The 144,179-nt window shown below is 37.6% G+C and overlaps 8 protein-coding genes across 8 annotated transcripts; 4 read left to right on the forward strand and 4 right to left on the reverse strand.

Moving 5' to 3' along the window:
- Positions 1–23,715: 23,715 nt before the first annotated feature.
- tnfaip3 (tumor necrosis factor, alpha-induced protein 3) lies at positions 23,716–33,121 on the forward strand. Its single transcript, XM_053502170.1, has 9 exons — positions 23,716–24,035; positions 24,863–25,199; positions 28,444–28,634; positions 28,922–29,063; positions 29,162–29,332; positions 29,422–29,602; positions 29,842–30,692; positions 30,902–31,095; positions 31,198–33,121. The coding sequence occupies exons 2-9, from the start codon at positions 24,893–24,895 to the stop codon at positions 31,459–31,461; spliced, it is 2,301 nt and encodes a 766-aa protein (XP_053358145.1). The 5' UTR covers positions 23,716–24,035; positions 24,863–24,892; the 3' UTR covers positions 31,462–33,121.
- A 10,842-nt stretch (positions 33,122–43,963) lies between these two features.
- Positions 43,964–47,752, reverse strand: perp (p53 apoptosis effector related to pmp22). Its single transcript, XM_053502145.1, has 3 exons — positions 47,443–47,752; positions 45,901–46,041; positions 43,964–45,099 (listed from the first exon to the last, which is right to left on the reverse strand). The coding sequence occupies exons 1-3, from the start codon at positions 47,645–47,647 to the stop codon at positions 44,885–44,887; spliced, it is 561 nt and encodes a 186-aa protein (XP_053358120.1). The 5' UTR covers positions 47,648–47,752; the 3' UTR covers positions 43,964–44,884.
- Positions 47,753–52,878: 5,126 nt separating this feature from the next.
- Positions 52,879–57,942, forward strand: psmb1 (proteasome 20S subunit beta 1). The gene is made up of 6 exons (XM_053502144.1): positions 52,879–53,054; positions 55,196–55,303; positions 55,408–55,489; positions 55,853–55,982; positions 56,085–56,191; positions 57,652–57,942. Exons 1-6 carry the CDS (start codon positions 52,954–52,956, stop codon positions 57,835–57,837), a joined length of 714 nt encoding a protein of 237 aa, XP_053358119.1. The 5' UTR covers positions 52,879–52,953; the 3' UTR covers positions 57,838–57,942.
- Positions 57,943–65,813: 7,871 nt separating this feature from the next.
- Positions 65,814–71,106, reverse strand: dnaaf10 (dynein axonemal assembly factor 10). Its single transcript, XM_053502932.1, has 9 exons — positions 71,091–71,106; positions 70,813–71,009; positions 69,656–69,756; positions 69,445–69,575; positions 69,101–69,202; positions 67,643–67,758; positions 66,884–67,018; positions 66,682–66,779; positions 65,814–66,195 (listed from the first exon to the last, which is right to left on the reverse strand). The coding sequence occupies exons 2-9, from the start codon at positions 70,996–70,998 to the stop codon at positions 65,988–65,990; spliced, it is 1,077 nt and encodes a 358-aa protein (XP_053358907.1). The 5' UTR covers positions 70,999–71,009; positions 71,091–71,106; the 3' UTR covers positions 65,814–65,987.
- Positions 71,107–71,461: 355 nt separating this feature from the next.
- pno1 (partner of NOB1 homolog) lies at positions 71,462–76,068 on the forward strand. Its single transcript, XM_053502933.1, has 7 exons — positions 71,462–71,776; positions 73,542–73,691; positions 73,787–73,870; positions 73,967–74,027; positions 75,448–75,565; positions 75,646–75,716; positions 75,803–76,068. Exons 1-7 carry the CDS (start codon positions 71,573–71,575, stop codon positions 75,868–75,870), a joined length of 756 nt encoding a protein of 251 aa, XP_053358908.1. The 5' UTR covers positions 71,462–71,572; the 3' UTR covers positions 75,871–76,068.
- A 913-nt stretch (positions 76,069–76,981) lies between these two features.
- On the reverse strand, positions 76,982–101,417 carry ppp3r1a (protein phosphatase 3, regulatory subunit B, alpha a). The gene is made up of 6 exons (XM_053502552.1): positions 101,235–101,417; positions 84,309–84,348; positions 80,496–80,672; positions 80,048–80,107; positions 79,778–79,962; positions 76,982–77,789 (listed from the first exon to the last, which is right to left on the reverse strand). Exons 1-6 carry the CDS (start codon positions 101,235–101,237, stop codon positions 77,742–77,744), a joined length of 513 nt encoding a protein of 170 aa, XP_053358527.1. The 5' UTR covers positions 101,238–101,417; the 3' UTR covers positions 76,982–77,741.
- A 997-nt stretch (positions 101,418–102,414) lies between these two features.
- cnrip1b (cannabinoid receptor interacting protein 1b) lies at positions 102,415–105,661 on the reverse strand. Its single transcript, XM_053502418.1, has 3 exons — positions 105,223–105,661; positions 103,983–104,127; positions 102,415–103,438 (listed from the first exon to the last, which is right to left on the reverse strand). The coding sequence occupies exons 1-3, from the start codon at positions 105,399–105,401 to the stop codon at positions 103,274–103,276; spliced, it is 489 nt and encodes a 162-aa protein (XP_053358393.1). The 5' UTR covers positions 105,402–105,661; the 3' UTR covers positions 102,415–103,273.
- A 5,714-nt stretch (positions 105,662–111,375) lies between these two features.
- Positions 111,376–120,858, forward strand: plek (pleckstrin). Its single transcript, XM_053502482.1, has 9 exons — positions 111,376–111,533; positions 112,349–112,504; positions 112,595–112,776; positions 117,132–117,223; positions 117,526–117,710; positions 118,882–118,986; positions 119,207–119,290; positions 119,405–119,477; positions 119,645–120,858. The coding sequence occupies exons 1-9, from the start codon at positions 111,492–111,494 to the stop codon at positions 119,782–119,784; spliced, it is 1,059 nt and encodes a 352-aa protein (XP_053358457.1). The 5' UTR covers positions 111,376–111,491; the 3' UTR covers positions 119,785–120,858.
- Positions 120,859–144,179: the final 23,321 nt, after the last annotated feature.

The following is a 144,179-nucleotide window of genomic DNA, read 5'->3' on the forward strand; positions in this document are numbered from 1 at the left end:
CTGTTTTTCAGTGTGCCGACAGAATGAGCACAGATGCCAGGCTAGGCTAGACAGTGGCAGGTGATCTAGCAGTGGAAGCTGCCTCTCTGAGGCCACTTAACATGGCGAGATTGCCCGAGGCAAAGGGAAGCTGCCAGTCAAGAGTGGCCACCTGCGGGCACCCCTATTCCACCTGACATCGCTCTGCAGATGGGGCAGTCCCCCAGGTAGAGGCAGCCCAACATTCGCCATTAATCATTGCATAAACCTCACCAGAGGGAGGACCTGCAGGTTAGCCGTCATTTGGCGCTAAATTGAGTGAAAAATAGATCTGGCAATGGGACGCCGCTGCGCATAGGTCCCTAGAGGAGCTCCGGGTGGGTGCGAACACGGCACTGCCCAAGCAGCTAAGTAATCTGTCAGTTAGTTAAAGACATCATAATTCATTTGGCTTAATAAACTCACTGCCTTCATCTGTTTGCTTTCTGCTTTTGTCCCATTTATCTTTATTTGCCTGCATGCCGCAAGTCAAAACGTTTACAGATTAATAATCCTGTATGAAATATGGGGCTCTCTCCATGAGCCCTTGGTTAGCAGAACTGAAAGCTACATACAAAACTGTATGTGGATCAGTTAGTAATCTATTCATTTGGCAAATTCTATAAACTGCAGTCAAAGAAATGCATTCAATCTTATGAAGGATTTTATGAAAGCCAAGAACATACCTTATTATATGTTTGAGTGAAGTGTGTGACATGAATTTTGGATGAGTAGAATTTGCAGTCTTTTAGGAACTGCAGAATAAGTAGCATGAAAAAAAACTCAAAACTATATTATTCTTGCTGCTTTATAGACAAGTGTAAAGATCAGATATTTGGATCATAATTTGGACTTGACTCGTTGGCAGTATAATTTATTTAAGACTAATTGTATATCTATTATAAATTAAAAAAATGATGTATACTTTTTAAAAAAGTTTCAATTGATGTGTATATACTGTAGGCTAGAAAAGGTTAGTGCCTCTGATGTTTAAATAATCGGTCTCTACATCATCATTCACAAATTAACCTTAGTCCCGAGGCCCGGGGTTCTACAAAAAGAAAGCTTGTGACATAACAACTGAAGGCTACTTCATCACATAAATCATAGAATAATTGAATGCTGAATTGTTGGGTTAACAATCAAAGACAATCACATAGCACAGTAGAAAACTGACTTGAATGAGCTAAAAAAAAAGCAGTTAATCTTAAACACTGCATAAATCTAAATCAGCATTCCTCTTAATTCAACAATGTTATTTTGAACGTACAGGACTGTACTACTGCCACTTCCAGGAAAATGAATCCAGAGTGGATTAAAGGAGCCGGGAACAAAGCTGTCTAAAAATATGATTTATGACTATGGGGACTAAACACCTCTGTGTCAGACCCTGCCATACTGACACTTTAGTTATTGTCAGCCATGACAACTCTGGAGGCTATGGGGCAATCCTGTAAAGTGTTCAGCTTCAGTATGACTGAATGTGAATCCTGGATTGACTACTGTACATACACACACACACAAAAAAAAAAACAAAAACAGAGCAGTACTTTTCATGCATTGAATGTTATTTACATACTGTTTAATTACTACTACAACTACTAATGATAATAACAACTACAACTACAATCATCTTATTATTATTATTATTATTATTATTATTATTATTATTATTATTATTAATAATAATAATAATAATAATAATAATAATAATAGCCAGAATGGCACAGGAGCTTGGAGCTGGCATGTTTTTCCTGGGCTAAAAGTTCATTAAACCACACTAGCTTCCTAACACGCTTGATGTTAGTTTAGTTTATCAACACCTGGCTTCATGCTGTAAATTTTGGTTTCTTGCACAATAGTGCATTCGAAATGTAAAAAAAAAAAATTGGTAGTTATTTAAAAAAATATTTTAAATAATTTTGTCATTAATATTATGAAAAAATTGGTGTGTTGGAACAAGCTAAAAAAGTTGTTTTTTAGACAAAAGCCGCAACAGTAAGACTCAAAGTCTTAAAGATTTTGAGCAAATTAGACTATCTCATTCTGATTTCCTAGGCAATCATGATCAAGTGTCGCTGTTAAAATGACTACTAGCATTCGAATAACTTTGATTATTTTACAGTACTTACTTATCAAAAGAAAATGACAAAAATATAAACATAAAAAAGTCAGCATTATTATTTTCATCGTACAATGTAACTTAATACATACATGAACATATGTACAGTAAATGTCTAAAATCTTTATAATTACAGTAGGCTTTCAACAGTGTTTTCTCTCTCTCGCTCTCTCTCTCTCGCTCTCTTTCTTTCTATTGTTACTTCTGCTTTAATTAATAGGTTGTGAAAAGCCAGAGCTCCTTGTGTTTTGTTTTCTTATGTATTTGTTCTTATTCTCCAATAGTCAACAGCACACCATGGGGCGCCTCTCTCTCTCTAAAGGGTGAAGAGGAAAAGTTTTACCTGGCCACCTTTTGACAGGAACCTAAAGGAGTATCTTATGACCCAATCTATTAGCCGTGACATCATCTTGCCATGTTACACTGGACTTACAACCCAGCAGCAATAATGATTAATATAAAACCTTTATCTTTACACCTACTAGAGGTCACCGAGCTGAGGTCATCTAAAGGGGAGCACAATGAGAAGGGGTTATGCCCCCTCCACTGGGAAAAAGAATGGAAATAAATAGCTATGACAGCCATTATCATTTGGCATTGAGAAAATTAAAGGTCACGTTTTCTGATTTACAGTCAACCGATGTAACACTGCCTCAGTTTGAGGGAAGTGTACACACTCTCAGAAATGCACAAGACTGAGGTCCCCTTGAGCGACATAACCTGAGAACCAGTGGATGTTTTATGCACACCGCCCATATAAAAGTTCTATTGCTTAAAAACAAGACAGTTTATGTTGCGGCCTCGTTGTGCTTTTAGAGACCTTTGTCTGGAGCTACAAGACATATTCTAAAAACGTTCAGGTTTAAAATGCATAAATCAGCATCTTGGCTTTGTGATCACAGTCGTAACTTGCACTATTTCATATTTGAAGATGGCTGAGTGCCATTCATGACTAGCCAGGCAATGACATGGACACTAGCAGGTGGTCTGGCACATAAGACTTAAATATGGTTCAGTCTGCAGCACTCTGAAGCCCAGCATTTGTTTAAAAAAAAACTTATGTTAGCTATTTGCCTTTTCATGTCGAGAAGAAATGGCAAGTAGTTTAAGAGAACACATTGATGTTCTGAGCTTGAACTTCATGCATGAGATTTAAGGCCTTTTTTGTCCAAAATAAGTGACAAAAAACATGAAATATGCATTCGTAAGTAAATTATTGTTAATGCAATCCTTTTAATATTAACACAAACAGAGTTTGTACCAATTGTTTATAATAGTAATAAAGCTGAAATTAACCAACCAATATTTTTATATATATAAACCAAATTAATGCTTCATTAGATAATATGAAACAATATGAAATAAGAAAATCTAAATTATAATGCATTGTATGTATTTATATGCATTATAATGATGGACATGTCACAAAACAGCTTTATAATAATAAAAATCCAATAAAAAAAAATAAAAGTATAGATTTATAAATATATAGATTTATCATTGTGTCCCTATAGATTTTGTAATCAGCATAATAGAATGTAAAGGAATGCAATACATGGCATAATACATCTAATTAATTGTGGTAATTACAGGGAACATGTAGATGATGGATTACAAGGAACATGTTTTATCATATTTAGATGAATAATATCCCATACAAGAGGGATTTGACCAATACAATTATTATCTGGAGCCTATAGCCACCATGTTGACTTCAGCCCAGTGGCTGATGGGAAGAGTTTTTCCCTCCTCTGCTTTTGCCTCCATTGTTAAGGCACAAAAAAGGGCAGCATCCCCATTGATCACCCTGACAAAGTGCCTAATGGCCATTCCCACACAGACAAGATAGACATCATCCAGGTACACAGCCATGGCAACCGAGGAGCGCTTGAGAACAGGAGCGAGTGGGAGGGGGCAGCAGTCCCATAGAGTGGCGCTACAGGCCGCCACTCACCTTTGACATGGCCCTGTGAATGGGAGTTTGTTTTCTGATTGCTACGGTCCATCCTCACGCGGCGGCTCACAAACAGGCAGTAAACAGGCAGCCAGTAGTTCAAAGCGGGCGCAGAAAACTGGGGTCCCACTTTGGCTATGTTCACATGAGAATCAATCTGTTTTGAGTCTTTGAAGTAGGAGCAGGATAAAGGAATAACGGGGGCCTGCTCTGAAAGGGAAACAAGAAACGAGGCTGAAAGAAACAGCAGTTCTCTACACCATCCCTCATGCATCATACAAACAGCAGAGTAAATTTTTTTTTCTTTTTTTTTTTAGAATCTGCTTTCAAGAAGGTGTTTCAATATCTGCCTGTCTTAGTCTCGGATTCCTGATTAATAATTAATGAGGCTGGACATATTAACAGAGTATGTTTAAGTTGAAAACAATTTTTCATTACACATATGTGTGGACTGGTTAAAAATATAATCCCCTGCATAAAGAATTACAACTAATTATCTTTCGATCCCTTCACAAAGAAAGCTCAGATAGCTTCTTCAACAATTAACCTGGGATCATGGTGTAAAAACTCAAATGAATGCACTGTTGTTTTATTCACGTTAGCAAGTAAAAAAACCAGGACGTCTGTCAGGAGCGAGCATACAGACAATGAGAGGAGGACAGGGATGCTTTTCCGCTTTTTCTGCCTTTTTTTTATTTTAACACAAACAAGCTCGGACAAGCGTTCGGCTTTTCAGCTAATTAAGCCGTTTTCAGAAGAACTGGTCGAACAGTGACATCTTGGCGGGGAAGCAGCGAGTCAATGGATTGATACAGAAGAGACGACATTTATGGGGCGGCTAAGGCCATTGTCTCCAGCCTCGCAGGATCTTTTCTAGTTGGCCGCCTCTGCCTGAGTGACCTATACAATGAGAAGAATGCAAAAGGCTAAACCTCTATGCCAACCACAAAAAAACGGTCCGTCACAGAATAAAAAAAATTTCATGCTGCTGGGCGGCAACCCTCTTTTGCCAAGATTCCACAGATACTTTGCCCTTTTTTGTACTGTAAGTTAATTTTAAAGCAATGCCGAACTCTATGTAACACACATGAAAAAATGCTTAGTGTAAATATAAATTAAATATTACGTCAAATAAGCAAGCAAAAGTAAATACGCTAAAGTCACTATGTCACTTTTAATTATTATTATTATTATTATTACGCAGTTATAAAAAAAATTTGGTGAGCTTAGAGTTAATAAATCCAATATTATAATGTAACATAAAACATGACAAAAATAAGAAATTATTTCATTTTATTCCATGACGCTTGTTATTTTTTCTATTATTTTTACAATATAATTTATATAATTATTACTTAAAATTATTAAATATATAGGCAATATAATGTAATATAAGAAATTAAATGAATACTACTTAAATAAAGCAAGCATTGTTCTTGCAATGCTGCTGTAATCTTTAAATCCAAGCTAAAAACAAATTAAGTCCAAATATAGATTATGTTATGACAACTTATGCGTTGGTTAATTCATTTTCATACAAGATCTTCCTCCGTACACACTCTGCACCTTGCTCTAAGCCCCACTGCCATGCTGATGGTGAGCTCGTAACTTCGGCGCAACTTTTTCAGCAAAACTGTCAACACCACCTGCTACTTCTTCAAGGCCTTGCCAGCACCGGCCTCTTTCGGTGTGAGCCATGTGTTGTCATAATGTAAAGCCATTACAGAGAGTGTTTAGCACAGTTTTGGAGAGAGCCAAAACACGAACAACAAAGTGTGCCAATTATAGAGTCATTTGAGTGTTTGTTGAGCCTGCAAATAGGCCCAGCTTTGTCTGGCTGACCATATTGAAAGGGTCAAACAGAACATCTGAGTCTCTGTTTTACTGCGCATCCTGTAATCCTTCTCACATTTTGATGCCCAAGATGAAAAGAGAGAGAAAGGGAGCGATAGAGTGAAGAAGAAAAAAAAAGAAAAAACTTTGTTCCTTGTAACAATTTGGCTCAGAATGTCTGTGCACATTGCACTTGCGTCTGTAGCAGCATGTGTTTCTGGGATTGTTCTGGAAAGGAAAATGCCGAAACAGCAGGGAGCAGGAGATAAACAGGCAATTCGTGACTCATTAAAAAAGGCGATGGTGGCCAACATTGTAGAGGGTGTAAGGACCCTCGTTCCAACTGGGCTATAAACTTTTTCGGCACCAGCTGGACCCGGCATCTGTTAGCTTGTGCACGGAGAGATAATCCGGTGCAAACGACACGGGAGCTCGGCATTTAAAAAGCCCTGACATCTTACATAACCGCACTGATTAGGAACTTGGGGAACCGGCAGCCGAATGTCCAGGCGCTTTAGGCCATTGGTGAGACGTTGCAGGATGCTGCATAGTATGGCATGACAGACCTTAAGTCATGTTGAAAAATCTGCCTGCCTGAAACCTAACCATTTGGAGCTGCTTTTGGAAAAAAAAGAAAAGGTTAAAGGACAAGGAGCAGACAAGAGTGCAAAACTTTATGCAGTGGAGTTTTTATAAAGTCAAAAAATTCATTTTTCTGACAATAAAAAGAAGACATTATAGTACAGCAGCTTACTTTTATGGTCAGTTTTGATAACTTAAGCCTGCATGTTGTCAAAATGTCTGTTGTCAATGCTGACTTGTATTGACAGCAACTAATAAAAAGTCACTTTTTATCATTGAAAGATATTTTTCTTAAATCAAAAAAGGCTAATAAAAGATTTCTTCAACTTCAAAGCTATGATAAATTTTAAAGCCCATGTTTTAAACCCCATATTCCCTTCTTCAAAGTGTGTAAGGATGTTTACGGCCTCATTAGTATCGGCGTGTGCTTCAGCATATGAAAAATAGATAAGCTGAGCCAGTGTCCCCTCCAGCTTGCTGCCAGAGGAGTACTGAGCTACTCTTAAGTCTTTGCAGTGTGACAGAAGGCTGGCCCTTTCATGCCGCAGCACCAGGGTATAATTTGGCCTTTAAGAAACTTTATGAGTCCCCGAACTGATTTTCTGGAATATGAAAACATCAGCATATGGCCGAAGACGGCACTGGGCTAAGAAGTCAATTTCCCTCATGGAACATACCATGTGGGGTGACATTCATATTAGCATGGCGCCTTTGGCTCAGCTCAGCGCTATCGCTTGGGGCAGGAGAGCAATGCTTTTTTGTTGCCAGAAAAGCAGAGGTAAGTGTCACACAAATGCTAACAGACTGACTGAAGCTGCTCCAAAGCTGCCAAACTTTGAGCTATGCTCTGTTCTCGAGGCTGTGCTAAAAACCTGCTGTTGCCTGCCGACAAAAAAAAAATAAAATACTTATGGCAATGTTTGAAATTGCATATTTTTGGTAGAGATAAACCCGGTTCAAGGCCACCAGGCAGATGGAGCCCAATATGCCAGGTTTCTGTGTGGCCAGATGCAGTGCAGAGGGAGTCCGTACCATATATAACATCTGGAGTGGTGGCATTTTCATCCACATGTGTACCTTAACCTTGCTAGACAGAATATCCTGTGTGACATGGGTATTGTACCATCTAAGAGTCATGTTTTCCTATTTAATAAAACTTTTAATTATATTTTGTTGAAACAAATGGCAAAACCATTGTATTTTATCTGTTGGATTTTGACTATCTACATGCACTCTTATTATAGTACCTAAATGCACTGTTTACTGTAATGGTATAATAAAGTAAGCAGAATTATAAGTAATAACATATTTACTTAATCACCTTTACTATGTTGTATGCTAGGATGTTTAAAATTGGAAGAATTTAATTTCGAGATCCAATATAGAGTAAATAAAACACTTTGCTGTCTAACCTTCTCTAAACTGCAGGCACAAAGTTCTTAGTAGTAACGACACATGAGAATTCCTGACCCAATTTATGACCTTATTTTTTAAAGTGCTTCAAGAAAAAGAAATTGATTTGGTTATGATCTGCAAATGAAATGAGCAAAAATGTGGCATTTTACAGCTCACCATCTGACTTGGTAAAACATGTACAGGTAAGTCATTAACCAACTAGAGAGTGAGCTAGCTAGTTCCTCTCATGTTAAAGAGTATAAAAGCTCTGTATGAAACTTAAGATGTCACTTTGATGTTCGCTAAACATATATTTTTGCTAAATAAGTGATGCTACAGCATTTAGGTATAGCTTAGGATTATTTTTTCTAGTGGCTAATTATGTACCTAGAAACATGTATGAATTAGCATGAGCTAGCATGCTAACTAACAGACCTAGCAAGTTACTGGCTGAGTTAGCAAGTTACCAGCTAACATTACCTGTATATACTGTTAATAATGGAGGTGGTGTTTACCAGACATTTTATTTTATTAAACAATTGTATAAATTATGTTTCATTTTTTTTCCCCACAGATGAAAATATTACTACATGAGCAGTGCTCCTACGTGAGTCATTATGTTTTGTACTCTTTCCATTGTTGTGTTTTGGTGATGTTAACACTATTTGCGATTTATGTTTAGGCATCGATATATTGATGTTTATTAAGCTACACTTACAGCTGAGTGCAAAAGTTTACATCCCCATCTTGGTATTTTGGATTAGCAAAAAAGAAACATTACTTAACAGTTTCTATTTGAAGTAGAATTCGAACTTAATGTGCATTTTAGCCATGGTTTGTTTTACTGTTTTATGTTTTTTAATAAACATATATAGGGGCTCAGGCTAGTGCAGTATAGAGTCACTTATTCTTTTTATTTTTTTAGCACAACATAAGCAAAATAATGAAGTGAATTTTAGTTAATTGAAATTTGTTAATTTAAATAAAAAACATGACTGAACAAAAAAAATGTAAAAATGAGTCACATAGGCAAAGAAATAGCACAGATATACTTGATCATGTATTTTATTTAATCATGTTGATTTTGGTTGTTTCTATGACCAAATAAATAATAATAATAATAATAATAATAATATGCTCATTTTAAGAGTTCCACATTCTTGCGATGTCATTACCCATAGTTGTAAATTTGCCCTTTATAAAAGTAATTATAACTTTTGTTTTGCCTGACAAATCGAATACCCAAATGCACAGTTTAATATCTGAAGCCTCTCCAATTGCTTCTTTCCTCTCCATGAGAAAAGCAATAACAGACATATGTGGACATGAAATCCTATACAAAATAAAAGTCACGATTCATCTACATTTAGAAATATAATTTTGTTTCACTACTAAAATGCTCTTTGAGGATATTAGGACTGTCTGTAAAACTGTAATTTAATGTAAGGATTATTTATTTGTCTGTGGAAATTGACATTTTTTATATAGCAGGTTTACTGAAATCTGGATCCCAATAAAGAAGGTTGGAGAAATCTTAACAGGAACCAGGAATCAAATGATAAACCTAAGCTCTTGGTGAAGTTACAGAAAAACCAGCATTTTTATAAGATTCAAATCATCTATACGGAAAACAATGAGAATAAAATGCTTAAGCCAGAATGTAAAGAAAACTCAAGCTCCTGTCTTTATTTTAACACACACACACACACACACACACACACACACACACACACACACACCATCAATAGTGAAAGGCAGGAAGCTCCGCCCCACCTTCAGTCAGGCAAGACAGGAGGGCCTGTCAATCATTTGGGCAGTAGAGCAGTTTGATGCAGTCTGGCCCTACATGGGCTTGTCACGGGCTGATGGACATGTGCACTTTCCCACCTTGTAGGGGGTCACACAGTGGCCGAGAGAGCAGCTAACACACACACACATACACACACACACACACACACACATACACACACATGCACACAAATTTCTTACTTCAGATTTATACATAAATATAAGTGATTTTTGTCCACAGGATTGTCTAAAAATTATGGAGCTTCCTGGCTAACTTCCTCCTTCTGAGCACCATCCTGCTGTCGTGTTTAGAAATCTTTCATTTTACCTCAAATCTTGTATTTCTGTCCTAAACAACCATAATAATATACAAGATTTTTAAGGCCAATTAAAAACTAATGTGACAATTTCACAGTACAACAGGCAATTGGAAATTATTATGCTTACTGAAGCAATCTAATGTCTCTAAATTAGCTAGACAGTTCTGCAGATTGCCTCATAGTTTGTAAACAGGTATCAGGAAAAAAATACACTCCCTGCCATCTTAATTATGCATTCATCAGATCAGTTGAATAGGCTATGGTAATTTGTGATTTAGCCGGGAAAAAGTAGAACAGGCTGTTTTACATGTTGCATCGTCCTTGAACGATAGATTTGACCATATTGAAATTCTGGCCAGAATTACAAATACCTTGAAATTAAATAAATATCATAAAGTAAAGACCTTTCTCTGTGTCTCACCTTCGAATATCCTGGCATTGAACATTTACAACAGAGTTTGTCTCGTCTCACCTCCTCCATGTCCGGCATTTTTTTTTTTTTTTTTTTATGTATAATTAGTGATGTGTGTCAATATTGTGCCCCATAGTAACCATATGGTTAGCCCGGGCAGACAGGCAATTGTTTGATGCTGTGAAATATTGTGTAACCCTGTGAGTTGTGGAGCCAGTGGAAACAGGAACTGTTGCTCAGACTGACAGTTACATTGTCTGCATGAATGGGGGAAACTTCTGAGGAAAAGACACAAGTGGACCCAGACAGAATGTCCTGACCCTGGAGAGAAAGGCCAATTTGACATGGTATAGGGTCGTCCGTTTCTTCCCACCTCTTAGCATTAACCATTAGACCTAGGACATAGGAAGAAGCACACTGGACCCAGAGAGGTTTTTCAACCCAGGAAGAAAAGAGGTTCTTTATTCCCTATTGTTTCCTCTGCATTATTCAGCCTTAATGAATCATTAAGCTACTATTGAACACCCTATCGTTTAGCACATTTAGTAAAAAAAAAAGAAAAGAAAAAAAATGAGAGCGGATCAGAGAGAGGAGTCTAATAAACAAACGTTGGAAGTGGAGTCAACAAAAAAAGTAAAGGAGCTTCAAATTTCCTTAAAAATACTACATTTTTCAGTGGCTCACATGTTAACGATGGCACGCATGCTAGTTATTTGCATGTCGTATCACTGTTGAATAAAGTGTTATATCCGTCTCTCAGTCGAGACGCATCCTTCAGAGTATTGTCTGATCGCTGTTTTCTTTTTAAAACCAGAGCTTGTGTGTGTTTTCTGATTATCAGTCAGTTCTTTCCCTATTGCTGTTACCTTTAATCATCCTTTAACCAGCAATGAGTATTCTCTTAGCAATAATCTGCTTTGTTCCCAAAGAAAGAGGAACTAAAATGATGCCCAGCCTGCCTTTATCTTAAAAATAAAGCAGAACAATTAAAGCCCATGTCCCTTTGCACAGCGTTTGATCTCACACAAAGCTTATTCTCCCTCCCTGTTTTTTTTTCCTTTCGGGGAGGAGAATGTAACATGAAGGATAGTGATGGACCTCAAGCCAGGCAGTAACAGGCATGAGGCGGCTCTTGTTTTTGCTCAATCGGAGGCATTCTGCGTCACTGTTTGGACTGTGGACATGATTTATTTGTCTACACTGACCCGCGTCTCCTGCTTAATTACCCTGGGACAATCTCAGACAGAGCCTCTTGACACTGGCAGAAAGCCCAGCCACTTTGGCTCTTGGGACCAACTGTTGACCTGATGGCCAGGGAGGGGGTGATGGGTAAGGAGGGGACAGCGGGTCACTGATATGCCCAGCTTTCTAAAACCTAGCTCTCTGCAGTGTCCGGAGCCCACGGCCTCCCATTGCCCTAATGAGGCATTAAAATGCAGAGCTCTCAAGACACCTTAGATCATTGTAAATGATTGACTGAGAACAGCCAGGGTATGCCGTTACCTCAGCGACGCTCTGCATCAGCCGCCCGCTACCGCCACCGTCCACATTAATCCATAACGATGACCAGCGAGAAGCTTTGAACTCTCTGAGAATGCTCAGAGAGTTTGTAAAAAAAAATCGATTGAGTTCCATCCAAAGAAAGTAAGTGGAAATTCATTTCACATGTGAACATGGGAGAGATCATTAAGATGTCTCATTTGCAGCGGATGTCGTACAACTGCACAATGTGAGGTAAAGCAAACTAATTACCCGGGAAAGTTGTAACTGGAAAGTAAAGTAAACATTTAAAAACACAGCATGAGACTCCTGACTACATTTAAGGTGTTTTTTCTTCTCTCATCTAGCTGTATTTTTTTTTTTTCCTTTGGCAATTGTGAGAAATAATTTCTATATAAATATGCATAGAAAGTGAACTCAAAACAGGAGGTTGGACTGAGAGAAAAACCTACAGTACGAGATCATCATTATGGATGTAGGCAGACAATATGTTATGAACTAACCCTAGTTTCCCAGCATCATATTCTCTGTTCTGTCTTCAAGCTACTCCTTTATAAAACGTGTAACACTTTTCAGACCTACACTTAAAACATATGTCATTTCCTAATACAGTACATATTCCTGTGGGAATTAAAACCCAAGTTTCATAGGCTCCATGAAGTGGTCAAGGACTATTGTGTGACACTCTGATTCTGTTCTGATCTGAACAAAGCCCAGAGCTCAGTCGGGACTGAGGCCCCTTTGGCACACCACACCCCCATCCACACACCGGCCCCTCCCCGTTAACTTAGTTACCTAGGAACCTGCGCCTGTGGGACTGAGTAATGCTCCTGTACAAAGCAAGTGACAGCAGAAGTGTGGAGAGAGTGATGGGATGTCCCACTGCCTGCGCTTCTGCCCTCCACTTTCAAACACGCCCCCTTCTTTTCTCCTCTGCTCACTAGCGCCTGCAAAAGGAAGTGCTTAATACTGCATTCAATACAGTCTCTTGTTTTTAGGGACTAGATCAGTGGGTGTGCAAAACTACACAAATTCATAATAACAAAGCAAAATCAAGTCCTTACTTCACTCTACAATCCTATTTTAAACACCACACTAACATACAGCATATTCCATATCCTCGAAACATTTACCCACACACACGCACACTGAACGCCCCCTCCTCCAAACCAAGCATAAGAAGCGCCACTCTCTCTCCAGGGGAAGACAGCCCTCTGCACGGGGGCCTCTTTGTCATGCGGCCCCTGGCCCCTGGCCTTGAAATGTGGCTTGCTTCACTCCATGACTGCACTTCCCTTTGTCTCCACTGAAAGCAGGAAGGCTTGCTGAAAAATATGAGAACATGTTGCTTCAGGGTTACCGAGGCACCATGTGATTTAAGTGCAAGTTCATCAGGGGACAACTGCTGAGGTCTGAAACTCCTGAGTTTGCAGAACTGTGAGTGAATGCACTTTTCTAAGAGGACAGAGAACAAAAAGTTCTTAACAACTATTAAAGACATGCATCCGATAGTAGATAAAGCCAAATGTATCAAAACACATCAAAACACTTACTGATTAACATGATGTTTTTATTCAAAAGCATGGCACATGACATGGTTTGTTTTTAAAAGGGGAAGTATTCTTTTAATCAAGTTAATGTATAGTAAATGGAATGAAGGACATACATTTAGAATATCATAGATGTGTAAGACTAAGTTACTCAGAGTGACTATTGCATGACTCAGAGTAACTTACAGTTACTCTGAGTCATGCACAGAAACAATCACCTTCTTATTAACTTGACTAATTGCTATGAGTTAGAACAGGTTTAACCCAAAACCACAAGCTGTCCTTATTTCACGTGCTGTAGTTTGTGCAATTTTTATGAGCCAGAGACCAAACAATTTAAAGGCAAAAATGGCAGCATTAAACAAACATAAATCAAGCTCTAAAACTTTAAAAGACACATTTTTATGCAAACTAAAAATATTTTACAGCAAATATTACAAACTTATGTATACCTAAATAAATAAAATCAATCTGTGAACTTTGTAGCTTTTGTGTGATGTGTGAACACAAAAGAAGCTACAAATCACAGACGTTTTTACCAAGAAATTATCGAGCAATAGATGGATGTTGCATGTTCTCCCCGTGCTTGGTGGGTTTCCTCTGAGTACTCCGGTTTCCTCCCACATCCCAAAGACATGTAGGTTAGGTTAATTGATGTTCCCAAATTCCCCGTAGTGTGAGTGAGCGATGAGTAGATGGATGTTGGGAATCAACCTGGAAAAAAAAAAAAAAGAATTAAGTAAGAGACAAAAACAAAGCTTTTAGATTAACGAAGCCAATTTTCTTATAAAGCTTTATTTATTAACTAATTTAACAATATTGACTAATTAATAATGAAAATTCACAGAATATAGAAAAACAATGGTCAAAACCATGTATTACTCCATGAGGATCCAATACCACAACTAGAGATTTTAACTCACGTTCCTACTCCAGATTTCTGATCTCATTTATTACTTTATTACTAAAAAAGAATTGTTGTTTGTTTGTATAATTTTTGTATACACCGTTTAGCCATAACATTGACGGATGACTTAAAAAGACACTGGTCACCAACTATATACCAACTACTATATTGGATTGTGGGCACCCAAGGCTCACTCATGGCCACAGGGACCAAAAGCCAGCCTGTCTTGCAATACCAGCCATGACAGAATGGCACAAGAACAACCAGTGCACCACAGTCCGTAATGCACGGCAGGCAAAGAGTCCAAGGCTGCTGTACTGGCCTCCAAACTACCTAGAACGCAGTCTGATAGAGCATCGGACAAGCAAGTCCCATCCAAGGAGGCCCATCCCAAAACCCACACAGCACCCAAAGTATTCACTGACGAGTATATGTTTGTACTCTACCTTTGTACTTTCTACAATAACAAAACTATTAGCATTTATATTATACTATAAAATAATTAGAAACCAATGTTTGCTAAAACTACAAACTGAGTCAGAAATATTAAATGTGATAAGAGGGAGAATAATTAACATTTAATTTCTGCATTAATTACAATTACCATTAATTAGGAAAAAAAAATATATTATTATCTCAGTTTTTGCACTCACAGGACTGCGCCTGGGTTGTCTGATTCAAGTAATTAAATTATTTGACGCAAATTGTTTTATTCTGAACATGAAAATATATCCTGTCAAGGCATGTACATTATGATTTTTTCAATCATCTTCAATAACTTTACCCTCATACCTAATCCATGCCTAATTTTTAAGCCAAAATCTATACTGCATGGTACGCCCCCTCCCCTTTTTTTTTAATAAGGCTGGATGTTGGGTTGAAGGAATAATTCACATAGCTTATTTAAGTCATTCTCAGTATTTTTCTGCATATGGCCTCAATCACCTAAATAATTGTATTCATTTAACTTTAGGACGTTTTCATTCAGGGGTGATCCTTTTACTCTACAATGATGATCATGGATTATTTACAGTACATATTACTATAAACTCCATGCTGCTGAAAAACCTTATGTCTGTAAATGTTTTTCCCTCTACTAAATTTAATATAAACTTTCCATTTATCTATTTCGGTTTTGTTGAATATTCATATTTAATTTAAGTCCAAATTCTGCTCTTAATCTAAATTCATCTATCTATAATTTGATTATTTTTACTGGAAATATATTACTTAAACTATTCATTAAAACATGCTGAACATCAAAATTTCAATTAAAGTAAAATTTTAATTGAACACATTTGACAAAGTGTATATTTTACTGTTATATATTGATTAATAATTCTATCCAGTATTATACACTTTATACAATAACCCATTTACATATGATACGTTTATAAGTTTTCCTGATTTCAGTTTACAGATCGGCCATAGCATTAAAACCACTTGCCTAATATTGTGTAGGTATTTCTTGTGCCACAAAAGCACCTTTGACCCACTAAGGCAAGGACTCCACAAAGCCTCTGAAGGTGTGCTGTGGTATGCGGTATCAGGATGTTAGCAGCACATTATTTACGTCCTAAGTTACGAGGTGGGCCTCTATGCATCAGATTTGTTTGTCCAGCACATATCACAGATACTTGATCAGGTTGAGAACTGGAGAATTTGGAGGTTACTTCTTTTCATGTTCAGGTGCCATCAGGAAATACTGTTTCTATGAAGAGGTGTACTTGGTCAGCAACGATGTTTAGGTAGTTGGTAAGTGTCAATAGTAACATCTGCATGAATGCCGGGACGCAAGCTTTCCTATTAAGACATTACCTAATGCATCAAATGGCCTCCACTGGCTTGCCTTCTTTCCATAGTGCTAATTTTCCTCGGGTAAATGACAGGCACACACCCAGAGGTCAATATGATATAAAAGAAAACTTAATTCATCAAGCTATTTATTTTGCCATTTTCCCCCACAGGATTGTATCCAAATGGAATATGTTTAAAACTCTATATATACAGATAATGTCATGGAAAGTCTAGGAAACATATTTACTATAGAATTTAGTGATCTTCTTAAAAGAAAGTGTTAAGTCTTTGCTGCCACCTAGTGTCACATAAACCCTTTTTTGCTTTCACAGCCAGTCAATATTAAAAAAACAAACAAAAAAAAAACTTTATAGTACATATAGTACTAGAAAATGGTGTGTACATGGTGGACATTGCCCCTTGTGTTCAGTGATCCTGGCATGGGCCCCTAAATCCTCAGTAACCCTGACCAGAATAAGGCTCACTCACTCACTCATCATCTATACCGCTTATCCTCTATACAGGATCGGAGGGGGCTTGGAGCCTATCCTGAGAGATTTAGGGCACGAGACGGGGTACACCCTGGACGATGTGCCGATCTATTGCAATTCACACATACACACACTCATTCACACACAATGGCAATTTGGAAACGTCAAATAGCCTAATCTGCATGTCATGGGACTGTGGGAGGAAACTGGAGTACCCAGAGAAAACTTTATTTGTCTCAAATACATTATAGCACAGCAAAAAATAAATAAAAATAAAAAATAAAATCAAATGTCTAAGATTGTTAGGAAGCTAATGTAAGGGCACAGGGGCAACAATAGTACTGTGCCTCTGGGCAGATGGGGTTAAGTGCCTTGGTCACTCCTTGGTCCTTTTTTTTATATGACGTTTTTAAAAATGGCAACACCAGTAACATAAATTCCTAAGTGTTATAAATTGAGTATATTTGCAAAAAATTTTAGTCATCATTTATTAGACCCTTCATGCTGAATGGTGATTTGAATGATAATATATAGTTTTTAAAAACATGTTGTGGAAGTGAAAATGTTTTCAGGACAGAACAGTACACAATAGAATTTAAGTATAACACTCAGGCCTAAGAAGAAGGGCGAGGCTCCATTTATGGAGATCTATTACAACAAAGTCAACACTTCAAAACATACAATCCAACAATCCAGGCCAAAGGAGTCAGTAAAAATAACATGTAATTCAAAGGGCCAATCCTAACAACAAATGGTAATGCAGGGCTTAGAAAGGTTTAGACTTAGGCTAAAAACTGTGGCACATGAAAAGAGTCAAGACTTTGCAATATACAGTACAGCTTTCCCTGAGAATAGGAAGTCTTAGAATTAAGCCAAGGGAGACCCCTGCTGGCAAGAATGAGTCATGACCTGAAATTATCTTAAACAGCAAGAAGATATGCACAGCCAGATGAAAGTTTTACTCCATGAGACCATGAAAGCCAAAATGTGAAAGGGAAAGTGGATGTGTTTTGGATGGCCTGCTTTTTGTTGTGACACAAAACACATAGTTTAAATATGTTAGTATCTAAATGTCAGTCACCATCAGAAGAGAGAATGCCACCTGTTTGCATATTCAAAGGACCTGTGGTGTCACAGAAAGGCCTATAGGCAGACAGATCACAAAAATCATCTGTGTTATTGGGCAATGGGAACATGAAAATAATTATTGTGCAGGTTGTTGAATGATCACAGCTCTAAAGTACCATCCTTGTTTGAGCAAGAAAATAAGTTTGAGTCTGTCGGGTCTGATATTTGGCTTTGTATGAACTTTTCTAAAATGTTTGTAATGAGATGGTAGTGAAAATTTTCAATGTAAATCTTAGGATATTTAAATATATTTAAAATGCTGTTCTCGAAAATTAGGTTAAAAAATTCAGGTGAAAGAAACTTAAGGTTGAAAAAATTCAGGTTGTGAACTTCTGGGAATGGGATACTCAGAAAGAGCAAAAAGCTGTGATCTAAACAAACTTAACCCAGGACACTATTAACACCTAAGAACTGGATTTCCACTGATTTTTTAAATGTTATCTTTTTTATCAGCCAAAAAAAAAAGTTTTACCTGTGAAGTTTTACCCTTTTTTTTTTTTTTTTTACAAAACAGGTTCATGCTGTAAAGAATATGCATATGTAAAATATACCATCTGCACTTAAATAAATCAAAAAGTTATTTTAAAGAACTGAATTCTTGCTTGTAAACCTACAGTATTCCATTTTTGTGTGTTGTTTTTCTACACAGATGGTAGTTCAGCGAGTTCCCAGGTTTAAAGGCCCATGTGCTGACACAGCATAAAGGACACCCAATCAGTTTTTAAGTTCTGAAGCTACATTAGGTTGATGCCAGAAAAACCTTACTACTGTAATACATATGAACTCTTTTGGTATATTGCATCTTTTCTGACTTAGTGGCTACTTTTTCATATGAATGTATCTGTAATATACATTAAGTTCAAAAGGCACATGTAGCCAGAATAGGCATATTTAACAACTCATACTTATGTTTATTAATGATAGTATGACAAACAAAATGACTTAATTACAGGTGCCAGTCATTTTTTTTTTTTATTAATTTGGTGTAACTTATCCTTACATTTTTGGCAATTCTATTTGGACTTCAGCCTTGGGCATTGGTTTCACTAAGTACAGCTTAGAGTTGGTAAAAATAATGCTTTTTTTCTGTTTGTGTGTGTGTGTGGGGGGGGGGGGGTTGCAATATCTAATAATAGGTGACTGCATTTTCTAGGAAACATAGACTAATCAATGAGAGAATGCACGACTGAACCCAAAAGCTCGGCCTCAAAAAGGATTTGATGGTTTTCAGTCTTGATCATGATTCACTCTGGCTTTCATATGCACTCAGTCCTGCTTTGACCTCAATTTGCTGAACACATGTTCATGATTCTATTTTGGCAATTGTCCCATTCTTGTACTTGCTTTGGACTTGTCTTGAACTTGATTATGTTGGTCATATCCAGAGCTCTAGTAGTGTTTTTCTACAATTTGGTTTCAATACAACAATGTCCACAATAATAAAGGCTATTAAAACAATATAATAGGGCTCTAGATAAGACAAATATAATCAGGTCCAAAGCAAGCCCAAGAATAGGACAATTGCCCAAATAGAGTCAAGGCCTGTGATAGACTGGCATCCCAACCTGGCATTCCCACGTGACTCCCAGTGTTCCCAGAACTGGCTCCAGATTCAACAGTCCTTTTAAAAAGAGCCTGGCTATCCAGTGCACACACTGTGTTAGATGAACTAGTTTCGTTTTGATTCAGTCACCCTTGAAAGGAAAAGCAAAAAGTACCTGTAGATTTAAGACCCCCAGGGATTGCCCTGGAGCAAAACAACTCTGTTGAGGACCCTGCTGGTATATTTTCCAGAACAGAAAGGTGTTACTTAAACCCACAACTCAAAATGTGCTAGACCACTATGGTCTAACCACTATGCTACTGTATTTCCAGTTATAGCAATAATGCAATATAGCATTAAATTGGTTGCAAAAATTGTGACATTTGCAAATCTTTCTTTTTGCCTATTTTCCATAATATCTATGATATAACATATAAGGAAAATTCCTCTCAATGGGAAGTACAATTCAACGATGTGTACTTAAAACTACTGTGATTATTTGCTTCACCCATACACTCCTTCTCGTCCTCTCCGTTCCTCTTCTTCTGGTCTTTTGTCTATTCCTTCAGTTAAAATGGTTAAAATGGGAGCCAGGGCCTTTAGTTACACTGCCCCTAAACTCTGGAACGCACTACCCATTCATATTCGTCAGTTGGATTCTATTAACATTTTTAAATCACAACTTAAAACTTACCTCTTCAAATCTGCTTATTCATTGTAATTTTATTTATTATTATTATTTTTATTATTATTATTATTTTATTTAGTTTTTTCTCCCTAATTTTTATGTATTGGTGTTTTATTGCATGTGTTTCTGCTGTAAGGTGTCCTTGGGTGTCTTGAAAGGCGCCATCAAATAAAATGTATTATTATTATTATTATTATTATTATTATTATTATTATTATTAGGGATGTGTACTTAAAACTACTTAGATTGGGGAATCCATCAGAAATTCCAACATCTCTAAGCATCCTCCAAATTCTATTTGATATTAGATTAAAGAAATGCAATAGAATTCTATACAAACACCACCGTTTTTTAAGCTGTGTAAGGAAAAGCGGATTTACATAATGGCATTCCACATTGTGTTTTATTCCCTATTAAACACTATTTTAGTAACTTTCTATATGTTGGCTGTTGCCACTGTTTCCTGTATTTTGTTTTCCAGTTCTTTGTTTCAAACCACACCAGGTTATATTTCCTAGTAGTAGTTCTTGTTTGTCCCCTCTGTGAATTTTGACAGTAATCACTGGAAATTCCTGAATTAAAAATATAAAGAGAATGTGAAATTACTCTTTAAGTCCTTGGATGGGTTTCCTGCTGTTTGCCCATACATTTTATTCCATACATTACAGGAATTAGTTAATTGTAATAGACACTAAATAGGTTAAGTATAAAATGGCTTGTAGATGCCTTGTAACAAAATAAATATAATCCCATTTCGGCCTAAAAACAAAAATTGCAGATTTCCAGAATGACATCACATGTACAGCTGACAAATTCATTTGGTATTCATATTACCTTTTGACAGAAATACTTTTCTGAAATACAAAAAGTACCTAGATTTACACAACCCATATTATTCAGGAGTAAAATATATATCATAAAAACATAATCTAAAGACATAATGATCTCAAGGCTAGCTTATTTTATCAGTAAAAAAAAAACTGATAAAATAAGATAAAATATAATAAACTGGCCTTGAGATCATTATGTCAAGCTCTGTTTTACTAGCAAGTTGGCCAAACTCTTAGCCATGAAGAATATTCTTTTAACTTAAACAAACCTAAAATGTGGCTTGCTGGTTAGGTAACATTAATGTTTTAATACTCATATGGAATAAATGATAAGGTACACTAAACAAAAAAAAAAAAAAAAAGCTGTAGCTATCTATTTCAACCTAATTTTCAAGCTAATTAAAAAAACATAACTTGCTAACTTACTTATCCAGCTATTTTAGAAACCTGAACCAGATAGCTAGCTACTAGCTAAATTAAACAAACTAAATAACTGGCTTTAATTAATCAAACTTTAGGTTGATTCAACCCTCTTCTTTAGATTAGATGGTAAAATTAAATGTATGTTTTGAAAAAACACTATCTTTTTAAGGACAATAAAATTATAAATATTTGAAAGTTTACTTTAGTAAAAGAAAGAGCATTTAAGAACATTAATCCCTTTTAATGAGGAGCAATAATAAGGAGTAATAAGGCAGTTTTTCTAGTAACCACTAGATGGTGCATAGGTTCTTTTTTGATTGCCAGGACAGAAGTAAATGGTTTAAATTTCTTGAATCAAATTTGTAAACCACTGTTTCCAAACTCCTGAATATCCCATGTCTCTGAACAACCTTGTGTAACATCTCTTTGTCACACCTTGGCTAACAATGTAGTCTTATATGATCTTAATTTCCTGTTACACCTAATAAAATACACCAAATACAAACACTATTTTAGCCACTACATTATTTATTATAAATGGATCCCTTTATCATTTCAGTCTAATCATAGGGAGAAAATAATAGAAAAGGCTAAGCTATGGAAAAAAAAGAAAAAAAAAACTTTTTCTACTGCACCTCATAATGTTTTCTTTTCATGTCTGTCTGAGAATAACTCCGGGGAAGTTCCCCTTGACTAAAGTAAATGAAAAAAAACTTTTAGGTGATTAATGTGAATCATAGGTAGGTTTATATCCCTTATGAGTGGTCTCTGTGTGCGGTATATTACAGGAGGCTTTATAGCACATGAGAATATGAGATATGTCTACGATGACCCTTATTAAAAAGGATTTTGGCAAATGGTACAGGACAGTGACTCCCTCATAGATGCCTGTGTACTGTGGGTTTGAAGACTGAAACTAAATGGTATGTACATGTATATTTCCACACACTCACAGCAGTAAAGTACACATAAAGAAGCAGAAAGGAGGATTGTGCTATTATTTGTTTTATTACAATTAAACATGGTGAAAAGACATGGTTTATATTGAAAGTCTAGTCTAACACAAATGTTGGGACACATGTGATATTCTTATTGAATTTGCAAACATTTAGGTTGCAATTTTACGTTTTAATGACAATCATACAAACAACTGTAGGTGTAAATGGTAAAAACTGTCATTTACTTTAGAAAATGAAATGTTTTTATCCGGAGAAGTGTAACAAGCTGGACTTTTTTAAAAGCTTCTGATTTACACAACTGGTCAACTCATTATAGCACCTTCACTACAATCAATCAATATGTCCGTATATTATGTGTATTGTGTGTGTAAAAAGTTGTGTAAATCACTATCTGATATTACTGACTTATTTTACTTGTTCTTTAAACTGCTGCCCTATAATAAACGCAGTTTAATCCAAACTTAATGAACAAGTAGGCTGGTGTGGATCTGCAAAGTGTTCTGTAAGTGGAAATTTTGAGGAATAGAAAGCTCTATGTGTTAATGAACATATTTGTAAATGTTCATGAAACCTGTAGTTAGGGGGTTTTGGAATTTAGTTCACAGTTTAAATGGTCCTTAAACCAAACTAAAACCCCTGGTTTATATCTCAAACGTATCGCTATGAACTTGAATGCAAAAATACAATAGGGTCATCAATTAATATTATTTTTGCCAGTTACTGAAGAATCTTTGATCTTTCATAAAATCGGAAAGCCTTGGTGACTAACAGCTGGTTGGTTAATATTTCAGAACAACAAGCTACCATACAAGATGCTTCAAACTTTAGGCTAAACTTCTTTTTTTTTTTTTATTGTGTAAATCACAATCTGATAGGTATTTCAAGCTTGTTATTAAAACTGCTCCTTTACACTGAATGTGGTTTAATTCATACTTCATGAACAAGTAGGCTGGTGTGGATCTGTAAAGTGTTCTGTAGGTGGAAATTTGGGGGGAAAGAAAGCTGTATGTGTTAATGAACTCATTTATAAAATATTCATGAAACCTGTAGTGAGGAGCTTTTGGAATTTAGTCTAAAAGGGACGCGAAAAGGATTGTTTATGTCTATAAGTTATTATATAAGTTATAAAATTTACATTTAAATTAAAGTAATGCAAAAGTATAATAGAGTCAGTCAATGAAGACTATCCTTGTCTAGTCACTGGAGAATCTTTGATTCATGATAAAATTGTATGGTTGGGCAACACTTCAGAACAACAAGATGATTCAATCCTTATGCAACTGGGTGTACGTGTTCAATATCATTTGATTTTGCTTTCCTTAGGACAAGTCGTACTCGTATCGTAGATGCTTTGAACATTACGTTCGAAAAGCGAAACCAGGATAACAATAGTAATAGGACACGCCCACAGACGGCGACAGGTGGGGCGTGGCTAAGACAGGGGCGTCACCGCGTCAGCCGAACGTCATCACGCTAGAAATGAACGCTGTACAGGCTGAAGCTGAAGTAATTCGTTTTATGATAGGTTGTGAAAGTGGAAAGTACCTCCTCGGAAATCCCCTTTGGCATTTCCTTATTGACATCAATTGGGCGCCGTTGTCGGATAGAATAAGTCCTACGCTGTGTTTTTGAACGCCTAGAATGTGCGCTTGGTGAAAAGAGAGGCTGCTGCGTTGGCTCTGAAGGCGCCATGGACTACTGAAGCGACTCGGGGATCCAGTGGATCGAGCAGCAGGCGGCGGGGGACCGGAGCATCTTATGGGCTTTGTTGGCGGATAACCGACATATTGAACAGGTAACAACAGTTGTGCGCTTTCCGTCGTCGTCGCGCTCTTGTCTGCGTGTCGCACTGTGTGCTGAATGACACACACCGGGACACAATGAGTCGCGGATTCGGTAGAAAAACGACAGATCGGTTTGGAAGGCTTGTTGGATGTCTGAATGAAACGCCACGGCTTGACAGCCATTGTTTGCCAAAATGTCCCTTTAATCCGAATCAGTCTAACTAGAAGCATCAGTGAAGAGCAACAAAAAAAGGCCTCGGTTTTATTTCGGCTCTGGTGCTCTCATTTTTGTTGGGTGACAGCGTTGCATTGTCTCTGACGGCTTTATCGGAGGAATTACGTAATTGGAGCGTCAGGCGGCTCAGAGTGGCGAAAAGCCGCATCGGCCCCTCGCGCGCGCTCGCTCTCTCTCTCTCTCTCTCTCTCTCTATTGTGCCTCTGACAGACAACACTCCCCCGCGTGCGTGTGTGGTTTTTATTGTCTCTTTAAATGCATCCTGGTGGTGAATTTGTTTCCTCTGTTCTCGACATGCACGCTGTTCTGTAGAAGAACAAGCCAAGTTGTCCTCAGACAAGTCGGGCCTAAACGCTGCGTCTGGAAGTTAGTCGCATTTCCCAGTTCCAGTCTGGTCTCACGACTTGTTCCCTCATACCTGATGAGTCCAGACTCAAGTAACTAAACCATCTCATTCACATGCTAGAGTAATGATGTAAGCTATTCCGAGTACAAGTCTGTCTGTACCTTCTCCACACTTCAAGTTCACCGGTTACCCAAAGTAAAGATTGGTCAAGATGCCCATATTGAAACAAAACATTTCTTTTGTCTTTTCTTCCACAGAGCTAAACTGGTTTCCCACAAGAGAACACAATGTCACAAGGCCAAAACTTCCTGCCCAAGTTCCTGTTTGTGAGTAACCTCCTGAAGGCCATGAAGATCCGGGAGCGTGTGCCCCATGACGTGGTTAAGCCGGCGGCCAGCAGCGGTCTCCTTCACCATCTTCGTGGCATGCACCGCTACACGCTGGAAATGATCAGGATGAGCCAGTTCCCGCAGGCCTTTCGTGAGATCATCCAGTCTGCCATCTTGGACCGGGCGATGCAGACATCCCTGGAGCAGGAGAAGAGGCTCAACTGGTGCCGTGAGGTCAAGAAGCTGGTGCCACTCCGGACAAATGGTAACGGCTTTAGTTTAGTTCAGCTCAAAGCTTGGGTTGGCTTTAATTAGTTTGGTCTAATGGAAGGCTTGTTGAGGATAGAGTCTTAAATAAAGATAGATTTCTTTACAATTACAGTTGACCCAGAAATGTGAAATGACCATTTTAATGATCTTCTTCTAAACAAATAGCAAAATTAGTCTTTTATTTTTTGTTTCTATTTTGCTAGGCAGATGAACCCTAACTGTTGACCATTACATTTTATGTTTATTTTTTTTAATTATTACATTTTTATATGACATAAATGACAAAAAGGCTGTTCAGTTCAGAACTGCCTTGTTGAAGCTCTTAATGGAAACACACTAATCCTCTGGTAAGAACTGGGACCAGACCAAAGAGTTAATAGTCATGGAAAACTGCTGTTCTGCTGCTGCATGAGTATATCAGAAGTGACGGGAAAATCCTAAACAGTCCCAGTGACGTCCCCCTACCATCCCTTTTCATTCTTTCATGAGATTTGATCTAGGGGTCTTTCCTGATTCATCATTCACAGTGAGTTGTTTTATGAGCTGAACACGTCCGCTGTTAACCCAAGGTCACGCTACATGACTGGCTCTGGATAAGTAATGCTTCAACCCCAGTCTTTTAGAGTTCTTACACTTTTCCTCCTGTGTGCTATACTGTAATTGAATAGTAACACCACCTGAACAAAATGTGTCAAAAAAACGTGTGTGATGATAAATGTGGCAAGTCTGTTCTCGCCAGTTTTCCCCCCTCAGAATCGTATATAAACATTGCATTGTTGGCTTTTAATTGGTTGAAGATGGAAAGCTAATAATAATATGTATGATCATTTCAAAAATTTCTGAGCTTCCTTCATAGTGGTTTAGTTTTAGTTGACGTTTATGGTTGTTGTAGTTTATCCTTTACTCTGTATATGTATAAAGTTCCTATCAGAAAGATTTAAGCTCAACACAGCCTTCACTTTAATTAACCCACGTCACAAATACGGAAGATCTGAAGATCCTTCGTTTCAACCGGCTGCTTATTAGTAGAATTTAATCCGATCAGGTGACACCAGGACAAGGGCAAGGATGGCAGGACAGTCCATGCCAGTGGTCGCAAAGCTGACTCATTTTATTTTATGTCCATGTTTGGAAGCTGAGGCTGAAATAGAGACTGAGCTGATAAGGATGTGGTCTGGGTATTTCCAAAATGTCCACTATATGTCTTTCATATCAGTTTTCCTTCTCATTAGGCAGTGTTCATTGATTTAGATGGGGCGTAATCATTTCGTTTTTGGGGCGGACCGGATGTATTGTGACAGTTCTGGCAATGTGACTACTAAAATAAAGATGTGATTATTTTCACGATTGTAACTGGTAAGTGTCGTTGGTAAGGTAAAATCATTGTAGATTTACTTTTGAACTGAGAGGAAAGTTTTCGCCCTTGAACTAGAGAAATTCTTTTCTAAAATTAAAAAGAAGAAGCAGTTTCTCAACATGCCTCATGTAGGTGGACCAGCTCGTTACATTGTAATTTATAACAAACATCTAAATACTTAACAACTTAAAACCTAAATGGTAAGAAACCAGGTTGCCTGGGGCAATACTTTGTCCAGACGACCATCAATTTTGCTCCTTGCTTGACTTGGGACTCCATCCGGAATTTTAAAAGAAACGAAGGAGGCCCCCTACTGTGATATTGAAAGTTTAGCGAGCAAAAAGAGACATTCCTGTTGAATGAGGTCCCTCCCCTTTGGAAAGTCCAGCCACTCTGCTGTCTCAAGAGCTGAGCAGCGAACGAAAAAGCTGCCATGTCAGGCTCGCGACACTTAATCAGAGCAAATCGCTTATGGGGGAATTTCCTCGCTGTTGTGTTATAGCCTTGTTTTAGAATAGTGTGTTACCAGGACTCGCACCAGTTGCACAACCTCGAAAAAACCCAGAAGTTTTCAATGGAATCTAGTTTAGATTATCTAATTATAAATAATCTGCTTATAGCAGCATAACCTAATGCATCTTTGTAATTGTTAATAATGAAGTCCGGCTTTATTTATATATATATATTTTTTTATTTTTGGCTCAAATTTAAATGCACTGCTTTGGTTAGTTCTTCAACAAAAGGTCTTTTTCTCCACGTTAAGTGGACATCATCAAATGGCAAGACATTTCATAAATTTGTAATTTCCTTTTATATCATTGTAGTGCTTAAAATATTTTTAAATGATTTATGTATGTTTTTTGTATGTACGTTCTTATTACGTGACTTAGTGTTTTAGCCGAATGAAATGTAAAAGTTTAGCTGTTTAAAAAAGTTGTAAGTTATCCTCAGGAATGTAATTCTTTTTACTTTATAATGTATCGCTATTTTATTTAGGACAGAACACTTTAAAAGTCGCATGTTTAAGCAAAGCCAGTGCTATCTATCTACCTATCTATATATCCGTTTATCTACCTATCTATCTGTCTATTTATATATATATTCACACACACACTCATATACATACAGTATAGATATATACACTCACGCACACACCCTTTCTGCTATAGGCGGCTACTTTTTAACACGTCTGTAAGGCTTATTTCCTCTTTTAAAAGATATATAGCCATCTGTAATAGATACCTTTTAACTGCTCCAGCAGCATGCTGGAAATTCCCCAGTTCTTTTTTTTTTTTTTTTTTGTCACATCACCTGACTAAACACCTAACCATAGCTCCTATAGCACCAAAATAATTTTTTCGCCCACAAAGTCCAGAGATATTTGCTATACTCCATGTAAGTAAATCTCTGGTGCTTTTTTTTTAACGTCAAGTCGCAGAACACATTTGCTTCTTTCTTTTCTTTTAGCGTCTTTTAGGGGATTTTTTTTCTTCTTCTTTTTTTTTGTTAAAGGAAAAAAATACCCTTTTGAGCTTGTGGAGGCGGCTTAGAACAGAGAGCATTCAAACCGGAACTGCAAGTCAGTCTGCAGCACACACACTCAACTCTGCCCTTTTTGCTCCCTTTGATTCTTGTCAGATCAAACTTGAAGAGTTTATTGTGTTTTGTGCTATTCTGACCGATGGGTGTGAGAATTCCGAAATGTGCAATTATTTATTTATTTTTATTTTAGGTTTATAACAGCGAAGGCACCAGTCTTAATAGTCTCTAAAAAAAAATTCGTCATTGCATGGGTGAAGTTTAATGTTCATGTTTAAAAGTTTTCCCATGCTTGTACATCAGGCAAATCATTCAAGTCATGCTTTTTATTTGTTTGGTCTAGGTGATGGGAATTGCCTGCTCCATGCAGCTTCACAGTACATGCTGGGTGTCCAGGACACAGACCTGGTCCTGCGCAAGGCCCTTTACGCCGTGCTCAAAGAGACGGACACAAGTCATTTCAGGGCACGCTTTCAGACGGAGCTGCTACACTCCCAGGAGTTCACCCAGACCGGCCTGCGCTACAGCACCACGGTGACTACCTACATACAGTACACACTTTTACAAAATGCCAAGCCACCGAGATGTAACAGCGGCTAGAATGGTTTGTCCTGGAGCTCTGGTGATGCTGTATTAAATATGTGTGTCTGCATGCTATTAAAATGTTACGTAGTTAAATATATCGTAACCTGTTATTGAGAGCAGTGTAATTTTTGTGTGGTAAATATTCAGACAGAGAGTGCCCGTGGCTTCAGTTTCCTACAGAATTGTGGGTCATGAGACATTCATATTAATAAATTTTAAATATGTATATTTTTCAGAACTGGGAAGACGAATGGGCGAAGATAGTTGATATGGCGTCTCCTGTGACCAGCAGCAACGGTCTACAGTTTGACTCCTTGGAAGACATCCATATCTTTGTGCTGTCAAATATCCTGCGCCGGCCAATTATCGTAATCGCAGGTGTGAGAACTAATCGATGCTTACATATCCATTGGTTACTTTGAAACCTGTCCGAGCTCAGCTTATTCACGTACTTTTATACTTTTCTGTATCTGCAGATCAAGTGCTGAGGAGTATGAAGTCTGGCTCCTCTTTTTCACCCCTCAATGTAGGAGGCATTTACCTGCCTCTTCACTGGCCTCCAGGAGAGTGCTACAAGTATCCCATAGTGCTCGGCTATGACTCGCAACACTTTGCACCTCTAATCACAATCAAAGACAGTGGTCCAGGTACAACCCAGAACTCTATTAACCTCTTCTTATTACTGTTTAAAGGTTTTTTTTGTTTTGTTTTTAAATGATGTCCTGCTTTCTTTTAGAGTTTCGAGCCCTACCATTGATCAATCCAGGAAGGGGAGGGTTCGAGGAGCTGCGCATCCACTTTTTGACGGAGAAAGAGCAGCAACAGAAGGAGCGACTGCTAAATGAGTATCTGATGCTCATGGAGATCCCTGTAATTGGCCTGGGTTATGACCCCACGCAGATTATCAGGGCAGCACGGTACGAACCACATATGAGCACCACTAGTGATTCCATCAGTCTTGTAGATTTTGAGATGTAACAGTGGAGATCTGTCAAAATCCTTTTGCTGAAATGTATTGCAGGACCATTTAGGGAAAAGTTTATCATTTGTAATTACAATCAATTTCGTTTATTTTGTTTGGCACCTGCATATAATGTTCATCACATCCTGCTGCCGATTTAAAGGTCTAATAAGGTTTTACATCATTTTCCATCAGCCTCGATGAGGGTAATCTGCCTGAGGACATGAACCTAATGGAAGACTACCTGCAGCTGGTGAATCATGAGTACAAGCGGTGGCAGGAGGACAAGGATGCACTGTGGCCACCCACGTCACAGCAGGCACCACCGCCCTTCTCTGTCTCACAGTTGTCGCTGATAGAGATCCGCTGTGCTACGCCGCGCTGCACCTTCTATGTCTCGGTGGACACACAGCCGCACTGCCACCAGTGCTTCGAGAAGCGGCGCGCCAGCGGTAAGCACGAGGCTGTTACCAGTCGCCCCAACCGAACCAATCATGCCAACGCGCCGTCCGAGCCGACAGTCCCGAGCCCGCGCTCGGCGCCACCGACGGCACCCAGTCTGAGCCTGTACAGTGAGACGCACGCCATGAAGTGCAAGACGCCCGGCTGTCTCTTCACGCTCAGTGTAGAGCACGACGGCTTGTGCGAACGCTGCTTCAATACCCGTCAGGCAGGGAACGGGCAACCCCAGGGCCCTGCCCATGGCTGGGGACATGCTCAGTGGGGCCCCAGCACCCGAGATCGAGACAAAGATCGAGAAAGGGACACAGAGCACTGCACCGCATGTAGGCAAGAGGCCTTTCGGACATTCAACGGCCTTTGTCCGCCGTGCATGCAAGGGAGTGCTGTTGCCCAGCAGCAGGAGCCCAGAATGGACATGCCAGGGTGGGCGCCATCCAGGGAGCCGGAGCGCCCTGGTACCACTGGGCATACGTGGAACCCACAGACTGCACGCCAGTGCAAACGCTCGGGCTGCCAGTTCTTCGGCACACCCGAGAAATTAGGATTCTGTACCATTTGTTATGTGGACTATCAGACCAATCACCGTAAGTAAACAACCAAATGTGCATAATAATAGATGAAAGTTATTCGAGTTATGGTAGTTCCTTAAAAGTAGCTTCAAAATGAAATGTGATTTTTGAAAAGATGTGCATCATTGTGATCTTTCTTCGTCTAGCTAACAAAGAGAGCATATTTGTAGCAAACACACAGTAGCACGAGAGTAACATATGTCCTGGTGGTGTTCTTGATGCAGAGGCAGCTCCAGCAGTGGTGCAGCCCAGACATACATCGGAGGCAGGTTTTCAAAACGTGCGGTGTCGTGGGCAAGGCTGCGGTGCCATGGGCAAAGCCATGCTCGAGGGCTACTGCAACAAGTGCTACGTGAAGGAGCAGAGCGCCAGACTGAATGAAGCCGCTAGCAGAGGCTCCACTTCTCCTCCAGTCTTGGTGAGTCCTTTAAAGACGTCCGCTATTTGTCTGCGTCCAAATGATGATAAATCTCCCTATTTATTCATTTGCATACTTATTTATTCATCCTTCGTTTTTCAGCGAGCGCCCAAAACGCGTCCGACAGCGACACTCAGCCAGGTCCAGTGCCGCCGCAGCGGATGTAAGAACGTGTCACCCGGCTGCACGGACTTGTGCCCGGACTGCCTGAATCGCGGCGGGCAGCGCGAGGGCCGTCGTGCCCACGCGCCAAAAGAGAAGAGCAAGCAGCGTTGCAGGACACAAGGCTGCGATCATTATGCCAACCAGGAAAAACAAGGCTACTGCAACGAGTGTGACCACTTTAAGCAGATTTACCGGGGCTGATGCTACCGGTTTCCTTTTCCGAAGAAGGGACTGGAACGGTTGCACGCCGGTGCGTGTGAATCATCTCCTACATGGAATTCCACAGCTAACTGAGCCACCTGTTTTCCGGGTGCCAGCAGTGGTGTAAACACTGGCAATTTACCTCTTGAGCAAAGTTTTGATCATTTTTCTATGTGAATAAGACAGACGGGGCTGTTGATATAAAGAAACTGATGATACACTGGCATCCAGTTGCATACATCTGTGCTATCTGTGATTTATATCAAACAGGGTAATAAGATTGTAAACAGTTTGTACATTGCTGAGGAAATTTGTGTGTCTGGGTGGGGGGACCTTCAAAAGATCGATTTTTCAATTGTGAGCTGAAAATGGTGAAATTTGACCAAAGTAACTTCCAGAATAATCGCGACCAAGTTGATGTACGTTGCTGCTGCAGATCGCAGTAATCCAGCGGGGCCTGTAGAAAATACACAGGAGACACAGCTACAGGGTTACAGAGGCCTCAGAAAACCAGTTGATTTCTTACAAATGTAGGTTAAGTGCCAATGAGTGTTCGCAAAGCAGAGCTCCAGTTTTCTTTTCTGCTGCACCATTTGATGTCTGCTGCCAAATCGGACCTGTTGCCTTTGAGATTTTTTTTTTGTTTGTTTAAAAAAAAACAAAAAAAAAAAACCTATTTATTTATTATTGCTCACTTTTTGTGGCCTGATTTCGCCTTGCTGGACGTCGTTTGGTTTGTTTACGTTTACTTGCTACGGTGCTAGCTGATGTTGGAGATATTCTAACATTTTCCCCGTAGCTAAAAGAAAAGAGAAGAATAAATTCCGAAGTGCAATAAAAACAGGTTCTCCATCACACCTTAACAAATAACACATAAACACCTGCTTGAAGAGAATCACCACATCAAAGAAACAGCAACGCGAAAGAATCGTGCATGCAAGACAGGATAGATTCCTTTATTAAGAAAAACAAAACAAAACAGCCAAACCAGACAAATCAGAAAGTAAACACGCCAGTGTGTTGTGTACATTCTTTTTTCGTGAGCACCCAGTTTAATCTGCTTTAAAAAAAAAAATGTACAAGGGAGTTTCCTTCCCTATATTTTACTTCTGCTATGTTCACATGATGCCTCTATTGCATACATTTGGTATGCGAAAACACGTCCATTGAACATGACCACTGCTCCCAACGCTTGCATAGAGATGCACGTAGAAAACGTTGCTATTTTGGCAACCGAGAATCAAGCACGTGCATTAGATGTTTCATTTCTGCCAGCTACGATAGAGGAGAAACTAGAGATGCGCAGGCCCCGTGTGCAGACGTGCTTTATACAAAAGATGCGTTCAAGAACAATTCCCAGTCCCACTGTTAGGAGTGTTGGCTCTTCAACTACTGAGTCTGAATTCAGTTCAGATCACCAATTTGCACAGAACGTAATAAGCTGCTCTGGAATTAGTTGAGGTATTTCTGACTTACTTCTGACATATTTACATTCCAACTGTAGACCTAGTTTAAAAAAAATACCACTTTTTTTTTTTTTTCTTTGTGGGTAGGGGGGGTGTGTTTGGTATTTATTCACAATAAACATTATCTGTATTGTGTTACAATAATTATTTATATGTTGTTCTGGAATAAATTATTTTTAATAGGAAAAGTTGAATCGACTTGGTGTTTGTGTTTTTTTATTTAAATTCGTTTCAATATGTGCACTAAATGTGATTATGTCGCCAAGAAACTGTAGTGTGCTACATATTAGGTACGGGAATCACCAGGGACCACCCGATAGGGAGTCATCGCGACACCTAGGTGCCAATTCATTTCTATTGCTATTCTATAGTATCACGATTTTATACATATCCTGATTTGACATAAAAATATTTCCAGATTTTGTTAGAATTCTGAACAAATTTTACGATTAATTTCAAATCTACCACACAGGATTCTGTGACATTCTTTAGCTTGCTCCACCTGTAGGATTATAGAGGAACTGCAATTGTACTCAAACGTAAACATACAAATTAAAAAAATTATCATTTAAAAAAAAAAATACTTTTTTTTTGTCACCTATTGCGATACGTAATTGAATCAATTCTTTTTTTTTTGTGCAGGGGGGGGGCATTTGCATTGAACAGCTGAGTCTATTAAAGATCTGAGAAAAATCATCAGTCGCTAAGAAGTCCATACAGAAGTGATACTTATGAATAAGTTTCACTATTAAGTTTACAGTAAAGTGCAGAAAAATGTCATGCGTACTGCCGGTAATTTTCTGTAATGTTTTAGATATTGTGTAAAACACCGGTACAAAAAGGCAGAGGAAGTCGACACATAGTTAAAGTTGAAACACAGGAACTATTGCCATTTGTCTCAGGAAGTTTTGTGACCACGAATTACCACACGTCATTCGTGAGTTGTTTCTTTTTTCTCTCTCTTTCTGTCGCTGGCATTTTTGTCGGTAATTTTTTTTTTGTCACTCTTTCGAATAATTCACTTGTGAAAGTCAGCCCACACAAGCTTGTGAGTGATGCGTAGGAAGAGTAGCAGCGGCCCCCTAGCCGCTTACTCACTGCTGGATGGAAAGCAGCTCAGAGGGAGGGGACATTCAGAGGAGGTGGGGGGAAAGAACCGCCACGCATGTGGGTGCCACGCCTTCCACATACCTACCACCTGCCTTGCGATCATTGGGAATGTCTGAAAAAAGTACAGCCACACAATCTACTGTAAATGAACATCATGGCTGTGGTCAGAAGATTACATATACTCAACACATGAACATGGCAGTCTTGGGACACCAATGATTTATTTGAAATGGTCTGGTGCAGAATGATTGTTCTCTTCTCATCATCTAGTCTTCGGTCTTAACATACACCATACAACATACAGTACGCCGATCCGCCACAACGCTAATACCTCTGTCAAGTAAACTGAATAACATTTTTTATCAATTCATTGGCACCCAAGGTTCATCGATTCCTCTGGGGAGCAAGGACCAGCCAGTCAGAAGAGCCAATGTACGGAAATGTAAAAAAAAGGTTAAGTTGTCTATGATAGAAAGGTATCAGAACGCCCAGTGCGTCACAACTTGCTGTGTATGAGGCTCAAGTTCAAGTTCGTTGATGTGGCCTCCAATTTCCCCAGATCTCAATCCGAGTGAGCATCCATGGGATGTGCTGGACAAACAAGTCTTATCCATGGAGATCACACTCTGTAAACCACAGCGCTCTGCCACTAATGTCCCGGTGCCAGACACCACAGTGCTCCTTGGGAGGTCTTATGGAGTTGTGCCTTCAGGGCTCAGAGCTGTTTTGGTGGCAGAAGTAGAACCTAAACCTAATATGGTTTTAATGTTAACAGTTTTAATCTTATGGCTGATTGGTGGAGCCATGCATGGTGCAGCACAAGGTTTAATTTATTTGGGGGTTTCTGAAATCATCACAGGATCAAAATTATACATACAAGGCCAAAAATATACATACACCCACATACTGTAGATTATTGGATCAGTTATGCTGAAAGTCCCAAAACAGCCTTCTCAACTTTCTGTTACTGATCATGATCGACGACTACAGCTGGTAGCTGCTTTGTGCCAACATAAAAGGGAGTGTTTACCCTTTTATCCATACGTCTTAGTTATGTTGTCATAGTTATTCCTGCCGGAGTCCCTGCTTGCTCTCTTGCACAATATACAGCATACATTGACCTCTATCTCACTCTGGCTATATACGCATAGCCCTTCTGAGATACCAGTGATCCTGACCCAATGCATGGATGCCTCTGGCTGCTGTTGATGATACACGATGGCCATGGAGATGGCATTAATGTTGTATTGAACTTTTAGCCTTTAAGTACATGGATATGCCAGTCATATTATATATTATATTTAAACTCAGGGAGTTTTTCCTTGCCACTGTCGCCCTCGGCTTGCTCACCAGGGACTATCTGACATTTTGATTTATCCACATTCAAATTCCATACAAACTTAAATAATTCTTTTGATTGTGTAAAGCTGCTTTGGGACAATGCCAATTGTTAAAAACGCTATACAAATAAAATTAAATGGAATTTAATTTAATTATCTGATATCACCCAAATAGGCATGGGTTCCCTATTGAGTCTTTTGAGTTTCCCCTCAAGGTTTGTTCCTTTTGTTATCTCTGGGAGATTTTCTGTGCCAACGTCACCCCTGGTCTGCTCATCAGGGATGGTTAGGATAGTTATAATTTATCGTTTCAGTCTAATTTATATGCATATTTTTATATGCATATGTATATGCATATAAGTCCTGAAACCAAAAATCACGTTCCCAATCAAATCCGTTGATACGTTGACCCAGTGACCTGGTGTCATCTGTGTATGGTGTCATCTGGTGTGCATGGTGTCATGTGATGGACTGCATCACCAGACGTAGACAAATATTCGCAAACTTGTTCATTCCCATTTACTGCTCCTTGTTTTGTTTTTTGAAGGAAGGAGGTTACTGGGGAGGAAACGAAAAACTACACACTTTCACAATAACCCGATCTCCAGGCCCTGGCACTCTGTGGGAGCACTGCTCCTGGCAGCACCACTGTGTCTTGCTGACTAAAGTTTTATTGATGTAAAATAAATAGAAAAATGCTGTCTTACAAAACTACAAAGATTAAAATGTATATAAAATATGTCAAATTTGAAATATGAGGCAGTTTATTTGTTATGTTTCCGGACGAGTCACTAGAAATGTAAGCTCAAACTCCAGAATGTCAGAAAGACACTTAAGCAGGATACAGACCTGCCGAAGTCCCTGCTTGCTCTCTGCACAATATACCATTGCATCCAAACACGGTAGTTATTCATTTTTTTAAAACATGTTGTACTTGCTAATTATTTTAAATTACCTAAATATTTTAAGAGTTTCTTTAACAGAGTGGTGCTCTTATGAGCAAGTACATAGTGAACATTTCTCATCAAGGCATTTAACTCAAAACACAACTGATACTGATGCAATATATTTTCTTTTTATTCCAAACCAAATATGGCTTCGAAACTAACAATAGAAAATTAAATAGAACTCATACTCATGTATGAGATACATCTTTACATAGAGATTTTTTTTTTACAGCATTTGCTTATTTGCCTATGGATCACAGGGAAGTCAGGGTACAAGGTGGGGGGCACCCCATTAGAGGCAGGAAGTACACACACACACACACACACACACACACAATATACTTTATTTGAAAATGAATGCCAGTCAGCCTAAAACACATGTCTTTGGACTGTGGGATGAAGCAGAATACCTTAAGAAAACCCACAAAACACAAGGAGAACACTCAAACTCTGAGAGTTGAGCCTCTAACCCTGGAGGTGCGATGCGACCTCAAAAACTGCCAAGTCACTATGCCACCTACTGCTTGGTTTTAAACTTTAGATAAAAAAAACAACAACTATATTACGAATTCCTCATAGACCTTGTACTTGTAGGCCATTCCCAGTTTACAACCAGATTAGACCCAATGACAATACAAACAAAAAAAAAATTCCAAGGAGGGAATACAAAATGTATGACTGGGGTTTTCGACACACCTAAAGACACAGTTTGATCTATGGAATGGAAAGGGAATTCCATGTATGTTACTATCTGGCTCTGTGAGTCAATGAGTCACACATGACATCAGGAAAAGTTCCAGCATTGATCTGATCAGTCAAGGTGCATTCCAGGAAGGTTTCATGAACAAACTCAGCCAGAACCTCCCAAACAGCGGCCAACTCATTAGATCTGACGTCTTAGAATATAATGATTATTTTTTTATTTATATAAGCATTTCCTAATCTGAGTAAATATAGACAAGAAATGACATGATTTTTTTTTGTTTAAACAAGGGGTATACAGTTATCTCTTGTCTTTGACTTTTTCTTTACAATATATAGATTTAATCCAATATATATATATATATATATATATATATATATATATATATATATATACTTTTTGTAAGTCTGTATCTTAGATATCTTAGTAGTTCATGGAAATTACCTCAGGTACTAAGTTCATGTTGCTCTTTTCAATAAGAAAGTGAAAGAAAAAAGACACTGTTCATACATGCTTACTCTAAGTTACAGTAAATTTTCTATATGGATCCTCAGGAAATTGGTTTTTGGTTTCTCTGTTTGTGACCTTGTTCTAGGCACGGCAGTCGTTGGTGTAGTTTATATCCTACACGTATAGTACTACATCTGTCAATCTATCTATATAAACTCCTGAAAAAACCTCTAGTCCCCAGAGAAATGTTACGATCAGAGACCAAAACTACAAAATTTCAAGCTGCCCTGAGAGCTCTAACGGGAATAGGAACAGCTTACACACTGCTATCTGATGCAGGGCCCTTTCTAGTAGTCTTAGGGTCCATGTTGACTCATCCTCTCTTGCGCAACCAGATCCCGTAAATTTGACCAGCATTTCACTCTGATTCAAAAAAAAACTTGTAAGTTTGGAGTTCAGGGGGTTGTCCCCGGCGAATAACAGCACTTTTGAGTGAGCTCGAGTCAAATGAACCAGGCCTGAGAAGCCACAGCGCCAGTGAACTCCAGTTCAGCGAGAGTGGGGGTGTGCACATGGGGAACATTTAAGACTAGAAGGGGAATCACTTCGTCAGGTGCTTTCTTTTTGGGTAACTTTTCAGTAAGTGACAATTTGACTCACGACCTGAGCAAGCACTCACTAAAATCCATTCAAATGAATAGTAAAGTTTGACTTTGATTTTAGGGCTTTTATGCCACTGAAGGTTTCACACATACTGTAGCTCTCGATATCTCTAAAAGCAGCTTCACTACTGAAAGACAGGATGTGTGAGGCCTAAAAGTATTTCTTCTGCAGTGTAAAGAACACATGAGACAAAGGCGTCTATGAAATAAGACAGCACACATTTGCCTATTACAGAAACATCCCCTGTACATTCTTGACCTCGTGACCTCATTGATTTTCACATGCTTTGCCCAGAGTTTAGGAAATTAAGCAAGGAGTCCAACTGCGTTCTCTGGTGTAATGAGAAAACATTCAACCTAAATGGTATCCAAGCACTAGTGAAGCACTGGGATAAGTGCATCATTGTAGCAGGAGATTATATTAAAAAAATAAAGATAGTTTATAACAGTGTTGATATTCTGCACAATCAAAAGTCCCAGTTTGACGTGAACAGGCCTTGTGTATGTGTCTATATATTCACTTCACAGTTGTTTTAATGTTATGGCTGACCAGTATACACTGATCAGCCATAAGATTAAATCCGCCCACCTAATATTATGTAGGCCCCACTTGTGCTGTCAAAATACAGTAGCTCTGACCCACTGAGGCACAAGACCTCTGAAGGTGTGCTGTGATATTTGCCACCCAGGCATCAGCTCCTTTCAGATCCTTTCCATGGGGCCTCACACTTGTTTGTTTAACACATCCCACAGATGCTCGATCAGATTGAGACCTGGGGGATTCGGATGCGAAGACAACACATTGAACTCAATGTCAGTTTCTTAAAATATTTACAGTGTAGGACTTTTATCCTGCTAAAACATGCCAGTGATATTAGGAGATACCACTACCACAAAGGTGTGAAAGTATAAAAGTAACACCCACATGAACCCAATGATTTCCAGAACATTGCTCATAGCATCACCCTGCCTCGAATGGATTGCCTTCCTCCAATATTGCGTCCTGATGCCATCTCTTCCCCAGAATAGTCATGCATACATACTGTATCCAGCTTTCCGAACAATGTTAAAGAAATTGTGGTTTATTAGACTATGCCACCTTCTTTCGTTAATCCATGGTTTAATTCAATGGCAATTGTGGGCACAGTGGACAGCACACCACTGTGTTATTAATGATGTCATGTAGGGAAAATGTGAAAAAAATATGTGTGTGTGTATGTGTATGCATGTATATATTCATTCATTTATGTATTTTTTTTACTTGTAAAAAGAAATTTATATAAAGAGGCTTGATCCCATAATGTAACTTAATCCGAAAATGTCAGTTCCATGGTCCTCAATATGTAGAAATTCTGTCAGTAGCGAGATTTGTAGCTCCACACCATACTTTCAGTGACATCATGGCTAGACAACTGTAATGACATCATTGAAAATATGTTTAAAGAGAGGACGTGCTGCCATCTAGTGGCAAAATTATTTATTGTCACCATTGTAGCTGAGTCCATTCTTTACAAGCTCTATAATTTATAATAATTTATAATTTTATAAACAAATACAAAAATGATAGACATAAATTATATATATAGATGCCCATTGTATCTCTTTGTATCTGTTTTGCCCATCTGTTTGCTTTTGGTTTTCATGAGTGTTAGTTGTAGCTCATCTTCCTGTATATAATAAAATTTTCCTGCTTGCAGTGGTTGCATAAAATCGAGTTACTGTTGCCTTCTGTCAGTTTAACTAAAACCCTAACTGAGACTATTTCATTGCTCTTGATTCTTGTCTGTGACTGTTTGGCATATCCTTCTTCAACAATGGCAGCTTTGTCCAAACAGTTTTAGAAACTGCCCCCTAGGCCACTGCTACATATTCCAGATCAGTTGGAAAACCTAATATACTGAGCCCCAAACCTTGTAGAAATCAACCCTTTTTAATTGTCCAAGCATTTCTTAGCAACCACCCACCTTCAATGTGTAATGAACTGTATATGGTTGAAATGACAATAAAGGCCTAAGGAAATTACAATAGCAGCAGTAACGCAATAAATTAATTTCATTTATATGAGATGATATTTGCAAATGTTCTTATATGTATGAAGAATCAAAACGTAAAACTCCTTACTTAGACACTTGGTGCCATACTCATGTAAATGTCTTAAATTATGTCACACAAGGATGCCGTTGTGATGAATATCAGCACAGCTGTGACATAGGCATGATGGGACAGACATTAATTTTCAACAGATTGTGATTTGTTTGTTTATTTAGTTAGTTATTTTGCTCTACCAACACATATCCTTCTGTGCCTGGCTGAACTGTGACTGGCGGAGTGGGCGACCGTCAGTTAGTGATCGAGCGGTGAGGAGAATAAACCACATAGGTGGTGGGCTGTCCTGTAAATCCTGTACATTTCTCTTTATATTTCCTCTTACTCCACCTTAGAGTATCAGCTGTTAACTTCTGAGTACTAGGATGAAATAAAAAAGTAGTGCAGTACAATTAGTAGTACAATTACTACAAGTAGTGCCCTTGATTAAGAGTTACAGAGGGATTTGGAATTCAGCCTTGTGTTAGAAGCTAATTAGCTTGCTAGATCGTCTTAGATTTTTATTCTGAATATGAACAGTCAAAATACACAATCATACAGGGGGGCCATATACATATTGCATATACCGTATATCACAGGAGTCCTGTTGATCTTTAATAATTATATATGACATATACAGTTATGGTAATAAATCTGGGTGACATGCACTTACACATTTAGTTGTTTTTTATAGATAGGTAGTTATGATCTCTTTAACATAATTAAAAATAATAAGAAAATAATAAGATTTAGTTCCTACTGACAAGCACTTACAGTGCATTTTGTGTATAGTGGGTGTGTCAGTTTTGGTTTTGCTTCTAACAACATTTTAAGCCTACACTAGAAACCTGGCACTTACCATTACTTGCAGTTTTAATTCTGTGTACTTAGGACAAGTCGATCATTCTTTCTACCACAGCACACCCTAAAGTACTTATCTATCGTTGAATGAAACATTGTGATTTTAAATGTTTAATGTTGTAGAGGTATTCAAGTCAAACTGGAACTTTTGATTGTGCAGAATAACTGAACAAAGAATAAAAACCACCTTTATTTCTCTGAATAATCCCCTTGGATACCACCAAGGAGCCGTGACCTCCTGAGGAACGCTAGCCCCCCAGAAACTTTATGTGGAAATGGCTTGTAGTGAGATCAGGACTGTACAGGGAATGTAGCAATAACTCTAACCCGAGTTCCAGTAACGTGATTGGTTGCTGGAACTCGGGTTAGAGCAAGTGATATTGGGGAATGATTGTGTGTACACTTCCCACAGATAGATATGTCTCTTCCATAGGTGTATGACAAGTTATCCATCACATTTTAATGATTAGGTGTTCCACTCGCTGAATGTTAACAAGAAGGACTGCAGTGGGTTCTGAGCCATTTCGGAAGGGTCCATCCAGATGTTTTACTGCAGCTAAACATCTGAATGGACCCCTCCAAATTAAGGAGGGGTCCAGTGCTTGACTCACTCACTCATCTTCTATACCGCTTTTTCCTGTATTCAGGGTCGCGGGAACCTGGAGCCTATCCCAGGAGGCTTAGGGCACGAGGCGGGGTACATCACAGGGGACACACATATACACACTCTCACAACCATTCACACACTACGGGCAATTTGGGAAAGGCAATTAGCCTAACCTGCATATCTTTGGACTGTGAGAGAAAACTGGAGTAACAACTCAACAAGCACGGGGAGAACATGCAAACTCCATGCACACAGACGGGAATCAAGTCTGGCCGGGAATCGAACACGAACCCGGAGGTGCAAGGCGATAGTGCTAACCACTCGTGCCCCCACTGTGCTTGACCTCTTCTGTAAATTCAGAAATTTTATCACAAGTCTTGTTTTGACTTATAGAGTATTACTGTAGAATCATCAATTTATGTCTGATGCAATCATTTACCGTCAGAAGTTACTTCATTACTTTAACAAACAGAGATCAAGGATTTCGTTCTAAAAACCCTTTGAACCATTAGAAGTCCATGCATCCATTATCTATACCATTTAGGGTTGTAAAGAGGCCTACATCAAGGAAATTTACACAGGATATATTCTGGATCATTAGTAACACCCACACAACTACACACACACACACACTTTTTAATAAGTTTCCTCCAGTAACAACCTCCACAAGAAGATTATGATAAGTCAGCTAACTACATGCTAAAACAAATAAACAAAAAATATTTGTGATAGTATGGATGAAAGAAATATTTTTAACGCCATAGAGACTCCTACTGTATGTTAAAGTGGAAAAATAAAAAATAGCTTGTGCTTTGTGTTGTGCTGTAGATTTAGACTACAGTCTCAGTTTTCATTTAAATTACAACAAACAAAAAAGATCCTAAAAAAAAGAGGGATTTACTGAGTTTACACTCTGCACTAATATACATTTACCTTATACATTATGACTGTGATCATACCTAACTGTTATCTCTCTGTCTCTTCTGCTCTCCCTCTCCTGGAATATCCTATTTTCTACCTGGGCCTCCAGTAATGAACTGGACTTCATATTAACCTAAACACATCATCTCTTATACTGTAGTTCTGTTGAACTTCCAAAACTTTGTTATACATGTTTATTACTTTCTTATTAAGTCAGTGCAAGATTTTTCTACAAATTATTTCAGCAACAACAACGAAAAAAACTCTTACAGGAAAAAATTTGAAGGCCAGAAAAGAAAGCAGCATAATATATAAATCACAACAAAAAAAAAAAGTTGTTGGGTTTTGCTGTATGAAATAAGCAGCAGGTCTGAGTCCTCAGAAGGACTGTGACTGATTCTGCAGGATGTTCAGTAAAACTAAGCAGCTAATGTTCTTATTAAATTGCACAAATTGTAGCAGAGTATATTTTAAACAAAGTGTCATCACACCACATCACATTGACACGAGATCTTTATGGTCACGTTTGGCTTTCATATTTGTCCAAAAAATGCCACCAGTGCTTTTGCTTTTTTTCAACCTTGTTTCCGAACTCCACAGTTTAAATCACAATCATGGTAGCCTTGAATAGAACTTTAGTGTGTGCGTATGTAATAAAGACAGAATGAACTTTTATTTTGCATGCATTAGTTTACAGAGTTTAAGTGCTTTAAAGTTTCATGGAAAAAATCATATGTAAATAAGCACATCTACTACTAAAAGTGATTAAAATACAATTCAAGTTATTATATCTATATAACTTAATTACAATTCATTGCCATGTACTGTTAATTTAAATACACACCTACTACACTATACTATGGGTGACTGAAGTGTGTACACTTACGATATATAAGATAATATTTATTTAACTCTTATAAGGAAATCTCCCAACAACATATGGAATTATCATCTCACTCATTTAATTTATTCTGGTCAGGGCCATAGCAGATCCAAAACCCAGCCTTAATTAATATGATTCTAGTTTGTCCGTGGACACGTGCTCATTCACATTGACAAAAATGTTGCAAAGCCAGTCCTTCTACTGGTGGGTTTTTGGGAGGTGAGGAAACCTGAGAACCCTATAGATATCCACACAGACACAGGGGAAAATACCAAACTCCGCAGATGAGTAACCTAAGGTCAGAATGGAACTAGAAACCGTGTAGCTGCAAGACAGCAATGTTCACCGCGTGCTGCTACTTAAAATGTTCATGTTTAGGTTAATAGTGAAATCCTCCCAGCTGAAAAATGTAAAATTAATATTTGAATCACCGTAACTTTTTAAAGAAATGACACCAATACCAACACTTTGTATTTAAACATTTTGGTCTCCCTTTATTTTGCATTCGCTTGCAATGAAAACTAGAAAAAATTAAGTCAAACATTTCAAACTAATGTGAAAATCAGCACTATTAGTGTGAAAACCCTATTGAAAAACTAAAAACCCTAATGAACATTTGCAGTGTCGGACTATACAAGACTTTTTCCCAACATCCATGTATAGAATGCATATTTCTCTCAAAAAAAAAACAAACAAAAAAACACACTTTGCTTGAGCAACAGAAACATTCGTCAGTCCTTTCACACCAAACACACACAACCTATACAGCATCTGAGGACAGTATTATAGTGTACAGTAGTATATAAAGAAAGAATTCTCTAAATGGTCAGTATGAGTAATGCTTCAAAAACACACTTGAATTTTGAATACTTTCAATACAAATTTTACAAATTCTAGCTACTAAAAATTCTGTGCAAGTCTACAAGAGTTAGTATTCAATTATAAGAAATGGCCCTCTGAAAATATACTTATTCCAAAGACAAGATAATGGTAATTATCTGTACCATTATCTTGGTACAGTGTTAATTAAGTGGTCTTTATCCAATGCTCGGCTGAGTACTTAAATTTTTCTCCCCAAGTGCTTTAATCAAGACCCCCTGGTTTGTATGTGCATAGAAGAGAAAAATAAATTGTTAGATGATGATCTGTTAAAAACCTGAAATGTCGCCTCAAAAGACATTAAAATAGCTATGGCCAGGATTACCGAAGAATGCACGGTGGAGTATAAATAATCCTTGTTAAGGCAAAAATACTGTTTATGTTTCCCATAATTCTCTTTAAGTAAACTTGGATCTTATCTTGAGATTGAGAGAGGTCCTGTTTTTGAAGCTTTAAAAATATTAAGTCAAAGCAATGGAGCGTGGTATGTAGGAAGATGGAGAAGGCTTTTAAGAAGAAGACTCGTAGATGTATTTGGGCTTCGCTAGGCCGCTGAGCTCATCTTCATATTTAGGAAGGCAGCAGAACATGATTGAGCAACCAATCATAATGATGGTGGCTCCCCAGCCAAAACCATACGCCCAAGTGTAGTCGTAGTTACCTTCGAATATTAGTTCGTTGAATTTTACTGGGTAAATGATCAGAGCGATGATGTGGATTACCGCTGAAAAGACACAAGTCACATATTTAAGTGATCAAATACAAAAAAAATAAAATTATGCTGTAATCAGATCCGATGGCCTAATATGAGCAGAATAATAAAAATAAAAAAAAAACCAAAACACTACTTCTAGTAGTTCTTTATTTATTTTTACTTTATCACTCCTAAATTTCTTTTTAAAAAAACAGTCCCAGGAATGATTCCACCACCGCAGGGAAGGGTTGAGACGAGACTGAAAATCTTGCACATCAGTGCAACTGCCTCGCCCTTTAGGGTGTGTAACTGTAATTCTTTCACACAGGAGTGTGAGAGATAAGATTACTCCACCCCTGATTATTACTCATTGAGGACAGGCTCTTCCTGCTCTACCACCTAGGTTAATGCTGTACAAGGCAGTGTGGACTGTGTGACAGCAAAAGGGGCTGACTGTACAAAAAGTCACAACAGGTTTTGGTGTGTGTTTGTGTTTGGGGACACTAAGTAACTTAGTAACCACTCCCAGCCCCACAGCGAACAAGCATAACAAAACTGAGGGTGGTGGCCAGAGGTGCGCAACTTCCACAAATAACTTGGAAAGAGCCCAAGGCTTGCCGTTGTTCGGGCATGTGCTGTCTGACTGACGCTATCGTTTTTCCTTTGTACAACGTACTTCCATTTCAACTGGAACAAAAATAAGCGGTTTGGCTACTATTCACAAATTAGCTCCCTCAGCAAACTGTTAAACAGTACTAAAATTTGTACATTCTAAAAACACATTAAATCAAAGACATTTGATCATTTCTGATAATTTAAAGCTATTCTTACCAGCAACAAATAGGATACCTCCAATGGCTGGCAAGATCGGAATATTAAGAGAACAGCAGAGTGCAGCACAGGAGATGATGAAGGCTATGATGAGGATGATGAGGCCAATGATCATCAGCGCAGCGACAGCCTGAGCCCATGCTGAGAAAGGCAAAATATGGTGTTTTCTGTTAGCACATTATTCACTAAACGCACACAAACACATTCTTTATTAAAAGACTACTATAAACTACCTATATGAGTGACTATATTATTATAATTTGATTAGAATTAAAACGAGACCAATGTGACTTTTACAATGTTAGCAGTTAACAGCTTTGGGAGACATTAATTTATCGTGGGAATAAACAGTAAGTGTACATATTGTTTTTGGCGTTCTCGTTCACTGGTGTGTGATTGATTCATATGTCCACACCCAGGCAGAAACTAAGCGTAAACAGACTGCAAAAAATGCAGTGACTCATAATACTTTTATTAAACTTCAAAACAATGTGTGATTCAGAGTACGACTGGGAACTATCTGATCCAAAGTACTTAAACGTGTTTACTTATGTCTAGTTTTTGTACACAACTAGCTCTGTTCTTTTCACAACTAGGCAATTATTTTTCGGTCATACATTTACAAAAAAAAAAAAAAAAAAAAGAGAGAGAGAGAAAAATTAATGTCTGGACTGAATTTGTTTCAGGTGTAAGTTGTTTGGGATACAATGGCGCCTTATATAAACAATTAAATTACATTTGAATTTAAACATATCTCTGAAATTGTTTATTGTACAGGAACAGAAACAGGAATTGTAAAATTATATATATATATATATATATATATATATAAAAGCCTTTAAAAAAGTTTAACTTTAAAAACGAGAACCATACAAGAGCACAGTGCATCAACCCACTCAAAAAAAATAAAAATTACAGACAGGCTGACTACAAGGCAGATAAACAAAATGGCGTCTGGCACCTGAGGGCAAACAGACATACACACACACACCTGTTTAAGTAAAACACACGTCTGGCTACCGGCTAAACGAGCCATATTCTTCACACATTTTCTCGATTTAAATAATTTACATTTTCCAACAACCAAATTATCCCTATATAGTTAGTAAACTTTCTAAAAAAGTAACTTTCTTTTTGCTTAAATTAAACGTTACAAAACGACAACAAAATGTAAAAAAAAACTCATTTCGAAAGTGCGCATGTGCGTCATGAAGGAGGCTACTTCCTTAGGGAGGGAGAACGGGAAAGTCAGCGAGGCTATGGTCGCGTCTCAAACCGCGTACTTCTGTACTAAAAAGTGTTAAAGAACATACTTAACTATAAAGTAACGATAAACAATTTTACATTTACGTACAGTGCACGTTTTAGGACAAAAGCCACAGCGCGCACACCTGCGTGGTTGTGTAGCGGTGTATTTTATACTTCGGGCGAGTTGGTCTAAAGTCGTTAAAGGCCGTGTTCCAAATATCCACATAAAAATTTAGGCAACATTTGAAGAAAAAAAAAAAGACAAAGATAATTATAACTTTTGATCAAACTTACGGAACTCCATGAGAGATTTGCACCTCCAGTTGTTGTTGCGGCCTTGGCATTGCTCCCACATACTCGCATAGTGCGACTTGGCGTTTTCGTCCTCCACCCATCCGGACTGAGCCGCGATGGCGATTATATCAAAAATAATGGCGAACAACAGCAGGAGAGGCAGAATCCACCTGCACCGGGGATACGCGATGCCACAACGAAACATGTCTGAAAGCGGCGAGTGCGAACTGCTCGGAGGATAAAGCCGACTTGTTTGCTCCCCTGTTGTGTCTCTCAGTTTAACTATAAACGTCCCCACCCAGTGTAACCTGAAAGGCAAATCTACACACGCTCCAGAGCAGGAGGAGCCTCACACAGACACACACTTTTACTTTCTGCTAGTACACACAGCGGTCAGTATACTACTTAAAGTTTTAATAAAAGCATTTTCTACCTGGTGTGACTACACAGACATGCAACAAGTAAATAGACCCCCACAGTCTACAAAGCACAATGTATTAACCAAAATCCAACAGACTGGATTGTTGAGGTTGGACTTTCGCAGAGACAACTAACCAGGAATTCTTTAATCGCAATGTGACAAACTGCTGGAAAGCATGCCAGAACTCATGGAAGCTGTAATTGCAAATCAGGGTTATTACACCAAAAACTGATTTCTTAATGTTATTCAGCCAAAGCATTAAGACAATTTGTTTACAAATTATTTGCATTTAGTTTAATTTGAGTTATTAAAGCTAAAAATACTGCATGATCTTCAGTTATTTTGATGTGTTGTGATGTTGTCATTTATTTTAATATACAGTCTAGAGATAACTAACCAGGATTTTTTGAATCCTCTTTTCTCGGTTTTACAGGATTATAGTCAAATTTAAGAAAAAGGGGTAAAATATCAACAAAGTCGTGACCTGGTCGAACTGGCTTTTCTGAAAGAAGCCTTTGTTTGAGATTTTGTTGAGAACAACCCTGTCATTAACCTCAATTCTATGCATAGGTCAGTTGTTGTTTGAAATGAAAGGTATCAAAGTATTAATAACCAAATTATCCCTTTAAATAATGTATTGATAACTAAACCTAACCTAACCTCTGGGTACTCAGGTTTCCACCCACAGGACAAGACGAGGATAAGGTTTATTCACTCACTCACTAACTCATCATCCGTATCAGGTACAAGGCACAAGGAAAGGTACACCTTGGACAGGGTGCCAATCCATCACAGGGCACACACGCTCATTCACACAATTACAGTGGGTTAATTGACTATCCCAAATTGCTTGTAGTGTGTGTGCCCTGTGATGGATTGGCACCCAAAGTGTCCTGGGATAGGCTCCAGGCCCCCTGTGACCCTTTAAGGCATAAGTGGTAAAGAAGATGATTGATCTAATGACTGAATGAATGAATATATACAGCTTTGGAAAAAAATAAGAGACTACTGCAATTTACTCCCCAAAACATCTGGAATGTTATCAAGTGGAAGATGGATGGTCACAAACCATCAAGCAAAGCTGAGCTGTTTGCTTTTTTGCAAAAAAGAGTGGTATGAAGTTACCCTCTAGATTAGAGTTACACTCTTAATCACAATAGTTTTGAATTTAGGAGAAATCTTGTCAGTAGTTAACTAAAAATAAATGTAAACAAAATTGTCAATCTCACCAATACATGCACATGTTAAAAAAAAAAACATACAAAACTAATTACTAATTGCTGCAGTGGTTTCCAATTTCCAGGTATATATATTAGTTAACTTGAAGTAAAACAGTTATCTCTTATACACTGTCTTATCAGTCAAACATAGAACCTGAAAGGTTTTTGTACCCTTGGATATTATGGATATAGATATAGATTTAAGTTAAAAAATTTAAATAAAAAACTTTTACACAATAACTATGTACATTTTTAAATATTATTCAGCTACATCTCTGGCTTTATTTATTAATGAACTTTCCACAAGATTTGGCATTATTTCCAGACCTAATTATTTTGTAAACCTTTGGCTTAAAATACATACACTTTTAAATTTTACACTTGCTCGTATAGTCATCTTCAGTAATTATTTTATCCAGGTTAGAAAGACATAGGTTGATACGAGTTAAAGACAATGCACTGTAAGTAAAAAACAAATCAATACTATTTAACAGTTAAAATACCAATAGTTCACTAAATTTATTGCATCTTGAAAACCAAGACAGTGCTGTCAGTGATAACCACAAGGTGTCTTGTCACCTTGTAAGACAATTTATTGTTCATACGTCTGACTAAATGCAGAAAGAAGCTTCCACAGTGTGGTGGTTGTGACGCACCTTGATGTGAAACACCTGTTAGAACGAGTTCCAGCATGTCCTGGCCTGGAGGTGACTAAAGACACAGACTGTTAATAAATTTCATTTGTCAGATTGCTTTAATCTGATCTGTTTGTTTGTGAAAATTATAACAAGGAGCTGATCATTGGGAAACATCAGCGTGATGACATCGATGATGATGACTATTGAATCATTCAAGTATATTGAATGATTCAATAGTATGGTGAATCATGCAACAATTATAATATTTATGTAAATTGAAAAATAATAACCTTGGTGAAAGTTCATCCCTCATTAATGAGTAAAATCATAATTACTCACATACACCCAAAAGAAAGACATTAAAAACACTTATCTAAACCTTTCATATGATTTTTATACTGTATATTCTTAAAAATAAGTCAGAAGTTTTAATACACCAATATATATGGAAGAATGGCTTAAGAACAATAATGTTAAGGCACTGGACTAGCCCTGCCCTTAATTTAATAGAAAATTAGTAAAGAATTGATATATATATATATATATATATATATATATATATATATATATATATATATAGCATTGACTTTAAATTGTTTAACTTTAAAAATTTTCAGGTAGCTTCATATAATAGGTTACTTGAATTTTAACTAAATACTCCTTCTGATAGTCCTGGTATCTGATTCAGGTTTGTAGGTCTCCTTGCTCATAAAAGCTTCATCAATTCTTTACTAATTTTCTATTAAATTAAGGGCAGGGCCAGTCCAGTGCCTTAACATTATTGTTCTTAAGCCATTCTTTCACAGCTTTGGAAGTATGCTTTAGGTCATTGTCCATCATTTTCTTACAAATTTTGATAATTTTCTTTTAATTGTGTAAAGCTGCTTTGCGACAATCACAATTGCTAAAAGGACTATACAAATAAAATTAAACTGAATTGAATTTCTGACCAAGCTTTACCTTCCTGGCTGATGTGTTGAGATGTTGCTTCAATTTATCGACATAATCTTTCTTCCTCATGATGCTATAGTATCTATTTTGTGAAGTCCACCAGTACCTCCTGGAGCAAAGCACCCACACAACATTACACTGCCACCCCAATGGTTCACAATTGGGATGGTGTTTTTCAGCTTGCAAGCCTCCACATTTTTCCTCCAGACATAATGATAGTTAGTCATAGAGGCTAAACAGTTCAACTGTTGTTTCATTAGATCAAATGACATTTCTTTTAAAAGGGAGATCTTTGGCAATATGTGCAGCAGCAAATCGTAGTCTGGCATTTGTATGATGGTTTTAGAGCAACAGCTTCTTCTTTGCTAAGCAGGCTATACAGTTATATTGATATCTGTCTCATTTTACGGTGGATATTTTTGTACCTGTTTCCTCTAGTGTCTTCACAAGGTCATTTGCTTTTGCCCTGTGATTGATTTTTACCTTTTGTACCAAAGTATATGATTTCTTTCTGAGCAGTATGATGGCTTTGTGGTCCCATGGTGTTTATTCTTGCCTAGTATTAGTTGTACAGATGAACATGGTACCTTCATGAATTTGGAAATTGCTCCCAAGAATGAACCAGACTCATGGAGATTTTTCTGAGGATTTGGCTAATTTCTTTTGATTTTCCTGAAGAGAAACGAAGAGACACTGAGTTTAAAGGTAGTTCTTCAAATACCTGCACAAGTGCACCTCTACTTGACTGAAAAGGTGTCATTCAGCCTACCAAAAGTCTGTGATTTAGGATTATGTCAAAAGTCATGACATAATTTTATGAATTTTTCCCAAGCTTTTTAAAGGCACAGTCAGCTGAGAATATTCTACAAAATGGTATAAAATTCTGTCACCTAGTTTTGCTGATGCCAAAATCATTTAAATTAACATAAAATACACATTACTAGTATATGTTAAAAAAATATAGTATGTAGTTTCAATCATGAAATACATTTTCTTATTTTAATACTAAGTATTTAATTGTAGCATTATTTAAAGGCCAAGATCATACATGGAAGTGGGAATATATACTTTTCATCTAAAGATATGCTTTGTTCATGAAATAAATCTGATTCACAACAACATTAACATCATATAAAATAAGTTAAACACCAAAATCATGGAACACCAGTTGATTATAATAAATAATATTAAATTAATATCAGTTACCCCAAACTATGTCATTGGTGTTACTGTTACACAAAAATAGTTACATTTTAAAATACATTTGACAATATGAAATGGTTCCTGCGTCAGACGTCGCTAGATGAAGAGCAGTAGACAAATGCAAAAGGTACGTCAGATGGCTTTCTAATTTTTTTTTTATTTTTTTTTTAGAAATTCCATAATTTATTTAGCAATTTTAAACAAAGCTTTTAAGTCTGTCATTGGTGTTACTCATTTTATATTTATAACTGTCACAAATTTTACATAAAAATTATTATATCTAATAATTGATTGATTTTTACATAATTTAAAACCATGTGTAACTATATTATAAATAGTTATGATTTTTCTCTTAATTGGTGTCATTTGTGTTACCATCATTGGTGTTACCAGGAAGAGGAGTAACACCAGTTATTAAATGTACATATAAAAAATGCTTTAAGATCTACTTTTTATGGATTCATAAAGTTTAAAGGCCTTGGTGTAAAAGAAGAAATACATTTCTACATATTCGTCTATATCTCCCGTTGCTTGGTGGGTTTCCTCCAGGCACTCCGGTTTCCTCCCACAGATATGCAGGCTAGGCTAATTGGCGTTCCCAAACTGCCCATAGTGAGTGTCTAAATGGGTAGATGTGGGGGTGACCTGCAATGGATTGGCACCCTGGCCAGGGTGTACCCTCTACCCTGCAAAAAATCTGTAAACAACTGTTGAAAAAAAAAAATACGTGTGTAATGCATATGCTATATGTCCTAACCTAGATGCCCTAGTTTGGGAAGATTTGCCAAAACTATAGTTTGTTAAGATAAAATAAAAAAACTGGTCAAAAAACTGAATGACTTTATCCTAAGAAAAGGGAAATGCTTAGTTAAGTCTTTCTATAATAATAATAATAATAAAGTAAATAGCTTCCCTAATTTGTATTTACACTAGAAATGAAATTACTTAAATGTGTTACTTATTCCGTTCCAGTGACGCTACAGACCGGAAGGAGCTAACAAGTCAACTTCCGTCCGCCATGTTGCAGTGAGACAGCGAGATTTGTGAGGAAAAGTTGCGCTTTCAGTTCAGGTGCATCATGCTGTCCACACAGGCTTTTGGAGAAAACGGAAAGATGAAGGAGTATCACTACACCGGGCCTGTAGAGCACAAATTCTCTCCTTACGCCTTTAATGGAGGGTAAGAAATGAACAATAAATGCTAATAAATGCTAAAACGCCCCGAGCCGGCTTTGTCATCTTCTTTGACAAGGTGTCGCTAAGCAGGCATCAGCCTCAGTCCATGGTTTAAAATATCGAGGTTTTATAACAGGTCTGAGAAATAAATCTCTCAAATTATATCTTGAATACGAAATGATGAGTTTTCCGGGTATAGAAGTCATGTAAACGAGGCGAAGTCATCGTTGTGATAATCTTATTAAGCGGTAGCTAGCTAGCTGTTGTGAGTGCTAAATCTGTAATTTCTAATTTTGAGGTTTAATTTATATTAAGCCTAATTAAATTAGTGATTATTCGTTTATATGCACAGTAATAATTTCTTCACTGCGTTCAATGGTGTGTTTTAGCTTTGTTAGCTACTTTAGCTGCACAATCATCATTCAGTTTCGCTTTAACATTGAGCTAGTTTGTGTTTGATTGACATGACCTTACTTATCTCAAATTGGTTTATTACTGAATATAGATTTTTGCTCTTGTTCTTTTCCTTCCTTGACACACACTATGTGGACAAATGTATTTGGCCAAACCTTAAGGTGTTTTAGTCCACAATGAAGGGCAATCTTAATGCTTCAGTGTTATACCAAGACATCTTGGACAATGCTATGCTTCCAACTTCATGGCAACAGTTCGGGAAAGACCCTTTCCTATTCCAATATGACCGTGCCTCAGTGCACAAAGCAATGACTATAACGACATGGTTTGATGAATTTGGTGTAGAAGAACTTGACAGGCGCACACAGAGCTCTGACTTCAACCCTATCGAGCACCTTTGAGATGAATTGGAACAGGTCATGAGATGGGTCTTCTCATCCAACATCAGTGCCTGACCTAATAGATATTCTACAAAATGGATTTGCACAGATTCCCACAGAAACACTCCACAATCTTGTGGACAACTTTCCAAGAAGAGTGGAAGCCGTTATCGCTGCAAAGGGGGACCAAGGGGCACAGGGCATGGTGTCCAATGACGCGCGCACACAGACACAATGAGCAGGCTGATACAAAGAGAGAGAATGGTGGATCTTTAACCTCTCTAATGAGACTTGCTTTTGCTTTATACTTGCGCTGTACACACACACACACGCACACAAAATAAAATGTGTTTTAGGCACACACACATGATCAGTGTTATGGTAAACAGTACACACGTGCACGGATGTTGATTATACCACTAAGAGACATGCACTAAGCAGGGGAGACGATTACCCACAATTCCGCAGCACACGAGAGAGAAAAACCGTAGGCTCAGTTGTGAACACGTGACGCTCGGGATCAAAACAAGAAGCACATGCGTGATACATGATACTCGGTACCCGTAAACCAAGACTTGTTCGTTTTCTAAGTCAAAATTTATTAAAAATCTTTGCTCGTTTTGCGGAACACTCGCAAACCGCCTTACTCTCAATCTGAGGTTTCACTATACTTTTATCTAGCATATCTAGTAATAATTTATATAAATAGTTTTGGAGATCATCTTGTGTCAACTTTATAGTTTGTTTAGATATAATGTATACATTAAATAAATGGCTCATTCTGTACAAGTCTTGCATGCATCCAATTAAACGCTTTTTTTAAATAGGGTCTTGGGGATTATGCCACGCTGCTTAGTCTCTTTGCCACTGTCGTTCTTTTTCCTTTTTTTTGGTGTATTACAAACAACGTTGAATAAAACTAAGCGGATCTTGCAGAAGTTGGATAGATGTTAAACAACAGTTACTGAAATTACGAAAATGGAAATACAAGAGATGTCTGAGGAGATGTTCAGTTAAATGTTGAACTCTGTTTATAAATGGAAACATTTAATAATAAGAAGCAACCAAAAAAGACATGCTACCGTGTGGACCGATCACACTGCATGTGACGTGTATTCGGGGAGGTGCACGGCAGACTGTGCTTGTGGGTAACGCTGTAGGGTACGTGAGACCTAGGGCATAGACTTGTCAGAGAAGCCTTAATCAGCCAGGCACCCCAAAGCACTATCACTCTGATGTTCTGTTTCAACATTTAATTTCTTTTTAATTACAGAATCAAGCCATTTAATAAGGAGTTTTAAGAATTTGTCTTAACAGTAACATGGTCTGTCTTATGTGTTTTGTTCTCAAGGACTGTGCTGGCGGTGGCTGGAGAAGATTTTGCTTTAGTGGCGTCCGATACACGTCTAAGCGAGGGCTACTCGATCCATAGCCGAGACTCTCCGAAGTGCTATAAACTGTAAGCTTTACAGTTGGTTTTAATATAAATGTAAAGAAACTACATTGTACTTGGGCTACACAGAGCTATTTGATTGCTGATTCTGAGCTCTTCCACACACACAGGACAGACCAGACAGTGATCGGCTGCAGCGGATTCCACGGGGACTGTTTGACGTTGACCAAAATCATCGATGCAAGGCTCAAGGTAGGAGTGACTTGTTACTTATCTGATAGCTGGTGAGTTAAAGACGGTCTGTCCACTGCCTGTTAACATGTCTACCTGTTTAGTCATACTTTAAGAGAGAATAATTGGGCTGTTGTAAGGTCAAGTGTATAAGCCAGTTTTGTCAGGTTTAGTTAATACTTGACTGTGTAATTGAATTGATATTTTTGGTGTTGAACTGCAAGCAAGTCTTTACTTGTTTTATATAGAAGAAAAAAAATTCCTGAGATTCTTTATATGTTTAGAAAAAGTACATGCTCATTAATATAAAAAAATTTACAGTTTATTAAACATTTATATTTTCATGCTTTTTTTTCCCTGATGCAAGTTGTTTCTTTCTGACAGATGTACAAGCACGCGAATAACAAGACCATGACAAGTGGAGCGATTGCAGCAATGCTCTCGACCATTCTGTACGGCAGGCGTTTTTTCCCATACTACGTTTATAACATAATCGGTGGACTTGATGAAGAAGGTATTGCCTATTGGGAAAAGAGCAGAGAAGACTGAGCCATCCTCTTATTATTTGTGCAGCAGCTCATGCATTTTTATTTATTTTTTGGTCTCTCACTTTAAGGTCGTGGTGCTGTGTACAGTTTTGATCCAGTCGGATCCTACCAGAGGGACGCGTACAAAGCCGGTGGCTCAGCAAGTGCGATGCTGCAGCCCCTGCTTGACAATCAGGTAGGATTACATTACTATATGAGAGCTAGGCAGTTGGCTATTCAGACATGCTTGTGTGAGGCATTAGGCTAATCAGCGTGCACACGTGTGAATGCAAGACGTGCATAATATCTGATGAAAAATGTAGCAAAGTCGTTTCATATTGTACCAGGGCTGGGCGATATGGCTGAAAACTATCACGATATCAGTGTTTCATATCGGTCAATATCGATAATTATTAATATTTACATGACCCATTTAAAATAAGGACCAGGGGAAAAATATATTGCATTTAAACTTTTATTTTAAAACTTAACCTTCCTCTGATAATAGTCCCCTCAGTTATTAAGACTGAAATGTCAATAACCATGGAAAACTCAAATAATTAAAATGTAAACAAGTCTAAAGTCACAAAATAAAGCGGAGAAGCTAACACCGCGTTCTAGCAAAACACACTCAATCAGGAATTGGACACAAAATCACATAAGATCCGGCAAAGCGCCGAAAACAGCATGGGCAGACTCAATGACTGAGCGATGTGAAGCGCCATCTTGTTTCCTTTAATACTTCCTGAATCGGAGCGAGTGCGCATGACAGCAACCAAACTAGCTTCGCGACCTGTTTTCTTCCGACAAAGAATAAAAATGATCGAACGTTTTATCGAACACATTTTTTATTGATATCGATCACGTGTCTATCGCGATACATATCGTTATCGTTTTATCGCCCAGCCCTATATTGTACCAATTTAATCAGGTAATCCTAAAGACAATTATTTGGTCATTTTGCACTTAAACATAAATAATTGTCTTTCACATCAGTACATGTGGATTAACGTAATATCCAATTCCTTCATTGAAGTTTAATGCATTAAACTGTTTGGTTTTGATTTGGAATAGTATAGACCAGTGTGGCTGTATTATCATTTATGTTATTTTTAGATTAAATCTTACCCTTTGAAAACAACAGAGTTTTGGTAAAAAAAAATGCGCACACAAATGTTTTGCATACTTTCATACTTATAAATACTTTACAGGCACCTGGAGGAAGATAAGGACTAAAGACAAAAAAAATTGTTTGATATGCCAAGCAATGAGGCTGTTTTTGCTTGTTAAAACTTATTCCTCTACACCAGTAGTTTTTAACCCTGAGTCTGAAGGATCGTCTGTCCCGTTTTAGTATTTTTTCAGCTACCAGCACTCCTGTTTTAACTAATCAAATCATTAACAGTCCTTTTCTGACAGCAAGTCTTTCAGTGTTGAGAAGCATTGCTTCACAGTGTAATCCAATAAAATAGAGTACAGGAAAATTTATCATATGTTGCTTCAATATATAATGATCAACAAGTCAGCATTATAATCTAAGTATACTTTTATGAGTTTAATGTTATTGGTTATCATGCTCTTTAGTCAATGCAGAAGCTAGAATAATCACTAGTGTGATAAAATTAGCTTTGATATCTATCTCCTGGTTTTACACAGATCGGATACAAGAACATGGAAAATGTAGAGCAGCTGCCATTGACACTGGATAAAGCTGTGCAACTGGTTAAAGACGTGTTTATATCAGCTGCGGAGAGAGACGTCTACACTGGAGATGCACTCAAGATCTGCATCATTACCAAGGAAGGCATCCGGGAGGAGAATCTGCCGCTCAGGAGAGATTAAAGGGCATATATGACTGTGCCTTGGAATTAATATGTTCACTCAGAATAGTGGTTTGTCCTTTTTGTATACTTGTTCAAGAATAAAAATACATAAAATATGGAAAAATAGTCTCAATGTCTTCTATATTTCGTGTTTGTAAATTGTTAGAGTTGTAAACAATACACTAATAATGTAGGTGCTTTAGAAACGCCAACTTTCCCATCAATTATATACATTGTCTCTGACATGTATCTTGACAAGTCCATTATCTCTTTCAGATTAAAAAACAAAAAGAATAGAGAATAGCAGTGGAGGAAACTGAGTGAGGGTTTAGAATAAAGTTAATTAAGTAGAACTATTTAAAAAAAAATATATATATATATATATCTTTTTTTTATTTTATTTTTTTTCTATGTAAGGCTTAAACAATGACTGAGTGAATGAATGACAATCACTGAGTGTGATGGTGGCAGGAAAAAACTGCTTGAGATGGCAATAAGGAGAAACTTGCAGAGGAACCAGTCAACACATCTGAACTATGAAAAAAAACATGAATTAAGATCACTTAAACACTGGAAGTTGCATATAAAAAAAAATTGTCACAAAACCATAGCTATGTTTATTAGTGAACTAAGGATTGTGAATAAACAGCTGTGTGGCCATAAGAAAACCACTTGTTAGTGAGGCTAAGCAGGCAAAAGCTTCAGTTTGCCACTGAGCAGAATGATGGACGTTAAAGCAATAAAAAAAGGTCATGTGGTCAAATGAATTCCAGAGTGATGGTTGCATCAAGGTGAGAAATAGAGCACATAAAGTGATACACCCATCATTAATAGTGGTCACTGTACAAGCCTATGGAGGCAGTGTTATGATCTGGAGTTCGGTGGAATCAGTGGAATTTTTCTTCCCTGATGTCAGAGGCAATTTCCAGGATTCAGATTGTGAAAAAGTGGTTCTGGGAACATGAGAAATAATTATCACTCAAACTTTGAAAGCACATTGTGTACTTTAATCAAAGATGATGGAATACAATGTTTCAGTGTGATTTTTTTTGGCCAGGCAGCGCAGATCAGTTCATGAATGCACTTTCAGGCACCTTGAATCAAGGTCTGCTTGCTGCGACACGTGGAAAAGAAAACATTAAGAGCACAATTATCCATACCCAAGGAGGTGGATGCGAGTTTCTAGGAGAAACTGACCACATACAGTATGCCAGAATAATAAGTAGAATGGTGTGTAGACAACTATCTGGTCCTGAACACCAATAAATAAAAAAAAGAAATCATCTTGGAGTTCAGAAAGTTCAGAAAGACCACAAAACCTTACTTTAGATTAACTTGAGGGAGGTTTTCATTGTTGTTATCATGAAATTTTTGGGAATCCACATCACCCATGATCTCACATGGTCTACTGACACCTCCTACCTGCTGAAGAAATCAGAGCAGAGACTTTACTTCCTGAGAAAACTAAAACAAGCCAGGCACGCCCGCCCAACTGCTGGAAGCACCATTGGGAGTAGCCCAGATGATTGTGGGAGTTGTGCTCCCAGACTTTGACACTGTGTATGGCATACACATGATCAGCAAAGACTCAAATTACCCAAAAACAGTAAAATCAGTTTTGTCACTGACATCAGAACCCAGACAGTGCCTTCTTTGCCAGAGCTGTAGCCTCTGATATGCTCTCCTCCCCCTAAACCACATACACACACAATTAGCTGCTGAGAACTAAATGACGCAATAGGGGCAGTTTCTCTTATACACCCTAAGACAAAAATCCACCAAGCATGGGGGAACATGCAAACTCCCTGCACACAGAGCGGGAATCAAACGTGGTCGGAAATCGAACCCGGACCACGAAGGTGCAAGGCGACAGTGCTAACCACTAAGCCACTGTGTTCCTTTTGTTGCTCCTGTACAGGATCGCAGGAAGCCTGGTGCCTTTGGGCATGAAGTGGGGTACACCCTGGGCAGAGTGTCAATCATGGAGCACACATGCGAGCACATACACTCTCACACACTACAGTAATTTGGGAAGACCATTTAGCTAAAAAAAAAAAGGTTTAAATTAAAAAATTATACTTTAGCACAACACTGTTATATATAACACAGTTACATTAACTTTACAGTAACTTTTTTTGCCCATTTGGTCTACTTGGTAGTCAATTTTAACCAAGTGACAGACTTAACAAAAGAAGTTTAAAATAAAATGAATGATTCATGACGAGTTCACCAGCTTTTGAGTTTGTTGTCACTGTCCACCTGTTTCCCATAACAATGCTGTTGCCCGTTCCCATGGTTACAGTAATGAAGTTAGCACTTTCTTTTGAATAAACAGGCAGGTAACACAACCGAAGTTGATCTGTCACGAAGTGTCCTCGTCTAACAGGGATAATTGTGATTTAGAAAAGCTGTCCTTGAGCGGTCGAGATCGGTGTCCTTGGATCAAGCCAAACGTGACCCTGTACATAGCCACAGTGCCGAGTCACATTTGTAAATTAACACTCGATGTCCTAACAAGCGACTCTGGAGCCTCGTATATACAGTAATTGTAAGTATGAAAACCTGAGTTGAGTGTAACGCTTTCACTGTATAGATCAAACTTAGGAGTGTTCTTGTTGCGTTTTCAAGTTATTCCGCAATGGGTCCAAGTGTTTAAAACTGGACGAAGGATTAAATCCAATAGACATCGAAGTAACAACTGAGGATGGCACAGAGAAGTAATACCACATCGACGTAACCAAGCTGAGCTAAATATAGATTCCTGCCACCAGCTCCATCCAAACCTTTCTTCTTCTTTTTAGAAATACTCATGTAAGTCATTTTTTGATTAAGGGGAATTTTAAGGCCCGCATATTTTATATTTTTGGCATTTCCCCTGCTCTGACACACCTGTCTTCCTGAGATGCTGTTGGCACGTTATAGCACTTAAAACATTAAAATGCACAAAAAGGAATATTCCATTACTATGGTTCAGAACCAATACTGAATCCTGTTAAAGGAAGCACCGTATGAACACTGTTTACCAGATATTCTTTACTTATCTCACTGTTGTGCTCACTACATCTCACTACAGTGTAGAAACACAACACAAACGAACACATGAGAATAGTCCACCACCCAAACCATATTTGGTTGGTAGGGATCCGAGGTAGAGCACTTAATATGACAGATGGCTCATATCAAGTGGTGGGTAACAACCAGAAGGCTCTTTACCTACAGAGAGACCTACAGTATACAGTATGGTAGGTAGATACAACTGCTAAAGTGGGAATGTACATGGTTAAAGTAGACTGAGTGTCCAATATCTGGGTTCTTCATACAGACCTGCATAAAGGTTCAAATAGTGCAAGAAGTACTGTAAGTGTTTAAAGTTTACTTTAATGACTTGAAAGTGACTCAGTAAAGCAGTCCGTACAAATCAAAAGTAATTGTAAATTACCATAAATTCAACGCTTGGCCAAATATAAAGAAGTTTTCAGTATTTCAGAAGGTGGCATTAAGCAAGAAAGCAAAAATGATTAGAATTGGTTTGACAACCATCAAACACATTATTAAAACCTGGAAATATAATGGTGAACACGATGTGAGATCGCTTTAATAGACTAATCTGACAAAAGGCTTTAATTTGCCAAGGAGGAAAAAGATGCGACTTTAAAGCAATTATTTACATTTAGGCATTTGGCAGACGCTCTTATCCAGAGCGACTTACAAAAATTATAAAAGGTCATGTGGTCTGGTGAGTTCAGATTAAGCCTATTCCAGATTGAAGGGTGAAGGGTGCATAAAGCGATGTATCATGCATTGTGCCAACAGTACAAGGCAGTGTTATGATCTGCGGTTGCTTCAGGTGGTCAGGTCTAGACTCAGTAATGTTATGAGGCAATACAATAAAGTCAGCTGATGACCTGCATGTACTGAATGACCAGAGTATCACACTTATGCATTTTTTAGTTTAGTTTTCTGAGATTTGTGACTGTAATATAAATCGTTATTACGTATCAGCCCTCAAACATATTCTTCCATCATAATTACCTGTAGTGAGTGTCCAGGGTTCAGGGTATACCATGCCTTATACCTCAAGTCCCCAAAAAGAAAAATTACATAGTGTTATTTTTTAGTGTTGTTATTTGTGTCCCCTTATCTCTTTAAGGTTCAAACATGGGATAAAAGACTACAGACTGCAATAGATAAGGACAACATAGATGATTTAATAAATCTATACAAATAAATGAGACAAATAAATCTTACGAAAGAAAAACTTACGGAGCCAGGTATATTTAACCAGTATAGGTTAAAACCTGAAAAGCTTTCTTATTCATCGAGATTTGCATTTTTTAGGATGGTGGAAATGTCTTGCCTCTACACATAATAGTAATTTCGTACTGACTATCCTAAATATTGGATTTTTTAAATAAAACACTGCTTATATATTTCTTTTATATTTCTTTATTTATGGATTTTCCACATTTTTAAATATATTTATTTCTGCATTTCCAATCACGGTTTCGACTTAGGCTGGGACCGCCTACCTTATCAGCATATAGCGACAAATAAATAAATGTAGAAATGCAGAAATAAATAAATGTAAAAATGTGGAAAATCGAAAATAGATAAATAAAGAAATGTGACGCAAAAATAAATAAATGAAGAAATGTGGAAATTCAGAAATAAATAAATCTTGAAATATGTTAATAAACAAAAGTAGGAATATATTTAGCAATTTTCCAGGGCTTATTGTATTTATTTACTTCTATATTTACTTATTTATTCACACATTTATTTATTTATGTATTTATTTATTTTAATATTTACACATTTATTTATTTATGTCATGTTTAGTCCTCCATAGTCTCAGGCTGGGAGCTTTGCTGTCCAAACACACAACCTTGCCTCAAATGATGAGCCCAATGCTAGTTTATCAGACAAGTAACAACAATATAACACTTTTATTTGAGGAGCTCTTTCATTCTCTTAACTGTGTATGTTTGACGTTTCTCCTGTACAGTGTTGCTGTGATGGCTGCGTGAGCTCTGAGAGTGTGTATTGATCATGGCTAAGTGACTCAGCAGTTCCAGAGGGTGCTGCTAGATGCCCACTTTGCTTCACTTCAAATTCTCATTGAGCATGAGAACTTAATTGAGCAATCCTGGATGAATAAGAGGTGCCAAGCTCTGTCTTCTCTCATATGACTTTCGTGCAGCGCCACCTGCAGAGAACTTCTAGACCAGCAGTTAAAAGTGAGTGACCTGTTCACATGCACTCATTAGAATTTTATTCATATAGTACAGACCTAAGGTGGCACAGTGGCTTAGTGGTTAGCACTGTTGCCTTGCACCTCCAGGATCCGGGTTTGATTCCTGGCCATGCTTAATTCGCGTCTCTGTGCGCATGTGACGTTTCCTCTGGTTTCCTCCCAGAGTCCAAAGACCTGCAGATTATACTAGTTGGTGTCCCTTATTTTTCATAGTGTGTGAATGAGTGTGTGCCCTGTAATGGATTGGCACCCTGTCTAGACTGCCTTGTGCTTTAAGTCTCCTGGAATGGGCTACAGGCACCCCACGACCCTAAGTACAAGTGGTATAGACGATAAGCGAGCGAGTGAGTACAGACCTAATACTAGGTTAATACGGCCTAAATTGTTAACAAGATCTCTTTTCATATTTTCTCAATGTATTTGAGTACCAGACCAAGACCATTATTGAAATTTAACTGGAGGTCATTTTTTCTGGTCTGTGCAGGTGTGTGAGCTAGGAGTCATGAACAGATCCTGCAGCAGCACAACACTATGCCTGCTGGGTCAGGCTCAACTAGCCCGGTGTGAAAGTGACCCTGGCTCAGGAATGGCTCAAGCGTCCTTGGCTGACACCTGCCTCATTTTCCAGGCTAGCATCATGCTGAAGGGATTGCCACTGACTAGTGATCCTCCTGAACACCTAATCAGTGGGCAAGCCTTTGGGGATTATCAGTGTAACTCTTGACTTGGATATACTGTACAGTAGTATCCTGTATGATTGAAATTTCAGAACATAAATGGTGGCAGGAGCGCTCGGCTAAAGAGAAGGAGAAAACGGAAAAGCAAGTCTGCATTAAGGAGGCGAAAAGGTCATTTGAGCACACTGGGGCTGGAAAGGGGATTGAAAAAATAGCTGCAGCCCAAGGTGGAAATTCAGCCACTGCTAAAACATCTGCTCCAACTCGAGGGGTCAAAGCAATTCCAAGAGGAGCAAGGTTACTATCTGAGACACAGACACACATCTGATACGTTTAGGCACAGCATATGTTTCAAGGACAGTAATTAACCTTATACTGCATTTAATAGCTTTAACCCTATTAGTCATTTCATAGTGTGAGTCATTTTTAAAAAATGTGTTGATCTTTTACTTTCCAAAAAATTGATGAGTAACATGAGTCCCTTTTTCTGTTTTATACCAGAGGAGTGGCTGTGGTTAAGAAGAATGGAAAGAGCAGAGACAGGCCAAGCACCAAACCCCAGATTTCTCCCAACAAGTCCAAACAGGAGTGCAGCACCCAAAGCACTAACCCAGCAGGTTTGTCCACACCTCAGTGTTCATCTTAAATTTGCTGTAATTGATTCTGAAAGTCTGCTGTTTAAAATCACTGCATGTTTTTTCTTTAATATACCAGGTTCTATGGTTTCATCACAAAGAGACAATCCGTTTAATTGGCTACTTTAAATTGTCCCTAAGAGTAATCATGTGATAAACAAGTGGATGGACTGCCAACCAATCCAATGTCTATTACTTGTTAGTAGTAACATGAACAAGAAACTGCTGAGACACTCTGAAACATACTGAGACCATGACCAGCAGAGATAAGAGGGAAGTGGGAATTTACTGAATCCAAAATAGATTTTTTAAAAATATTTGTTTGTATTTGAGTTTGTAAAATGTTGCAGTTCTTCTATAATCATACACTCATCACAAGCAACCTGTGTGTTATTTACAAATTATTGCTAAGTTTGTTTAGGAGTGTAACAAAAATCTTTATAAAGTCTGATATTGAATCAGGGGGTCTTTAAAATCTTGACGCTTACAGAATCAAAATACAAATCGGCACCTAAATATCATCATAATATCATATCAGATGGTCTCCGGTGATCCCTAATGACCAGTAAAAAATAAAATAAAAAAGATTTTAATCCTTCTCATAGCACCTTTGGAGAAGGAGAATGAGACCAGTGGTGCCTCCACTCCAGCAGCGCTGAACCTAAAGTCCCATGTTCCTCAGCCAGGATTAGCCAGAGCCTTGGCACATTCTCTAATCTCACACTAGCAGGCCTGCACTCTCTACCAAGAGGTTATCTTCATGTCTCCACAGGTTAGATTCTTATTTTCATCACTTCATCCGACATTCATTTTGTACAGTTGGTGCTCACTGTGGGTAGTATGGATGCATTTTAGATTCATGATGCATCCATCAGGCTGGCAAACCTACTGGTGGAAAGTGATCCACAGGCTGCAGTAGATGTTTACAACAGGTTTCCTATAAAGCCTGTGACCGAGATGATGCGTGATCTCACAGGAGATGCGTGATCTCACAGGAGAGATTGTTCACATCCTCATGAAGCAAAATCTGTATGAGCATCCACAGCTGCCTCCCAATCTGGGAAAGTCATAGAACTTTCTTTTTGCTTTATTTTGCCCAGCTTAATAAACCTGATTTTAACTGCAAATGCTTATTTTTCCCCCTCTTCTTAAAAGGTTGCATCGAAAAGTATATTGACATACTGGATGGGAAATTTATGACCAAGGTAAAAACAGTTTATGCAGGAATTCAAACAAATCAGTGCAGGATGAAGACCTTCAAGAGTTTTTTTTAATTTAAATGCTGGATATGAACAGATTCAGATTTCTTTCTTTCCACAAGTTTCATTTTCCTTTCTGTTATTGCGGATGTCAGAAGTTAACATCGTTAATCAAAGAACTTGCAAAATGAAAAGAAATTCAAAATGACAAGTCTGGGACTGCAAAATGGTTTAGTTTGTAAAACATTTCATATTTAAAGGCAAATGTCATTCAGGAGAAGATTTAAAGTTAAGACTTTATGCATATAACCAGGTTCACATTTGGTTTTGTAAAGAAAACACTGTTGCTTTTTTTTTTTTTTTTTCACTGTTGCTATAACGGCCCGGCGTCATGTGACGTGAACTCATACTCTGTTCAACTTGGTGACGATTAGGACTCGCACAGACTGGTCAAAGGAAGCGCACACACACAGGCCCTGTTTGTCAGGACTCCAGTCCAGGCTGGCGATGGGTTGTGTGGACAGAGTGACGTTCTGCAAGAGATTGAGTGTCCCAGCCACTCCTCTGGCCACTCCTTCTCCATCCTTCTCACTCCTCTTCTCTGGATACTCACTGCAACAAGACAGAGTCATCAATTCTTTTCAAAATCATCAATTTTTAAAAATCAAAATTAATCTAAAAATTAATCTAAGTTCTCATGTTCCTTGCTGTAAAGAGACTATATTAAACTTCAAATGTCATTTGTCATGTTTAAGCAAACAATGAATAAAGGGTAAATACAAGCAATAAAATGCTTAAAACTGTATTTGCGGAGTTCAAATAAAATTTTCTGTAGCAACTTTAATTTAAAAGCTAGTTAGCAAGCTAAATAACTAGCCAAGCAGGATAACTGTCTGGAAGGTTGGCATAAAAAGACTTTACACAGCTATATTTTGTGTCCTGCTTAACAAATATGTCTTCTAGTTTAAAAAAAAAAAAAAAAAAGCATTTCACAGCACACTTTACTCTCGTACTTACTAGTGTGATATTAATGATGTGTGCGAGAGAGAAACATTTTCCTTTACAGTATGACTACATTTAATTTTTTTTTTGACTTACTATTTCCATAAGTGCAGGTTCCCGGCTCCACCTGTTGTCATGAAGACATCTCGGTTCTGGGGTAAATGCCTAACTTGCCATATTGTAGATTTGTGGGCCTTAAATACAGACAGTAGCAATACCATACTGTAAATAAATTGAACAGCTATGAATATAAATACTTCGGTGATAATATCATGTAAGCGACTGCTCGCAGTCTCACCTTTTCACAAACAGATGCAAAGCCTTTGGTCGGATGCTGCGTCCTCATGTCAAAGACGTGAAATTTGCCCTCTAAAGATGTAGCCACTAGTTTATTCATGTTAATATCTTTTCTGTCAAATTCAACACTGCATACCTATACAACATGGAAAGGTTTAAAATGTTTACTATTGATGGGTATTATTTCTCATCAACATAAAGAAAGATTACACAGTACTAGAATACTTTTTATGAAACTTCTAGAACATTATGATGTTCTAATTAAGCAGTGAATTTAGAAACTGTGTTTTAGATTAAATTTAACCTGTTGACTAAAACTAAACCAAAAAGTTTAGAAAAAAAAGGATCAAGTTTCTGTTATTCCACTTGGGCCAAAATAGAGAAAGTTAAACCTAAGTTAGTTCCATACTATAATGCATTACCGCCACCTTCTGGTCTTGATCTCCCTCATCTTGCTTTCAGTTTAAATTCTCTTTTTTTTACACCCTTCGCCCTTAAATAACCCATCGAATACTTCCTTCCTTGTCCTCTTTCTCCATTTTCTAAAATTCTTTTCCCACTGTTTTTTTTTCTTTTTTGTTCGTGTGATCAACGTATTGTGTTAAATCCGATTGTCTTTTTGTTCCGATTTACCTGGCAGCCTAATTAACGTAATGTAACCCCTTCACATAAAATAAGTCAGACTACCTTACTCTTCAACGCATATCTAACATATCCCATATATGCTTTATGAAAATCTTTGTCTGATTTGGAAACTTACGCCATTTTTAATATTCGTCTCCCATCGCAGAGACATGTTTCGAAGATCGAACAGCTTAATATCCCCATTGTCATACCCAGCGCATACACAGCGGTCCTGATCGTTAAAGGCATGACCTGTAAAGGAAAAGAAGAAAAACACATCAGACACATCATGCTGTGAAAAAAAACAGCTAAAAACAAAACAAAACTGAAAATAAACCAAAAACTGTGATAACATCTGATAACAGGAATTGTCTCTTCGACATGCTATAACATTTAATATAAGGCAAATTTGTAATTATTGGCATATTGTTGCTGTATGAGAAGAATAACATACTTTTGCACATGCTGTAATATGAAAATAACACTAATATAAGTTAAGCAATGCATTTCACACAATTTCACTAGCATGGATTATTTTCCCAGAGAAGTGCAGCCTTTAATTGTGCAGCCCGAAATTCATCCCTTAATTACAAGGGGTGTTTAAGTCAAACCAAGACTTTTGATTACCCAGAATAACAGAACACAATTATGAGAGTAAAAACTACCTTTATTTCTCAATAGTCCCCTGCTACAATAATGTACTTATCCCAGTGTTTGGGTAGGACATTTTCTCTGTACACCAGAACTATGATTGATCGTCTAAAACGCTGGCCTCCCAGGAACTCCATTAATGGCCCAAACATGTGGAAATGGCTTGGATAAAGTCAGGACTGTACTCCCATCCGAGTTCTTATAATGTGCATAGTCTGTACCAATAGTCCACAGTATAAGGTCATGCATTGTCCTGCAAAATCAAAATGCCTTTGCCTTTTCAAACCAGGCTGTTTCTTTCCATTAAAGAAATTATCAGGAGGCCAGTGTTTTAGCAGTGACGATGACATGAAACAGGTAGCCTGAACATGAAACCAGTGTACTGAGAAAACTTTCTACCTTGATGGTATCAAAACAATAGTAACATGCTGGGATAAGTACATTAGTGTAACATGGATTTATACAGTAGTTTAACTCTTAAAACTGTTATTCTGCACAATCAAAAATCCCATTAAGTCCTGGATTGACCTGAGATGTAGAAGGAATATACAGTATGTACAATAACCATACAGCACAATGTTAAGAGTTTTTAATATCACACTACAAGCTATAAATCTAAAAATATGATTCCTGCGGATAATTAATAACTTCAATGAGTTTGTTACGTTCTGTTCTTAACAGTTTTACATATATTTTAAGTGAATAAGGGTGTTTAGCATTATTCACTTAAATAACAGGATGAAGACACCCTGAAGACAATCCCATTAGGGGTTTTTCAAATTTAAATGCTGGATATGAACAGATTCAGCCTTTCTCTCCACAAGTTTCATTTTCCTTTCTGTTATTGCGAATGTAAAACACAATACTACAAAGTATGTCCATTTCCTTATTATGAATTATTATCATGATTTATTGAGATTCCTTTAGTGCTATAAATACACACCAAATGCAACGGTCCAACAATCTCTCTTGGTCTCTCCTTCCGTCGGCTCCATGTTTGCCACAGATGTGTCTTTTTGCCTTGGATCCCACACTTTAACTGTACCTACGGAAGTGAGATTATGTAGATCAAATAATATCAATAATAATAATTATAATAATAATAATAATAATAATAACAACAACAACAACAATAATAATCAGGTAAAAAAGCTAAATAAATATATGCGTTTATCTTCATTGCAATTTCACATTGCACTGCAAGCAGTTAAATGTATCAGATAATGTTGTGATCCAGGATAGCATTATGATACACAACATCAGGATTCGTAACCACGGCAAACTAACCATCTCGGCTTCCTGTAACGATTTCTGGTGCGCCGTCTCCGATGCCTAACCCACCGACTCCGTCTATGCAGTTTATTATTTCCTTGTGGCCTTTCACAGAGTACACTGGAACCTCTGATGCTTCAAGATTCCTAATGAATAAATTTCACAGTCCAGCTCAGCCCACACATGTAAGGAATTAAGAGATAGACAGTAAAAATGTCACTCTTACCACACGTGAAGGTTGCCGTCAAAATCACCAGTGGCCAGATGCCTCTGCTGGAGAGATGTTGCTCCGAATGTTCCACATTTGATTGGCTTGGGCTTTTCGATCTTAAGTATGCAAACAAATATATAAGAAAATATGCAGATTTTAGTCTGGGTCACACCTGAAGTTGTACCAGGACACATATTTGTTTGTCGTATACAACTGTTGTTTTTTTTCTTTTCTTTTGCCTATGTGTACGTGTTCATATTTCACCTCTTTTGCTGTAGCCAACTCTTCAGATGAAATAATTTTACAAGATTTTCATTTACAAAATTTTGATCTACCTGAAGACCTGATATTGATGCATAGACTTACATTATGAATTAGACACACAGGCACCAGTGTTTCCGTTCTACACCACATCAAACTCATAAAACCATGTTTTTATAGTCCTTGCCTTGTGCACTGTGGCACAGCGATGTTGAAATTGAAAAGGGCCTTCCCCAAACTGTTGTCATGAAGTTGGAAACACAGCATTGTCCAAGATGTTCTGGTATTTTAAAGCTGCCCTTTACTGGGAATAAAGAAGCCTGATTGAAACACCTGAACGCAGTAATTAACATGTTTGGCCAGATACTTTTGTCCATATGGTGTATTCCCAGACTGCTTTATTTTGCACAACAATACACTTGAGAAAGTGACCACAGCACTCCTGTTTTTTGTGCTGGCGGACAATTCTGACCCTGTGAGGACACACTGATGTTATGTTAGTCATGCTGCAGGGTTTTGTAAACTTATAGCAGCAAAACATACACTATAGTGTGTGTGTGTCAGTGGTGTGATAGGATTGGGGCAGCACCACAGCATCACCCAGAAGTGTGCAGGGAGCTTTAAGGGCAACACAGGGGCTTCAGTACTTAGTGATCAAGTGATGCTTCATTATTTTACCTCATTTATTTCTTAACCATATGCGCGGATTGCAGTGTAGCAGAATTTAAAAATCTCGCGCCATCAATCCTGGGGTCAGCGGTGCTTGTGGTTGCTATGACAACGAGGTGTTGAGATTGTTCTAGAACGCCAGCTAGCTGCTTAGCCTTTCAGCTAGGGAGTGTTTAAGCTCTACTTTGTTAAAATTATTAAGACAATTTTTGGTAAAAACTGCACAAGAAGAAACTTGACACCTCTTTGACGAGCTGCACGTCTCCACGCTGAACCTCGTACACCTGCAGCACTCCGGTTCCTCTGGCGAAGTTTCCCATGCAAACAAATTTGGCGCTGCAGGGGATCCACTTACAGTCGAACACTGTGTAGTTCAGGCTCTTCTGAATGTGCGCGATGATCTGCGGCTTTTCCAAAGGCGTTGACATCTTGGCTAAAACTAAGAGCAAATCAAACAGTGAGAGAACCGTGAGGTTTCTGAGAACTTCGAAGGACTGATTAAGCTACTGGTTTCCCCCACCTGTTTTACGGAAACTCCGACTTCATAGACTCTGACTGGCTACAGATTCCAAGTTCACCTAAAATTAGCCAATCGAACAAGAAAATAGAGAAGCGTTGGCCAATCAGAATTGGGAGGCGGGGTTAGCCTGAATACAGTTGGGGAAAAGTGACAAGTAGACATGGTTGCGTGTACAGCTGTTCGTATCGTCGCCTATTCGTATATCCTCTCATAATTTGCGCTATTATAAATAACAAATTAGTTTGACATTTTTATTAGTTTTAATATTTTTAAAGAAATTAACTGTAAGACATACAAATGTCGTACTATATGTAAAAATTTATATTAATTGATGTGGAAATTGTACACATGCATACAGGCAGTGCTCGGGCGACCCCAGGGTCCTTTCTGTAGAATGGAGGATACCGCGTGCTCAGGATAAACAGCTCCTCTGAATAATACCACACTTTATTAAACTATTGAGGTACAAACACTTAGTCACAATGGAGGAAACGGTCAGTAACGCGGTATCTGAGGAGACTATTGCTGTGAATAATGGAGACAGCACGGACACTTTCCAAAAGGTAAAGTCGAAAAAAACTTCAAAACGTAAGCGTGACCAGGGAGGAGAAGTGCAAATGGAGTCTGAAGACGCAGTGGCACCGAAGAGACCGCAGTTTCCTCCGATATCCGGGGACAGACTGAAGGTAACTAACGAGTCAAGTAAAAAAAAAAAAATATATATATATATCGATTTGTGCGTGGTGTGATCTTAGCAATACCTTGCTGGATAAATATCGTCAAAGCTCCGTGTCTTACTGCGCATGCGCGACTTCCAGCTGATCGAACAGTTGAGGCGGACTTTATTATTACACTAGCGTTGTCGCTACAACAGTGACTGTCGCTGACGGGAGAAGAGATTGTAGAAACAGTTACAAGGTTAAAGCTAAAAAATAGTATTATTTTGGTAGAAATAGTATTACAGTGGTATTATTTTAGGTTAGGAAATTATACAAAATGTACCTAGATCACGGCAAGATTTTGAATCTGCCATTTCATTTAATTATAATCAATGGGGGAAGAGAGGATGGAGAAAAGTTCACCTGTGTATGTTGAGTTGTACTTTTTTCGTTGTTGGTCCAATAAACTCCCTGTTCGGTAATCGGAGAGTGAAGTACAGATGGGAAACAGAAAAACAAGTAGATCAGATGAAGTTTAAAGTTTTGTCCTAAAACGACTCCAGCGCGTTAAAATTCACTTACACCACTTCAACTGTTATATTAGCGGTGAAAATATGAACTAATCCCGATAAAAACATCCAGATTAGATTTTGTATATAATATCTATTGGTGCAGGTGTTTGGTTATATTGAGCAAGTAGCTTATTTTAAAGTAAATTATTAAATCTGGCACTGGAAAAAGTTAAATAAAATTTTGGTCCAGCCAGTTGTGTGATGCTGTGACGTAATCTGTCTGGACGGATGTCATTGTATGAAACGTAAAATCTTTAAAGGAGTTCTGACTAATGACTGAATATGACTTATATATTATATATTATATAATATATCATTATGTAGAATACATCACTAAAATCCACAGTGTTTATGAAAAGATTAATCTGGAGATTATTTTGATTTCATATAAAGATAGATTAGATTTCATATTTTGGAGACATCAACAGCTGTTCATTAGATTTTCTATGCTATTATTATAGTTAGTTGCAGTGGTGTCACAAGCAAAGATTATTACTACTGAGTTATTACTGTTTTCAGGCTATTCGACTGGTCATTTGAATTAAATGCATTAATAAACTTTTAAAAATCATGTTTTTCTGGACAAAGCAACATTTCACACAGTGCTTTTAATCAACCCTGGAACATAAACCACCAGGAGCCATAAGTTGTGATTTCAAAGTGATCAAGCTCTGATCTAAAATGCATGGAGTTGCCTACACATGGTAAAATGCACATAGATCACTACAGTTTATCCAAATACCATTACAGCGTTGTGTATTTATTTATTAAGACACTGACATTATTTTACCGCCACGTCCCAGTCATTCCTAGTGGACAGTAGTAAAGTAACTGCCATACAGAATGTTGGATTGATCTCTAAATAGATCAGTACAAAATGAATATATATCCAATCTCATTTAATTCATATACACCTTATACACATGTTCAATACTGTGTTTCTGACTCACTGCATGTAAGGGTTTACAATTAAATAGACTAGTGAGGGAGAGCTTCTCAAAGTCAGAAGGCTGAAACCCTGAACCTCTGCTCCTTTAGTACCTCTATAACCTAGACAGCACATAAGGATTCCAAACCCTGCTACCTAACTACTCAATAAAGTGCATTTACAGCATTTGGGAGATGCCCTTATCCAGAATGACTTGCATTTATCTCAAAATACATCTGAGCAGATAAGGGGTTAACCGCGTCACATCGTTCTTTTGTTTTTGTTTTTTCAGGGCGGTGCTGACGAAATGAGGAAAATCCCTGTGCCGGCTCACCGATATACACCTCTGAAAGAAAACTGGCTCAAAATCTTCACCCCTATCGTCGAAAACCTGCAACTTCAAGTCCGATTTAATCTCAAGACGAGGAACGTTGAGATTAAGGTAAGAGCTAAAGTGTTACAGTGTATGCATACATGTAACTTGTACATGCAGTATACAAGTTATGCAGTTTTTCCTTATCTTTCCTTTCTTGACAGACGTGTAAAGAAACGCAGGATATTGGCGCCCTTACGAAAGCAGCAGATTTTGTCAAGGCATTTATTTTAGGATTTCAGGTTGAGGTGGGTTTTTCTTAAATAAAAGCAGGTGTGTATTTTAATTGGACATTTAATGTGTAGTGTTTAACAGTTCATAAAAGTTTCTCAACTAATCCGCAGGACGCACTTGCACTTGTCAGACTGGATGAACTGTTTCTGGAAACCTTTGATGTCACAGACGGTAAGTTTACGTTTTACATTTACATTACATTTAGGCATTTGTGCCATAAATGTATGGTTTATGTCGATGTTGAAAAATTATATATTTGATTTATTTTTTACAACTATTTTATTTATATTTTTATATATATATATATACACACACACACACACAACATTTGCACTTTTAGTCCAAATAAGCAGTTGCTGTTTGGTTATGCTGTTTTGCTTAAATTAAAAAAAAAAAAATCCTATACCCTCTAGTATTTTATTAACTTTATTCATTTGAAGAAAAATAATTGTTTTACAATCGAATTTTGTCTAGAAAAATCAGAGATTTAATTTATAGGGCATATCGCCCAGCTCTACTGTACATCTGACATCTTGAAGTTTATTTCACCACCTACAGTAGGTGCCAGAATAAAAAAAAGAGTCTGGATGAATGTCTTCCTTGATCCCTGAGAGATGGTGGGACGAGCCGAGCAGTTTCATTCATTTGCCTTAAAGCTAAAGTTGTCTGAACACTTGAAATAAATGTAATTTAGACATTAATATATTATGAGCAATATAAAAAATAAATGTGTGGTGATTTCAGTTATTACACACTTTAACAAACTCTTCCATCCATCTTGATTAATATTATATACTGTATTTAAAATAAAATAAAAAATTTGGTTTGGGGCAAGACAGTGCACAAGTTTAATTTCTAAATACTTTTCCTCATTTCCCTATAAATACTCTGTCTGGCCAAAAAGAAGCCACACACTCACGATCAGTTCGTGTGGGAAAATTAATCCTCATGCTTCCAGAAACAGTCCCAATCATTTATATTTTTACATTGTGTGTGGGTGTATGAAAATGGTCTTTCTAATCTTTTTTTTTTTTTTTTTTTTACCAAGTGTGATCTCTCTGCATTATTATTATATTTTTTCCAGACCACATTTCTTCCACAAAGTTGGTGGTTCCGCACTATCCTTCCAGATTTTAATAGGGGTTCTTAACCTAGTTCCATTTCAAGTCTTAGTTGTTTTCTTTTCTTTTGCCTTTTTTTGTACACATTTGTGTACATGCATCCTAAAATTTCTTTAAAATAATGTTAAACATGGCCAAAAACCCCAAAACAATCCACTAAGTGAAAGGTATGTTGAGAAAATGCTCATTGCATACACTGACGATATGCTCATAATACTTAGCAGTGTTTCTGTTGTGTCTTTTGGCATAAGCTGACCTGGTACCACAGATCTCCTAGAGGGCATTGTACGTCACCTAGTGGCGCAGTGTCTTAGAAAGATATTCTCGTTCTCTTTGAGGTGTTTTCATTCGTTGTCTTTTCTCTTTTGACTACTTGTACAAGTGCTGTACCTGGAAATGTGTATGTTTTTTTTTTTTCTCTTTATTGACCCTTATTGTGGTTGTCGCTTTGTTTTTGTTCTGGGTAACAGTAAAACCGCTGAAAGGAGATCACTTGTCCAGAGCTGTAGGGAGAATAGCAGGGAAAGGTGGAAAAACAAAATTCACCATTGAAAACGTCACAAAGACAAGAATCGTCCTCGCAGACACGTGAGTCCAAAGAAACTTCAGGGAGGTTTTTTTTTTTTGGTTTGCAAGTAATTTAATCCAAATTAAATGTTGTCTTGCAGGAAGGTTCACATTTTGGGGTCCTTTCAGAATATAAAGATGGCACGGACAGCTATATGCAACCTTATCTTAGGTAACAAAGAGTGCCCTCATGGCTGTATGTGTTTCGTGAATAAATGAAGCGCATGAACTGAATGCTGTTTACTTTCACCTCCGCAGGGAGCCCGCCATCAAAGGTGTACGGGAACATTCGGGCAGTCGCCAGTCGCGCAGCTGAGAGATTCTAACCTCGGGCATGACTCTTTGATCCTCCCCTTGCAGTGCAGCTCATGGACTGAAGCAGATTGTGATGTGAAATGTCCAGCAGATTTATTTTTTGCTGCTGACTTGAATCGTTTACTCATCAGAGGACTTTTTTCACTGACTGATACTGTATCACATCACTGAAACACTCAAATAAAACCGCATACCATAAGGAAATGAAACAGGCTGTGGATTCAGTAAAAAATGCTTAATGCATATGTGTTTTAAATATTTATTTATTGTTATACAGTACCAAGTCCAAGGAATCCCACAGTAGGCAACATGATGCAGCATGCAGAGTAGACATCCCCAACTGGAAATATGATGATTCTTGATGTCGACTCGGAAATGAAACCCTCATTCTCCCATTTTATCAACATAAACGTGGAGTAAAATTAGTTTTAACGTCATTAAAAATACATTTTATAAGGTATCCTTTAGAGTATATTTATATATATATATATATATATGTATATATATATATAAATAAAATGTGTGTGTGTGTGTATATATATATATATATATACACACACACACACACACCATTTCACTGCAACTTAATATTTAGGAAGAAAAAGTAGTACATATGTATATTAACTTTGCAAGAACACAGATTGTGCTGAGGCTTTTCTAAAACTTTGGCGACATCCATAATTACTAGATAGTTAACATTTCATATCACAAGTGTAAACAGTAGACGTGCCATAAATTGGAAACCATGCAGAAGGGAACATGGGAACCATGCAGACACTGGAGGAGCACCAGGTGGCGCTGTGACACGCTTAGTGCTGCAGTTTAAAGAAGCTGGTGAAGATGCATAGAAGATGTAAAGAGCAAATAATTTCCAGCCATACTCTTTACTCTTGCCATGCTAAAGTCCTAAACGTCTTGCTGGGTCGTCCGATTTAAAGTACAGTACTTTGTTTATCCAGATTGGGGGGCATATAGTAGTCACAAATAGCATACTGATAATGACCAAGTCATTTAATGGCATACTGCTGTTCGAAATGTGTTCCAGCTTCTGGTACATATGGATCTAGATTTATTATAATTTTTTATCTATATTGATCTAGAATCTGAGCACTGAAACACTAATAGTTTATCATCAAATCTTTAACGGAAACCTAACGGGAAGAATCCGTTGATATTCAATATTTCGGTAAACCGCAAATACAGTTGATTTTTCAGGCATCTATTTCTAGTGGACTGCCACTGAGTTAAACACGGAATAACGTTACACTTCTGTAATATGAACGTTCATAAATAAACAAGTTATCACAATACAAAAAGTACTGATTATCATGATTAAATGTAAGAACAATAGAAACATTGCAAAATGGAAAAAAGTATTCACTTAAAAAAAGAAAAGAAAACACATTATTTTTATTTATAAAGATTTCTGTCTGATTTGCGAATTCTGTGTTCTGCTTGGCACATCATACCCCTAAATTACTCCTGCACTGAAAAGTTGTCATTACTTTTAACATAGTTTCATCCTTTTCAGGAAGCGTAATAAACACTTGCTTAAAAAAGTGACACAAAATAAATACAACAAAAAATACAAAAGTAAAGAAAAGGGAAACGAATAATAAACCAGTCAACCCGTCTTCCCTTGTCCAGACAGAGATGCTCTTAGCTGATCTTCAGTCAGTAAAGTGCTACACCGGATTATTGTGAGGATCGGAGTTTAAAAACACTTACGCGTTGGCTTCACCAGGCTTGTGGTAGCAATAAGGTAGCTTCACAGAGTAAATACTTCCGCTGAAAGAGAGCATTTGCTAGATGTCTTGAGCAGATCATCACAGATGGAAAAGGAAAGCGCGTGTTGGTGGTGGCAGGGAGGACGCTCAAAGACTCACACATCCACTACCATCTTTTTGTGAATGTCGAGACCACCAACGACCTGAAAAGCATTTAAGAAAAGTGAGTCAGGGTGTTTTAACTAGGATTACGAAACTTACAGGCTGGACCTCATCAGGTTCAGTTTAGAACAAACTGTATAAAAAGAATTGGACAGACCCTCCATGATGTCATCCACAGGTTTTCTGAAGAATGGTTTGGAAGTTCAAATATGGGAGACCTTGTTTGTCGCCATTTTGGAGCTTTTTAGGAGCCGAACCCCAGTTAATCCATAAATGGGGAAATGGGCTAAAAGAAGGGAGTCTGGCTGTTGGGACTCACCTATCGAACTCCGTTACCACCCACAAACTAGCGAGTTTAGCTAAAATGTGATGGTGGCTATAGTTGATTTATACACTTACGTTACAGTTGAAAAAAGTTAAAATTACAACAATTCCAGTTAGCTGGTTTTTTATATATATATATATATATATATATATATATATATATATTTTTTTTTTTTTGTACCAGGCTGCAAACATTTTCTGTTGTAAGGTTTGACATTTTAAAATGGGACTCTATGGGGATTGACTCGCTTTTGTAGCCTGCGTAGTGGTCATTCGATGTACTGCACAGTTTGGGAGTTGTTGGCTTAATTTTTTTTAGAATGGGAGGTTGCTCCTTGGTTTTAAACAATATGGAAGAATTTCTAAAGTTGTCCATAATATACTTTTATATCAATCAAATACAAACTAAAAGAAACATATGCTACAACACATCAGATTCCATCCAACTTGAAACCAAAGGCCAAAAAAAAAAAAAAAAATATATATATATATATATATATATATATATATATATACACACACACATACATACATACATACATACAAACACAATTACAAACAACTATAAAAATACATAAAGTGGTCGCACAAAACAGGAGGTCCAGCAGCTAGATCCAGCAGTTTGCTGTATATTTGTATAATGAAGAATGTCATTAAAACATTGAATACTACAATATATTGTTTAGAAAAACATTTTAGCAAGGGACAGACTGACACACAAAACTCACAACCAAAGGTTTTATTTTAAACACTAGTTATGACAAATAATGTTTCATTAATCCAAGTGGAGGAAAACTGACTTGCAACAGTCAAATATACAACACAACCAACACAAGTCATGAAAAGAGCAACAGGGACAGATGAATACACCAGACTCTAGGGGAGATTGATGAAGATGATTCAGTCCTGACATTCAAGTCTTTATGCTTTTCTTCATCTAAGTTTAATACTGTAATTTATTTGAGCAAAAATGCATATGTTGTTCAGTGTTGTGGAAAAATATGTCATTTCCCACAATAGTCTAGATCGGCAGGCCAGGTTTGTTATTAGCTCTATCAACTTTTGAAAAGGATAGTGATTTTATTGTGACACAAAAAGAGCACAAATTTCTGAGCATATGTAGTGAGTGCCCTGCACTCAATCCTGCTCTCGATTTTATGGGAAGGTTCATTTGAGTTGCTTGTTTGAATGAAATGATGTTCCTGATGCTTGCTAACTCACTCATCACTATTGTTTCCCAAGACTGACTACTGTTCCCTGTGGCTTCCACAATCAATCACTGATCCCAACTTTTCCCAGCAATGATCACTATAATCACCACTGTTCCTAGACACCCAATCACTGATCAACTTTGTTCCACCTGTGCACTTTTTCTTGGCAACTTTAAAGTCTTGTACCAAGTCTGAGTATCCAGCTCCATGTGCAAACTGTTCCACCATTAGAAATGGACCCGGGCACCATGCCCACTATTCACACTTGTTGACCAACCTGGAGAAGCCATTTCCTATTCATTATATATTACTCTCTGTTTTTTTTTTATTCTATACTTAGTCTCATCCGATAATATCATGACTTCATGTATCATTTCGATATGATCACAATATTTAAATGAATATACAAATTAATCTGTGATTTCGCTCACTGAGCATGACCTAGCAACTTTCCCCTGAGGTAAGTGTTGGTGAGCTTGGCATTGAATACTTACAGCACAGAACTCTTCAAAAGATATTCTCCCGTCGCCATCCTTGTCTGCATTGATGATGGTCTTGTCTACAATCTGCTGCAGTTGTGTGTCCTTCAAGTTGTTTCCCACCATCATCTTCAACACTTGGAACAGTTCACCGTTGGAAATGTAGCCGTCCTTGTCCATGTCGTAGATCCTGAAAGCGACTGGAGATGTTCGGAAAGGTGCTTATTATAGGCAGAGCTTTCACGTTCATGTACTTTCAAAACGAGTCACTAGAAATGGACTTACATCTGAGTTTCTGTTCCTTGTCTCCCTTAACACTGAACTGTGAGACGCCCTCAATAAACTCTAAAGAAAACAGAGTGTTAAAGACAAGTGTTTGTTTGCAAAGACTTTAGCTTTGCCTCACATTAAATTATACATATAAAAGTCAGAAATGTGCTAGAAAAGGTGCAGCGAAATGTATTTTTCTTCCTCAATATTTTTAAATCTATCTATGAAAAAAAAAACATTAATGATTTTAAGCTTAAATATCATACACCGCTGTAAACAAGTTTGCATATGTCCTCGAGCTCTCCAAAACAAATCTGGTAATTTTTCAGCTAAAACCCAACTTAGAACTTGATCAGCGAATTTCTGAAATCATCAGGATGCTAACCGTACACATTAAAACATTGTCTAATGTGCATAAAGACTTGTATGTGGTGATGCAGATGAAGTGTACGCTTCGCCTTACCTTTAAAGTCCACTTCCCCGTTGCCATCTGTGTCAAATATATCGATAACCCTCTGCACCAGTGGATTCTGCTGCAGTTCAGGAAGGGACATGAACTCTTCTACGCTCAGGGATCCAGAGTTATCTAGGTCAAGTTTCTTAAATCTCTTTCCTAGCCTCTTAATCTCATCTGCATCGACTGGAGGAATGAAAAATTAAGTAAGAAAGAAATTAGCAACAAAAATAAACTCATCAAAACTCTTCCTCCTTGTACACTTAAACGTCTATAGGAGTGACTCCAATTAAGCCGTCTTATGTAACCTGTACAAACATATCTAATCAAAGGTCTAAAAAGTTAAAAATAAACACATTTAAGCAGCACATAATGCTTAATCAAACATAGCAACTTACAGGTTACACTCTTCTCCTTTCCCTGAAAATGCATATTCCTGTCTGCTTGCTTACAGTACAAGCTTTGTTGTTAACTCCAGGCTTATTCACACTGTCCTGTAATCCTTTACTCAGTCTAAGCCATAAGCTTTAACCAGTTCTACAATAGATCTGAATTTGTAGGAGAGTCTGGATAGAAAAAGATAACTAGCTTCTAACACAATGCTGAATTCCAAATTGCTCTTAAACACCTGATCAAGGGCACTACTTGGTGTGCAACAACAGATAGTAGACCCTAGCTTTCCATTTAACTTTATTTGGAATTTAAATCCAAATATTCTAAAGTGGAGAAATTGGAATTATAAAGAGAAATTTAGAAGATTTACATAACTGACAACTGCACCACCTCCATGTTTTATTCCCCTCATCTTTTGGCTACATAGTTTTGTTGGTGGAGCAAAATGGATTTTTAAATAAAGGAGCAAGTAATAATAAATTCTGTTTGTGGAACTGTTGCGTAAAAGGAATATACAACTTGCAATATTGCTTGATATAGCACGCCACAGCCCTTGTGCCTGCGATCGCATCACAGCTGTGCTATATTCAGCAGTACAGCACTTGGTCTTCGGTGACATTGCTTAATTAAATGCTTTTCTGTTTACCATGTTGTAAAGAGTGATGATCTGATATGAAAAGTTACTGCATCCATCCTGTCAGTACCAGTGTGATGATTGCTCAACCTCCTCTGACCTGTTGTCAAGGCCTAGGTTTTTATTTTTTATTTTTACTCCATTCTGTCTAAACTCTAAAAATCCCATGAAGGTCAAAAGTTAATAAAAGACTTAAACTGTCTGGCACACAATCTACTTGTCATAGTCAACGCTACTCTTTACAATTTCCTCGTCATGATGTTTGGTGAATGTGATGTGAATATTAACTGAAGTTCTTGATTTGTACCTTTATGTTGTCAAGCACTGCACTGCTGCCACATGATTGGCTAATTGGATAATTACATAAATGACCGGGGGTACAGGTGCTCTCGTGAGCCCAGTATTCCAGCAGAATGACATGGATACACAAATATTTTCTACCTCTGACGACAAAATACAATTACGTAGTTTGATCAATTGATATTCTAGTCCATCAGATGGAGAACGAATGGCCAATTTCATCTTCCCTTAGTGTTAATAAATTATGCATTCATTTAGCTTGTACTCCTGGTGGAAACACAGGAAGAGTGCAGCTCTTGGATAATTAGAGTGTGACTAGGTGGGTCAGTAATTGCATATGGCCATCACCTCAGTTCCATTAGTCTAAACCTAAAAATATCACAGCACATCAAGCCTACATGCGCTTTCGAAACTTAAGTGGGAGGAAAACTGGTTCGTTTTTAATAGCTAGGATGAATGCAGACAGCATTTTTCACAGTTGGCCACCATGCAGCAATGTAGCATGGACAGATTTGGCCTCCTTCGCCAACAGCTATTCGACATTGTTAAATGATCTGAATTCCGACACCATGATGTTAACGAGTTTTGTTTTGAGTCAGCTGCTTAGATTGGCTGTATTTTTATCCATGTGGTCATGAGAAAAGCTCCTCTGGTTGTCCTGACACTTGCATTTGGGGAAACCCTAAGCAACAAGGAACCCCAGCATGCAGGTTTATTTTGAGCTGCCACGTACAGCTTTGGGTGCTTGTAGATGCTGCTGTGCACCTGTCATAGCCATATGGTGTGGAATACGGCTTTGGCAGAGAAGTGCAAAAGCATCATTATTTACACAGAAGGGCTTTTTCTCTTTCATTTGTGATGTGCATGACGCACATAACAAATAAACCTATTATAAGAAGGGAAAGAGTAAAACCGCCACAAAATTTTCAAAAACGGGATAAATGCAGGGCAAGGATGTAAGTCTTAGATGCATGCAAATAAATGCTGTAGAGAAAGAATGCCTTTAAAAACAAACAAACAAACAAACAAACAAACAAAAAAAGCCCAGTAAACATTAAATAATGAAATTAAGTCAATATTTGGCATGACAATGCTTTGATGATCCTTTAGTACAATTTGTGCAGTTTTAAAAGGAGATTAGCTACGAAGTTTTTTGGAAAACCCTGCAGAACCATCCACAAGTCTTTTGAGGACTTTAACTTTTGTACCTGCTTCTTCTTTGCATTCAAAATCCTACTGCTTCCATTTTGTCTTCTGTCTAAAAATTGGTCGCTTTTATAATATGCTGCTATCTTTTCTGGCTTAGAAAAATTTTTCTGTAACTTTTAATTTTGTGGTCAAACACTGCTGTTTGAAAATGTTTTTGTAGTGACACAATGGTAAAGTCATAAAAAAAAATCTATAATAAAATTTGCACCAAAACTGAGGGTGCCTAAGACTTTCGCACAGTATTGTACTTTAATACAAGTATAGATGAATACTAAAAAAAAACATTTATGTAGTGAATTCTGGGTCAATATAGAAACAAATGAGTCAACAGAGATTAACTCGGTTATACAGACAGAGCCGTGTGTGTGTGTGTGCGTGTGCGTGTGTGTATCTTTGGAACTGAAAATATCTTGACACACAAGGCCTGCTGTGGTTCAGGGTTTCACACCTGTTTATCTCCTGTTCTTTTCAGGGTCATAAACAAACTGGAAGAAAAGAAAAAACCCACATGCTCTCACAGCTACAACTTTAAAATTTGGTTTACCTCTTGACTGTCTTTTTCTTGCTTATTATCTTGTCGAGAATAAGCAAGAAAAAAAATACATACTGTATTTCCCTTTTCTTATTTTAATTACGTGGCAATGGTTGACTAAACATAATAACACAGGCAGAAGTTTTCCAATGCACTCTCTTTTGTTAAGTTTGAGTTCTTAAATAAACTGTCTCATTTCAAGTAAGATGACAACGCAGTGTATAAAATGTGTTGAAACAGGTATACCATTTTTTAATCGTCTTGCTCAGGTCTATAAGGTCCAGGAGACCAAGGGGCACAAAATAATATGCTGTTTTAAAAACAATTAAAACAGCATATACGTGGCCACAAATAATCCAGACTCTTTCTGCAGCCATTTTTTTGACAGCCTGGTTGCCCTTGTTTTTAAAAATATTTTTTTTTTAACCATTTTATCTCTGAACGTGTTTAAATTCTAATTTAAAATCATATCTTTACAATTTATGCAGGTGTAGGGTATGATTTTACTGTATGTTAAAAAAAACTACACAAGTTTTTTTTTATAAAACTGCAGAGGCTATGTAATAAATACAAATTACAGGGAAAGATATAAATAATTTAACATGCACACTGATTATGTAAGAGTTACTCAGTCACATTGAGTGAAAGTTCTGCCTACAGACTGTTGTGTTACTAAATTTTTACTGATTTCTGTATTCTGTCTAACAAAATTCAATAATTTCTTTTGTGTTCGGCATTAGAAAAGCTTACTTACAGTGCGAGCACATCTCCAGGGGATAACTTGCTTCATTTCCCTAAAACAGAGAAAAAAAAATAAGTAACACAACCACAGCATTTTCCCAATTCCTTTACTTTAGATCGTCAACATCATCTCATCCACAAAGGAGATGTGGAGCTGGAGCCATTCATGCATCTGCACTTTACTTCAAAATAGCTGCTTCTGCACATTTACTAGCAGACTCATGCCAATGCTCTGAGCTGTGCGCACGTCTGCAGTTCAATAATGACAAAAGGCACCAATCAAAGGAAAGGCTCACTCGAGGGGTCTTAGCTTATGTACAACTCTGCAGCAGATTAATTAGAAGATCCTGATACTTTCATATTTGAAAAAGGCCTTAATAAGCTTAAAAAACTGGTTTTGAGATGGCCAATTTGCACAAACAACATGAAACACAGTGCAGGCCTCTGTCTTGTGTCTACACTAAATAGTCAAGAGAACAAAATACAACTATTAAATTGCAGTGTAGTTTGAACACAATAATAGAATATATACTTATTATAGACAGTTATCTGGTTTAGTATATTTCTTTAATAAGGAAAATAATATTATAATGCACTTTAATACGCCTCAATTTTGACTCAAAACAGACATACAAAAAAACAAACGATTAAAAAAGAAATCTCTCCTTAAACCATATAGTAGGGCTGGGCGATTTGGCTTAAAATCAAAATCTCGATTAATTAAACATTTTAACTTGATTACGATTAATAAACAATTATTTAATTATTTAAAAAAATAATAATTTTGCCCTCAAAGTTCACTGACAGGTTTTGTACAGTAAATATCCTTACATATTACAAGTGAGAGATTTTTGAATGAAGGGTTGCATTTTAAAATAATTGAAGGAAACACACATCTGACTTCATTTTGTTCTAAGTCATCCTTACTGAAGCCAAAATGTGTCCAAATAACGGAGCTCTTGTTGCTCGGTTGTCTCAGTGTTTAAGCTCTGCATGCTCGACATGTCGGCGGAATAACGTAACAGAGCGGGGTCACGTGACTCCACACGCGGTAGTGTTTTTAAAGGAAAAGTAATCGGAATAATCGACATGGGAAATTTTTTTTATCGATTATAGGTTCTGGATGTCAATTCCGATTACTTTTCAATTAATCGTCCAGCCCTACCATATAGATTCATTTGAACAACAGTAAAAACAAAAAGCTGACTATTAGCAATTATGTGGAATTTCTGAACCTTATTATACAGGTTAATTACAAATGAATCTGACACAGATAAAAATCAAAGGCAAAGTGAGCTTTCTATGACCCAAAAAAATTTCGATCAAATTCTTTATTTTATAGTTTTGAATGTATTTCCAGTCTGCATTATCCACAGGCTGGTTTTTATTAAGATGTAATGAAATGTAATTGTAAGCTAACCTAAATAGTAAGTTTTCAAATATGATATACATTATATTTAACGAAATCATTTGGAATACACAATGGAAAAGGGTGTGACTTTAGTCAAAAAGGAACACTGCAATACCAAAACCAATCACAGCAGTGTAGACTGTGGCTTACATTTACATTTAGCCATTTGGCAGACGCCCTTATCAAGAGCGACTTATATTTTTATCGAATCTTTTAAAATCTGACCAGTTGAGGGTTAAGGGCCTTGCTTAATAGCCTACCAGAGGCAAATGGATGGTAGTAGTGTTCAAACCTGGGACCTTCCGATTAGCAGTCCAATGCTTTATCCACCGAGCTACCCCTACCTCGCTTAAAAACCACTTTTACAGAGTTTAAAAAGTTCTGATAAGTCTTTAATCAAAGAATAAATGTAAAAGTGCCTTTGCTCTCTTCTGGTCAATTAACAAAAAAACACAAATCAACTGAATTTAAAGCCAGTTCCTTGCCAGCAATCACAAGAGCATACTGTTGTACAATTTTTGACAAAATAAAAAAAATGCATTTAAAAAACTTATTTAAAATTCACAGAATTAAAAAAATCACAGAATCACAGTAATGGACATGAATCAATATTATTGAACCCCTCTCAGAGATGTTATTCACCTAAATTAACTGTTCAGTGGGCTGAACATCACCTAGGAAGAGTACAAAAGAAGCACTCAATGTGGCACATAAATAATGGATTCTTCATTCTGTGGCAATTAGACTAAACAAAAGACGCTTTTACCCGTATGAATACTGGCAATACATGTGGGCCAGGCAATTGTAGCTCAAACTTAGCAATATACATTTTTAGTAGGTGTGGGACAATTAACTGACTATTTATCGACTAAGGGAAAGACTTTGTGTAGAGCCATGGCCACTTTGTGAAGGAACTCAGACTCCGTCCACATGAAGCCGGTGCGCTCCCTATCCGATAATTTTTTTGCGTAAACACGGCGTAGTCTCAAAAAATATCTGCGTACACACAAAACCACTGAAAACGGTGTAGTATATATGCCAGACCAGTATGGGGCACTGTAATTGTGCCATAGAGATACACTATAAACGGAGAAGAAGACTTTGAGCATGCGCATAACCTTGCACACTGTATACGAACCAAGATGGTGTTGTCCATTATCGCTTGTTGCTCATAACAGTTGCATAGAAGCAATAGATTTTGCTGTAATAAAGCTAGCAGGCTTTGTAGCAACACGAACACAATCATGTAGTCCGCCATTATTGTTGTTGCTGTTACGTGTGACGCACGTGATGTGATGACATCATCGTTTCACAAAATATACGGATTGGCCGTACACACGAAGACGCAAGGGTGTCGTTTTCAGATTTATCCACTTTGGGATCCGGTTTAAAAAAATAGCGGTTTCAGTCTCCTAAAACGCCAGGTCCGTGTGGACGAAACGCCAATACGATAAAAAATGTATACATATACAGCGAAACGCGTCTCCGTGTGGACAGGCCCTCAATCACACCAATTTTTCTTCAGTTCCTGTCAAAGGGTCGTAACAACAGACCATCTGACCTGCATACAACCTGGCACAGGTTTTACACCAGATGCCCTTCCTGACACAACCCTCCCATTCTATTTAGACTTGGGATTGGCAATAAGGATGGCCTAAAAGCAGTGGCTAAGTTCGGGCGATTGACTAAGGATTGAACCCGGGCCTGAAGTCAATCATACTGTATCAGATCTGAATCAAGTCTGAAACAGGTCCTCTTTAAACATTCATGGTAACATATCTCAAAATGCATTTTTCCTTAAAAATTCCAGAATAATTTGACAACGTTCTTCATGTTACTCAGTTTTTAAATCTAATGACTTATTACTTCACTATAATAGATTAATAAGAGAAGGGTGAAAGCTTTCATTTGAGCAACCGCCTTACTCCATTAATAAACTGCTTCTGTCTTTTCAAATACTCTACCTTAATGGTAATTTATTCCATTTAAGAAGCTAACCAAACAATACATGTGGGCTGTCACTGTTTCAACCTTTCTGTTTGTTTATTCATAAGGAAGAGGAGAGGGCCCACAGAAGGACTCACAATACAGTGTGTGTGTGTGTAAGTAATATGGATGGGAATCACCAAAGGCCATTTGATACTATGTTATTACAACACTGAGGTGCCGATTCGATTTGTATTGCGATTCGATAAGTACCACAAATTTTAGAATGTTCTGATTTCATACAATTTATTATTTTTTTTGGTTGATTTACACTTCTTAACAAATTTATAATGAGGTGCTGCCTGCCTGGCCATGTGTGAAGAGTGTAGAGCCTGTACAAACAGCAATATTTATCCCCTCAAATGTAAATCTAAATAAAAAAATATATATACATGCGCGCGCACACACACACATTATATATATATATATATATATATGAGTAATTCCATCTCAAATCAACCAATAAAAGAGAAATTTTCCACCATCACCTCTCAGATTTTGCTGATTTTTTCACCAATTGTTGATCTTGCCATGAAAATAAAAAAAACCCATTTTTTTTGTCCCAACTCCCACTCGTTAAAAAATGGCAGCCATCTCAATTTTTGGCCTCAAAGTGCTTTTAGACATGCCACGCCCCTTTTTGAAATCCTCTTTTCCTTGATAACTCGCTTGCTTTATGTCATATGGAGATGAAACTGGGTATATTTATGTAAGTTTTTATGTAGATTCAGATTCTGCAATAGGAATTTGGCTATCTGCAGTGGTTATGGAGATATTGCTGAAAAAACGTTTTTTGGGGGTACCCCTTTTCGACCCCCCAGAACCCAAGGTCTGTATGTATATATGTTACTCAAAAAAATAGGGGTTACTTCACATCACCTTATCTTGAAAATAAATAAAAACCAGGGGTGTCAAAAATTAATTGTCCAGGTTTTGCAAATGTTTTACGATTTGATACACATTTTATATACAGAGAATGTACATGGATCTACACAATAGGCCTTATCTACCAGTAAATGTGTCATTTTATGGGGGTACATGTAAGATACATATATCACTGTCAAACAGTATCCTGTAACTGAACCATTCAGGTTCATACTGATCAGAAAGTTGAATTATCTCCAACCAACTCCATGAGTGACCTCGCACTTAAGAACTTGGTGATTGCATCATCTTTTTCTTGGTGCTAATTACAGTGGTTAATCAATCGGACTGTAGGTCCTACCGTCGCCGCGCTCGGCGGTACCGTTTGGCTTTGTGCGTTTGCTGGCTTTTACCGTTGAGTGGCGCTATATAACTACAGACTGACGCCTCATGCCTTAGTTCATTCTCTGCTGGATTAATGAGACACGGAGTTTTAGAACTGCACGTAGTAGCGGATAAAATCAAGTAAAACATTGTAGTTAAACAAATTTATAATCACAGAACTAAAATGACCATACAAATGTAGAATTTAAATTAAATTAAATCTTATTAGGATCAAATTTAAACAAAATAAATGTTAACACAGTGAGCCTTTAAATTTTATCACGTGTAATTAGAAAAGACGCGTGTAGGGTTTTGTGTCGTCTTATATCTTGTGTTCTTTAAATTTATAGTAGATTTATTAACTAAAATAAATGACCATAAAAATTATAACATTGTCAGGACGTTCTACTGCGTCAGCTGATGTTGGTCATTCAGCCCCGCTTGTGTTTGTGCGTTATTATAAGAATGAAATGCAGTAGACTGTTATGATCTGTAACAGATTCGACCCATGTTGCACGGGCGGCACCATTAAGCACGGACACGAGGCGAGGTCTTACGGGAAAAGGGTAATTTATTTAGGCAAAATGGGGAAGGAAAGTGTTGAAGGAGGGAGAATGGAAAGAATGGGATAAAGGTTGTGCATGTGCAGTTCCGGGGGCTGTGCCACACTGGCATGCGGGCACACAGCTGACGATAAGTGTTGGTGCGAGTGGCAGAACTGAGCACGCGGAGGCAGCGCTCCTGCACGCTTCCTCGTGACGGCGCTTCTCCCGCTGTCGATGGCCGGCGCGAGTTCTCGCTGACGCAAAAACCTAACCACACTTTTCCTCTTCGGCAGTGGGGCTGCAAGGGCGGGCGCGGTGCGGGAGTGGAGATGCCGCGGGAGCTCGCGCAGCTCTTTCTCGCGCTGTCCTCAGCGCGGAGATCAAAGGGCGGAATTCTAATGTCCTTGTTTAAAGTCCCTCGGGCGCGTCACATCTCCCCACTGACATGCTTCTTTCATATTCTCCATTACATCACGTACTTCCCAGACCTCAGACAAACCTCCGCGCCTTGCTTTTATAATGCGGAGCAAGCCCGAGATCATATTAACGTTAATTATCGCCAGCCGGCACAAATAGGCGGCTCCCGTCCCTTTGCTGCCTATTCAGGGAGCCTACGGAGTGAGGGAGTAGTTATAGTAGATTTGGGCGTACACCCATCACACGCGCACGCCGTGGCAGATCATCATAATTGTCCTAAACTTGTATTTCATAAGGTTTTCCGAGCGGTGGTACAGCGCAACGGGGGTCATTATTTACTATTAAACATTAAACGAATTTACAAAACTTAATGCGTGCGATTAAGCGCTGATTATACGTAGGAAAGTAAAGAAGAGGATCCTGATGCTCAACATTCCGGAGACCAAACCCCATTTAAATTAAATTAACAAATATTGCATGTAAATAACAATAGCCCACGTTTAAAACAGCATTTTATTTAGATTATAAAAAAATAATCCTGCATCTGTTTTAGGTGTTCCAGCTGCCACTGTTCTAGAATTTAAATTAAATCAAATCTTATTAGGATCAAATTTAAGCACAATAAATGTTAACACAGTGAGCCTTTTGATTTTATCACTTGTAATTAGAAAAAAAGCGTGTATGGATTTGTGTCATCTTATTTCTTGTGTTCTTTAAATTTATAGTAGATTTATTAACTGAAATAAATTACCATAAAATTAAAACAGTGTTAGGACGTTCTACTGCGTCAGCTGATGTCGGTCATTCCGCCCCGCTTGTGTTTTTGCGTTATTATAAGAATGAAATGCAGTAGACTGTTATGATTTGTAACGGGTTCGACCCATGTTACTCAAACAACTCAGTTCAGGTGTAAGTAAATGTCTGTGCTGTTTGGGGGAGGGACGTGCTAATGATTTGGTCGGCTCTGTGTGTGTGTGTGTGTGTGTGAGAGAGAGAGGGGGGTGTCGCGGTGGTTAATTATTCAGTGAAACAAAGGCTCAGCTGAAAAATGTTAGGCACATCAGTCACTTAACCCCCAATAAAAGGTATTTGAGTGTTATGATAGTTGTAATATAACAGATGCGCACTGGATACTAAACCAGGCACGGAGATTAATGAACCAAGATAGCCCCCATACCCGTTTAAAAAAAAAATAAATAAATAAATACCAAATAATATTATTGTGTATAGACTGATTAAAAAACAATGCAATTTATGCTATCATAAGGGAAATAACAAGTTCTTCCATTCCAATGATTAAAAAAGGTAACAATGTCAACTTTAGAATCTAGAATCCAGGAGATTAAAATTACACAAATTGAAATCACTGAAAGTCTCCAGAAGAGCCTCAGATTCAAGTGGTTTTTAAAGTGTGGAGAGGTCCATTACAGTTTCTCTGAATGTATAGGTGAGAACAGCCGATTCACACCTGGGGAGGGTGAATCATTTGTATTTGAATGTTGTCTGGCATTGTAAAGCACTATAGTGACACTAAAAGAACAACCCAGGATTAATAGGAATTCTTATACTGCATAAACATTATTTAGCACAAAAAAATTCCTCGCGCTCGGGAAAACTATGCATGCGGTTGAGCGCTGGTTAGACTATGGGAAATTAAATCGGAGGGTTTTTATTTAGACTATAAAAAAAATAACCTGCGTCTATTTTTAGGCGTGCCAGCTGCCACTTTTTAGTTAGAAGTTTTCAATACAAAGCTTATAATGCCCACATGACATGACGGAATAAGGCACGGCTGGTGATGATTGGGGTTTGTTGGGTTACAGTGGATTTTACTACGCGGTGTGAGTGCAATGGCCATCCGTCTGCTCGCGCTGACTCTACTCTCCGCGGATGGCCGTACCGCCCCCTCCCACCTCTCGCTCCTTTGAAGTCCCCGGGCGCGTTCCATTTGCCCTGCTTGCATGCCGCACTTCCGCGTTGTTGCACGCGCGCTGCATACACAGCGCGTAGTAAAATCCACTGTAGCCCAACAAACCCCGAGTATTTTATAGCGCGGGATGCAAGCCCGGGCAACCATAGTAACGATAGCTCACCAGTCATGTGTAATTCTGCGGTCCCGCTGCTTCGCATGTCTGAAGGGGAGGCCGCCTAACTAGTGAGCGAGGAGCGATATTGATTTGGGCGCACGCCGTGACAGGCTGAAAAAACTGCTGTCAGATTAATGTGCAAAAACTATATAATAAAACTATATAAGACTACATGCCTTTATAAGACTTAACTTTTATTTAAGCGCACTCACAATAACGAAAAAACGTTGTGATTTTGTAAGTGTTGTGATTTTGTAAGTGTTGTAAGCTGTGCTGCTCTGTATTGTTTTTGGTGAACTTGAGCGCGTCAGAAAATGAACGCAAACGTTTTTTTTAAAGTCTGCTTGCTGTTTTCCCGACACGTTCATAATCATTAGTCTACTTCTGCCGGTGCACTCTGGAAAACTTAATGCATGCGGCTGAGCGCTGATTAAAACTATGGAGTAAATTAAAGAGGAGAATCACGATTCTGAAGTCCTGAGCCCAAACCTCATTTAAATTAAATCAACAAATACTATAAGTAAAAAAAAAAACAATAGCCCACGTTTAGAAACCGTTTATAAATTATTTCCGACATGAGTTGGCCCGGTGTAATGCGCAGAGCGCCGGGAGATTTCCTGAAGCTCAGAAATCACTGGGCATTTTTTCTAAATAGCCGCTATCTTTAACAACTGATGGAGGTTTTGAGCTGTATACACACGCATTCCTGCCTAAACAACTCTTAAAACTACACCTGTGACACAATAACAGTAATATTTCAAACATTCTGCAGGCTGATATTTGGAGAAAGGAAAGAATAATGAATAAACCAGTTGTTGGGTCAAAATAACCCAACCAGGTGTTCATTTGTAAACTACATCTCATATGAGCCAACATGAGCAACCCAACAATGTGTTTAAAGTACCTGAAATAATCCAGAACTTAAATAACAATAAACAGATACAGAGATACGCTGTATAACGGTCACTGTTGTATTTACGGCAACGAGCGAAAATGTCACTTTGCGCCACCTGGCGGCCATTTTACGAATTACTTTGAAATGCAACTAATTTATTTTGGCCGCTGACGTTTTCACGCGGCGGTGAGCGCGACGGTAATAACCATTCCGATTGATCAACTACTGTAAGTGCAGAAAAACAAAAGCAGGTGAGTGTGTTTTATTTATGTTAATTTATTAACTGAAGCTTTCCAATGTAGTTTGTTATCTTAATCACAATCTGATTACAAAGACCTGATGGCAAAGCTTGTCTGTTCTTTGGATTCTCGTGACTATATGTTGCACAGGTGTGAGCAGTGCCCCCTCTAAATCAAAACTATCTGATTATCTTGATTAGGGCAGGGCAATATGGGCAAAAATATTTATCACGATATATATTTAAATATTTGCGATAATGATATAACTAATGATATGATTGACACGAGATAAAGCAGCTGTTTGTATGTGCATTAAAGCTATATAAAATTTTAACAGTGCAAATGCAAATTCCACACCACTGAAGTTGCACCATTTTTACAAACCAATTCTGGTTCATCTGTTTCATTCAACGATCCGCTTTCGCCTTTCTTATTCTCCGCCGCCGCCAAGCTTTTTCCGCCATAAGCGTTTGGAAACAAAGGCACTGCACATGCGTGTTTTACCCATATTCTATCGCGATATTTCATTTTCTTATCATTGCCTAACATTGTACCGGTATTACCGTGGAAGGTAGAATATGGCCCAGCCATAAACTTGATGGTATATTTGAAAATGCTGATTTGGACCCAGATGACACTGTTCAGTTCAAGCAGTGGATTTCATTATGAGACTTTGTGAAAAATGTGACCCCTGCACAGCTCATCACTATACAGCCAAGGCCCAAGCTGCTTATTTGAAAGAACTGAAAAAGAAACTTTCCATTGGAAAGGAGGCTGTTATCCTCATGGATTTTGCTGAATGTTATTTTATATTTGTCAGGATGCTGTTCAAGGTTTTCATTGGGATACATCCCAGGTGATTCTGCATCCTTTCGTGGTTTTCTATAGGGGTGGTAGTGAAAACAATGGTTCACTAAGTTGCAAAAGTTTTTGTGTCGTCAGTAATGAAAGGGAACACAATGCTATTGTTGTTCACAAGTTTATTAAGGTTCTCATGAATCCACTGAAAGTTCTTCTACCAAATTTAAATCATGTGCATTACTTCTCAGATGGTGCAGCCAGCCAGTACAAGAATTATAATTTTTTTTTTTTTACAAATTTGTGGAGGCATTTCCTATCAAAATGACTTTGGTAGCTACAAAGTGCATGCCTTTCCTAGTTGATATTATTTGTGTCACTGCAACTTGACAGGTCTCGTACATGTACATGTACATGTACCTTTTTGTCTTATTCCATGAACTCTTTTTTGTGGGCTTTGTTCTTTCAGAATCAAATACCCAGGGTGATGAAAAAAAACTGTGATTAGTCCTTTTAGTGTAGAGAGATGAATAACGTCATTATCAGTCTTTGACTAGACATGCATTACAGAAGAATTTGAGGTAACTTTTACTTTGAAAGGAGCAGATTTTATGAGTATGCATTAAGTATTCTACAGATATTGCAGTACATTTCTGTGTGTCAAATCATTTAATGTTGCAAAACCTGGACAATTAATTTTTGATGATTTCTATAAAACAGGGCATAACACACCCCTGTTTTTTATTTATTTTCAAGATAAGGTGATGTGAAGTAACCCCTATTTTTTTGAGTAACATATATACATACAGACCTTGGGTTCTGGGGGGTCGAAAAGGGGTACCCCCAAAAAACGTTTTTCTCAGCAATATCTCCATAACCACTGCAGATAGCCAAATTCCGATTGCAGAATCTGAATCTACATAAAAACTTACATAAATATACCCAGTTTCATCTCCATATGACATAAAGCAAGCGAGTTATCAAGGAAAAGAGGATTTCAAAAAGGGGCGTGGCATGTCTAAAAGGACTTTGAGGCCAAAAATTGAGATGGCTGCCATTTTTTAACGAGTGGGATGTGGGACAAAAAAATTGGGGTTTTTTATTTTCATGGCAATATCAAGAATTGGTGAAAAAATCAGCAAAATCTGTGATCATGTGGTGGAACCCACTGGTTGATTTGAGATGGAATCACCCATATATATATATACACACACACACACTGTATATATTTATATATATATAAATATATATATATATATATATATATATATATATATATATATATATATATATAAATAAAAAAAGCTAGAATATGCGAAGAATAAAGAATTTCACTGTGCAGTAATGTATCTGTGACAAATAAAGGCTTAACTTAACTTTATATATATATATATATATATATATATATATATATATATATATATATATTTTTTTTTTTTAAATCAACTTGAATAGAAATAAATGAACTGCCACATAAATGGCTAATTTCAACAAAAATTAACTAACTCGATTTTTTCCCTGGTAGGTATGCACGAATGTATTTAAATATACTGTATATAATTAGCACATCCTATAATAGTGTATTGAATGAAATTTAGAAATACAATCGATTAATAATCAGTTTAACTACATAGTTCTGTTTTGATAGTCTGGGTTTTTTCCCCTAGGTCTATCATTCAAAGTAAAAATTAAGGTGCATAAAAGTACATTACCGCAGGTTTCAGTAGGGCTGGGCGGTATACCTTTTCATACCGAATACCGGTGTTTTTAAAAAAAATTATATTAATTTTTCATATACTCCAATACCGGTGAATGTGTGTGTACAAAGCGTCGGGAACACAGAGCGGTGGAACGTCCTGCTGCGGGACATTGTTTGAGAGGGGGATTGTTTTGCAGTGGTACCACACAAGCTGTTTCAACAGCATGAAGAAAATGTCACAGACAAAGAGGAACTTCTTCCGAAAAGAGAAGCCATGTCGGTTGTGTGGAAATACTTCGGCTTAAAAAAATCTGACGTTGATCAAACAACCATCGTATGTAAATGTTGTCGAGCTAAAGTTGTAGCCGCAGGAGGCAACACAAGCAATTTGCTTCACCACCTCCGCCACAAACATGTCCTGGAATATGAAGAATGCATGAAACTAAGATCTGCATCCTCTTCCACATCTGCAGGTAACGATAAAGTTGGCACTGCAACAACTGCAACACAAAACGCGACTTAGACGTCACTCAAAGGCGCGTTTACTAAGGGGACTGTCTACAACAAGAAAAGCAAACGGTGGAACGATATTACCAATGCTATTACTTTTTACTTAGCTAAAGACATGGAACCGCTTAATACTGTTGAGAAAGGTGGCTTTAAGGAGATGATTAAAGTACTGGATCCCAGATATGTTTTACCAAGTCGAAATTATTTTAGCCAAACAGCAATCCCTAACTTAACACCTAATCTCACCTGTACACCTTTCTCGTTAGATGTACACAACTGTGTTGAGAGCATGCACAGTCATCATGAAAAAAAAAATCATCAACCAATCACTAACTGTAACCCATGAGCAGCCCAGCAGCAATGCTTATATAACCAAAACAACTATAACTCTTTATGGATACCCCTGAATTAAATTGAATGCAACGAGAAATTTCTGTCAGGTTGCTCCCACTAAGAGCTCAGAAATATTCAATGTGCCTATTTTAGCTTAATGTGCACCCGGGTTTCCTATATCTTATATAACCCCAATTACCAATATCACAATATATATATATATATATATATATATATATATATATATATATATAGATATATTTTATCTCGCTGCACTTTAGAGCAACAACTAAGTAACACGCACAATTCGGAGTATGCACTGCTGTTACCTCATCTCTGCTTGGTATAGCTGTATCTATATCCAGGCTCATGTTAATTTGATACTGGTGACTTGTTCCTTTCAAGTAAGTTCAAATACAAATCTAAAACTGTCTGCATCATCACATGCTGCGGCAGTGGACAAACATCTTAAAATAATTGTATGTGTATTTTATCTTGGTTACTTTCTCATTCTCTAATTGCTGTCAGTTTTTTTTTCTGCAAAGTAACTAGATTGCCCTGAAAAGTCTGGCCCAGAAACAGGTCTATTATAAAACCCGTGAAGATTTGGAGCTCATGAGAGTACAGCTCTGCTCCAGTTTAGCCCTTTAATAAGAACATGTTCATATCAGTAACTCACTTTTTGTGCTTTATGTGAGTGATGCCTGTTTTTTTCTGAATATCTATCACATAATGTTATCGATTCACTTGCTTGTCAGGCTTATATAGACTGGACTAGAGCTTAATTGAGTGAACATCTTTTGATTAAAGCTGTTGGTAGTTTGTGGCGGTCCTTTCTCTTTTGATATCATGTCATGGTCTGTTTTCTTTTAATTTGTCACCCTTCTGTCTCCAAGTGTGACTACCATTTATTAGCTGAGACCTAATTTAGGTCAGAAAGAATGTTGATCATTAGGGATGGGAGTCACTAGGGAGCACCCAAGACATTTTTTTCATAATACCTGGCTGCGGAGTAAAGTTGTTTTGCTATTCTTTAAGCATGGTGAACGTATAAATACGCTGATAAAATGTATTATTTTTTCCCAAATATACAGGTCTAAACTACTACACAGGATTCTGTACTGCATGGATTATGAAACATTTTACAACCACATGTAAAACGTGTGTAAAACCGTGTGTAAAACCATGTAAACATACACAAAAATACAAATACCTTATCTCTATTGCTCACAGATATACTGTAAAGTAGGGCCTTAGAGATCACAAACTACTGCTACACAAATATTTAAATAAATAATAAAATTGCAAGGCGACATTAAACAACAAGAGAAGAAGAGAACAAAGAAGTTGTAATCTTTCTTTCGTGTAACGCCTAATATGACTTATTTCGGGAGGAATGTCAAAAGTAATCACAACGTGTGGTTGAAAATATCGAAAAAATATTGATTACAACTAAACTCCTAAACATCACTGCTTAGTTCAGTTTACTAACATAAACCTACAGTTTAGCAAAATTAATTTAACCTTTTTTTTCTAGATGTCATGAGAGAGTACTGCTCCTCCAATCAGTAGCATGGGAGAAATATCACAATTCTGGCTACTACACAAGGCTTTGTAATATCATAAAATCTGTGTTGTAAAAATCTAGGTCTGGCGTTTTATCTCATTATTATTTTCTCATTATCATGACTTTGAAACACAAAAACAGTTAATAAAATTATAACAGCTAAACCTAACAAGTTACACTTACATGGACAGTGTTTCTTCAATCTGATTGAAATTATTCTGATTAGAGATGCCAACCTAACTGTTCACATGGACAGTGGCCTGAGAAGATGTATTTATTATATATAGTATATATAGGTATACAGTATATTAGAGCATTTAATCAGAATATATATTTTTTGTCTTGGTGAGGTACTGTATTTAAGCTACTGGAAATATAACAAAAGCTTTTTTCTTTTCATATAAATCCCACCTTCTCTGTTACGACTGGTTACAAAAATTCAGTCTCATCTATGATTGGTTAGATGATTTACTGTGTGTAAAATAGCAAGCCAATGAGTGCCCTATCTATAGTCAGAGATCCAGGAATCATGGTGTGTATTCATGAAGTTCACGACCAGGAACGGAAGCAACTGTTCTCTCCTGGAAACCCATCATGTCATCTAACGTTACTTTCATGTGGAGCAAAAAAGTGCAGAAAAAAAAAATTATTCTGACGAACGAAACGATCGGATCAAGTGTTTATATGGTTAATATTTACCTATAGACCGGGTTATCAAAGGTTTACCCTTCCATTCTTCTTTCAGTTGAAAATGTATTCTAATCAGACCAGCATTTAATACAGGAAAAAGTAGATGTAATAGGAAGGAGGCCAAAACAAAAAAGAAAGTTTTAAGGCGCACTAAGAGCGTTTTCACATTAGGAACAATTGATTTTTACCGTGCTCAGGAACAATTGCTCTCCCTCGCCACTGTCCAGCATTCACATTGCTCTTTATTCTCCATTCTCAGGCACGCTTGTGTATTTAAACTCTCCGATACAGCAGGTAGCATTATACACATACTTGGTTTGTGAGCCGCCATTAAACACAAAAGTAGTAGAGAACAAAGAAGTTGACTTTCTTGTAATCCTAATATTAACGCAAATGTAACGCTCTTACAGACTGCAGCCGTGGCTGTACACTTCAGAGGATGAGACTGGCGCATGGTATTTGCACACAGCAGAATTTTGGAGAAGATGGACAGCACTGATGAAGGTGCGTTTAAACATCTGCTTCTGTTCTCGGGTATGACAAGATTCTACATCTGATTCGATCCATGCGCTAGTACAATGTATTATTTCCGAGACTACTTCTTCAAGCAGACTCTGGAACGTTTCAGAGTTTAGAACAATTGTGTTCTCACTGATCAAAATGCAACAGACTTTCGGGTCAAGTGTTTTCAGAAATGATCTCAGGGCCCTAATGCGAAAACCACCTTAGGACACAGCACCTTGTGCACTGGACACAGCAACCTTAATAGCAATCCTCTGTAAGGAACGTCATGAAAGTGAGCCTGTCAAGCATGTACTGCTCTTTGGCAGGAAATTTACACACATGTAGTTAATATATAAACATGAATATAATATTCATAATAGCATAATATTAGTAATATATATTAATATAATATACATCATACTACTTTTCTTTTCCTGATGTGTGTATCCATTTTTTGGCTGATTCTGTATATGCTGCAGAGGCTGTATATGTCACTCTAAGAACTAGAGAGAGTACAAAGCAGTGTTATAATTCTGTTAGAATGAGAAGTCATTTTAGCATTACAGCATTACGTATTTTGAGGCTGGTCTGATGACTGGAGTCCAGGAAGATGAAGCAGAGTGAGACCTACAGTTGGCGCCAATGCAACTTACTGGATGCCAACCAAGAAAGATTCATTATAGTAGGGAAACACTCAATGGTACTCTGTGAGAAATGCCATGAAAGTTGAGAGCATGTTTAGAAGAGGCTTGATATGGTGGCACGATTTAAAAAACTAGGGAGAGTAGAAAGCAGGGGAGGAAGCATTTAATGTTGTTTTGAGGAATACTGGATTGGAATGTCAGCTTTTAAGGACAGGGGAGCTGAGGAGAGTAAGATCTCTAGGTGGTGAAGATGCAACCTACAGAACTCCAACTAGCTGCTGAGTGGTACTGCAAGGAAACGTGTTGAGAAGTGACGGATATAGCAGTGGAAGAGTTCAAGACACAGAACAAGTCGAGACAAGATCAGGGAAGAATAGATTAGATAGTTTTAAGGAAGGTTGGACCGGAAAATCGGCTTTAAAAGGCCGGGAAGATGAGGGGAAACGAGACGTACAGTTGGAGGTAATGTAACCTACTGGATTCCAACTACTGTTCAACAACAAAGAAGAAGAAGCAGAGGAAAATGTCACAAATCCATGAACCAGAAGGCAAGGTTACAATTATGTCGGAATTTTGTGGTATTTTTAAGGTAGGCTGGACTGGAGAATGGTCTTTAAGAGACGATGATGAGGCAGAGGAAGACCTACAGCTGGCGGCAATGCAACTTACTAGATGCCAACCAAGAAACAAGAAATGTTCCCCCTGTGCGGCACAAAACCTTCAACTTCTCACAAGAAAAATAAAAATAAAGTACTAAAAATACGAATTAACACCAGAACAAGTAATCACGCCTTGAATAACTTGATCTGATCAGACCTGATGTGGTTGAGGGTGGTGTCTTGCTTAAACACAGCATCAACATTGTGATCTTTCTGATAGTGAGGTTATCTGACTGAGATAAACCCCCGTGTCCGTGTGAAGAGCCCTGAAGGCGTTAAAGTGCCTGGGCAGTGTTTTTTTTTAATTTTTTTTTACACTTGATATACACACGCTGCACACAAACAATTAACAATTAACCTGCTGGTTATAACCAGTTACACAAAAACGCTATACACACTGGGTTTAAATGAGCTCTCAGAATCCAGTGATGTGTGACAGAGAGCTTGATTATTTATCATCCGGGTAAATAAAACCTTCACGTAAAAAAAACCCTTCCAGCTTATCTATTAATTAATGAATTAATGAATAAATGAATTAATTGGTTAGTTAGCAGATTTTACCTCAGTATTATTAGCAGTCAGAAGCAAGCTAACAGTAATAACCGCTGTCGCTATGACAGTTAGTCAGTTAAGCTAGTTATGTAGCTAGCGATAGTTAACGTTAACATCGCGTTAATAAGCCGCTTTACCACAACGTCATTTCTCACCATTTTGTTGCTCGGGGAACAATACTCCGCTTCAAAAACGGGCAGCAACAACTGACTGCAGAAAATAAACTCGATCAGTCTCTTCTTGTCCGGGCAAATGTTCGTTTTGCTTCGCTGCAGCTGGGAGGACAGAAGACACCCGCCGTCGCTCTGCTCTAGCGTTTACTGCAGCGACTAGGAGGGGTTACGGAAGCGCGAGAACGTACACTTACATCCGGGTACCTCAGAGGCTCAATCCCAAATCGCTCCTCTCTGACTATTTCAGAGCACTACATAAGAAACATAAGTCATAGATCTAGAACGTTACCAATTTTACTCGAATAAACAAGCAATGCGTGATTGTAACACAACCCATATTCGCTTAAAATGTATTACTGGGAGTAAGATAATAAATATTTGCTTGTGAATTGCGAAAAACCTGTTATGTCCGGTAACATCAATAATATACATGGGTTATTGTTATAAATCTGCATGTAAGGTATATGATATACAGTCATAAGTGCTCGTTTTGTTGTCGCAGTGTTGAATTCTGCCAAGTGAAAAAAAGTGTTACGTCAGCGCCACTTGCTGGTTTAACCACCCAATTACTGCAACAATCCCTCGTAATGTACACTACAGTACATGGACCAGAGTATTTGGGTTGATGAGGGAACAACTTCATATTTAAATATATGTATTTGGATACAATGTCATTGCAGGTTTGGCCAAATACTTTTGTCCATATACAGTAGTATTACACATAACAATATTTATTCAAATATGATATCATGCATGGATGTTATATCATATTATTATTATTATTATTTTAACGTTTTTTTCGATTCTGATCTCTCTTTTTTTGTAAGTGCAACTGTTATTTTGAAAAAATGGGCATAAATTACTGATTTCTTATTATTTTGTATAATATTCCATTTTGTTTGTATGTAAGTTTAAATATTTGTTGATCACTATTTATGAGTTTTGGTATTTTTCTAATTATACTGTACAAAATTGTACTAAAAAAACTTTTTGTATGTTGTACATTACATGATACAATATTTATTTAATAATAATATTCATAGATACAGTAAATATATAACTTTATTACATAAAACATTTGACCATATTACAAAACAGAGAAAAACAGAGTTTTATAATGTACTAATGAATAAACACAAACAATAAACACATCAACATACACGTGTACTGTAGATTATGTTTTATTATTACAGTATCAAACATTAAAAAAATACCCAATGGTGGAATAAAAGAAAATGACCCACCTTTGCTACATTTCTGGCAATGTATGTACTGTAAAAATGTATTTTCTAAAAACTGTAAACAAGCATTAGGAAGTAAACGTCATTCTCACAACACTCTTTGTTTAGTTCTTGCATAACTGCAACTTTTGTGATTTATCATTCACTGTCTCTAACTGCTTTACTCAGGTTAAGGTCACTGTGAATCTGGAGTCTGGAGTGAGGCCAGTGTGTCTAGTACCTGCATGCTTTTGGACAGTAGAAGGGACACTGTGTCACTGAGTTATGACCTTTAGTAGAATGCAGGCATGCTTGGTTTAGACGACTGATACACTGATTATTGCGTTATGAATGAAGGGACTGCAGATGAAAAACCGCCATTTGGCTAATTCTGGTAGATTTACAGATATGTAAATTAATGTACAATGTCTCTCTCAAATAAATCAACAGATATTCAACTCTATTTTTCAGATATAAAGACCATGCAACACAACATTGACAAAAAAACAAAAAAAACAACAACAATGAGGGCTTAAATAACATAAAGAGCTAAATGACATTTGCAAACAATGGCATGAGAACATTACACAGGATCTGGAGGATATGTATTGTGCATGTGATACTGCATGTACAGAAGTATACATCATAATGAATATTTATACTGTAAATACTATTAGGAATGATATGTAGATTCACATTATCTAAGATATGTGTATTTACTCTTTATTGCTGGTACCTGTGCAAAATTTGTCTACTTGGTCCTCAAGAGTTAATTTGCATTATAAAGTGGTTAGTAATTTCTCACAAAAACGTTTCCTTATTGATCCACATCAGGCTGTGGGTCTCATTAGGTTTGCACTCATACTCGATGCTGCGGAAGCTGTTGCCCCACTGGCAGTGGTCTCTTTTGTTGTAGTTGTAGAATTTCACCTGCCATGTAGTCTCAAAGAGGCCAGCTGCTGTAAACTGTTAAAAAAAAAAGATTATATTGAAATGATACATCTATACCACTTTATACATTGATTATAAGTAATATGAAGTGAAGGCTACAATTCACCTACCGAAAGTTAACACACCATGTGCAACGGAGTACATGTTTCAGTACAGTTTAATAGGGTTACATGCTATGCACAGAATATTATACTGTAATTATTATGGTAATGTGTAATATCTTAGTATATTACAATGTATTTATAACACAATAAGGTTAAAGATTAATGATTTATTTATAATGATTTCTATTCATTTACTAATTACCTCCTTTACTTACAGTAAATGGATTTTATCATTAAAATGTGTGCCAACACTAGAGCAAAAGGAATGCTTTGGAAGCTTTGTCACTAAAACAAATTCCTTGTACGTGCAAGCGTACTTGGCAATAAAACTCTTTCTGATTCTGAAAAGGAATTACCGCAATAACAGTTAACAAAATAATATATTGGCACGCTCTAAAGGTTTCCTGGTTGGACAACTTACTATACCCATGTTAAGATAAATTGGTATTTTTTACCTGTATGCTCACTTGGACAGGCTGCCGCTCTCCGCTTTTGGTGTGAGCCATCCCTTCAGTGTTATATGTCGCAGAATACACTACTGCCTGGGGGTCTTTAGACTTCTGCTCTAAAGGAAATGTAACCCCACCAACATTCATGGATCTGAAAATTCAGAGACTAACAGATAAGGCTCCCAAATGTGTCTCCATGCTGTAAATTATACCGAAATAACGTAGAAAAAAAACATAATAGCATCAATGTGTTATATATAAATAACATTTTATGAACCCTTTTAACATGTGCCACTTAAAAACAGAATGATACAGTACTGATTAGGAGCAAGATATTTGTATGTACAGCAGTTAGTTGTGTAAAAGGACAGACAGGGTGTTATGTAACATGAAGTGTGGTGTTATTGTTACTTGCAACAGCTACAGTTTAATTGTAAGCATACTGTATATCTAGATTCTCCGATATCTCTGCCAGAGGAAGCCTGAGTCCCTGGATGCAACCCCACAGTGCTTGCCAACTTCATGCACGGAGACCAAGGTTCGAATCCCAAACCCTGGAGGTACGACGCAACAATGCTAACCAAAACAATTTATAAATCAAATAATCCACTATCGATCATTGCATATCAATATTGCTCACGATTCTAATTTAAGTAGTACTTCTTTACAGTCAGTCGGTTCATTGCCATGGAAACGCACACGTCTCAAACCAGTTGTTGCCTGTACTCAAAAAATTAACTTTTGTACTCAATATCAGTGACTACTGCAAGGAATCACAGCCATACTGATAATACTTTATTTTTGTTTACAAATAACATAGAACATTAACTTACACGTTAATGCGGTTACATTTTAAACCGTTGTCATTGCGTTGCTTAGCAACGCTTCCTCCTTACAGACAATATTTAGTGTGAGGCGGAAGAACAATTGTTTTAAAGATAATATTATTAATAAGCTTAAATGCCTAATAACGAGCTGATAATATTATTACTATTTTTGTTTTATATTGTTTTTCTGTTTTAAAGAAGGAGAAGCAGTAAGCTTTAGGTTACATCAAACCTTAACTTTGATAAAAAATATATATATTTTTAAAAATAAATCACTGTAGTGCGCCCTCTGGTGGCTTATTGATTTAATATAAAATTTCAGATACGCCATATTTTCTAGCAAAAAAAAAACAAAAAAACAAAAACAAACCAAAACCATTCGCTAAAAAGGCAACAAAGAAACAAACCGGGATACTCACGTGGCCTGGACCGCGCCTGGTTTCACGGTGATATATATGTTATATTTGGTGCCAGTGAGCAGTTTAATGGTTCGGTTCTGGCCAAATCTCGTCCCGTCCGCCTTGAAGAACACGGGCCCGTCATCCGGAGCGGACTTCAGGGAAACTGCGATCCTAATCAGCGCAGGGACTCCGGACATGACTCTGCTTTAGAGCAGGAGGAGGTGAGAGAGAGGATGAGAGGATGAGGTGAGGACAGGAGGAGGTGAGAGGAGGACTGAGGTCAGGTCAGAGGAGGAAGAAGACTGGGATCAGATGAGAGGAAGACAGATGAAGACAGGGATCAGATGAGAGGAAGACAGATGAAGACAGGGATTTGATTTCGCCCACAATTTCAGACCGAACCCAAATCATGAGAGTATTAAAATGACGTGTTCAAACAAACACGTGAACGCGTTGCCCTGATTTGTACTCCTCCTGTTCTTAATCCCCCACACACACACACACTTTCCGACCTCTCTCTCTCTCTCTCTCTCTCTCTTACACACACACACACACACACACACGCAGAGAGAGAGAGATGCCACGCACTAACACACCGCCATCACACACTAAGACTCTGGACCAGACCAAATTCACAAATTTAGCAAAAGCAATTAGAATAAACCACATTACACACACAAACACTACAAAGTAACTATTCAAACTATCTGGAAACACAAAGTAAGAATCAGTGTTGTTATCTGGCCCTAATCAGACAGTAAAGTGGACAGTCAGGCAGACGATCTGAGCACGATGACTGACCCAAAACTAAGAAACGCCCTGACGACTCAGTGAGCACCGCCTGGCTGTAGAGACGGGGCGACACAAGAGAAGAGACCTGAGAAAGAGACTGTGCCAACAGTGAACGCTTAATAAAATAGAGACAGAGCAGCACTTCCTCACTCAATTAGTCAGTTTGCACGGAATATTTAACCAAGTTCAATAAAATCATCCCCATTTTCAACTGTCTCCCCGACACCTGACAAACTGCCCCACCTACTAGGGGCGCACAGGGAAACACACCTCCTGTCACCAAGTGAGGGGCAGCAAGTGACCATAGCAAACCATATCTCTTTCTCACACACACACACACACACACACACACACACACACACACACACACACACACACTGATCACTTTTATTATGTTATTCAATATTATTATTATTATTATTGCCCAATCACTATGACATCAGCCCTAACCTCTTGTTCTTCTTAGGATTTTTTTTTTGGATAGATTGGAATCTGCTGCCACTAGGATGCTTGAGAGTCTGGGCCCCGGGCATCTCACACATGCACACGAAACAGGCTACACATTTAGAGCTCATTGTGCTAAACAATTTTGTCATGGGCTCAACTCAACAGGAAGTCAGTTATTTTAGGTCATTTGCAAAATGCACCCAAAGAAATTTAAATCACTCTTCCTAGGGGATTTATACAATCGCCACCAAACGGAGCCTATGAACAGTCAAGACATGTTGCACACAAACACACTCGTACATCACACACATACACTCACACACCCACATCTCTCTCCCACACACATACACACGCATGCACAACAAACACACACATACACCCACACACACTAACAAGTCACATTGTTTCACACATATTAAAGGGATCATCCAAAAACATTTTTCATTAAATGTTAATATGATCTTTAGGGTCCTAATGAAAAGTCTGTAATATATTTAATTAAAAATTCTCAATGGTTGTGTAAAAAAAACACTATTTTTAACTGGTAAAAACTAGCTCTGTTCTCAGCAACCTATTTCAGTACACGTTCCCTTAAATGCTTATGATCTCTGCTGAGGCACCCCCCCCCCCCCACAGTTCTGTGGGGCGTGTCTTCACAACACACGTGGGGTATAGCCACGGGACTGTAGTCCAGTGCGGGAAGTGCTTTGTGGGTAATGCAGTCCAAACTGAAAAACGCTGGAATATAGAGCCTGAGCCTGTTTTCTGAAGTAGTTTTTGGTTTAATTTAAGTACGGAACCTACGCGGAAGTTTGTAATATCGCCTGACAACGCAGAAATTAAAAGAATAGACATGCATCGACTCGATTTGTCTTTCTCATCACTGCATGTGCATGAATTAACGGGCTGTTACGCTGCCGCGAGCAACAACAACATAAAGCGGAGAAGCTTACTGAGAGAGATACGGACGCGATGTGTTTACTGATGTGTTTACATGACTTCTTAATCTTCGACAGACATTGTTATAAACCATCTAACGTAACAAAGGTAAGCATAATATAGTTTTCTTAATACGTACACCGTTTGCAACTAGACAATCACCTTAATGCATTGTTTATTATAAACGTGCGATTAGGGATTATAAGAGACGGATATACACAGAGAAGAAGCCATAACCATGTTCTATGAGAGTGTAAGTTAACTTACACTCCGCATTCATCGTGATTATTAGAAAAGGCGATCTGCAAAGATTCATAGAAAAAAAAAATTACACTCACCGAGCCTGGTGAAGATGAAGCAGGAACACGAAGCGTTAGTACAGATCCATTTTTTAGGAGCAGCTTCCTAGCAAAACCAGCTTTATATTGACCCGCGTTTATAAAGCAGTCTGGTGAAAAATGATTATCGCAAACATGAAAGCATTTAGGTAAATCAGCGGGGACGTTAGCTTTAAAAACTAAATTCAGCCACTGCCTCCTCAGCGGCTCAGATACCTAACCCTAGGTAGGTACCCTAGGTCACTAACCCTAGGTAGTGAATGACGACTGCTGTGTTCGCTATTACACCCAACAACTGTACACAACACTCGCTTAGGCAACATTTTGCTCCAGCGGTGAAAAACAATGGCCGACAGCTTCTTCTCACTCGGGGCGGGTCTTTGCTAAAACACCAGTGTCAATCAACTAGTGTAGGAGCGGCCTCCTGTGGTGTGGCGTCACAGTGACAGGCATTTGCGATTGGCCTGATTTCAGAAGGGGGATGTTACTGTAATAAATGAAAAGAAAACCACTGGGCGGCTCTTTATCATCGTAGAGTGGTTGTGTACGCACTCTCCTAACACACAGTTCAGTCCAAACAGCCTAAAAAAGTGCATGTAGGCCTGTATGACCCCTTTAACATTTACATTTACATTTAGGCATTTGGCAGACGCTCTTATTCAGAGCGACTTACAAAAAGTGCTTTAATGTTTAAATCATTGGATACATACTTACACTGGGTTAACTAGGTTAATAACTAAGTGCCATTAGTCCAACACAAAACACAACTGGGAAGAGGTTATTATTATTATTATTATTTTTTTGGAGGGGGTTAGTCCAAGTACTGGAGAAACAGATGAGTCTTGAGTCGTAGTTTAAAGATAGTACACACACATCACAAATGTTGACACATGGACTCAAACACCACATACACAAACATGCACATGAGAGAGGTGTGTGTGTGTGTGTTTGTGTGTGCTTGTGTGTGGTTGCTTGCAATAGAGAGAAAGAGAGAGATGAGTATGTTTGTGAGTGCGTGAGAGAGGTGTGTGTGTGTGTGTGTGTGTGTGTGAGAAAGAGAGAGGTGCGTGTGTTTTTGTCTGCATGATAAATGTGTATGTGTGTGTGTTAGAGAGAGAAAGAGAGAGGGTTGTGTGAGAGAGAAATGTGTGTTTGTGTGTGTGTGGTTTATATCTATTGCACTAAAATAACTAAAAATAAAGGAATTGTGTAATGTTCTATTTCTATTCTATTTAATAAGTTTAAGATTAAGTCATTTTTTGTTAAAATAGATATTTTATTTGAGGTGAAATTCTTCTAGATTAAGTGCACTTGCTTTTTTTATGCATTGACCAGCTTAAGCTGTTGTTAAGCTGTATGGTAGAGCAAAGGGTACAATAGGTCAGTCACACAAAACCACATTTTTATAGCACCTCTAACAGTAATTATAATACTGTATATTATCCGCTGCTTCATTTACTTCCTTTACAAAATAATTACCTCTACCATAACTCTTTAACCTGCCAAGGATTCAAGTTAAAGGGCACACTAAGTTTAAGAATTGTGTATTTACTCTAGAACAGTATAAAATCATTAAGACTCACAAAACAATTTAGACCAATAGAAAAACTCTTGAAGTTTCCTACTTCTCTACAGTTAAACCACCTTGACCTTGTTTCTAAACTGTGTATTTGGATGTTGTAGTAACTGTGGATTATTGATTGAAAGTGCACTGTGTCCATACTACAGTTGAAACTATCAAGAGTGACAGCCAGCGTGTGGACTTTGTGTGGACTTGGTCTTTCGGCTGTTCCCGGCAAGCGATCGACACACTAGATCATCCGGTCTGCACATACAAGCTTGGCAGAGGATTTTACGCCGGATGTAAAATTACAGCATTTTTAATATCTCTTTTTAGGGAACCAAAAGTACTTGGAGGATCTAATATAATTACATACTTCTATGTAAATCTTTCATACTCAATGACTGCCTGAATTCTGTGTGTGTGTGTGTGTGTGTGTGTGTGTGTGAGAGAAAGAGAGATTTTTTTCTAGCACCTGTGGCTTTTTACATGTTGATATATCTGTTCCACTAAAATAAATAAAAATAAATTGTGTAATGTACTCGATTCTATTTAATTAGTTTAATCCAAACATACCAATGTCCACCATTATTCATTTTTGGTTAAAATAAGTATTTAATTTGATATACAAGTTCAAGGTCAAGTAGGCTTTATTGTCACTTCAACCATATACAGTACAGTTAGTACACAATGAAACGAAACAACGTTCCTCCAGGACCAAGGTGCTACTGTACATGCAACATAAATTTACAACATAAATTAACAGAAAAGCTAAACTAGCTGGAGAAAGACTATCTATGGTTTTTTTAATTTATTTTTTTACAGACAACATAAAGTGCACGTGCAAATGTGCAAACAAGAGCAACAAAGTGACAGTGCAAAAACACAACATAACATAACATAATACTCTGTGGTGTTGAGGTGACATATATACATACACATATACCACCAGAACCTGACTTAAGTACATGAAACCCATGACTAACTGGGTACAGGTTGTCAGGTGATTGACTTGGTTATTCCAGTTGGAATATTTCACCATCATTTTCTCCATACACTTCTCATCTCATCATCCTGATCTTACTATTGTTTTGAAAGATACTGTAGCATTGCCATCACAAAGTAGTGTTTTTTGTACAATACTCAATAGTAAATGGAAAAAAACTAAGAATATTAAATGAATCACATTGACGAAAGGAATGGTGTATTCTGTAGTGTTACATCATCAAACTCCTTTAAGAATAGAAGTATTAATCATTTGTTATTGTCACGGGTTTTAAGACCACTAGGAAGAGATTGTCTTTGGTAGCCTAGTAGTCAGAAGTTTCCTTTAAAAGGTGGACAGTGGCGTAGTGGTTAGCACAGTGGCTTCGCACCTGCAAAGGGTCGGGGGTTCATGTTCCACATTCAGGTCTGTGTGGGTAGAGTTTGTATGTTCTGGCCATGCTTGGTGGGTATTTTCTGACAGTCCCAGGACATGCAGATTAGGCTTATTGGTGACTTGTGCGCCGAGGTGGTTGGGATTGGCTCCAGGCCTCCCATGACCTTGTACATGATAAGTGGTATGGAGAATGAGTAAGAGTGTGAGTAAGTTTCCTTTGAGAAATGATTTGTGGAAAATTAAGAAAACAACTAAATGTTTCTAATTTTTGTCACAATGAGTATTTACATGGAGGCTCAGCTGACCACATGATTTAATCAAAATTGCTCATGTGGAGGGTTGATTACAAGTTGTAAACATTAAATGTATTGTGAAGGTAGAGAGTTATTACTTGTACAATTGAATGGTTAATTATATAAGTAAAAACACTCCCTACCTTCACAATACATTTCGAGGGGAAACACATTTATCATTTTCTTCCATGCAAGAAAGAATAAACAAAATTATTATATTTTCCATGATAAATAATAAAAATAAAAATAAAAGTTTTATGTTCACATCTAGCCTTGTTTCATAATCATGTCAAGGGAGACCTCAAGTGACTACACATAACTAACCTAAGCAACTCATGTACTGTAGGCGTGTAGGGTGAAAATGCTGAAAATAGAATAGAATCAAGCTGACCAAGGACACGTGGGCCATCTACTTCCCTTTTCTCAGTGTACACTCAGAGTATCATTTAGGCACCAAAAAAATAAAAGCTGCCGCTTGGTGCTGAGGTCTTCACACACTTAACAATATTCGCCTGGAGTAAGCACAGCCAGCAGCTATGGAGCCCAACATCATCAGAGAAGGTTATCTGGTAAAAAAGGTAGGAGTGTGTAAATAAATGAACATTGCTGTAACTCATTCTTTAAAATCTCCTATTTTAAGTGACTAAACTGTGATCAGCGTGATATCTTTAATTCAAAATATATTTATCAGTAAAATCTATTGAAATGTTCTTGTTTAGTTGTCAATAAGTATTGTTGTAGTTCTGACTGTTAAACGGTCATGCTAAAGACTGTTAAACACTATTTCCTCACCACTAATAGTTTTCATGTTTGACAAAGCGTTAACTTCCCCTGAAAACCACAGCTATGATAACTGCACTTCTATGAGCACATTTTCTTGTCAGAAAAGTTTCAGACGCGAGCCAAAACCTTATTTGAAATTAAATCTTATGAAGTATCAGTTAATCATTTTAAAGAGAAAAAATGCAGTACTATGCATATTGTCTCCATGACCAAAACACCTCAGATCTTTTTGAACTGTACTAAACATTAAAATGTATTTGATGTATTCTAACATATTTGGTTGTTCTTACAAATTGCCTTGTACGATATATATATATATATATATATATATATATATATATATATAGAGAGAGAGAGAGAGAGAGAGAGAGACATTTGTACATTAGGGTTACCCTTAGAGTAAAATAAAAAAATGAATGTATTTATTTATACACCACGACAAACTTAATCAGCAATACATTCTCTTCTTTTAATGCAATGCTTCCATAATGCTGACCTGTCAAAGCTTTTTTTTGTACTTGCACCCATTTTAAGAAAGTAAAAAAAATCTATTTGAACAAACACTTGAACTGAAGTTATTAATAATAATAATTATTATTATTATTCATAGGGCACTGTGCTAAATTCTTGGAAAGTAGTGTGGGTGGTGTTAGCAGATGACGGAATAGAGTTTTACAAGAAGAAGACAGACAGCAGCCCAAAGGGCATGATTCCATTAAAAGAAGCCACGTTGACAAACCCGTGTCAGGACTTCAGCAAAAGAACGGTGATGACCAATCCAACATGCCATTCTGAAATCAGCACCGGCTTACAACCAAAAATTATTTTACACATTTGTCTTCTTGCTCTCTAACAGTTAGTGTTCAAGGTAACCAGTGAAAAGAAACAGGATCATTTTTTTCAAGCAACCCACCTGGAGGAAAGAGAGGCATGGGTTAAAGACATCAAGAGAGCCATCAGTTGCTTGAACGGTGGAAAAAAATTTGCCAGGAAATCTACCAGGAGGTCAATTCGATTGCCTGAAACGGTCAACCTGAGGTATGAACATATTTGGATCAACTAACGGCTCTAATCTAAGGTGCTCTGAATTGATGATTAAGGTTGGTAACTCTAAATGAACTCCTCCTCCGCAGCAGAGGTAAGTCTTGGTCTAGCTTTGGTCTTGTCCAGGTGCTCTTCATGAGAGCCAGTTTCAAATGCACTAGACCTTACAAGAACTATTCCTGAACAGCTGATCTTCCTGTCTTAAAATAACAACGGACTGTTGCTTTTGTTGTTGTTACTTAATTACATAATTCCTCATAGTGTTACCTCATAGTTTTGAAATCTCGAGTATTGTTCTAGAATGTAGAAATGTAGAAAATGTAGAAAATAAATCACTAAACAAAAACACTGAATTAGAAGGTGTGTCCAAACTTTTGATTGGTACTGTACATTTATTTTTGTTTATTATGAGTCAGAGTGAAAGAGCATTCAAGTATAAAGCCTAAAGATTATCATAAGTTTTGCAAGACTGTGAATTTCCACCAGCTGCCCAAAAACAAGGTAGCAGTAAAATAGTTACAAGTAAAAAGCCGTTAGAGACATTAATAAAGACACACATAATCATACATAGCTAAACAAAACAAAAGCCAGGGTGGAGAGGAAGTGTAAATGCACAAGAGTGATACAAATAGCAGGTATGCTGCACAGTTATTGTAGTCGCTGACTCGGAGGACTTTCACACATTCTTATAACATTGTCGTGGGTTTCCTTTGAGCATTCTGGTTTGTTTTTTTTTTACCTGCAAAACATATCTGGGTCCTCTCAAATAACTCTAGACATAAGACTTATATTCATTCATTAGTTCCCTTTTCAGTTAGGGGTATCATCCCAAAAATGACAGTAATCTCAGCATTTCCCCGAAATGGGTTACTATAATTTCATTTTCAGGATAGTACCCTGAAAATAGTACCCTTAGTACCCTTAATTGAATAGGAAACTAACGAATGAATAAATGAAACTGTAAAGTTGTGAAACAACCAGTAGAGAACCATCAAGGAACCACTTGAACAGGAGTTTAGGTTTAATACCAAGTCTGTTCTATCATCCATCACTGCTTCTTTTGCAGGAAGACAGCAATCAGGGCAACTCATAAAAGTGTAGGAGTCATTTTACTAATATATTTTTAATAGTTGGAAACCAACAAGAGCACCCGGGAGGAAACCCACATTGATGTTACAACATGTGAAACTAGTCAGTGTCAATGTTCACAGTAATTGTGCAACCTGACTGCTATTAGTTATACACCTCAGCCTTTTTTTACTTTTCTCTTTTTCTCTCGCTCTCTCTTTCTTTCTCTTTGCTTGAGGTTCAAGCAGTGGATGTTCTTTCATTCATTTTTCTACAGCATTAAGGATTATAGAAGACAGGAAGTTACCGAAAGCCAGTGCTATGACAGGTGGAAGGGAGTAACGTTGTCAGGAAGGATGTGGAGACATACATGCATTTCTTAAAACATTTGTTAAGTCAAAACAAAGCTAGCCGAGGAAACCGTGAAATAATAGATTTGAAATAATCATCAATAAACAAGGAAGATCTGGAACGAATGTGTGTTTAAAATGCTGTGTCAAACTGAAAGCTGTGTCAAAATAATTGATCCACGCATAAAATGAAGATGCATGCTAAAATTGGACAAAGTGCCCTTAACAGTTAGCCCAGGACATGTCCTAACAGCCCGCCTGTGAGCACATACTACTAGAGGGCATACCAGGGCATTACACAGTGGAGCAGTGCAGAGCACAAGCAGAACAGGTAATGCCTCTTTTAGGCATGGGAGGTGACCTTGTTGACCTCCATGGGGTCTTGGAGATCTCCAAGTTGACCTCTACAAGCCACTAAACTGGTAGAGAGGATGTGGAGATTACCAGGTTGACCTCCAGAGGCTTCTGAGCAGAAAGCAGAACTGTGCCCTGCTGGATATCGCAATCCAGGGAATCACGGCAAATAGCAGCATGTCCAAAGTGGTGTTGCGCACTCTCATTTTTGCCGTCTGCATCCCAGTGGTGGTCAAGCTTCCAGTCAGGACTGCAATGAGATTTAAAGGCAGGCGAATCGAGCATATTACCAAATCTTAATTATACACAAACACAAATTGTTGCTATGTGCTATTAGCACGTAACATAATTGAAAAAACAAGACTCTTATACTCAGTGTCTCGTAATTGCCACAATTACACTACAACTAATTGACACCAAAGTAGTTTTAAAGCTTGCATTCTATTCCACAGTGTACTTTAAAGTGTGCTCCCAGTGCAGACATGACTTACTGGTAACTTAAGCACCTTGGACACCTGTTGGCGCTTCTACAGTCGAAATGTCACATTACTGGAATTAAATGTTGCTGCTCACTTATTTAAACGAAAACTGACACCATTATTAAATATATAGTTTTGAAATTTGATTAATTTACATTTTTTTTTTACAGATTACTAAGCTGAAAGAGATTTTAATTACATTTAAATATTTTATTAATTACAAACTCCTATGTGCCACATCAATGTTACATTGTCGTAGATAATAATAATAATAACAACAATAATAATAATAATAATAATAATAATAATAATAATAATAATAATATAAAAATCTTCTTTCAAGCTTAATTTCTTCCCAGGCTTTAGCGAGGCAAATTGTTTATGTGCATCTTCATGATGAATCATATTCCACCACGTAAGGTACAATTCCAAACTTCAGGGTATGAAACTGCTCGATTTAAAGGGAACTGTGAACGGTGTAGGGAACAAATGAACAATTGTTTATCATTTTGTCAGAAGTGGACATGCAAAACTTCCCAGTCATTGTGTCTTACTGGAGTGTGGAACAAAATTGAGCTTGAAAAGGGAATCATATATTTATCATTATTATTATTTTGTCAAGCACTATATCATTATTATTATTATTATTATGATACGATAAGAATATATTATTCCAGTTTCCTCCCACACTCCAAAGATATGCAGGTTAGGCTAATTGGTATTCTCAAATTGCCCGTAGTGTGTGAGTGAGTGTGTGAGTATGTGTGTGTGCCCTGCGATAGATTGGCACCCTGTCCAGGGTGTACCCCACCTCCTGGGATAGGCTCTAGGTCCCATAACCCTGAATACAGGATAAAGCGGTATAAAAGATGAGTGAGAGTGAGTGAGAATATATTATTTTAATTTTTATAACAATTGATGTACATATATGTAAATTAATCAAAAAAATTATTTGATGATGATGAAGTTCTACACTTTTCAATAGGATATATTTTATAATGGTTTCAGTTTTTGTTTCAACAAATATTTAATACTAGTGCCTGTCATTGACGAAAAATTACATACCAACATGCAAACAGAAAATTTGACTGAAGTACATACAAATCCTTTCTTTTATTTATATAGCTTTAATTTCAGTAGTGAAATTTCTACAGTAGCAGCAACAAGTATCTGAGGTGCTTACGTTGCCATGGTAATGCATGGAGGTTACAGTATGCCGGTGATGTCACAGGGTGCTACAAATTAAGGGATTTTGTTTGGAGAAGTTCCCTTAATCAATATTCCCTGCACAAGGAGTAAAGAGTCGAGACCACACTTTAAAGGACAAGGTGCAATGGTAGTTCACTTGGTCTCTGCATCATTCACACTTCCCTTTGAACCGAGTAGCTTCTCTCTCTCTGTTGTTTGGTATAACAGAGCAAGAATGATCTCTGACCCAAACATACAACTCTGGGAACAGGTAGTGGTGTCAAAATAAAAGTCAGACTGAAAATGAAGCAAGACACAATGGCAAGACGTTCTCCTACACTTTGTATGTAGACCCGTTTCCAGACAATAAAATATAGTCCTGGGACACAACCTCAGATTTCTGTTTCTTTGTTTGTTTGTTGATTAATTAATTAATCTGGTAGATTATACATTATTTTAAAAGCCTGTACAAATAGGGTGTACTTGGATGCAAGAATCGTGGGAAACAGACCAATGTTCAAGAAAATGAATTGAATAAATTTTGTTTGTAATTATTAGGTCTAGCAAGGAGGTTGGCAGGAAAAAACAACTAAGGTTAAATACAAGAATTATACAAAAAAATTACAACATGGAATAAAAACAACAACTATCAACATTATAATTAGTTAAAATATCCATAGGTAGGATTTCCAAAAATATTGTGCTTACATATGAAATGCATGAGAATTTAAAGTAATGCAGAACACAGCCAGTGCCATTATGCACAATTTCTAAATTATGCTTACCCTGGAATGTCTTTAAAAATGTACGTATCTAGGTCTAGGTAGTCTAGGTAGTACAATAACAAGCTTGTTTTGCTGTCATATAATCTGCTTATGGAATTGATCTTTTTAAAAATCTTCTCTTTAAGTGAGCTGTATATTTTGATGAAAGACCAAGACAAGGGAATTAAAGAAATGAAAGTGGAGAAAGACAAGAAGCTTTTCAACCACTGCTTCACTGGTATGTAACTTTAGTCAGAATGTTCAAAAAGGCTTTTGGGTGAAATCTGCTATTATAATTTTTTTTTAAATATATATATATATATATATATATATATATATATATATATATATATATATATATATATATATATATATATATATATATATATAAGCTTATTCTACTGATCTATGGTTTCACTTATTATAAGTCTTTAATTTTGTAAAGTTGTAAAAGTATTGAAGAATGCATTATATTGCTACAATTACGTGTTGCCTTTCTGTATGCATGTTTCTGTAATGTGAATTCTGATCCCATGGCAGGTGACACAGTGATTGACTGGCTGATCTCGCAGGGGAAAGTAAGGAACCGGGCTGAGGGTGTGATGCTGGCCACTGGGCTGCTGAATGAGGGCTACCTACAGCCAGCTGGAGATATGTCCAAAGCAGCAGTGGAAGGCAATGCAGAGTCTGCATTCCTAGACCAGCCAGATGCTCTATACTACTTTGTGAGTGAACACGCACACCCTATACTCAATTACTCACAATCTATACCACCTTAACCTGTACACAGGGTCATGGGGGGCCTGGAGACCATTCCAGGAGACTTAGGGCACCCTAGATGGGTTACCAATTAATTGCAGGGCACACACGCATACATACACTCACAGGCACGTTCACACACTACGGGCAATTTGGGAACACCAAACCAAATTGGGAACCTATCAACCCTAAACAGGAGAAGTAGTACAGGGACTGAATAAACGAATTGTTTGAGGTCATGTGTTCAAACTGTCAGGTTTTAAGAATAATTAAAAGAAAAATTTGGCTTGTTGTGTCCGCCGCACCTTGATACACTTACCGGCCGAGCCCGAGCATCACACACGCGCATACATGATGTCTGAAGATCTAGTTTTATTTTAGTTTATTAAGGATAAAGAGACTTTATTCTAATTGTAGTGGTACAATGACATTTGTCAAACAATTTGTGCACTTTTTCCTTAAAAAAAAATCTGCAAACATTGCTATTTTCCATTATATGATAAAACCACCCATGTGGATGTACTTTTCTCTGGCTGGTCGATGATTGTGAACAACCTCAAAATGCAAATGAACTGCAAGCATATGTTTTATCGCAGGTCTCATGTGGCTCTCAGAAACCTCCCAGGAGATAAAACACGGTTGCTCATGCACTTATATTGATATAACAATAAGCACGCAAGCACAGGATACAGTAATTTTATTATTTTCCTAAACCTCAGTTATACAGATTATATTATAATTTACAGTATGGCAATGACAAATGGTCAGGAACACATTATCATATGACAGGATGTCATCTCTATGTTTATTAACATTAACATTAACATTAGGAGATTTGAGCCTATTACCTGTTTGTTATAAGGAAGTTTTCTGTTCTGGCACCCAAGTGGTGAAATGAACTTCCTCTAGATGTCTGTACAGCCGAGTCACTGCCAATCTTCAAGCAATAACTAAAGACTATTTGTTTATTAGGTATTCAGGTTAACTCCCTTTCACCATAAAAGAAAAAAAATACTGATTATCTTGTTTGGGATCACTAGGAAGCTGAATTACTGTAAATTAAAACATAGTCATAGATAAGGAAATGTGGTTTTGGGTGTGTGAGGCTGTTGGCTTGAGTCTGTTTTTGCCCTGTAGGCAGAAAGTGGCTTCTTCTGTGAAGGTTACTCAAGCGATGAGGATGTGATATTGAAGGAAGAGTTCCGAGGAGCCATAGTGAAACAAGGTTGTTTAATGAAACAGGTACTGAATGTATTTTTTTTTTTCACATATCACTTGGATAAGCTTGTAATGCAGTGATAGTTGGAATGATAAAAGGTGTAGGTTTGGCAGCTGTGTTTCAATTTAACATTAATACCAATATGCTGTAGAAAACTCGAAGTGCAATGTGAACCGAACTTATTTTTTCCACCAGGATATGTAGATGTAAATGTTTTTTTTTGTTTGTTTTTTTACTCAACAGGGCCACAGGCGAAAGAACTGGAAAGTGAGAAAATTTATCCTGAGAGATGATCCTGCATATATCCACTACTATGACCCCACTAAGGTGAGGAAGGCTCTGTAATTGCATCTACTTTTTCCTTTCCTTAATTCCTTACGGTATTAGGGTACCATCCTTTGCTCATATTCTTTTTCTATATCTTTCACTCTGTTTCATCAGGGTGAGGAGGATCCTCTTGGCTCGATTCACTTGCGTGGATCTGTTGTGACTGCGGTGGATTATGTACCAGATGGTAAGATATGATTAATCATTAATCATTACCTATTCATCAGTAAGACTAAACAATATTACCTTAACTCAAGATGTGTAATCCTCATACAGGGCAGTCATATGGCAAAGCATTGCAAACTTCTGATGTTAATAAGAAAGGTTAATTTTCCTGTTCTTGCATTACTGCAGCTAAGAAGCATGAGATCGAGGGCAACTTGTTTGAGATCATTACTTCAGATGAGATACACTACTACCTGCAGGCAGCTACAGCTGAAGAACGCAATGACTGGATCAGAGCTGTTCAAGCTGTTTCAAAGTCTGGAAAATAACTGCATAAAACACTTCAATTCAAAAGGATCCTGATGAAAAAAGGGACTCTGGATAACATACTATGTACCTTTATGTCATACATATACACATACAAAATAGCCATGTTTCACTTTTTGCATAGTAAATGTGATATTCCCTTTGAAACACAAAAAAGGTTAAGAAATGGATACACCATAGAACATGTGTAAAAATAATTGTGTATTATTCGTTAATTCTAGTCCAAAAGGGGAAAAAAAGTCTAAAAGTGGAAACTGTTGAAATCTTTGCCGGCCAGCCACTTCCTGTTTCTGTGACCAAACACATCACTTCCTGTCTGTCAATATTCCTGCCACTCTGTGGTTAGCCTCATGAATGTCATCTTACACTTCTTATCAAGCGCACAAACCAGCTCCATATATGGCATTTTAAGGGAAGGGTGCACGTTTAGTACCACAACAATTCTCATGTAAGCCTCTAAAACTAAAATATCACCATATAAACAGGCAATTGTGGTACACATTTAAATAAGGAGACTAATATTTGAAGATGTTTGCAGGGTGTGATGAGTGTCAAGGTTACTCAACTGTTTCCTTGCATGTACAGGGTTTACATCTAGGACTTTTGTGTTAAAGGCTAATTTTTAAATTGCCCATAGCGTATGATTGTTTGTGTAACTGTGTATGTGTGTGTGTGTGTGTGTGTGTGTGTATGTGTGTGTGTGCTTGTGCCATGGGTGGGGTGTCATCATCCATGGTGTCGCCATCCTTTTGCCCCATCAACCTTAAACAGGAGTACAGAGACTAAATAAATGAATTGTTTGAGGTTATGAGTAAGGTTTAAAAAGGAGAGTGTCCAAATTGTCAGGTTTTAAGATTAATTAAAAGAAAAATTATTGCTTGTTGTGTCCACCGCACATTACGCCCACTTACCGGCCAAGCCCGAACATCACACACGTGCATGCACGATGTCTGAAGATCTAGTTTTATTTTAGTTTATTAAGGATAAAGAGACTTTATTCTAATTGTAGTGGTATAATGACATTTGTTTGGTAGCTCTCAGACACAAGCAGCATTATTAAAAAATCTTACATTATGGGAATGTTATGTAGTATAGTGTACGTTTTTGGTTGGAACTTATCTCTGGCTCCAAAACACTTGAGAACCCCTGTATTATAGCCAGCATTGGTAGCTTGGTCTGTTTACAATATGGTCTTCATTCGTTTTGATTATTAATTAACCGTAAACATAATTCCAATTTACTGTATATTTCATATAACATATGTTCCTCATGCTACCGATCTCTGTTTTAAACAATTTGTGCACATTTCCCTTTAAAAAATCTGCAAAAATTGCTATTGTCCATGAAATGATACAACCACCCACATACAGTAGATGTACTTTTCGCCAGCTGGTCGATGATTGTGAACAACCTCAACATGCAAATGAACTGCAAGCATATGTTTTATCACAGGTCTCATGTGGCTCCCGGAAACCTCCCAGGAGATGAAACACAGTTGCTCATGCACTCATATTGATATAATAATAAGCACGCATGCACAGGATGCAGTAATTTTATTATTTTCCTAAACCTCAGTTATACAGATTATATTATAATTTACAGTATGGCAATGACAAATGGTCAGGAACACATGATCATATGACAGGATGTCACCTCTATGTTTATAAACCTTCCGAGAATTTGAGTTTGAAAGAACAAAGGTTCTATCAGGAATCCCCGAGAGGTATTTTGGGTGAAAAAGGGACAATCACTCATTGCTAAATATAAAACTTCATAGTTATATGTTATTTCCTAAAATTGTATCATACAGTATTTACAACCATGAATTACAGTTACATTGTATATCAAACGTACTGAAGAATATATTGGTTAAAATTGTTAAATCATTACTGATTATTTCAGACCAGTATCGTATTACTGCCATAATTTTCTATGCTGTAATCAAAACTAAAGTGTTTGACATTTTTGGGTAGGAAGTGTATAAACTACAGTAGGAGAATTTTTTATTCATCCACTAGAGGGAGTGTAGTCATCTCACCCATGGATCACTCCATGCTCTTACTACTTTTCTCCCTTAAATAAGCCATAAAAACTTAACCTACAACCCTTTATTCATCATCAGTATCTGCTTCTTTACCTTGGCCAAAGTTGTAGTAGATTTGAGCCGATTACTGCAGCACTGCTTAAAAGGAAGTTTTCTGTTCTGGCACCCAGGTGGTGAAATGAACTTCCTCTAGATGTCTGTACAGCCGAGTGACTGGCAATCTTCAAGCGATGACTAAAGACTATTTGTTTATTAGGTATTCGGGTTAACTCCCTCCCACTATAAAAAAAAAAAAATCCAATCCCAATAGTGTTTGACTGATTCTAGTTAGTAACCTAGTCAATCAGTGTAAAAATATATTTAATGATGAAAACTTCAAAGCACTTATGTAAGTCACTGAATAAGACCGTCTGTCAAAGGCCTAAATGTAAATGGAACCTGAGTCCATCATGTGAGCCTGTACACACACATTCAAAGTTAAAGGTCTCAAAGTGATCAATTTACTTATTCTATATTCAGGGATGGTTTGGGATTTTTAGTGTGAACGTGAAAGTGTCTTGATGCATCATGGACAGCAATGACGGACTACCCGATCGACTGTGTCATAAAATATTTTATCATTATAAGAAAGTTTGAAAATCATGCTGAATGGTAGATCTCAACCTCTAGGCGTATATAAAAACGATGTTATAACAACAAAGTCAAAAGCAGCTGCTTTTCAGAGCTTTCCTCCAGGTCACATATGTCATTAATTTCTAACTAAAGTTATCAGAACACACAAATTAAACATGAGAAAGAGTCTGTACATGTAAACAAAATAGGATTCGCAAGGCATTTCGGTTCGTAGATAAAGCAGTAGGCTGATATAATGAATATGTGTAAAATGATTTATGAAATCAGTTCATAAAGATTAGATGGTTGCACTATTTAGCATAATGTAAATGAAACCTTAAGTTATAGCTTAAAACTGCTGCTTCATCTACAACCTAACAAGTGCAAGAAAATACATGGTGAACCAACTACTGGTAATTCTGCACAGCGTCTTGGTTCAATGATCATGTGCAACTTTACCCAGGGCTCTGAATACTGATTACATTTCTATGTAATTCCTATTCTCTCTTTGACAGAAATGCAGTAGAACGTGACATGCAACAGAGGACATTTGGCTGAAAGGTAGACTGCATTCATTCTGCCATGAATCAAACATTTTTTTTGCTAAAAAAAAAAACAATTAGTTTTAAATGACATTAGAATAAAAATCTAGAAGCTCTACTTCTTAGCGCGATAATTAGTAAATTTGCAAGTTTGTAAGGAGGATGTTGAGAGTTTGTTGTTTGTTGGATGACCACAAGCCATCTGGACAACGTCAGTGCACCTTGGCATAGATTCATGCACTCTGCCGGAAGAATGAAACACAAATTGACAAGACATTTTCCACTCATTGTTTTGGTGAGAGGTGCAAAGTGCTATCTAACACACTATCTAATTAATTTTAAATGCATATGTGAGAAAACACATATGACTATAGGTCACTTTTCATAAATACATTAAAGGAAAATTTACTCTAAGTGAAAATTCAGTGTAATTTCTAAAGCACATCTGTCCATTTTTTTGTGTTTTTCATTTAGACAAACATCATGTGGAAGAAAAACTTTTTTGGATTTGTTGTTTACTTCCACAAAATTGGCCTGCAGTTGTTACCAGGGATTTTCACTTAATTAGTTCATGAATCAGTTAATATGTCAGCAACAGTAACACAAAATCGTGACCTTTATTGTCAAAATAGTTCCTGTTTGTCAGAGCTGCTTCTGTGCAGGAACAGGGTCTTTATTTTATTTGGTTTTTATTTTTTTTTGGCCGTAAGCAAACTTATGTCTGCGTTAATAGTTTTGCAGCAAAACAATCTTTTATTATTTAGCTGTTTGTTAAAATATGGTAATTTTTTTATTGTAAATTATTTTAAATGTGTGGTGCAGTGGTAGCTCAGTGGGTTAAGGCTCTGGATTCCTGTCCAGAGGGTTTCCAGTTCAAGCTCCAGCTCTACCAAACTGCCAATTGCTAGGTTCTTAATCTTATCTGCTCCAAAGGAACTGTATCATGACTTCCTAAGAGGGTATACAGTATGTTAAGAAAAAGTTTGTACTGTGCTGTGCATAAAAAACAACTTAACTACAGGATATAACAAAGTTTATTATTTTAAATATTAAATATTATTGTTAATATTTTATATATATATATATATATATATATATATATATATATATATATATATATATATATATATATATTGTTTATTATACATTTGTGAGTTAACTATGCCATCCATCTATCTTAGAACTTCTGTAGTCTAACAAGGGACCGTAAAGGCCAATAGTCATCATTGTATTTATTCTAATTTTTACAGCTGGGGTACGACCTCCAGTGAACATTCACATCCACATTTACACACTACGGGCAATTTGGGAACGGCAATTCGCCTAACCTGCATGACTTTGGACTGTAAAAGAAAACCCACCAAACACAGAGAGAACATGCAAACTCCAAGGCAGGAATCAAACCCGGACTCTGGAGGTGCACGGCAACGGTGCTAACCACTATGCAATACATATACTACATCGTTTTACTAACCATTATCAGGTATTTACTTTAGTACTTACAGTACACAAGCACATATTTTATGTGTGTACAGTATACTTGATGTTGTTTGAGTTTAGCACATACTGTACAGTACAAGTACACATAGTACACTTAAAATTGTGCTTTTTTTTTTAATTCCAACTAAAATACCCACAGTATTGCCAGGACACTTAAGTGTGCAATGATTCAATAAGTTTAGCATACATTATTATTATTTTTTGTAACATACAAAATGCCTAGCACCTCCAGGGTCTGTGTTTGATTCTTTCCTGGGTTTAATTCCTGCCCCTGTGTACATGGAGTTTGCTCGTTTTTCCTCGTGCTTAGTGGATTTCTTTGGCTACTCCTGTGTCCTTCCACAGTCCAAAGACATGCAGATTACACTAATTGGCATTACCAAATTATGTGTGGGTGTGTGTGCCCTGCGATGGATTGGCACCCCATTCAGGGTATACCCTGCCTCATGCCTTACATCTCCTAGGATAGGCTCCAGGCCCCCTGTGACTTCGTATACAGGATAAAGCACTATAAGTGATGACTATGATGGTAAAAAAATGCCAACCATGGTCTACAGGCAAAGCTAATTTACATGTATGTGAACTTTTTGGCCTACATAAGTTGTTTCTGCATTATTGTTATTAAATTGTTTTTTTCAAATGGCAATCACATTAATAATAAAGTGCACTTTAGTTTGCAAGGCCTGTGACATTTTCATTTTTTTTTAAACATTGCAATTACAAAATGATTACATCAATGTAGCACAAGCATCCATACAGGGCACAAGTAAACAATTACATCATACTTAATGGGCCTAACAAGGTAAAATTGGTTGGTGCCTTCCAGATCATTAGTTTGGGGAAAAAAACAATAAATATGTTTTTTTTTAAGTAGCTTATTTTTTGGTTGAAAGCTACTATTGTACAGTAGGTGCCACTACCCTGTTCCTGCAAGCAAGCCCTAGATGCACGCATTATGAAGGGTTCTAAAGGCTAATATGAAGAGTAGTTTAATTTTATGCAAATTTTAAAATGTAATTGGTCAGAAAGTGTTTTTTTTTTTATAACAGCAGATATAAAATGTGATAGTTTCTATAGGCACTGGTTTGATGCAAGGTCCTTCAAACCCTCCAAATAATTAAAAGAACAGGTTATAAAAATGTGTTATTTAGCAAAATCAATCAATCAATCAATCAATCAATCAATCAAAAAATAGTTAAACAAATAAATAAATAAGATCAGTGATTTTTTTTATCAATATTTAATTTATGCAAATGACTTTTATGAAATGTGTCTGAGGAGACAGCACTTTGTACTATTTGTCTTCATCTACAAATGGTTAAAAAAATGCAAGAAGCATAAAACACTTTGTAATTGCTCTGTTTTAGAAAATAAGCCACTTCAGCCTGGTAACGACCCAACACCATGTGAATCAAGCCACCCACATCTGAGCATTAGGGAAAAGAATAAAAGAAAAAACAGTATTGTAATAAAAAACACTTCTATCTTTTTATTCAATCTTTATAAAGTTCCTCTCTGTAAGTTCCCTGCTTTTACATATAATGTATAATCATCCTTCTCCAGTGCAAAGTGCTATTTTATTACAGAGATTGACAGCTTAAATATTAGATTTGAATATGGTGTCTGTCTATGTTTTATCTGGTGATAAAGCTTGCTCACAAACACAATTTTCCCAAACACAATGTTTTTGTGTTGTCATACTTTGCCTTTCATAGATGTCACTGAGGTGCTGCTTATCAGCAGGCAAGCGCTTGGGGCTCCAGGCCAGTAGGGGCACTAAGGGCTGAGAAACTTAGAAGGTAGAGCATTCCATAACATCAGGGCAGTCATCAGCTACACTGATGATGGCTGTCATTGCAAACGTCCAATCACCCCAATGCTTGTATACTGAACGAGGAATGACCAATAGCGCCTGACTGGAGGATCGAAAGCAGCGGGCAGGATTATGTGGTTGAATGAGTTCGATTAAATATTCCAGCGCTAAACCATGAAGAGCTTTAAAAAACAAACAGCATCATTATAAAATTAATTATAAAATAGCCCGGAAGCCAGTGTAGTTTACTAAGAACTGGGGTGATGTGTTCATGCTTAGAGGTGTTTGTGAGGAAGCGTGCAGCAGCGTTCTGAACAAGTTACAGTCTTTGTATTATGTAAATGTGCAAACAAGAGCAACAACATGACACAATCCAGTACTCTGTGGTAATGAGGTAATGAGTTGAGGTAGTGAGATGAGAAACAGTAAACATTTATTTTTACAGAAGCAGCGAAGATAAAAAAAAAGAGTTCTTATGCAAATAAAAAGTAACAAATGTTGTGCAAAAACAAGCAATTGCACGTTGGGGCACCATTTTGGATAGAAGTGGCCTAATGCGTCTTACTGCCGCGCCGCCATCTTGGATACATTCATCATCAAAATGGGGGAATTGTTATCACCGTGACTTTGAGTGGTATGTGGTTGTTGGTGCTAGATGAGCTGGTCTAAGTGTTTCAGACAATACTCATTTCCTGATAATACGACACATATAATCTCTAGAGTTTACACAGAATGGGTAAAGAATATTAAAAACATTATACATAGTGTTTGGAAATTCTGCAAGCAAAAAAAAAACTAGCTAAGGAGGAAGGTTAGAGGAGAATTGCCATATAGGATGAGCTATACTGTAACAGCAGAACACCAAGTCCTTTTCCTGGCGGACAAGAACAAATATCTGACTATGCCGTGGGCACAGGGTCACCAAAATTGTCCAGTTACAGATAAAAAAGACTTTCATGGGAAATCAATAGATTATTTTGTTTGTTTATTTAAAATCCCAGTTATTTAGTTGTTCTTGTTTTATTTCTACAGTTGCACAGCCTTCAGCCTTATTCATCCAGTTCAGGTACATGCATTAAAAAGACATAATATGACTCCCATTCACCTTGAGAGAACTGAAACCACTTTCATTAACTGGATGAAAACGTATGTTTAAGAATTCAAGCTCTTTATAGATGTCTTTTCAGGAAGTTGTGGAAGTCAGAAAACTTTGCAGATAAGTTTGGACAAATAATGTAGCAGCTATGTGTGCCACATAACTAGTTAAAGTGACCAGTTTGATGAAGTTTCATTGTAAAATTTCTTCTTACTATTGGGACAATTTGGTTTTACAATGGTGGGGTGGGGCGGTGGGGGGGGGCGGTGAGTTATGCATCAGAAATACATACAATTATTTTTAGAAGTAAAAATTGAACGAATCAATTCAATTCAATTTTTGTGTATGTAAATTAATGTATAGTGCTTTTACCAATTGTGATTGTTGCAAAGCAGCTTTACACAATCAAAAGAACTTATAAAAATTTGTATGAAATGTGAATGTGTATGAATAATTAGATTGTTCCTGATGAGCAAACCGAAGGTACAGTGGCAAGGAAAAACTCCCTGAGATGGCAGTAGGAAGAAACCTTGAAAGGAACCAGGCTCAACAGGGAACCCATCCTTATTTGGGTGATAACGGATAACAGGGATTGATTGGCAGTCATACTGTGTGTTAGGCAGCTAGAAGTTCAATATAACACTTATTGTCTTTAAGGTGAAATAGAGTCCAGGTTATTATTGAAGGCTTAGATGGACTGTGGAAAATTCCAGTCCTGAACTATCGAGCAACTGCAGTCACAAGTCCTCAGAGAACAGCTGTCTGCATCAGCCGAGTTCAGGACCGTCTTCATGGTAAAGTACAATCATCCCCAGTCACCATATGTATCTCAGACAGACCACACGGGGCATCCATGCAACGAGACCTCCAACAAGAAGCCGGGTACCAGGAGGAGTCAAACAGGTCCAGAGGGCAAAGGGGGTCTGGATCACTGGCAGCGCAGGAGCGATCTGTGTAGCTCCGGCAGGACTAACTATGACAGAATAACTGAAAGGGAGAGCCAGAAGGAAACACAGACATAAGGGCTCCCTAAGATGTAAAGCAACCAATCACTTCACCGTCAACGAACCAATCGATCGATGCCAACGATTAATGAGTGATCAATGAGGGTGGGGAAGACAGCATCTAAACATATCATGAGTCCCCCGGATCTGCTTCTTTACCTAAGGCAGATCCATTTACAAAAATGCTTGGCTAAATAAATAGGATTTTTGCCTAGACTTAAACACTGAGTCCCGAACATTAATTGGAAGGCTATTCCATAATCTTGGGGGTTTGTAAGAAAAAGCTCTGACAATGGTCAGGAATGCCAATATGTTAAAACTCGGAAGAAGTTATTAAAGGGGTGGGTCTTCAGTCAATGATTTATTCCAAAACCTAAGGGTCAGTACAGAGAACAGAATATTTTCAATGCACGTCTTTTAGTGTCTTTAGAGATGTGTGTGAAACTATGTGGCTCAAGGGGAAATGTGGTACACGCATGCGACATGTATTTCTGGCGTTGCAGACAAGCTTCAGTGTTTTATTTTGACAACATACCAGCTGAGTTCCCTTTGTAAACAGAAACACCAAATACAAGAATGAGTAAGAATGCTTTAGCAAGCATCACCATAAATATAGCAGCTCAGTTCATTTTTTCATGAGGGGTATTAAAGTCAAACCAGAAGAGTAAAAGCTAACTTTTTTCTTTATACATTCCCCTGCTACACTAAGTGGTGTTCAATCATGACACCATGCGGAGCCATGATTGGACCACCTACTTCACCTCTAAAATACTGGCCTCCCAGGAGCTTTTTAAAAAAATTTTTTAATGGTCCAAACATGGAGAAATGGCTTGGAGCGAGGTCAGGACTGTGGGGGATGTGGCAATAACTCGCAGCTGAGTTCTTTTAATGTGCAAGTGGTTTTTGTCATTGATTGTGTGCACAGTTCTCACAGTCAGAAGCGCCTCTTCTGCAAGTTAGAAGGAAACAAGTTAATCTGTCAAGGACCAAGTATTTCACAAATGCGGAATGACCTGCGTCTCACCAGAACCTCTTTAGAACTAAGCAAATGGCAGAAACTGAAAATATAATGATCTTTCAAGATGATAATAACTGTAGTTGGGAGTTCAAAGGTTGCCTGAGCATGGGTTCTCATTTGGTCAACAGTGATGATAGATAGTTGTGGAGAACCCATTAGTATACCCTTGCCCCTATAACATATAAGGGTCAGTTATGGCCGTGGTTCTCAAAGTGTGGGATGCGCCCCACTAGTGGAGAATACAGACATGACAGGTGGGGCGCAACGAACGGGAGGAAATTAGTGGAAAATAACAAGAAAGTACCTATTATAATTCATGCTTTTCTTTATTGACAATAAAGATCGGACACTCGAAACTAAATAATCACACGCAAAGAAATGGATCATTAATACAAGTAAATTTAAATAACGTCAGAGAAAAAGTGGAAAAATAGTGCAACAATATTGGTTTAACGTCGGCATGTTAATTGCAGAGGATCAATATATAAGGAAACATTCGGTATTATATATGTAATTTCATTTATTCCAATGTGTATTCTGATGTTTTTGTATTTTTGTTAAAAATTACTATTTTATCAGGCAGTACTAGTCTGGCATTTCTAGTTTCCAGTGTGGCAACAAAATTGCTTTGTTGCCACATGTCACAAAATGTGCGGCATTTTGCGATGATCCCTAAATCATTCATTGCGCCGTAGAGAATAATGGTGTTTATGCTTTTAAACATTTATAATTTAAGTCGGATGTAGCTTAAAGACAGTGTAGAGAGGAAATATACACTCACCGAACGGATTATTAGGAACACCTGTTCAATTTCTCATTAATGCAATTATCTAATTAACCAATCACATGGCAGTTGCTTCAATGCATTTAGGGGTGTGGTCCTGGTCAAGACAATCTCCTGAACTCCAAACTGAATGTCAGAATCCTCTGTCAGCCATCCTCTTATGGCTACTTTCAGCAGGATAATGCACCATCCCACAAAGCTCGAATCATTTCAAATTGGTTTCTTGAACATGACAATGAGTTCACTGTACTAAAATGGCCCCCACAGTCACCAGATCTCAACCCAATAGAGCATCTTTGGGATGTGGTGGAACAGGAGCTTCGTGCCCTGGATGTGCATCCCACAAATCTCCTTCAAATGCAAGATGCTATCCTATCAATATGGGCCAACGTTTCTAAAGAAATGTTGAATCAATGCCACGTAGAATTAAGGCAGTTCTGAAGGCGAAAGGGGGTCAAACACCGTATAAGTATGGTGTTCCTAATAATCCTTTAGGTGAGTGTATGCGGGTATCTTATTTGAAGGTTTATTTATGCACCTACTGAATTCGGAGGTGCGAATATAAAACTAAATTTACCGCGTACACAAACCGGGTCAGTAGCGTACTGTATGTAGTGAGCATAATATCGTCAATGGATACATTTGTTACATGGACCACAAAAAGCAGGTGATTCAGCACTATCAGCCTAATCAACCAAAAAGCCAGCCGAAAGGAAAACATGATAAAGCCTGCTGAATGTTGCCCTTGGATTCATGGTGGGGATGGTGGGGGCAGAGGAGAGACCCGTGTGTGCTTTGTGTCCTTAACCGCTGGCAGCAGACAGCAAGAGACCGAACGAAGTAAGAAGACACTTAGAGACAACACACCCCAGTCACCTTAATAAGCCACTCGACTTCTTTACAAGTAAGCTTCAGATAAGTGACGAAGTAAGTCTGTTATAACAATTGCACGTGTATTTTATCTGTTTTGAACTTTGTGTTATTTGATCTTATTGGTTTAGAAATTGATATTTCAATAAATAGTAAACTTGGTTGATTTCCTTATCATTTTGTTGACAAGTGGGGCCTAAAAATTCACCCACCCCCTTAAGTGGGAAATGACAAAAAATGTTTGAGAACTATTGAGTTATGGCAATATCGTAGGAGACATTGGCAGTGGGACAGTGCCTCCCCTGTTAGGGAGTGGAATTACAGTATGAAGTGGAAAATCTAAATAGCTGAATAGATTAGCACCTTATTTTGTAACTTTCTCACGTGGGGCAAATCTGTGAGGTGACACTCTGCTTTGTTCAGAATGGACAGATTCGCAGTTACCCTTCGCAAATGCACCACACCTGCGAGCACATTTATTTAAAACCCTAAAAACTGACAAGTGGCATGCACTCATTAGGTAGCACTAGGTACAAGAGCACATCACTCTGGTAATAGGGTCACAGAGAAGACAAAGATGAGCACAAGAACAAAGATGAAGGCATAGATCCAGCTAAAATCTTCACAACCAGCTGGCGATGTAAAGACAGAGAGCAGCAGGCCATCTGAGACAAGGTGCAGAGAGAGCGGCACTCAGTCCAGTTGGTGTGTGTGCTCAGTTAAATTTAAAGACACACAAATTGGACATATGCCCTGAGAAAAGAATAACTTGTCCAATGGGCATGAGAGAGTTTATTTTTAGCTTTCAGAGCCCCCTCTGGTTTCGAGGAGATGGCGGAGCTCAGTTTCTCTCATGTTTTCAGTTTTGTTGAGTTCCCTTTTTTGAGTTTTCAATTAATAAACACGCTATCTCCGAACAGGAAGGTGTTACCGTTTGTGTCACAAGCACTCTCACATCCTCCTATTTCGCTGTCCCCTCTCAGAAGCCCTGCATAAGGACTCTTATAAACATTACAACATTTCATGGGGTGGAGGCCAAACCCATGCCACGTAACAGAATGATTGCACCATCTGAAGAGCCTTTATTTTTTTGAGATGTGTGGGGTCTCTACATGCCTTAAGCAGATATATGGGCAGTTTGAGGCGCAGGCCATTTCGTCTCAGTCTGGTTGCCAGTCGATTCCGGAGTCACATTGGTCACAATGCTGGCCAGATAACACATGATGCAGCAGACCACTCCAGTCAGACTACAGCTTAGACGTCGCTCTACGTGAATCTCATTTCTGGTAACCCGGGTGCCAGAACAAAGAATAGTGCTGGGGTTTCCCTGGGGTTTCCCATACTTCACAACCCCTGCACCGACTGCCTAAAGGATGCTCATTCCCAAGTCCCAGCAGCTCCTGCATCAGTTTCTCTTACTGCTGACTTTTTATTTCTAAGATCAATATGTTCTAAGATCAATATTTTTTAAGATCATTCAAAAAAGCATTTACAGTGCAAAAACACTAAAACTCATATTAATTCATGGACTTATTACGCATTTTTGCACAAACTATTGCATCAAAGTATTGAGGCAATCAACCTGTGACACTGCTGGGCTGTAATTTAAGAACAGGTTGCTTTGATAGCAGCCGTTAGCACCTTATCAATATTGTTGGGTTGAGTTTTTTTAACATTGACACTGTCTCTGCTTCAGGAGTGGCTTGGAACTAGGCTATTTCCTTAATATGTGTGTGTGGTTGCTCTTGATGCGCTGACTCCAGTCTCACTCCACTCCTTGTAAAGCTCTCCCAAAGGTCCTTAATTGGATTTGCTTTAAATTGTTTTAGGTTGCAGTCATCTCTGTTGTTTGTGAACATTTTTCTACCACCTTTTTACCTTTCAGTCAACTTTCTGTAAATATGCTTCCATATAATACCTTCTGTGGCTTACCCTCCTAGTGAATGGTGTTGATTATTATCCTCCGGGCAACTTTTAAGTCAGCAGTCATCCCCGGGTGTGTAATAAACTAGTTAGAGATACACTGTATTTACACATCATGTTTTATCTAGAATTTTCTAGTTTATCAAATATAACTTTACCAACATTTCAAATAAATGAAACTGGCTCAAAGTTTACAATATAATTATTATTGCAAATATTATATCTGAGATATGATTTCATCGAGTTTGAGTTTTGGATGTATTGTAGCAATTAGATTCAGATGAGCTCATTACCAAACCCATCAGTAGTTCAGACAGGTGAAAGTGATACATTTGTTCACGTGCTGAGCTGTGACTCATTTGCTATTATGGTGCTTTAAGTTCAGAACAAAAACTTCTGCTCTCCTGCATGTGGTGGCCAAAATATTAAGAAAACGTGCCACGTATTAAACAACGCTTAGTTCCAACTGGGAACTAGCATACTGTAACAGCACTGGGCTTGGAACCCTGGAAGTTTCAGTAGCTAATATTCCAAAGAGGAATGATTGGAAATATAAAGTAAATCTCAGGACAGAAGTTTCTCAGGACTGTTCACCACCTACATAGTTTATTCTTCTCACCTTTTGGCTACTTAATAACGGTAAGAATTTAAAACTACTTTCACTTCTGTTGAAGTAGCTGTCGGCCACTAGCCCAGTGATAGTTCCTCCAGTCGCGGAAGGATACGGTATGTGTTAGAGAAGCAAAATAACTGATTAAATAAACTAACAAATCATAATCTGTTGACAGTAAATAGCACTTGTAGAACTTCTGTAGGTCAAGGTTGTGTTGTTGTACTGAATATCAGTTTATTACTTAGATTCAGTACAACAGCAATCTCTCTCATTCAATATTGCTTAATTAAAGTTCTCCCTGTGCACAAAACAGGTGATGTCACTAATTAATTTCCATCTACCTGGCTGAAGAGTTTGATTAAGATTATTTTTTTTTTAATGAGAATGGTATTTTTCAATTTTGTCTCAATACTTTCCCCTCAATTTACTTAGTGGCATGTTTAACATATATGCCATGGCATAATCATGTATTTTGCTGAGAGAGAGAGAGAGAGAGAGAGAGAGAGAGAAAGCATCAGAGGGAGAAAGTACAAATGAAAACACATGAGTAATAAACCCACAGCTGAACCAAGAGAGTTAAAGCTGTGTGAAAATTCCCCTGAATAGAGAATTTCACAACAGTTAAGGGAAGTCTCTAAATCATCAGTCCTACAGTAAATGATACAAGTACAGTTCATGATTCTAGACTGCAAGAGGCTAAGGGAAAGAATCGAGTGGTGCCACATACACCTTAGTTTCTTTTGCGTCCTAAGTAAAGTACAAGAGCTATGATTTGCTTAAACAAACGTGAGTATTTTTCTCTATTTTAGGATAGCTAGCTAGCCAGATGCACAAGCAAATAAAACTACTTAGGCATGGCAACCTCCAAGCATGGCTTGTATTGCATACTATTAACTAAAGTACATGCCATTGAGATTGGGCATGGTATGAAGAGTCAAAAACCACATTTAATGCTCTCGTTATAGCATTTGGACTTTGCAAAAGCAAAATCCTTGATGACTGGTGGCACATTTAAAAGCACATTTGGTTTTATGGGCTGCAAGTCAGCACCCAGTCCAATTTGGGGTGCAGCCATTTCAATGTTGGCTGTCATGGACTTTTTGGAGCTTTCCAACAGTGCAAGCTGGTAGAGGGAAATAGAGACTCATTTCTGAGCACTGCTGAAACTGGAGTTAAACATGGCTGTCAGCTCACTGTTGTATTCCAGATGTGGCCATTAATGTAGAATTGGCTTTTGGTCTCTAAGGAGATGAGCATAATGATTAAAGATACACTGATCCTCAGGTGGTATGGGATGTAGAAGCTAAGAAATAAAGCACAGAGATAAGTAACAGACAACACACTACAATATGAATATATTTAAAATCTGGACATTTAGATTATATCCTTCTATGATTACAATTACCCCATAAATAAAAAGACTAAAAGTATGTGTTTTGATTTTTATTCAAATAAGATAAAAAGATGACCTAAAACGTGTACATACATGTAATTTTTTGGGTGAAATGTACGAAAACAGGGTTTAAACCAAAAAAATTGGAACATATAGCCTTTGCTGTAAAGCTCAACTTATTCATAACAGATGAACAGATGCTGTAGTAAACCACTAAAGAAAAACAAAATATCTGAAAAATATTCAGATTAGTTGAGTCAAAGCATAAATCTAGACCAAACAAACCGGCATACGACTCAGAACACTTTGATCTCACTGGAATTTAACCATACATGCAAGGAAGCTTCAAAACAGCGTGAGATGAAGTATACGAAAAATGACTTTCAGCTGATTTTATTAGTTTACTTTAAATTGTTTTAAAGGAGAAGTGCGATCAAATATATATTTTTTTAATCCAATGTTTACATTTTTATTATTGGTCTTTTCAGCTCTAAATGAATGCAAATTATTGAAAAGGACTGACTTGTGTTTATAGACAGTATATTAGGAAGACAATTACATTCAGCGATGTCTCATTCGATGCGTGTGTATATTTCCGTTCATATGATTTATTATTGTGTGTTTATGTTGGAGTAAATGCCTTCAAAATGATGGATAAAACATTCGGCTTCCACGAGACATCTTGCATTTATTTAAGGCAAAACATCTCTTAGAACAAAAACAAACAATCAAACAAGGCTTTAGGGTTTTGTAGTACGCTCTTATTCCTGATTTAAAAAGAAACTCTACTTTGATCAGCTAAAGAATGTTTAGAGCATTACTTGTTGTATCGTGCCAGGAACAAGTGCCAAGTGAACCAAATCTCATGTTTAAAACCTGCTGCTTGAACCACATTAAATGCTTTTGACAGTTAATCAGTTGTTAAAAAGCCATCCAAATTTAATTTCCCTCAAAATAATATTTGGCAAATATATGTGTGTAATTTTGATTACAAAAACAAGAACAGAGAAACAGCAGATGTGTGAAAAAGCTTCTCAGCTCTCATAAAAACAGCATTAACTTAAACTAAGCACTACACTTAACAGAAACCCAAAATTGGAACTCACCTGAAGAGCAACATGCTCACAGTCAAACATACTGTAGTGAAATGTGGACTTTTTACAGAAAATATACTGAAAATATGTCAAATTTGAGCTAATCCTGAAAGAAAGGACCTGCTCTTGACTACAGAAGAGACTGAGTTGTAGGTTTGCCTATAGTTAAAACTCCAGGCCATTTTTTTTTTTTTTTTTTTTAATATCTAGAAATATGCCAAAAACAAAAACAACAACAACAACAATAATAATAATAATAATAATAATAATTATTATTATTATTATTATTATTTAAATAATATACTAATTTTGAGAGTCCTAATTTTTTTGCGACATTATTTATATATTTCTATATATTTTTTTATAGTTGTAATAATTACACATTAAAAAATGATAACTTGTCCTATGTTCTGAAAACCCAAATGCACAGTTTGATGTCTGGAGCCTCCCAATTATCACACACTGGCCAGGCTTCCAAATAAGCGTTTATATTTTTTATATCAGAATTGACCTATGCTGTGATTCTGGCACAGGTCTATGCCTCTTGGGTTTTATGGGTTACAGTATATAAAGCAAGGATCATCAAATCCAGTCCTGGAGGGCCAATGTCCAACACAGTTTGCTGATTTCTTTGCTCAAACACAGCGGACCTAAATGATCTGTTAAATACCAGGTTCAGTGAGTGTGATTAGGTGTTGGTGAATTACAAACAGCTGGTACTTTATGCAACTAAAACATGTTTGTTGTTTTGTTTAATTAATTTTTAGGGTACGGCACTACACCACTTTTCACCCATTTATGTTACACATACTGTAAACAAATGGGTAAAAAGTAACATTAAATGTCAAGTCCAAGCTAAAGTAAGAGCTTCTCTTTGTGAAGCAGTGTAGGACTACCTAAGTTAAACTCAATTACTGTTTATGTAATATTTGCTAAACATGATTCAATAAGGGTGGTTTGTGTGTTATTTAAAGTTGCATGCTAAAACTGAGATCATCACAAAAGTAGCAAATAAACAGGCTGTTTAAAGTATAGAGTCTGCAACACAATCATTACCTGCCCCATACTGCCAGATTGTATCAACCAGGATGCAATTAAACAGCTAAAGCTGAGTCAAGGTTTATTCACTGTGAATATTCTTTTCTGCTTTTCAGCACCCATCTCAGCTCCCAGCACAACTGATTTAACTAATGAGGTACCTAACAGTCTTTTCTGAATCGAAGTGGGTGAGAGAGCAGGGAAAACACTCAAATCTGCAGGGCAGGTTGTCCTCCCGGACCACGGTTGAGTACCATCTGTTTTAAAAACTGAAGTCTAGGCAGGATGAAGATATAAAGAGAGATACAGAAGGAAAAGTGGGTAGGGGAGACCAGGAGGGACAGAGAAGGACACAGAGGAAAGAAATGAGAAAATGAGAAAAAAATGAATGTGGGAGATTGAGATGAGGATTTTATTCTCTCTTTATTAGATTAGATTCAGTTATTTGGCATGTGTACCTTAAAACACAGCGATTCCCGCCTAAACAGTGGCAGCTTTAGGGGTGCTGGGGCTTGAACCCCTGACCTCCGATCAGTAAGCCAGAGCCTTACCTGTTTGATCCACCACTGACCTAGAATTTCCTATAATAAAATAGCATTGGAGCATTGGAGATTTAAAATGTAATAATAGGTGTGAAAAAATATATATAAAATCAGTAATTACTGTAATTCATTAATGCATGTTTAAAAAAAAGTTTTGTTTTTTTGTTTGTTTGTTTATGTATGTATACCTTCTTGCACTCCCATGCCACCCTGCCAAACATTTCTGCCTCCCCTTTGCTACCCCATTTAAATTTCTATATTGCCAATTTTTACCGGCAACAAATAAACAATCAAACTCTTGCAGCCATATGGATGTCCGGTCAAGCCGAGGACGCCATTATTTGTTTTCTGCTTTCTTGGATCTTTGAAGACTTTATTAGAAGAAAAAGACAGGCTGCTAAAAGAAGTCTTCAATATGTGCAGCTTATTCAACACAGTATTAAGGTAAAAGGAAATATTTGGAATGGTGTATAGATTTTAGATGTGTGATGTCTTTACCCACAGGTTTCAGTCATGCCCCCTATTTTGTCTATGATATTTTGAATGCAGGAGTCAAAGGCATTGTGTCTTCATTCTGATTATGTACATTAGCATCTGCCAGCAAAATTCATGAGAGCTTCATAACAATAGAAGAGCAACAAGTTCTATCCCATATTAAAGAACATTAATGGACTTGAAACACTTGTTGAATTAATTGCTCCCATTGTGACGAGCAGACTGACAGTAAAAATTAAGTGTCAAACAAACATATAAATGTGTATATGAACAAATAGTTTATGATTTGTTATTCTACATCCATGCATTTCAGGTTTTGTCACACGGTTGAATCGAATGATGTTAAAGAACAACAGGTTTGAGGCACGGAGACACAGTAGTTTTTCTTCTTTGAAGGGATCTTGAATAAAGGCACAACAGAGGCAGAAAATGAAAAGAATTCATTAAAGTTTTCCAGCATCAACCAACGCTTTGAAAAGATGAATACGCTTCCACTCACCCACAGACATCCCTTTCACTCTCACTGAAATCTTTGATGCTAAATGTCAGACATATGTCCGACAATAATGATGTTTTTATGCATTTTACAAGAAATATCTTAACACATAGGAACTCATTCAATCAAAGCTGTAGAATTCATTTCTGAAAGAAGAGGTCACTGCAACCCAGATACTATAGATGCTCACATTTGACTGTAACGCTTTTTTTTTCAGACTTTAAGTAATTATCTGCAAGTTTGAGTCGATGATAGTTGATCTTTTTTTTGTTGTTGTGCGAACAAAAACACAGTTTGGTCCCCAGCTAAAAAAATAATAATAATAATAAAATGGGTAAAGATTTTCACTGGTCATGCCAGTTATGCAAAAGTTGTGTTATTGTTCTTAGAACTATCACTAATCATTTGCAAGCCTAAGGCAATTGGTAAATGTGATGTAGCAAGGCACTAGTGACTGATAAAATGCATCGTAAGTGTAATTGGCTTTAGAAATATCAAGATAGGACTATGAAAGGATTGAGAGGATTGTGTTAAATTAGCAGTGATGTGGCCATGTGAGGGTGAGATTATTCACTGGGTCTTTTGTGTGGCATATGTTATATTTTGACAGTAGTCTAATGGCGTACCATCTGGATTTTCCAGAAGAATCAGAATATATTTACATATTTGCACAAAGATGTAATAATTATGATAAGCAAGATGATTAAAAAAAACATTATAGCTGTATCAGTACAAACCTTTGTATAGTGTTGCTGCAACACGATTTCAGTTACCAAACCATTTTACTCATTTTCAGTTTGTTTGATTCAGGTTCTGCATAATTAAATTGTATTAAAGCTAAATGAAGATAAACAACTCATTAGCATAAATAAATTGCAGAATTTCAGACGAGTGGCTCAGCTGCATTAGACTTCAAGCTATGGTCAAGATTTCTTAAAGAGGATTGTGTCGAATGCATAAAAATAAGTTGTGCTGCCTCAAGTGCTATTCTATAAGCCTTTTAATAATAACAAGGATGTAAGCCATGTTGTCAAATTCAAACAAGTTTGCTGTGAATATTGTGATTGTTACAACTAGGACAATTCATAGAGTAATATCATGGCAACATACTAAAGTTTTTTTTTGCAATATTCCCTACAGTGCTTAGCATTGTCATGTTTAATGAGTACATTTTGTCATGTTCCAGTATTATATTAAATTTGACAAAAACATTACATACATTACCTATACTGTATATGTTCCATTACATTTACACTGATTATCAATTAAACTGGTGACAGGATCTTGGGCACATAAGGTTTATTCATGCTTGTGAGGAGCAAAGGCTAACCTGCCTGGTCCATTCCCACAAAAAGGTATGACAGAAAAATATTAGAATGTTAGAAATATTAGAACATTAGAATAGAGCCTCATAGTTTGCTCTGCATGGGGCTTAGAAGGCATATCTTCCAAATTCCTTGACATCAGTCCAATCAAGCATCCGTGTGATGTGCTGGACAAACACCTCTCATCCATAGAGTCAATTTACAGCACTTAAAGGATCTGCTGCTAATGTCCCAGTGCCAGATACCACAGCACGCCTTCAGAGGTGCGGAAAAGCTGTTTGGTGGCACAGACAAACACACACCTACAGTATACAGTACACCTGTTTAACACATGGTATTGTTCACTGTATTGAGACTGTGTCTGTTCCCCGAGCTAAAATCAAATTTAGAAAGACTCAGAAAGTCTGTTTTAATAATTTAATTAACATAGATATTACAAACTCAGATCATACTGAATGCGCAGTCGGCACCTCTGATCTGAAGCTAGGACTGTTAAATATTAGATCTCTCGCATCTAAAGCAGTTATAGATAATGATATTATCACAGATCAGGAATTTGATATACTCTGTTTAACAGAAACCTGGATTAAACAGGACGAGTATGTAGCTCTAAATGAAGCTAGTCCTCCTGGATACAGCTACATACACCAGCCTCGGTTAACTGGTAGAGGAGGAGGCGTCGCAGTTATTTACAACGATAATCTGGCTATCGTACAAAAACACAGATTTAAATTTAATGCATTTGAAATTCTCTTTAGTAACATAAAGTCAGCTCAGACGATTCCGCTAATCATCATTTACAGACCTCCAGGGCCGTACTCTGAATTTCTCTGTGAATTTGCAGATTTCCTTTCAAACCTTGTCGTTTCCGTAGACAAAGTGTTAATTGCTGGAGATTTTAATATTCATTTTGAAAACCTAGAAGACCCTCTGAGAACTGCATTTATGTCCATACTGGACTCGGTAGGAGTAAATCAGTGTGTAGTAGGACCCACTCATAAAGCAGGTCACACTTTGGACTTAATATTATCCTTCGGAGTGAGTATAAGAAACATAATTACAATTCCACAGTCTGAAGTTATATCAGATCACTGTCTTGTCTCAATTAAAGTGTCTCATAGTAATAATGTACGCACAGCACCGCGCTACCGCCTTAAACGTACATTCACATCAAATACCACACAGAGCTTTATCGATAATCTTCCAGAGTTATCAACTTTGATTGGATCGCCATCTGATTTCACAGAACTCGATCAAGCGACCGAATATCTAGAGTCAACACTGCGTCATAGCTTAGATAATGTAGCTCCAGAAAAAAATTCAGGCTTTAAAACCAGACAATTTAAGTGATACAGATGATAAATTAATCACATCACATCAGAACCTAGAATACTTTACTCCCCTTGAAGCGAGTGAACTAATTTCACTCATCTTCTCTTCAAAATCATCAACCTGTGAATTAGATCCGATACCGACACATTTTCTCAAGCAGATAGTTCCAGCAATGGGTATGTCCCTAAATCCCTTAAATTAGCAGTTATTAAACCACTAATCAAAAAACCTGACCTTGACCCCTGTCAGCTTTCCAATTACAGGCCGATATCAAACCTCCCGTTTATCTCTAAAATTCTGGAAAAGGTAGTATCACAACAGCTATGTTCATATCTACATAGGAATAGCATACATGAATTGTATCAGTCAGGATTTAGGTCTCATCACAGCACAGAGACAGCACTCGTTAAAGTAGTAAATGACCTCCTAGTGGCCTCTGATCAGGGTTGTGTCACTATACTTGTGTTACTCGACCTCAGTGCAGCTTTTGACACTATTGATCATAAATATTCTCCTTTACAGATTAGAAAATGTAGTAGGAATTTAGGGAACGGCCCTCTTATGGCTCAGATCCTATTTGACTGATCGTTATCAGTTTGTAGATTTAGATGGTGACCATTCCTCATGTTCTCAAGTTGAGTTTGGTGTTCCACAGGGTTCTGTTTTTAGGCCCACTGCTTTTTTCCCTTTACATGCTTCCTCTAGGCAACATAATTCGTAAACATGGTATTAGTTTTCATTGTTATGCTGATGACACACAAGTATACGTTTCAGCAAAACCAGATGAGAAAAACCAGCTTACTAAAGTTGAACAATGTGTGCAGGACATAAGAGATTGGATGCTAATTAATTTCCTTCTGCTTAATCCTGATAAGACAGAAGTTCTAGTCATAGGACCACAAGCAGCTAGAAGTAAGCTTTCTGATCACAATGTGATTTTAAAATGGCCTTTCTGTTCCATCAAGTGCAACAGTAAAAGACCTCGGTGTGATTATAGATTCAAGCCTTTCATTTGAAGCACATGCAGATAATATTACCAGGATAGCATTCTTTCACCTCAGAAATATTGCCAAGATAAGAAATATATTGTCACTAAACGATGCAGAAAAACTTGCTTTTATCACGTCTAGGTTGGATTATTGTAACGTCTTACTGTCTGGTTGTTCAACTAGGTGCTTAAACAAGCTTCAATTAGTCCAGAATGCAGCAGCGAGAGTCCTCACTCGAACCAGAAGATATGAGCACATAACCCCTATCTTATCTACATTGCATTGGCTTCCTGTGAAATTTCGCATCGATTTTAAAATACTACTCTTGACGTATAAAGCATTAAATGGTCTCGCGCCGCAGTATCTGAGTAAACTGCTAGTGTCTTACAATCCGCCACGCCTACTTCGATCAAAGGATGCAGGCTGCTTGTCAGTACCGCGTATTATTAAAACTACAGCTGGGGGCAGAGCTTTTTCTTACAAAGCCCCAAAGTTATGGAATAGTCTTCCAAATAGTGTTCGGGACTCAGACACAGTCTCAGTGTTTAAGTCCAGGCTAAAAACCTATTTATTCAATCAAGCATTTTTATAAATAGATTTGTCTTGGGTAAAGGAGCAGATCTGGGGGACTCATGGACGTAGAGTATTATGTGAGCTTGTATGTTTAGATGCTGTCTTCCTCACTCTCAATGATCACTCAGGTTTGTTGACGGTGAGGTGATCGTTTGCTTTACATCTCAGGAAGCCCTCGTGTCTGTGTTTCCTTCTGGCTCTCCCTTTTAGTTATGATGTTATAGTTAGTCCTGCCAGAGTCTCTGCTTGCACTCTACAGTTAATATACATTCACATTATACATTGCTTTGGGACAATGACCATTGTTAAAAGCGCTATATAAATAAAAATTAAAAATTGTTCGACTGTGACCATACCTAACTGTTATTTCTCCATCTCTTTGCTCTCTCCTTTTCTGCTCTCTCCTCTCCCTCTCTCTCCCTCTCTCCTTTTTCCTCTACCTATCTCTCTGTCGAGCTATACATGTCGCTCCTGAGCTGCCAGTGATCCAGACCCCCTCTGCCCGCTGGACCTCTCTAACTCATCCTGGAGTCCTGCTTCTGGTTGGAGATCTTATCACATGGATGCCCCCGTGTGGTCTGCCTGGAATGCGTGTGGTGACTGGGGTTGGTTCCACTTTTCCATGAAGGTGGTCCTGTCCTCGACTGATGCAGACAGCTGTTCTCTGAGGACCTGTGACTTCAGTCGCTCAATAGTTCAGGACTGAAATTTTTCACAGTCTACCTGAGCCTCCAGGAACAAACTGGACTTTAATCTTACACATCTCCTCTTATATTGAACTTTCAGTCTCGCATATTATTATGCACATCAATCCCTGCTATCTGTTTTCACCCAGATGAGGATGGGTTCCCTGTTGAGTCTGGTTCCTCTCAAGGTTTCTTCCTATTACCATCTCAGGGAGTTTTTCCTTGCCACTGTCGCCGTCGTCCTAGGCTTGCTCATCAGGGACAATCATATCATTTTGATTCATACACATTCACATTTTATACAAACTTAGTTCTTTTGATTGTGTAAAGCTGCTTTGTGATGATGTAAATCGTTAAAAGCGCTATACAAATAAAATTGAATTGAATTGAATTGAACATGGCAGCAACTCAATGCATTTAGGCATGTAGACATATGCATGGTCAAGACGATCTGCTGAAGTTCAAACTGAGCAGCTTTTGTTGTAACAAAATATGCTTGTTGAATTTTGAGCACCTCAAAACTTTTGAGCACCCAACTTCTGTTTCATGTCACATGCACAGCCCTGTTATAAGGTACAATGTGCAACGTTACAGCATCGCCACATTCTGATGCAA

Source organism: Clarias gariepinus, chromosome 8, assembly GCF_024256425.1.
Source record: "Clarias gariepinus isolate MV-2021 ecotype Netherlands chromosome 8, CGAR_prim_01v2, whole genome shotgun sequence".
Classification (NCBI taxonomy): domain Eukaryota; kingdom Metazoa; phylum Chordata; class Actinopteri; order Siluriformes; family Clariidae; genus Clarias; species Clarias gariepinus.

Coding starts and splice junctions, on each gene's coding strand:
- tnfaip3 (XM_053502170.1), top strand. CDS start 24,893: ATGTCACAAGGCCAAAACTTCCTGCCCAAGTTCCTGTTTGTGAGTAAC. Junction 28,635..28,921: donor GCCTGCGCTACAGCACCACG/GTGACTACCTAC, acceptor TATATTTTTCAG/AACTGGGAAGACGAATGGGC. Junction 29,603..29,841: donor CAGATTATCAGGGCAGCACG/GTACGAACCACA, acceptor ATTTTCCATCAG/CCTCGATGAGGGTAATCTGC.
- perp (XM_053502145.1), bottom strand. CDS start 47,647: ATGTTTCGTTGTGGCATCGCGTATCCCCGGTGCAGGTGGATTCTGCCT. Junction 46,042..47,442: donor CAAATCTCTCATGGAGTTCC/GTAAGTTTGATC, acceptor TGCCTTTCTCAG/CATGGGCTCAGGCTGTCGCT. Junction 45,100..45,900: donor AGGTATCCTATTTGTTGCTG/GTAAGAATAGCT, acceptor GTGTCTTTTCAG/CGGTAATCCACATCATCGCT.
- psmb1 (XM_053502144.1), top strand. CDS start 52,954: ATGCTGTCCACACAGGCTTTTGGAGAAAACGGAAAGATGAAGGAGTAT. Junction 53,055..55,195: donor CCTTACGCCTTTAATGGAGG/GTAAGAAATGAA, acceptor TTTGTTCTCAAG/GACTGTGCTGGCGGTGGCTG. Junction 56,192..57,651: donor AGCCCCTGCTTGACAATCAG/GTAGGATTACAT, acceptor GGTTTTACACAG/ATCGGATACAAGAACATGGA.
- dnaaf10 (XM_053502932.1), bottom strand. CDS start 70,998: ATGTCAACGCCTTTGGAAAAGCCGCAGATCATCGCGCACATTCAGAAG. Junction 69,757..70,812: donor ACGTGCAGCTCGTCAAAGAG/GTGTCAAGTTTC, acceptor TGCATACTTAAG/ATCGAAAAGCCCAAGCCAAT. Junction 67,019..67,642: donor AGACGAATATTAAAAATGGC/GTAAGTTTCCAA, acceptor CATGTTGTATAG/GTATGCAGTGTTGAATTTGA.
- pno1 (XM_053502933.1), top strand. CDS start 71,573: ATGGAGGAAACGGTCAGTAACGCGGTATCTGAGGAGACTATTGCTGTG. Junction 73,692..73,786: donor CGAGGAACGTTGAGATTAAG/GTAAGAGCTAAA, acceptor CTTTCTTGACAG/ACGTGTAAAGAAACGCAGGA. Junction 74,028..75,447: donor AACCTTTGATGTCACAGACG/GTAAGTTTACGT, acceptor TCTGGGTAACAG/TAAAACCGCTGAAAGGAGAT.
- ppp3r1a (XM_053502552.1), bottom strand. Junction 79,963..80,047: donor CAAGGAACAGAAACTCAGAT/GTAAGTCCATTT, acceptor GAACATCTCCAG/TCGCTTTCAGGATCTACGAC. Junction 77,790..79,777: donor CTTTTGAAGAGTTCTGTGCT/GTAAGTATTCAA, acceptor AATGCTTTTCAG/GTCGTTGGTGGTCTCGACAT.
- cnrip1b (XM_053502418.1), bottom strand. CDS start 105,401: ATGTCCGGAGTCCCTGCGCTGATTAGGATCGCAGTTTCCCTGAAGTCC. Junction 104,128..105,222: donor CCAGGCGCGGTCCAGGCCAC/GTGAGTATCCCG, acceptor CTGAATTTTCAG/ATCCATGAATGTTGGTGGGG. Junction 103,439..103,982: donor CTGTCCAAGTGAGCATACAG/GTAAAAAATACC, acceptor TTTTTTTAACAG/TTTACAGCAGCTGGCCTCTT.
- plek (XM_053502482.1), top strand. CDS start 111,492: ATGGAGCCCAACATCATCAGAGAAGGTTATCTGGTAAAAAAG. Junction 111,534..112,348: donor AAGGTTATCTGGTAAAAAAG/GTAGGAGTGTGT, acceptor TATTATTCATAG/GGCACTGTGCTAAATTCTTG. Junction 119,291..119,404: donor ACTACTATGACCCCACTAAG/GTGAGGAAGGCT, acceptor CTGTTTCATCAG/GGTGAGGAGGATCCTCTTGG.